Below are 143330 nucleotides of genomic sequence, written 5' to 3'. Positions count from 1 at the left end.
ATTTTCAGTCCTAACCAGGTATGTCATTGTTTATGTTGTAAACCACCCTGTAATCTTCGGATGAAGCGAGGTAGGCAACTTAAATACATGAAGAAATAAGCCTCCAAAAGCAAGAGAAAGAGACATGGAGATTGCAGTCCCACAAGCTGTTATGTATACTTACATGCCTCTAAAAAAAAACAGTGCAGTCAGACAAAATGGGCACGATTCTGCAAAAGCTGCTCCTGGTTGAAAATGCTTCAAAATGGCAGTTTACTGCCGGCTCAGTGCTGCAAAACTTTGTGCAGTGTCCACACAACATCGCCCTCATCTGAATGCCATCCCATTCCCCCCCCCCCATATAATCGAGGTTTACTGTTACCATGGAAAATCTGGAAGGAAAATAACCCTGAGAAAATGGCAGCTCCAGATTAAATGCAGTGTATCCTGTAGTATCCTGACTTTTTAATCTTTTGTAAATCGCTTTGAGGTATTTTTGTTTTGTTTTGTTTTTGCAATCATTCGGTGTATAAACTCTATGAATGGAACAAACTCCCATTGAAAAGAGCTGAGGGTTCCATGCCATATGTACCCTTTCCTGGGAATAAGCCTCTTTGAACATAATGGGATTTACTTCCAGGTAAACCTGCATAGGATTGTACTGCTGTCTCATTGATCTCAGTGGAATTTGTGCGTGTTTACTGGCAATTAAATCCCACTAATTGCAAACAGGTTTGCTCCCACAATGAGAGCACAAAGCTGTAACGAACTTTTGCCGGACAGTGCCCAGAACCTGTTTATTAGAGTGTGTTTTGTTGTTGCCAAAGAATCCAGAACTTCTAAAACCCATAAAACCCCTTCAGGCAAAGATAACAGAATAATAAGAACGAACGAACAGAAATAAGAATACATATTGCCTGAAACAAACATGAACAGTTTCTAAGCAGTATAGTATCAAAGGTCATGTAATGCTGGTTAATGATTGCAAAGCATTTCATATTTGATTATCACCATTTCTTTTCTTTTTGCCAGACACGGTGCTCCCGAAGGGAGTGGGGACATCAAAGGGGAAATATCAGGCGATGGTTTGTTTCTTTGAAACTCTGGCGCAGGTTGCCTGGGTACCATTTGATACTTCATGTCAGGTGAGAGCAAGAACAAAGGGTTCCTCCTAACAAGCTGTTTATTGAACATCGATCTTGATTTGCTTGCACAAAGCTTACCTGGAGACTGGACTGTATCCTGTTTTTACTGAGTGTTTGTTTTGATTTGTTTGTAGGGGAGGTTATACAACAATGAACACTCATCCTGATTTGCTTGCGGGGTTTACATACCTTCCCATTGGTCATTTGCTTATCCTGCAGTTCTCAGTACATTTCCTCAACAATTTCTTAACCCAAAATTTGTGTGTGCCAGGCCAACAAACTGCTTTAATCCACTTTAATTGCGCAACCTTAAATTTCTGTCCCTCAAAACGCTGATAGTCTAGAGGTGGCACAATATAATCTATTAAATAAGTGGGTCGCGGCACTTCTGTTCCCAATATCCTGCCAGGGATATCAGTGCTTGTACTTGATTCTAGCTGCCAGGGCTGGCTCAAGACATTTTGCTACACGCAAAAGCTGGTTTCAGGGCTGGCAAGGGAGCATGTGGCGCTGTGGTCTAAACCACTGAGCCTCTTGGGCTTGCTGATCGGAGGATTGATGGTTCGAATCCCTGTGACTGGGTGAGCTCCCATTGCTTTGTCCCAGCTCCTAGCAACCTAGCAGTTTGAAAGCACGCCAGTGCAAGTAGATAAATAGGTACCGCTGCAGCAGGAAGATAAACAGTGTTTCCATGTGCTCTGGTTTCTGTCACGGTGTTCCGTTGCACCAGAAGCGGTTTAGTCATGCAGGCCACATGACCTGGAAAACTGTCTGTGGACAAACGCTGGCTCCCTCGGCCTGAAAGCGAGATGAGCACTGCAATCCTATAGACACCTTTGACTGGACTTAAATGTCCAGACGTCCATTACCTTTTTTACCTCAGGGTTGTGTAGCTGGGGCTTTCAGTAAGAAGCTTCTGTCACATGACCCTAGTAAGCAAGGCTTTGGGCCCTGGGGGAGCGGCACCTTCCTGTTATGCCTCAGGCAATGAAGTGGGATGAGCTGTATCTGCTGGTGATGGAATCTTACTTCAAGACTGGTGATGGAAGAATGTCCTTCATGACATCTGAGGACAGTAAACCAGCTTAGGGGCAGGGGGCAGCCCATATGGTGCACATTGCTCTGTCCTCCAACATTTCTCCACTACTATCCCCTGCTAAGTGTCTGATGGCTGAGGTGGATTCTTCATTCGGTCTAATGTTAGGGCTGGCCCTGCTATATGCACAGTTTGCACCTGCAGATCACCTGGTGAGGGGCAAGCTGATCAGCATATGTCCAAACAGCATCAGCAAGATCTCCCTGGCTAACACAGTACAATGGCACCTCTAGTTACGAACTTAATTCGCTCCAGAGGTCCGTTTTTAACCTGAAACTGTTCTTAACTTAACCTCTTGCTGCCGCTGCACCGCTGGTGCACAATTTCCGTTCTCATCGTGGGGCAAAGTTCTCAACTTGAGGTAACTCTTCCAGGTTTGTGGATTTTGTAACCTGAAGCGTTTGTAACTTGAGGTACCACTGTAGTTGTCGCTCAAACCCAGAAACGGCAAAACCTGTTTTACATAGTCAGTTGCCCATAATGCAGCAGGTAGGGGTCACTTTTTGCCATAGCTCTGCTGGGTTTCAGCTTAGCAAAACATGGCTACACAGAGGAACTAGCTCAGAGCAAGCACTATTCAGTTCCAGGGCTGCAAGTTTTCTATTTTACTGTAGTTCTTTATTAGATGAAACCTTGTGTTTCTTCTTAACTGACCTTCCTCTTTAGAAGATAATGAAGCAACATCTTCTATTAGAATGTTCTTCTTCCTTGCAAATATAGACAAGAGTCTGATTAATACCCACCATATGCAGGGCAAGAGCACTAGAAGATAGGAATTGACGTAATTTGAACACCCACACCCAAACTAAAATTGGTAGGGATAGAGCTCGCTTTCATTACAGTGCTTTCAAATCATAACATCCCTTTACCCAAGATCACGTTGACCTTTGTTGCAACCTTAAGAATATTTCATATGAGTCTGAGAATCCAAACCAGCCTCAACACACCCACTCACCCATGCTTGCAATATTAACAGTTGACTATATTGCAGGGCTGTCAAAAGGGCTGCCTACTATCTCTCACCCTTGCACGGCTTTAAATTTGCAATAACAGTGGAAACCTCTGCAGGGTTGTTGTATGCTATTCTCTGAGGCACCACATAACCCCTCATCCCGCAATATATGGAACGAACTACATTGCGGAGCTGTCATAAGCCACTTTCATGACCGCAGCCTCAATATGTCAGACTGCCTTTGCACTGGGATTATATTCGTTCGTTCATTTATGAGCTAGCTCTCTCTGATATTTTGCTAGCCTCTGTGGGGAAAGCTGAGGTCTGGAAAAGCCCTTTGTTAAAACAACTGGTAAATTAGATTGAGATCTTGTATGAAAGGGTCATATTCACCCTTCCCAAGACAATACAGCAGTACTTTCAAGGTTGGGCTTTGCAGAGGGAAAAAACACAGTTCTTGGAGGCTCCGAGTGTTTTAATAGAGCTCTGTGCAAGTTACTGATTTACTGACAGAAGAAGAATAAATGGGAAACGGAGAGCATATCCGTCAGGTCCCTCAAGGCCACAATGGGTGTAATCATTGTGATAACACATTTCTCTGACGCTTTCTGTTGTTCCCCAGCCTTCAGCTTGGATTCCTGCAACAGAGGTTAGTGCACAGTCTGATCCACACCCACAGGTCCAGAGCCTGCCCCAAGATGGAGCAAGCAGCACCTTTGCACTGAGACACAAACTGAGCTTAGCAGGTAGAGACCTACTGCAACTCTTGGCTAATGGCTCATGATCAGCTGGCTGCAGGAGGCAGTAGATGCAAGAAATGGCACTGTCTTACATAGGTCCTACTTAGAATGAGCATGAGGGCAACCTAGGAGTGAAATGTGGAATCTTAAATTTCCAAATTAAGGTGTCTTCGGGTAGAGATGGGGAAGAAATTTGATTTTGTTCACATTTAAAGGCGAATCTATCAAATCCTCACTTTCCAAAACAATATGAGAACAAAAACACAGCCATCCTTTGAAATTTGTGCTCAATCTGAACTTTGTGATGCCGTTCTCTTGCCAAACACTGTTTACAAAAATATGTCTGTTAGGGGACAGTGTGCATGAAAATTGATATATTATTGAAAACAGTGCACTCAAATGCAGTATATCTGGGTAAATTGCCTGCAAAGCTGTGCACCTTAGTCAAAACTACATACTGCAATGTGCTTATTTAGAGAAATTCGCACTAAAATGCTGGTGAATTTTCATGAGGATATTTTTAAAAATTAACAAATTGCCACAGAATTTATTATTGGAATAAATGAGAAACAGAGAGAACTGAAATTGGCGGATCCTTTCATCCTTAGGTGTGGAGCATAGAGAGGCTAAGGGGGAAACACTGCCATGTCCCCGAACAACCTCTGGACAGCCGTAGCCCAAAGATGAAGAAGGGAGTCCGCCTCTTGTCCAGCTGCCTAGTCCAAGGAACTGGAATTAACCAGATCAGAAAAACAGGCCTGGAAATGGCTCTGCATACAGCTTGATTTTATGATAACTAAAAGTGACCTATTCAGGACAGTGGCAGGAAAGAACAGGAAGCTAGGCTCTCTCTGGAAACATCAGATAGGCGAGCTGGTGTGAGGTCATGTGCAGTGGCTTAGAGAGCGTTGGCGATTCCCCATCTCACCACAGCCACAAACTCACTTGGTGGGCTTAAACAAGCCACAGTCCCTCGCCCTTCACCCCACCACCCCCATCTGCAATGTTGAGATAATAATACTGGCCTACTTTCAAAGGGTCTTCTGTATTATTATCTCAGATATATGTCTCCTGGGATGGTGCCTCAACCATGAAACACCCTCCCCACTGAAGTACGATCCGTGCAGACTCTGCTATGCTTTTGGCCCCAGGTCAAAATTATTTTATTTGCCCAGGCAATTAACTTGTTTAGTCTCTTCTGTTTTGTTTTACTGTCTCTTAACCCGCTTTGACTGTCTTTTATGTTTCCATATGTTGTGGTTGTGTCTATAGCGGTGTGACCATATTTTTTATCTTAATTTGTACACCACTCTACATTTAATTGATGGGGTTCAGTCTAACAAATGAATAAGTAGCTGAGCATAATCTGACCCAGCTGCTATCAAGGGGCAGAAGGCCTGACGATAGGGACAACTTCTCTGTCGGGGGCTGGGCAGAGGAGGAATGGTGGAGACCACCTTCCCATCCTGACCCTTCCAGGGAAGAGGAAGAGAGTATAGATTTACAACAGGGGTTTGAGGGAGGTCACAGCTCAGAGGCAGATGAGGGGAAATGTTGGGAAATCATGGGAAATCCAGAGCAACACTTGACTGACACGCTGTCATTAGAAAGCATTCCAGACCCACCATCTCCCAGAACCCAGGAAGCCTTAAAAGTAGGAAACCAAAGAGCTCAAAGACAGAGGGCACTTAGAGGCACCCGTAGAGGAGATGATGAGAATGACGAATAAGGAAGTGGGAGACAGGTGTGTGTGGAGATTGACTCAGGATGCCATTATCCAAGAGGCCAGGTTCTATAGCCTCTCTCTGTAGAGATTGAAATAAAAAAGGACTGTAAGAAACTTTTCCTTGTCTTTATACTTTCCTGGGCAACCAGTTGGGAGCTGCTGACAGCATCCTGACACTCTCGCCAGAAATTCAGCAGCAAAGCCTCACATTGGTGAGCAAGGAAGAGCTGGAAACTCTGCTGGAGGTCAGGAAGTACCTATTAAACCACTTGGTGGTTGTTGAGGTTGTAAATTAATTTATATACCGCCCTTTATCAAAAGATCTCAGGGTGGTGTACAACATTAGAAACACATTACAAACATCAATGATAAAAATACATAAAAAAACATAGTGATAGACAGCCTAATTGTAAAATAATTATAATAGCAACAGTCCTCTTCCCCACACTTTCACAGGACATAATTATTTAATAGCCATAGACCTGAGTAATGTTAGAAGGTTGTTAGAAGGCTTCCCGGCATGTCTAGCTTACTCCCCTGTGTCTCGGGTCACACCTACATTCTTTTATCACTTTAGTAGTCAAAACTCCTCCAAAGAAACCCAGGAACTGTAATTTGCTAAGAATGTTGGAAAATGTAGTTCTGTGAAGAGTCTCCTGCCAACTTTCAGCACCCTTAACAACCAACTATTCCTAGAATTCTTTTGTAGGGAAGCCATGACTGTGGTGTGGATATGATCTCACTCGTGTCCAAATTTGAGTGGAGGTTCACTGGCTGAATCCTTGTGTGATAACCTTCAGGATTGCTGTGAGCTTGAGTCCCAATTTGGCCTTTATACACCACAAATCTCGATGTAAAAGATTTGTGAAGAGCAGGCACCTGTCCACCACTGGGTCACTTTATTTATTTGCTTAATTATTTTCAGCATCTCTGTGCCACCCCACAACACACAGTTCTCTGGGCAGCATACCATTAAAAAGTACGACATAAACTTAAAAACATAAAATCAAAGCGGAAAATGGATGGCTGGATGCCTCCAATTACCCTCTCCTGTCCTCAATTTACACATCCAGAGATCCTTCAAACAGGCAAGCACACAAATGGTTTAATGACACTTGGATGGGATAATCAGATTACACAAAATACCTCCTATCTATTACATGTTTTGGAAAACTGTATGTCTGCCAGCTAGGTTTCTACGCATTCAGGCACCTCTGAATACATCATCACCATATTGGGTTTGATGGTTCCTGAGATAGAGGAGCAGGTTTGGTCTATCCAGATGGGGGTCATGCTAACCTTTCCTTGCTGGTTTTTTTCCTTGGTGGTTCCTATGCCTTTGGCTGATGGGTGGGGCTTCTTTTCTCTAAAGTCCCAGGGCAATGGAACATTGGAGTGGAGTGTTCTTTCTGGCAGCAGAGGGAGAATCAAGCTCTGTACAGCTGCTTCTTGTCCGCCCAATGGATGGCATCATGTTGGTCTACTCCTTGCTATGAGGAAGAGGGAGGGAGTATGGATTGAAACAAATACCATGCTGGAAAACAAGTAACGAACACCTGGGCAATTAAGTTTTGATTTTTCTCAGCTAACCTTGGCTATCACCCAACCGCGTGGGAAGACTCTCTAGGTAAAAGACTAAATCATCCTGCTCCAGAAGCCAAATTCCTATGTGGCACTTCAGTGGAATTCCCCCAATGAACCTGAACTCAAGACAAAAGTTGAACCTAAGCCCCTCCCAGTTCTAGAAGACTAGAGGTGAAAGTGAGGCAACAGCAGGAATCTTCCCATTGCTAGTCGATCATTTCCCTCCATTGTTGCCTTTCTAGCAAAACAGAAGTTAAGAGGATGAGGAGAAGTAAGGAATATTCTGCCTGATCCCTTCTACCGAGGTTTGGCTATAGTAAAGAATTACAGGAGGAGTGCCTAACTTGCTGTTGGACTCCAGTTCTCATCAGCCCCAGCCAGCAGGGCAAATGGCAAGGGATGATGGAATCTGTATCTCTGCAACATCTGGATGGCATTGGATTACCCATCCCTGAATTACAGGTTAACTGCAAGATCAAAGAAGTCTCTTAAGCAGAAATATTAGGTCAGGCTGGTCTAATAGATTTCACCTTTTGTCTGAGCAACAAGGGGATCATTGTGTGCATTGCAGTAAAAAAACATAGGTGCAGGCCTATGTACCAGAGCAACATACCATAAAAATGTAATGTGGAAGCAGGAGCTGAAAAAATGTAAAAGGTGTGACCGTCATTTCTAACAGATGAGACAGCTGAATCTGTATGCTAAACTGACTTTGTATAACCAGCATGCTTGAGTCTAATCAATGCATGAAGGAGTTAATACCACAGAGTAAGTTGTCTTACCAGGCTTAGCCTACAGATGTCACTTCCCCTCACCTTGGGAGGAAATAGATAACCAAGCCTTTGTTCCATCAGTCTTCAGAGTTGCTTCCTCCAGCCACATGGCTTTAACGAATTTCTTTTATTTCAGACAACACTAGTGTTTTCCTATACCAATAGCAATGGCAGAACCTGGGGTCTCAAATTTAAGCACTGCCTTATGGGATGGATGGCAATATTTGGAGTTCCACAAATAGGGTGCTGCCACAGAGGAGACATTGTTATGGGTTACCCTGCCACACACCATACCTATTGGTGGTGATACCAACAACAGGATCTCCCCCTGGGCTGATAGATATTGGTGCAGGCATCCCAGTTAAAGGTGATTGCCTTTTTTGTAGGTAACTAAACAAATCACCTTCTTTTGCAAACGACTGAATGTGTGACCCCAGACGTATAGAAGGAGGCTATTGTCATATTTTTGCAGGGGAAGCCCCATTATTATCATCACCATTTCTCTTTTGCATATCACTTTGCATAGTTTATTATGCTCATTCTCTCAGCCACCCAGTATGGAAAGCCCATATAATTCCCATTTTAAAAGAGAGGGATCAAAGGTTGAGGAGGAGTAATCTGCAGCCCAAGCTGTACATCCCAGAGAATGAATGGAGGGGTTTAAACCCAGGTGCCACAAATGAAATTCCAATTAAGCATCTCTTAGATGTGTTGATGGAACTTGACTCCATATATAGATGCATAGCTGTATGGATCTATAGATCTATAGATATATATTCAAAGATGTAAATGCAAAATGAATAATTTCAAGCATAAAGGTACTGCTTATACAGAACCTTTCTGAGCAGAATATATTAAATTTCACCCCTTGCTCTTTTGCTACTTTCTGTGAAATTGGATCAGCCCTTTCACAGTACTGCCCATGGCCAGGAACCAGATGTTATTTATAGCAACTGCCAAAATGTAAACATTTCCTAGGGAAAAAAAGAGGGAAGGAATTGCTTGGGGGCTGTTTGCAGCCTTGACTTAATAATTAGCTATCAAGGATGGTATGCTGGTCTCTCATTCTGCTGCAATTTCAGAGCCCGACAGACTTCCTGACCACAGTAATTTGCTATTTATTTGGTTTGTTTAGTGTTCCATGAAGGGAGAAAACAGTATTTGATTATAATGGGTCATATCCAGAGTGTCCCAACTGCATGCAGAATGGGATGGAGATCCAGTGGAAATGGCTCCAGATGGAGGAAGGGAGGCAAATTTCAGCCAGTTGCCCAGAAGCTCTGCATCTCCTCCAGTGCAGTTTTGAAGGGTCGCCTAGCTCTCTAGACCAGGCCTTCAAGGCGATGAAGGTGGATGGTGGAATCAGCAAAATTTATCTTCCGGCTTCATCTATTGGGAGCATCCAGAGATCAGAGTCCCAATCCTGGGTACTCTGATTCCGAGCCACTGGAAAGTAAAAAGTGTTAACTGCGGACCTGAGCTCAAAGACTTGCAAGAAAAACAAAAAGATGACCCTGTTTAGCTGCGGGAAGTGGTTAGGTCTCTTGTGCTTCAGCGGCCTTGTTGCTAGCTGACCTTGGAAAATCAGAGTGCCAAAGCATGCAAGAAGCACACCATCACCTTCTATGAGTTGGAAAGAGATGAAAACAGAGAGGAGCAGAGCTAATATGCTCTTCATTTCCACCACGTCTTGTTACACACATTTGTACAGCTGCCATGTTCCATAGCAGTCTGATAAGCTTCAGATATGGAGCTACCTCAGGCACTTTTCAGACCATCTGTGAAGCTCTGGAAGATTCCTGTTAAAATGTCAGCTTCTCCCTGGAAAATGTTGCCGGAATTAGTGCCGATTGGGAAAAGAAATATGGGGAATCGGAGAATTGTGAAAAGCAAGCAGACTTTCCATGTAGGATCCATCTGGGAGCAGGGTGGCCACACGGCCTACTCTGCAGGAGACAGTCCTCTGTTTTGAAGGACTGGCCAGTTTGAGTCTGTTTTGAAGGTAAAGAAACCATCAGAAGAAAGAGCAGCGAGGCCTTGAAGGTGCCCATCAGCAGTTGACACCTAGACAGCAGAGTGAGCAGGTGAACGGACCACGTGATCACACTCTTCTTCCCCACTATGATGAGGTGTATTGTATTGCTATACAGGTTATAGTAATTACTTCTGAATCTGAATCTATCCATATAAATCAGCACACGAAATTTTCATGCAAATCTTTCCCTTTTTAGCTGGGTGGGTGTGATGCATTTCGGGGAAGCGTAAATGGCCACACTGCCCTGGAGGTCTTTGGGCTGATATCTCAAAAGAATATTGTGAAACTTTTACTCATGGACTGCAGTAGAAAAAGGAAACACTCTCTTCATCTATTAAAGGTCTTACTGTTGCGAGTGGAAGAGAAGGGAGCAGGGAAATTAGCTGCTGAAGCAGAGATAAGATAAGCAGAAATAAGCAATAAATGGATGGAGAGAGGCCTGCGGCAGTTCCTGTTTCTTTGTGTGTTCATTTGCCTTTTATCCTCCTCTGGCCTTCTCAGGCGGGGGGAGGTTAAAATTCACAGCCATCATTGGACCAGCTTGAGTCATACCCATCTCATGGTACCTCGGGTTACAAACGCTTCAGGTTAAATACGCTTCAGGTTACAGACTCCGCTAACCCAGAAATAGTGCTTCAGGTTAAGAACTTTGCTTCAGGATGAGAACAGAAATCGTGCTCTGGCGGCGCAGCGGCAGCAGCAGGAGGCTCCATTAGCTAAAGTGGTGCTTCAGGTTAAGAACAGTTTCAGGTTAAGAACGGACCTCCAGACCGAATTAAGTTCTTAACCTGAGGTACCACTGTACTTGGAGACTCCTGGCGTATGTACAATCCTGTGCGTATCGGCCAGTGGTTCTTCAAGGGAGGCAAGAGAGGATGGGAAGTGTGGCAGGAAGGACAATCAAAGAAACATTTAAACATATCAGTGTAATAGAGTATAATTTTTTAAAAAATTAATAAATTAGATTACCCATCAAAAGCGAGCTCACACCTCTCATGGAGTTTGTATGCATATTTAAGGTACACATACATGTAAGAGACTCATTTATAATTACATTTGGGGAAAGATTCATGTTCTTACGTAGCTGCGTAATTGATAAGAAATACATTGGAAAAAAACTCCTAGTAGTGCTTGATTTGTAACACAGAGCACAACTACTTTGTGATATGGTCACGGGACACCCAGAAAGTATGAAACAGTGCAGCTGCATATGAACGCGAAGCCTTCCCAAAATATAATTATGAACTAGCTCCTTACATATGTACCTTAAGTAAGAAAACAAACTCAATGAGTTGGATTGTCCTTGAACGTTCCTGCCACACTTGTCAGCCTCTCCTGCCACACCACACTGCCAAACCACTGGTCTATAATGGCTGGCAGTGGCTCTCCAGGGTTTCAGGCATGGTAGGCTCCTGGCCCCACCTGGAAATGCCAGGATTGAGCCCTTTTGCATGCAAAGCATACTCCCTATCACTGAGCTATGGCCCTTGTCTGAACCAGCCTTTGCCCAATCCAGCCCAGGGCCTGGTTTCCATATGTGGCTACAGTGGTACCCCAGGTTACAGACTATTCAGGTTACAGATGCTTCAGGTTACAGACTCCGCTAACCCAGAAATAGTACCTCGGGTTAACAACTTTGCTTCAGGATGAGAACAGAAATCGCACGGTGGTGGTGTGGTAGGCCCCATTAGCTAAAGTGGTATCTCAGGTTAAGAACAGTTTCAGGTTAAGAACGGACCTCCAGTACAAATTAAGTTCTTAACCCGAGGTACCACTGTACTCTGAATGTGAATGTGTAGCCAGCTTCTCAGAAGACAAAGGCCATCAACATCCAGCTCTTATGTTTTCTCCTGTTGTTCTATAGTTGATAAGTTATTTATTCTTCTTTATTAAGGCAATGCAGTTCCCCCAGCTCTCCCTCCCAACCCCATGTTTGGTACAAATCTTTGTACCAAAGATTTGGTATGATGTGAAATTATAATAAAAATATAATTATGCTTTCCCCCCCCTTCCCAGCTCCTCTCAGTAAGATGCCCAGCAATTTGCCTAGTTTTATCTCCCCACTATAAATAGAGGAAATTATTGTTAATGTTTTTTTAATGAAATAAAATATGAAATAAATTGATGGGATGCTGGGCAAGCTTTTCTGAAAGTGATATAAATAGGATAAAGAGCACCTATTCTTATAATATCCAAATTTTTCCAGAGTCCTAAATAGGACAGGGATAAAAAGAAAGGAAAAATCGGCGAGAAATGGAAATTGGTTCCAAAAGTGATGACGTCAGATTCCTCCCTTTCTGGCTTTGTTGTTTGTTTTGTTACTGTGGCCTCGGAAGCAGGGCTGTCTACTTCGGAGAGTCTGCGTCTAGGAGTCAGGGATCCTGTGTTCTATTCCTGGTTCTGGCAAAACTTCAGCAAGCTAAAACCTCCCTCAGAAAGACTTTTTTCCAATGCATCTGCCCATTTTTAAGCAATGGAAGTCTCAAGAGGGGTGATGATCCTTGGTTGTAAAGAAATGTGAGGCATTGGCCACAAATCCAACATGGAACTGGGTATGTTTATGCCCAGTGAAATCAATAGGCATTAAGCGTGCCCAGTTTTTTATTGGATTGCGGCCATTATACCCACGTTGAGTGAATCAGCAACACCATCTGACTTGTTGCCACCGGTACCTGTTGGATATGCGTGCCCACAGTTACCAGGGCCTAACAGTGCCTTCACCCTAGTTGTCTTCTTCTTCTTCTTCTTCTTCTTCTTCTTCTTCTTCTTCTTCCTCTTCCTCTTCCTCTTCCTCTTCTTCATTTTAAATTATTGTATTGGACATGCACACTATCCTGAGGTGCCATCAATAACTAACAGGGCAAGGAAAAGGAATGGCATGAAGGTTGTACCAATGGTCCCGGGGTATAGACTGAAGGGACATGAGGCCACCACCTTGCTGAAGTGAAGCAGGTCTAGCTCCAGTCAGTGGCTGAATGTGTGACTGCCTGAGAATCACAGGAAAGCTGCCTTGGGTTCCAGTATGGAAGAAAAGATGGAACACAAATGTATGTAAACAAACAAACAAACAAACAAACATATAATGTGCAGTCGTTGTAGAAGGAATGGCAAGAGGCAGATTGCTGGTGGAGAAACTCAAAAGGCCTGTTGAGCAACCTGTTGAAAGCCTACCAGGGAATTAGGAGGTTATCTTCAGAGTAGACCCTGCTGGCTAAGACAGAAGATAAATATATATTTCGGAAGGAACGGAAGACAAAATGAATGGCTCAGATTCATGGTTGTTTAGGGAAGCTTTTAATGTTTGATGGACTACAGTATTTTAATATTTTGTTGGAAGCCGCCCAGAGTGGCTGGGAAAACCCAATCAGATGCGTGGGGGGTATAAATAAATTGTTGTTTTTTCTTGAGACTTGTATTTTATTATTTTATTTATTAAAACATCAGTATTAAAGCATTCAGTAGAAATCCCAGGGTGGTTTACAACCATCTCTGTTAAAAGTCCATACTGTACTATAAAACCAGAAAATTAGCATGATAGATAGTATGATCATCTAGCTAAGGCAGTTGCAAATGTTTGGTTGGTGCTTGTCTAATATCAAGGAGGTGGTACCCAAGGTTAGTGGCAAGGGAAAGAGACACTGTGGTGTAGCAGAGAGTTCTTCAATCTTGGGTCCCCTGATGCTGTTGGACTACAACTTTCATCATCCCCAGCCTCTTTAGCCAATGGTCAGGGATAATGGAAGGCTGGAAAAGCCTGGTATAGTAGATGCACTGCTGGAGACTTGGGTCCAAATTGCTCCACTCTGGGTAGCTAGCCTACTGCATGGAATTGAAGATAAAATGAGGAAAAAACCAATCTAGCCAGCCTTGAGTTCTTTTGAAGGAAGGAAAGGATATAAATGTAACCAAATGTAACCAGTCAGTAAGTCAGAAATGGAAGATGACCAGGCCAACTGAGAAATGCTTGCTCGCACTTTATGCTGTGAGCCGAGGAAAAGAGTAGGATCAGGCTTTAAAACCTGCTTGGGAGAAACAAAATCCCAATGAAAAACAGGAACTTGCCCTCATTGGCTCTCTTTGCAAATCCAATGAATATGGTGTGGTATTCAGATTATGAAGCCCTTTAAAATGCCTTGCGCTGCTCAAAGCACTGTGCAAGAGATAGTGCAACTCGTTGCATAAATGGAAGCACAGTTCTGTACTTCAGTTCTCTTGTGCTAAGAGAGCAATCCAAGTCCCTGGGGCTTAATGGAACAACAGAGTCTTGGCCCTCAGGCTGACCAGGGTGGAGGGGGGGGGGCAGAAAACCCTGTATTTTCCTGTGCCACCTCCAGGCTGGCACAGCACAAAAACCCAGAACAGGTCGATTAACAGCACCCGCAAAGATTCAGAAGATTTTTGCCTGCCCCAGCTCTGCCCTTCCCTTTCCCCTCCCACCCCCACATCTGCTCATCTGTGGTTTAGCAGGGCACACCTGGGTGCTCTTTCATAGCAGTCCTCTCCCATTGGTGGAGCCTGGGACAGCCAGGCAGAGCTGGGTAGAGGGATACCACTAGCTCATACAAATCCCCTCCAGTGGAGCAGATGAGCATTTGAATTGCTCTGTAAGTCAGGAAAACCCCTTAGTTTTCTGTTCATGAAAGAGCACATCTGGACCCAACGCCCCATGCACAGATTAGTTGCATTTAGAGCCCATTGAGGCCAACGGGACAAGTTATCATGGTTAACATTTCCTATTTTCTATGGGACCCAACTTGCTCTGGATCTTACTTCATAATTTTATATATGGTGCAACCTCCGTATTTGGGATGTAATGTTAAAAATCCATTCAAAACCACTCTTCCAAATGAGAGAGTGGGAAGCAAGCAGAGAAAGTTTTCCTCCCGGGGCCCTTTCATCAACTGCACAACTGCATTATGGAACACCAATTGAATGCTAAGAATAAATGCCAGTGAAGAAGCTGAGGTGCTACAAGAATCTCTGCAGGGCACGCAAAGCCCATCTGCTCTCTCTACTCAACACTTCCAGTGAAAACCCTCTGGAATGACAAGTTACTTGAAAGAGCGATTGCCCATGTTGGACTTGTATGGCAGTTACCAAGTCCAGTTGGCCCAGCCAAAGATTTTATCTGACATATGGATCAGCAAAGCAAGCAGGACGAAAACAACTGACGGAATAGCTCCATAGACTCCCTTGTTGGCCTTCCGGCCAAGTGCTCCTCTGCTACCAGCCAAAGTCCCCCCTATCAGCCAAGCTTAACCAGGCTGGGTTGCCAAGACCCCGGTTACACAATTGTTGCCTCTCTCTCCCTCCCTCTCTCCCCCCACCTCCCCAGTTTGCCTCTTTCAACTCAGGCAGTTAGTTTTCTCTCTTTGGCAACCAATGTTGTTGACGAAAGGAAAGTTACCGCGCCTGAGAATATTTGGCAGGCTGCTAAATGGCACGATGTCAACATGCTCCCTTGACTGACTAGCGCACCCACTCACAGAGCGACTCCCAGGGAGAAAACTAACACCAGTGTGGGTAAGCTTGAGGGAACAAGTATTTCATCTTAGTTTATTTTTTAAAAGACCCTATCAGTAAAAGCTCAGGGAAAGCCAATGTTTGAGGCTTTTGGATGAGGTAAATGCAACCCATATCGCAACAGGAGTGGGGAGAGGCAGTGGAAAAATACCGTTTGCCATGGCAGATAGCATAACCGAAAGATAACGAAGCCGCTTGCTCAACGAGGCCAAATCCTTTGGTAACAGAGACCCGTGATCGGCAATTAAACTTATGGGAAAACTACTTTGAGCCAATGGGTGAAAGGTGGTAGGCCATGTAACCGAACTCACCATACTTCTCTTGCTGACAAATGGTGGAACACAAGATGAGGCCAATGGCCCAACTAGGCCAGCATCCTGTTCCCACAACCAGATGCCTGCGGGAAGCCTGCAAGTTCACTCTGCCTATCTGTGATTCCTAGCAACTGATACTCAGATATGACTGCCTCCAACCAAAGGCTCTCAGTTGGAGCCTGGATAGCTCAGTTAGTTAGAGCATGGTGTTGATAACACTCAGGTTGCAGGTCTGAGCCCTGTATGGGACAGCTGCATATTCCTGCATTGCAGGGGTGTCAACTAGCTGATCCTCAGGTTCCCTTCCAACTCTATGATTCTATGTTTCTCGGGGGGGGGCGCAGATTTGGACCAGGGCCCCCTGGTTGTTGATCCTTACTTTAGACCTTCTCTGCGTGATTGGGAACAAAACCTTTTGTCACGACACACACTGTTCTTCACTGATTTTCTCCTGGGCTAGGAATAAGACCCTTTCCCTTAAAAATGAATTTGAGAATTCTTTTTAGTGGAAAATTACCAGTAGCATGGATCCAAAACAGCATTTATATAAAATATTTACATACCAACCCTCATTATCAAATTCCAGGGCAGTTTACAAAAGGCAGCTCTGTATTGGGAAGCTTTTAATGTTTGATGTTCTGTTGTGTTTTTGTATATTCTGTTGGAAGCCTACCAGAGTGGCTGGGACAACCCAGTCAGATGGACAGGGTACAAAATACAAATTATTATTATTATATCAAAACAATAGTAATCTATCCTTTCTTCATGCAACAGTGAATGGGAGTGGCACTACTGCAGGAGGATAACTTTACTAGGAGTGAGGAATTTTAGACAATAAGCTGGTAGCTGTGCATAGATGCATGGAGAACGAATACACAGCCCAGAATAGAGCCAGTTTATGAAACGGCAAGGAAATGAGACAGGTTTTTGTGTAGGAGTGTGTTTTCAATGAAAACTGCATTGTTGCTTGCTCTGGATTGGTACAGTAAGGAGAGACCAGCCTTTCTAACAGAAAGCAAATATTTGTCAAATGTTCTCAGAATGCCATGAACCTGGGATGTAAGAGTGTGTTGCTCAACAGCATGTGTGTTACAGCAGAAGGTCCAAGGCTATTTATACACCAATATTCCTGATTGGTTACATTCATTAGCTATCTTTCTACAGAAATTAAGGCTTTCATTTTGCTACTGCTGCTGCTAAGTTACAAAATTCATTGAATAGGTTAAGATACTCTATCTCCCTCCTGCATGAGTGTGGGGGTTGGAGGGGGATTTAATTTTATCAACAACCAAGTGTTGTTGGTTATTGCTGGGGATTCGGCATGTTCTCAACTGCAGATGTGGTACCTGGGGAGCTCAGGAGGAGATGTCTGGATTCCATGCACCAATTGCACAATAAAATATCCAGAACTGCTTTATACAGAGCCATTAGCCTATCCAGCTCAGTATCAGACAGAGTCTGTCTTTTCATACCCTTACTTGGAGAGAAGGACATAAGACCAGCCTACTGGGATCAGGCCAATGGCCCTTCTGGTCCAGCATCCTTTTCTTTCAGTGGCCAACCAGATGCCTATGGGAAACCCGCAAGCAGGACCTGAGCACAAGAGCCCTCTCCCCTCCTGTGGCTTCCAGCAACATATTCAGAAGCTGACTCTGGCCGTGGAGGCATAGTACAGCCATCATGGCAAGCAGCCATTGGCAGCCTTCTCCTCTGTAGTTTGTCCAGTCCTCTTTTGCAGCCATCTGAGTTGGTGGCCATCACAACCTCTTGTGGGAAGCAAGTTCCCATAGGATAACTATATGCTGCCTGAAGAATTGCTTTCTTTTCCCTGTCCTGAATTTCACCCACTCTTCAGCTTCACTGGAAGCCATTTTGGCACCTGAGACGAACCACAAAATAGATCCTCCACTGCTGCTGCAAGGGAGCAAGGGGTGAGTGAAGACTTACACCAGGAACAAGGTAGGAATAAAGAGCTACATCAGGAACAATGGTGGGAGGAGATCAGCAGCTCCTCTCATCCCCAGAGAGGCCACCACAGAGGCAGCATGGAGTGCTGCTCAGGAGGCAGCACATCTGGCCTCCAAGCAGTGCGCCACAGCCCTTGCTCCACCAGAGCAGCAGCAGCAGTGGACAATGAATTTCTTAGAGGCCGGATCTGCTGCCCCATGCATCCTGCTGCCCAAGGCAGTCGTCTCACCTTGCCTCATGAGTGGGCCAACCCTGTTCATCAGATGTCCATAAGTTCTGGAATGATGAGAGATGCTATGGATTGAACTTTCTGCATGCCAAGCACATGTTTTGCCACAGAGGTATGGCCACTTGCCATGCCTGTTAAGAACTCTTCTCTTCTGAATGGGTCAAAGGCTCAAGCAATTCAGCTGCGAAAATGATGTTTATTAACAAAATTGCAACGTGTATTTAATTCTGGCAGCATTACCCCTCACTAGCGTGATCGTCTTACCTTTTATCTCATCAGCGCATGAGTCATCCTGCGATACCGCTGAGGCTGACAGGTTGCTTGAAATTTTCTGCCCACAGATTATATTCATGGGGTGCTTACAAAACATTTTCTAATTATTTTTCCTTCCACCACACTGAACACCATTAATCAAGTGTTATTATTCCCCAAACACATTGGATTGTAGCAATGGTACACTCTGCAGGAGACATGCTGAAATGACTGGACTCCTTCCAGGTTGCGTTCGCAGGTAATCAAAAGCAACATTTTTTTCCCCAAAAAAGAAAGAATAATCTCTTGTTCTTTATAATGTCAAAAGCACCCAGAAAGGAAGGAAAACATACTTACCTATCAGAATTATTAACAGGTTGGATAAGTGAAACATACAGGAGAAATAAGTCTCCCAATTTCATTTCCTGATCCCTGAATGTTATGCTCATACTTTAAAATCTAAGGAGCAGAGCCCGCCCAGACATTAGGCAGGGTGAGGTTGCTGCCTTAAAGCATCCTGGATTATTTAAACTAAAAGGCTAAAACTAGCCTAACTAAACTTCCCTTTTAATCTGCAAAGGGATGGCACTCTGCTAAACTTGCAAACGTGAGGAAGGATAGTTTCTAATAAATATATCCTCTCCAAGCATCTATTGACATCCCAACAGAAAACATGTATGTTCACTGAAGAGTCTACACAAACGGTTAACTCTTTCAGTTAGATTGCACACTTTAACCCATTCCTGCTTTCTCTGACAGGAATTAACTCTCACTCTTCTGTCAGTTCATACGCAATAGATTACAAGTAGAATGACAGAAAGACTAGCCCCCCAAAATAAAATGCATTTGCTGTACTATGGACTCATGAGATCATTTCACAGAACTATACATAATGCTTAGAAAGTAAATGCTCAAAAGATGCTTTTGCCAACACATCTGTTTGTTACCCACTTAACCCACAATCCAGTTAAGCTGAGGAACTCAGATTTAAGCCAGTTCAGCTCCACTGTAATCAAAGAGATTAAATTGACTTAAAACCATGTACTGTGGTTGAAATGAGTATTGGACTGAGCTGTCCCTATCCGATTCTCCCAATTATCCATTATAAATAAAGTGGGGATTTTCTGTTCTATTATCAAAGTACAAAGCAAGTTCTTCTACTTGGCTCTTCTGATGGACATGCTTTGTTCATGATTGCCCGTATAGTAGCCAAGATTTTGAAATATTCAACCATGCCATGGGACCTAGGGCCATTTTTTCAGCAGAATGTTCTGGCCTCTCAAAACATGTCAGAGTTCTAAGTAACCCAACACACTTCTTCTGTTAGGGCATGGAAGATTCTCCCCAACTCAAAGATTCATTTGCAGGGCCTCACACCGTACTAAAGACGAATGCTCAGTCATAAGTGATGAACTGTGGTCCACAGTGGCTCCACATGTACACTGCGGGGCAGCATCAAGCTAATGTGTCCTGTCACATGATATCTGCATGCGCATGATATCTGCATGCGCATGATATCTGCATGCACTACAAAATTTTCCTCTTCCTCCCATGTGCGCTCAGTGCTCTCTCCTGAAAGCCTGATCCATACAACTAGAGGAACCCCTAGAACATATTTAGGGGGTGTACAGAGGCAGAAGAGGGGGGGTAAAGTTTTGTTGCACAACAGCAGAAATCCTTGCACTAATGGAACAAGTCACTTAGTGCTATTTTGGAAACTACCCATTGTGAGCAGCCATGAAAAGGGTGTGTGTGGAAAATCACCCAACTAGGGTGCGGAGCTGAAACACGTTAATGGCACCCACCTAGCGGTGGGAGCTACCATCTGAAGGGATGGAAGGCAACCTTCATGCTCTACATGTGATTCAGCACCGGCCAAGACTTCTCTTCCCCAAACATTTCTATAACATTTAAAATTGTGTTTGAACAGCCTCTCCTCTTGAGCATGTTCAAACAAGAAGCAGCCAGTGGTGCCAATACTGAAACATGCCTCAGAGATGACTAAATGAACTATAGGAGAAGCTTAGTTTAATCACTTTTCCAGTTAGCTGTTTTCGAGTGGGATTTAATCACATACCAGCAAATTCAGTTGGTGGAGAGGTCTTGCACAACAAGCCCACTTCCTCATGACCAGACTTTTTGCAATAAGGAAAGTGACAGGAAAATGCACTAGAAAGTGAGGGACACGGGTGCCGACTCCTAGGGGCCGAGGTAGTTTCGGCCCTCCAATGTATTCTTTTGAGGGGGCTGGGCCCGCTCAATTTTCAGGGGGTGTTCAGCTCCGTCCCCTAGCTCCTTGGGATGTTTCACAATATTGTTTTGGGCCCCCTCAATCAGCTGAAGAGGTTGGCACCTCTGGAGTGGGACGACACTTGATTGACACAATATCATCCAACAGGCTGAATAACAGGTCATGTGGAAGAACCCTAAGTGGAATTCAAATATGAATTCCTCGTAGTGTTGTGTACTATCATCTTCATAATCACCACCACCCATTGCTTTCTTACCCTCTCTTCAGTATGAGATCCCAGAATGAGTTGCTGCCCTTTCAAAATGCTAGATTAAAATCAGTTTACAACACATACGATCCAGCAAATATCCTTCTCTGTTACCAAGATAATGTTTGCTCACAGGTAAGTTTTGCTAAACAAATGTATTTCCAGTGTTAAATAATAGTTTCCATGGTGCAGATCCTGCATGATTAATTCCTGCTGATCGCACCGGGTGATTAGTAATGAATGGCTTCTTAATGACCCTCAAATAGCATATCCTACAGTGCAATCCTATATATGTAAACTCAATTTTGTTCAAAGCCAGTTTTGTTCAAAGATTGCTAGTTTGCTACTGAAAAACGAGAATAAAAATTAAAAAGAGAGGTAACCAGCGTTTAAAGCCCCTTCCCCTGCAAGAACGGAAACTGGCGCTGGAACAACAAAGAGATACTGTTCAAGGACAAGGAAGAGGCTATCCATCACTCGTCTCTCACTTGTGATCAGCAGGCAGCAATTACATGGCAATAACATGGGAAGGACCTGCTGGCAGGAAACTCTTAACTAACAGCACAGGAGCCCTGAGAAGTCGCCTAAGCACTTTGCCAGGCCTGTGCTGTGATGGCATGTTATTGTCAAACAAGAAGGACAGGGAGATAGAGAGGGAGAAAAGCTGAATCTTAGCTCTGAAAAACCAGACAGTTGCAGCAGCGAAACTTGGATAGCTCCATCGGTAGAGCATAAGACTCTTAATCTCAGGGCTTTGAGTTCAAGTCCAACTCCATCATGGTGCAAAAAGATTCCTGCATGGCAGGGGATGGGACTGGATGACTCCCCCTTCCAACCCTACAATGCTATGCTTCTGTGAAACCTGCCTTATCTATAGTGCAGAATATAGGCCAGGAAGTAGCTGCTTATTTGTAGCAGGGCAGCCAGAGGGGGACTTGCTGGTACTTCCTGTCAGGTGAAGCTGGAAAGCTTGCCCATTCACTCCTTTTCACAGGACAGATCCTGTGAAACGTGAAGCTTTGCCAGGTCCCCTCCCACCTCAACGAAGCGCATCACCCTGTAATTACTTGGAACCAGAGTCCCTGTATATCAAGGGGTTAGCCAGCTGACAGCTTTGTTCTGCTTCGTTTCTCTCTCCGGCTTCGTGAACGCTACACTCCACTTTATAAGCACTTTGTTCTAAAGCGCTGGAAGGAAGCGGAATGTCAACATGGTATCTCCCCCTTTCATCTCCCGCCGCACAGATGAGGATGTTTACTCGGTGCTCATCACATTGATGGGCAAGCTGTGAATTAGAAGAATAAATAAAGGCCCACGGTTCGAAACAGCTTGCCTGCTCAGGCCATTCTCCTCGAATAATCAGGCCCATGAATCACGCTGCTGGCCTCTGCACAATCAGTGCTTATCCCAGAGTCACTCTTGAGTAGTGCTGGACCAAAACCCATCGACCTTTGTTGGAACCCAAAGCACACAGGGCTTATTTTGGAACAACAGCACATTGTTAAGTGTTTGTGATGAGGCAGGGGGAAGTGAAAAAAGGAAAAGGGAAGAAATTGGATGGGACTAACGAGAGAATCTCAAAATCTTCCATGGCTATGATCACATAACATGGTGCAGAATTTACTGCAAAACCCCACAACCTTTCCAGTCTTAGGGAAGTTTCAGCTATTTAAAACTGGCCATTTATTTTCTCCATAAGTAATGCAGGTTGTCTACAGTATAACCTGTATTTGGTTGACCAATAAAACCTGGTGATGAGGTTGCCTACACATCCGCCTCAATACATTTTTCTGCCTGAGGCAAGATGGATCTCACACACGTATACACACACTTTTTGCATACAGAAACTGAATGATTGACAGCAGGATCATATTTCAGCATTGGCGACATGACTTTGCAGCATCTGAGGGCAGCAGAGTAAATTGGGAGGGGGGGCACTGTGCATGCCATGTGACCAAGAATGGATGGGTCTGTCAAGTTTGATTTCTCTCGGTTTCTCGTTTTGCCAATCGTAAGTTCAGCTCTCCACATTTCCACGTCATTTCAGTTTACACACATACCCTCTTTCAAACATCTGAATATGCCCTACTGAAACATGTTTTAAAGGGAAATTGCCCTTTTGCGAATCTAATGCTTTAATGGAAACAGGGAAACAGCTCTATCTAGCCACGATTCCTAAGCAGTAAGCTAAACACCCAATTTTACTAATACGCCAGCCTCTGTAACAGAGACTCCTCATCTTAGAATTGCACAGTTAGAAGGGACCCTGAGGGTCACCCAGTCCAGCCCCCTGCAAGGCAGGAATCAGAACTAAAGCATCCATGAAAGATGACCACCCAACCTTTACTCAAAGAAACCCTGATGAAGGAGAGTCCACAGAGTTGGCCACTGTGAGAACAGGATGCTGGACTAGATGGGCCATTGGCCTGATCCAGCAAGCCATTTGTACAATCAGTTACATCTCAGGATCCAGGGAACATTTGAACTCTGATATGATCATATGGGATAATGTGTTTGTAACTGGGAGATCAAACCTCTACTTTAAATGGGGTTTAACATTGTGGAACTCTACAATTATCTCTGGATGCCAATTTGATGTACCAATTATAATCTAAATGACATGGACAGAGAGGGGAGGGAGGCAGGGAGAGGCTTCAATATATATTTTAGAAAATGAAGATGTCTCTTCATATTTTTATCAGTTTGGGGGGGGCTAGATCCCCTTAAATGTGTTTTGTTTTTGTAGAAGTTAGAATTACTCAAGTTTTGATTGTTGTTGTTGTTGTTTAGTCGTTTAGTCGTGTCCGACTCTTCGTGACCCCATGGACCAGAGAACGCCAGGCACCTCTGTCCTCCACTGCCTCCCGCAGTTTGGTCAAACTCATGCTGGTAACCTCGAAAACACTATCCAACCATCTCGTCCTCTGCCATCCCCTTCTCCTTTTGATTAAACTTTGCCAAACACAGAAGCCCCCTTGATTTAGTTATGCTATTGAGCAAAGCCAACTCAGCAGAGCTAGTTAGATGGGCCGTTAGCAGAGGACAAAAGCCAGTGATGGCCCATCAAGGAAACCATTGCTGCCAACTTGAATATAGTATTGGGTTGGCAGGTAAACCCCCCAACATAATCAATTACAAGACTCAGCACACAAACACACCATTTGAATGTCAATGCCCATCAACTTTGAGGGGACAACAGTTGGAGAGGGCTATTGCCCTCATGTCTTAGTTGTGGTCTTGTCATAGGTATCTAGCCGGCCAGTATGGGAAACAAGGTGCTGGGATCATGGTGGCTCCATAAGGCATTGCCTGACTACGTTGCTTGCCATCTACTGGCCAAAAATTATGACTCTTTTTTTCAAAAGCAAGAGCGAGGCCTCTCCTTGGAGTGAAGCTCTTTCTCTGAGATGGACGCCAGACCCTGGCCTCCATAAAGTTAGACCTCAAACCAAGTCTAATGTGGTATTTCATTAATTTTTTGTCCAGAGTAGACCCACAGAAACTAACAAACATGACTAAATTAGGTCCATTTCTTTCAATAATATCATTTGGCTGAATACCACCCCCAGTTGGCTGCCTTGGGCCTCTGGGATAGCCTCCATAATTTAGGTCAGGAATAACCAACATGGCACCTTTCAGATGCCACTGGACTACAACTCCCATGATCCCTAACCATTGCCCATATTCGCTAGGCCTGGTAGGAATCAGAGTCATTTGGAGGACACTACATTGGCTACCCTTGATTTAAATGATCTAATGAGCATATATATATATATATATATATATATATATATATATATATATATATGCAGGTTTTGGTGTCCTCGGGTGTCTTCCCGTGTAAAAGTTGGGGTGTCTAGGCGACGTTTCGACGAGGTCTCACTCGTCATCTTCAGGCTGGTGCTTTCGGCTTCTTGTTACTGGAACAGAGCAGGATCTCAGTGTTTGAGTTCCTATAAATACTGTTGAGGGGGTGTGGTGTATAGCCTCCAATGTTCTGGGCAGAGAGGAAGTTCCCAGGCTAGTGTGCCTTTTCTTCTTTTGTTCCTTAATTACTTGAGGGATATCTTGAGTGATTTCTTGAGTGATATCCTGAGTACCACTTAGGTGGGTCATTAGGTGTGGATTAGTTGCTAAAGTCTTTGTGTCTTGACCTCTTGAACTTTGTGAAGAGTTTTTCTGAGAAGATGGCTGTACTGCACTTAGTTGTGCTCTGGCTTGGCTTCGTGCAATCCCTACACAGATCTGGCTGACACAGGCCACAAAACCACAGCTCGCCCCTATACACGAAGCCAAGCCAGAGCACAACTAAGTGCAGTACAGCCATCTTCTCAGAAAAACTCTTCACAAAGTTCAAGAGGTCAAGACACAAAGACTTTAGCAACTAATCCACACCTAATGACCCACCTAAGTGGTACTCAGGATATCACTCAAGAAATCACTCAAGATATCCCTCAAGTAATTAAGGAACAAAAGAAGAAAAGGCACACTAGCCTGGGAACTTCCTCTCTGCCCAGAACATTGGAGGCTATACACCACACCCCCTCAACAGTATTTATAGGAACTCAAACACTGAGATCCTGCTCTGTTCCAGTAACAAGAAGCCGAAAGCACCAGCCTGAAGATGACGAGTGAGACCTCGTCGAAACGTCGCCTAGACACCCCAACTTTTACACGGGAAGACACCCGAGGACACCAAAACCTGCATTCCTGTACCCGTGAAAATCTACGAAAGCATATATATATATATATATATATATGAAACCATGCAAGCAGCTGCTTCCCTCTTCCCTTTTTCTTCTTTAACATGATGATTTCTCTCTCTCCTAAATTTACTTAATTGCCTCATTTGGGAGTCCAGAGCCACATTGCACTCCATCTGCTTTGGCATCATGTACCAAAAAACAGAAAGGAAGAAAAGAAGCCAGTGGAACAGACCTCCCTTTCTTCTTCTCTTCTCTCGCCTTTCCCCCTCCCCCCAAATCTAATCTCTCATTTCCCTTTGATGTTGTCTGTTCCCTCACAGCCTCCTTAACTCCAGTCCATTTTCTGTTTCATGGTCAAGTGTGTTTTGCAATTCCTCAATAAGCCAGGAGATAGCTTCAAGGAGATGATTTACGTACTGTATTTACTTCCAGGGAGCCCAATAAACAAACAAGTTCATGGCCTTCGTGGAAAGCACTCTCTTCTAGGAATGGAATGGACAGTTCGGAAAGCATGCAACCTTCAAGATCCTCTTCCCTGACTGAAACTTGCTTCGGGCACATGGACCAGAGCGGATTTATATGGGCTTCCGAAATAACGTTACCAATCAGAGCTTGAGGCAGCTCCGTGGGGTGTGTCTGTGTCTGGGGCTGCGATACGCCTGGCATAAAGTGGGCCAGTACTTCTTGGGGTCTCAGGTTTCCTCTTCCTCAGCAGCTCTGATAGTCCCTTAATGAGCTGTGCATCTGGAACCAAGAACTGTGTCAATCATCTCTGTGTTAGCAGAGGGCTGTTTGTCACTCTCATTTTACAAGTAGATTCCCAAGAAACAGGATCTGTTCTAAACATATCATATACAGCCAAGTCAGATTTGAGATCTGAGGCAACGAGAGCCACGGGAAAGCTGAGAAGTGGATCCTGAGCTCGTGGTTTGACCCCTCTTTAATGAAAAGCAGAGGAAGGTCCTTAGCATGTGTGGAAAGGGCACTGACCTCCCCCCTCAAGCCCCCTCAGAAGTCAAACAGAACCCCACTTATCTTCTCTTTCCATCTCTGACTGATGTGCATTACTGCTTCTGGCACCTCTGTCATTGAACGGCACTGGTTGTTGTTGTTGTTTCAATTGTCATTCATTTATATTGATTCAATTTCTTTGAGTGCGTAACTTGCCCCAACCTGAAGGGACAGTATCAGCAATAATAGCAGATTTAAAAGTACACACAGAAGATATGCAATACAATGAGAAGCTGTTTCCCCCCAGTTTAATAAGACCCAGACTTTATCAGCCCCAGACACAGCCAGCAAGCCCAAACAGAGCAGTCAGACAAAGAGCAAAGAATTTTGGGGGGAGGAGGGGGACAACCTTAAAGCACAAGGGAAGGAGTCGGGAGTAGAGTTACCTCATGTGATCTTACTGGTGATCCCACCACCACCCACACTGAACTGCATATGGTTCTCATGTTTTATCATGACTGCTGGTGTTAGGCTGTTTTATATGTGTGCATATTTGTATTCCGCTCCGGGGTGTTTTCTGAAGAATGTGCAAAATCTTCCTGTAAATGAATGAATAAATAAAGGCGGAATGTGCAAACTCGTGCTGAGACTAGGGATGGATGAATTGGTCTGGATTCAAGCCATGCTGATTTCACATGTGACCCATGGTTAAATTTGGTCTACTTGCTTGTTTGGTGGCCTGAAGTTGCCTTTTTCTTCCTTCCTTAAAGTTTGCAAGGTGGTCTGAGGGCAATTCTCTGGGAAGGGTCTGCACATAATGACATATGTCTGTTTCTAAAAACATTTTCAAATGCATTTTTAACCTGGGAGCCACCAAGGTGTGTGTGTGTGTGTTACATGAAACTGCAAGTAGCTGGACCTTGTGCAGAAAGATTTGTAAATATGCTGATGTAACTATACAGACGGCATATCTGCATTCTGACACAAGCACCAGTCCAAGAGGGGCAAATCAGGTAAGTTTGCTCCAAAATGCTGAACAAATAAAATCCTCAAGCATCTCTTCCTGAGGAATCCAGACAAAATTCATGTGAACTCTTCTCCCCCAGTGTGAGCAGTGCAATCCTAGGCACGAGGAGGAGAAAATTCTCATTTAAAGGTCAAATGATCTAATTTGCACTTTCCAAAACAAAGCTATCCTTTGTGCTTATCCAAATCTTGCAATTGGCAACATCCAAGTAGCATGTACCAATAGAGTAGGTGCATTTAAATGCATATATTGATGGAAATAACAATAAGAATGCATTATATTGGGGCTATTATGTTCTTAAATGCCTATGCTTGTGTAGCTGAATCTTAAATAAAGTCCCTGAAACAAAAGGAAGAGCCAATGAGTTGGATTCCAGAGTAAGTGAACGAGGTTCCATTGAGCTTAAGTCCCGGCTATATTTTATGCATTCCACCAATCGATGTAAAGATCACCTGTGTTTCCTTTGAGAAAACCCTCTGTAAGGTTCGGGAGAAAACTGCAGCTTGATGGTAGAACATTTGCTTTGTATGCAAAGGCCCCAGGACATCTCGAGTCGAAGGTTTGGGCAGCTGTGGTGGAAAAGGCCTCTGCTTAAGACCGTGGACAACCCCCACCAGTCAGAAGAGGCAAGATGGACCAAGGAACTGAGTCAGGAAAAGGCAGCTTTGCATCTTCATACAGCACGCTATTCAATTATATTGTAATTCTGCCTTTAAAAATGGAAGGCAGCCCCCCTCCCACACCCCAATAGTTGGCCTGATATCCCCTCTGCATTAGGGAGTTATTTTTGTTCTTGCTATAGTTGCTTGTTGCCTGGGAAGGCAAAGTCCAAGCATAATGACAGCCATGTTGACAGTTGCCTCTAATGTCCTCTGGTGAACCATTAGGGCAGCTGTCGAATTTTGCATGGAGCAAGCTTCCGCCTGAATCTCCTGCTCATTACTGCAGGGAAAACAGGAATGAGAGAAATGCTTGGTTTTTTTGAGATTCTTAATTAGATGGCTGCTGTGCTTGAGCACATGGTGTTCTCCGCCACTCATGGAGGCCAAGAACAATCTTTCTTCTGGAGGGTATCCTTGTAAGCAAAGGAAGATTAAAGCTGCAGGACTGAAGCTCCCACTATGGGCTTGATATGCAAAATTGTTGTTGTTGGCATCTGTCTGTCTTGAGAGACAATGGAGTGCACCTCCAGGGGTGAAGTCAAACTACTGCATTAGCAGCACTGAAGTGACCTCTCCGGGCATAAGCCTGGGCAGAGGTCCTGGGCTGCCCAGAAAACAAGACCCCCTTTGGATGTGGTCAAAAGGAAAGCAGAGCAATACGTTTGGCACCAGCTTGGCTGCAGGAGTTGCCAGAAGGAGGTGTATCCAACTATTTAAGGGACTCCACTTCAGATTTGTGTAGGGTTTACACCTTAGCTTTTTCTTCTCCCAAAGATATCCTGCAAGGCTGCAGAGGTTTAAGATAAGAGTTTTCCTCCCCCTAGATGGGCAACCTTCCCAGGTTGACGAGCCCCATTGCTCGAGCCCCATTCCCTATAGAGTATTTGCAGAAACTGCCTTCTTCACCATTGGATCCATTATTAATCTCATCCTCTCAATCTGCTGGAGTCCATCTTTGCATGCAATGGGTTCCCTAACTCACAGAGGGTTTGAGACCCATTGGCTACCCTCACATGGTTTAGGAGGCCAGTCAAAGCTGTTCCCAGGGTGTTCCACAAGTGCAAGTGAACTACTGAAAAAGCCAGCTAATTTCCCCCTCCCCCCAAATGATTGTGTGAATTGGCCACACTTCATAAGAATATTCATTCCCAGGAAAGAGCTAACAGAGAAAGATATCCCTTAAACCCTGGAAAGTGACACAATAGGTGGTGCTCTCTTCAAGGACCAACCTACGATTACAGCTGACCTGGGGCCAAAATGGATGTCGTGAAAAACAATGCATGAACTTGCTGTCACTTGGCTAATTCACCTTTGTTGCAAACTCCCAAAAGTTTGGCAGAAGGCAAAGGAAATCACATTGAGACTGTTCCAGAGAGGATGAACAAAAGAAAAACCACAACGTGGACAGGTGCTTCCTTGAGTCTCCATGACCTTTTGGGTGGAGGTACAAATGAACCTCTCCATTTCTTCTATCATGTTCAATGCCTGCAATGCTACTTATATCTCATTGAGAAGGGGAACGGAAGGTTTGTGATTATAAAGAGGTTTGGACTGTCATTCTTGAGATTAAATAATCTCATGTGCCAGTAGAGACAAAGCAGCCTTGGAAGTAGAGGTGTTCATCAGCTGCCCAACGCCTGAACTTTATTTATTCAGTTATTTATTACCTAAGTGTCTTTCAGGGCCGGCCTGCTCATGTGGCAGACAGAAGCAGCTGCCTTGGGCAGCACCCTCACTTCCTCGTAGGAGACCCGTGAAATCTTGTGAGATCTCAAGATTTCATGGGTTTTATCTTACCACTGCTGCCACTTCTCTGGTACCACCATAGGCGCCTTCTGGCCACTCTACCCCCTGACAAAGAAACGGCTGCAGCTTTGGCTTCTGGATTCTGGCATGATCTCGCTGGAAAACAGAACCTGCTGCCACTTCTCCTGTGGCGAAGGGGCCACTGCCAGAACCCCTAAGCCACTGCCACATGACCCCAGTAAGCAAGGCTTTGATGGAGAGAGGGCAGCACTTTGCCACTTCACCTCAGGCAACAAAACAGAATGGGCAGCCCCTGCTATCTTGTCAATCAAAGGTGTCAACCAAAAATGAATAAACAGAAATTCATATAAACTGCCTTGATGCACAATATGTTCTGTTTTCTGATGTTGTGGCTGCTCCTAATGTAAGTTATTGCTCTACTGTCATCCTCTTCCTCCTTTTAATGGCCCAACATAGCCATCCGTGCTTCTGTTCTCGGTGTAAAATAAGAATGTGAAAAGTGATGTGAGGCACCGAAGAGACATTGCGGGAACTCAGGTGAGCAAATGGGATTCAGAAAGTCTCCCACTCTCACAGCCGGCTTTTCTCCCCACATGCAGTGTATATTAGCACATGGACTGCTGCTATGCATTGCAGTTGTTTCCTTGAAAGCAACTGCTTCTTTAGCCCATCATCATTATGGGCACGACATTCAAGGGCGGATCACAATGTCCTCCAAAAATGCATAAGAGAGGACATATCTAGCCAAGATGAAAATGTACTTTGGGAGGAGGCCTAGACTCCCCTCTTTCACTGTATCAAAAATAATCCAGAGAACAGTTTAAATATAGCAGTCTGGAATAGCTCTTTCCAAGAATTGATGATCTGTTTGTTCATAACATGATGGTCCCAATTGGACAAGGTTAATTTACAGAAGCTGCTACTTCCTGAGGCAAAGACTACTGCAGAAAGCAGCTATTCCTAAGGGGTACATGAAGGCCCACCCCAGGGTTATGGGAACTTTACGGGTGGGCGTTTGTGTTGTGGACAATGGACCCTGGGGAATACACAGGTCAGTGAGCTTCCCTCACAGGCCAGGGCTCAGAGATCAAGTTAAACGCACTGCAATGCATGAGTGAACCAGCCTTAAAAGGGCCTTGGAGAGAGTGGGGGAAATGAAGTGGTCAGTTCTTGGTGGATGATGAGGCAGGAAAGGTAGGCCCTGCGGATCTCCTGGAACTTACTTCTGAGTAGACATTCATAGGACTGCCTGTGCTTTCAAGCAATTAAAGGTAGGGTGTGAGTTGTTTCATTTTGCTTTTGGTCTGAACAAAATCAAAACAAACACTAAATCGTATCAAATATATTGTTGCACGCCACCCCAGTCTCTGAGCGGTGCGAGATTCCAGGGGTTCCAGGCCCATACCCAGGGTTCATGTTTCCTTCTGGAATGTGGCACAGCGGAGACTGTGGCGTCTTTAGGATATATGGTTTATTTCCACATATATGTGACCTTTGCCTTGATGGAGGGATTGCAGGCCTCATTCAGTGACCCACTCACAGTCCGTGCCACCATCTCTCTCTCAGTTCTACTTTGGCTCATAAGGTAAGGTTATCAGACATCCCCATTTCCCAGGGACAGTCCCTGGATTTACAAATCAGTCCCCATACAAAATCCATTGAAGTTGAAAAGTGTCCCTGGATTCATTGAAAAAAATCTGGTCACCTTATCATAAGGGTATGGAAGAAATTTGTTTTGCTTTCAAATTCCAGTCATTTCTGTCATTAAAGACCTTGTAAGCAATAAGCAAGCAAACAAACAAACAATAATAAAGGATGCAGAGGGAGGTAATTTGAACTACTTTAGTGAAGCTAGCGCTGATCCTCTTAGCCAATCAAAATACATCGTGCATGTGATGGCGTGGACTGGAGCCTGCACCATAAGACGGAAGGAAGGGGAGCAAACCAGTCTCTCCCTTTCTTGTTCACTTCATTGCTAGGTCTCTCTCATTTCTGGCTGCCAAACTAAACAACACTTAAACCTTTGGCTTTTGTTTGGCCCAACCCACTCCCTATACTGGGTAGAATGGTAAAGCCATTAGATATGGGGTGAGTAAGAAATCCCCAGACAGGTCTAAAACCAAACTATCAGCACTTCCAGACTGTCACTGTTTTTGAGCAGGATTCAATCACATCCTGGCAAATTTTGGTTGTGCAGTTATAGTGAGCTGGGAGGTCTCCTGCAACAAACCCGCTTCCCCAAAAGATCAGACTTCTTGCAGAAAGGGAAGCAGCAGGGACGTGCACTGGAAAGTGTGGGGCAAACATTTGCTTTGATTCAGCCAGTGGCATCTAAAGTAAAGGTAAAGGTACCCCTGCCCGTACGGGCAAGTCGTGACCGACTCTGGGGTTGCGCGCCCATCTCGCTTAAGAGGCCGGGGGCCAGCGCTGTCTGGAGACACTTCCGGGTCACGTGGCCAGCGTGACAAAGCTGCTCTGGCACCGCACACGGAAACGCCGTTTACCTAGAAAGCGGTACCTATTTATCTACTTGCACTTAATTGTGCTTTCGAACTGCTAGGTGGGCAGGAGCTGGGACCAAATGACGGAAGCTCACCCCGCCGCGGGGATTCAAACCGCCGACCATACGATCGGCAAGTCCTAGGCGCTGAGGTTTTACCCACAGCGCCACCCGCGTCCCTAAACTCCTCATAAACAAATCGGAACAAATGCTCAATAAACAGGGCATTTGAAAGTGTTCCCTGTCTTAACTACTAAGTTTTGAAACTTCTAAAAAAATGTATTTTAAAAACAGATTGAACCGTTACCTATAAAAGCAAATAAAAATAACAGTGAAAAAGGCATCCAGACTAGACTATGTCCCCAACCAAGCCAATACTTCTCAATTTGCATCCCTTGGAGCAGCTTCTGGGTCTAGTTGTGTCCTTGGTCCTGGCTCCTTTCTGCTACAGTGCTCCAACTGGGCCCTCTTAACTTTCTCCTCTGTTAAAACTCCTTCATTTCTTCATTTTGTTTAGCTGACCTAGCCGAGTGCTTCTGTTTCACTTCCCCAAGCCTATTAAGCTTCTCCTTTCTCCTTAAATCTTTAGGTTTCATTTCCCCCCAACTACCAGGCTCCTGGGCTGAACTTTTAATCTTCCTGTAAACTTTTCAATCATCCAGTCAGAACAGCCTCTGAAAGAAAGCAACCGTTTTATAACACAGGAATTTAGCAACTGATCTTAGAAAAAAACACAACAGCATTCCTGAGCTTTAATACTGCGGAAGTGGGGGGTAGCCGCAACCAAGTAAGTGGAGTAGACATTTCTGAGTATTGCTGTGCCAAAACATTCTTCAGCATTTCCCCCCCTTTGCTGTTCTCCATCAACTAATGAGAAAATAAATTGTATTCCAAATTATCAATGGGGAAAGAAGAAATTGGTGAAATTTTCATGGTTGGGGTGTGGGATTTTTGTGCTTACCTTACTTTCAAGAGGACTAAGAGATGTTTGTAACTGTCTTTTCATTCTACAAATAATATCTTTGGTGGTCTGCATTCGGCAGCTTTCTCAAGTGCCTGAACTTCCTGAAAAGCCTATGTCATCCCTATGTCTTCTTCTTCTTCTTCTTCTTCTTCTTCTTCTTCTTCTTCTTCTTCTTCTTCTTCTTCTTCTTCTTCTACTGAGTCTGTTAAAAGTATCATTTGTGTTGTAAGTTAGAGAGAGCCTCATTTCATCTTCGTTTTTATTTTATTTTTTTCAAGATAATCTTGATTGGGTTTTTGTCCTCCTCCTCCTTCTTCTAAAATGTGACGTCTTTTTACTTTTAAAAGAATCAGTATTTTTTTATGGGTGGTTTTCCCCCAAAAAACAACAACAGGTAAAAGGAAATACTTCCCTTGAAAACAAAGTCAATGAGTGCACCAATTTCAAGTTTATGGTAACCAGTCTCCCTGTCTTTATTGTTGTTCTTTATAAATTTGTTGGCTTTTTTTTAAACTAAGGTCATTCAAAGCAACTTACACTGTGTAAACAAGCACAAGTCGTCTACAGGTAACTGAATGTCCAAGGCCTGGTGAGAAAGAAATGTATTTTTTTCGTGCCTGAAGATGTGAAACAATCTTAAAACCCAGGGGAAGACAACATGGGACTGATTCAGATTAGGAGACACAGGCAACCAGGAAGGCTGCAGAAGTGTGGAGTGGAAAGGGAGGGAAAATATTCTACCCTCAGCTACCAAGAAGGTAAACTAAGCCCTGGGCCTACCATCATTGTGACAGAATTCTAATTCACCCTGCCAATGAGGTGGAGAAACTGGAGGGTGGATTTTAGTACAGCATCATTTCTGAGACATGGTTAAATTTAATACATGGATGCTAATACCTTTAAATGAATTGAGCTCTCAAACTACTGAACATAATGAGTGACCTTACAGCGGGGAGAAGAAAACCTTATTCATCAGCAAAAATGATATATCTATTTTTGTGTTGGCATAAAAATCTAGAGTGGGACCAAAACATTCACACGCAAAAAAAAAGAATAGCTTTCCCGCCCCCGTAAATGATTTGTTTCCATTTATTTTGGTCTGAGCCAATCATGGATTTTGACACAGTTTTCAGAACCAGCCTGGAGCCGATAAGTAATAAAACTGGGTCATTAAATCCTCTTCTTAAATTGGATAGAGTATTAGCCGAGTCCTCTTGAATCCTTTTTTTAACATCAGGAAGGAAGCAGGCCAGTCACAAAAGTATTAAGAGCTGATATCTGTCTTAGATTCTCTAAGAGCTGTAGAGAAAGCAGTTCATTGAAGGAGACTAGCTGGGATTCAAAGGGTATGTTGTGGTTGGGTCAGAATAAAAATAGGATGCAGGGTGCATCTATGCAGAGCTCAGTTTGACTAGTGGAAAGAGAAGCATGCAAGGATTTGAATGGGAAGCCCGTCCGTACTGTACATGCAAAACAAGTTCTACTCTCTGATCTCCAAAGAAGCAGGTGCCATCTACTGGCAAAGTCTAATTAATTAAAAATAAAAAGGAGGTGGGTGTTGTCCATGCTCAAACCTAATCTGGGAATTATTCCATGATTTGGGGTAGATGAATGTGGTTAGGCAGCAGTGTGGGAAATGCTTTCTGCGTATGCTCAGAGTACCACTATGTTCCTTATTATTAGTTCACATATTCAAGAGCTGAACCCTGATCAATGTATTCACACATTACATTTGTTGGTGCAGATGATTGGCTTGTTAGGATGTGACTTTGGTCCACTTAAATTAATATCTGGGTTAGTACAGAATGCACTTAGAGATGGACAATACAGTATATTGGGTTGTATTCAAATAACTTTTACTCAGAGTGGATCCATTGAAATTAACAGGCCCAAGTTGTGACCATCTACTTTCAATAGGTCTACTCTGAGTAAAGGCAGGTTGAATAAAACTCATTGGATGAAGCAACCATATGAACCTGGTAAATATCATAAAGTCAGTGGTGTGAGATCCATACATCATAACTCTAAGAGACTATTATTAAATATATTGAAAACCATTATAATTATTTGAACTATGTGAACATTGAGAAAGAGAAATAACTGTTATGGGATGAAGAAGTGGATGTTGGTGGGCATTGTAACTAAGAAGTCACCTTTCACTGAAGCAAGGGTCTTTTAATTCTTCTTTTCACTTCTGGACCAATCTATACTTCTACCCCAACCCAATGTTCTCCAGATGTTGCTAACTTCCAACTCCCATCAACCCCAATGAGCATGGCCAATGGTCAGGGATGATGGGATTTGTAGTCCAACAAATCCCAGGTTGGACCAGGCATATGCATCTGACAAAATCAGAGAAGCATCTCACAATAAGAGGGTGGGGTTTGCTTGTCACTCTTCCAGACCCTTTGAAGCAGGTATGGTGGACCTGTGAACTTCCAGAGATTGCTAGACTACAACTCCCATCATTCCTGACCATTGACCATGCTGAGTGGGGCTAATGGTAGCTGGAGTCCAACAATATTTGGAGAGCGCCCCATTGGCTGCCCCCAATTTAAATGTAGTAATATTTGGAGCTTGGCGTGAAACAAGATAAAAACCTTAACCCAGCGGCAAACAGCATATCCCCTTCCTTGTAACTGTATGTCTTGTATGCACCTTGCCCGAGGACAAACACAGAGGGACAGTTGTGACTAATCACAATGGAGGAATGCCCAGTTAAATTGTGCTTAGCTCTCTGAAGGAGCCAAAACCAACTGCTAGCATCCTGAAAGTGAAGTGAAATCTGCAAGGAAAGGTGTTAGGAAGGCAGGGCCCCTTCTTCACTGCTTCCAGCAGTTTCTGTGACAACCAGTCTCCTACTCTTCAGTTATGCAAAGATAAACTTAACTCAACCTCCAAGATAGGACCATTTACTTCATAAGGAAAATGGAGTCTGGTTTGAAACATTTGGCAGCCCCCCTTTTCTGCATGCATTGCATTATGCAGGCATTACTTGGTTTATTTATTACATTAAATTTATATATTGCCCTTTCTCCAAAGGATACTACTTTGTAGAATATGCAATCACACAGTTGCAATGGTTTGTATTTTAACAGACTGTGTATGTTTGTGAATAAACCCGTGTCAAATCGTGGTCAAGGAATGAGATGGGAAATAGGCTACTCTGTGTGGATCGTTCCTAACACTGAGATTTTTATGGTGTCCCATCCCTAATAAAAACCAGGCCCCCCATCTACAAGCAGCTGTCAAATGTTTCCTTTTCCACTTGAAAATGGTCGGAGTCTTGACAGAGCAAGTAATTAGTTTTCCATGCTGGGATCTCCATCATCTCCATCTTGTGAAAATCACATACCTTAGGCCAGGCTGCTGAGAAGGCCCATTTAACTGGCAGTTGTTTAAGGGGGAAACCGTAGATTGCACCAGCACTGCAACAGAAACATCTGGGGTACTGGGCCAGGGACTTGATATATCTGGCCTCCCTCAAAATGGACTCCATCTTCATTTGCCAGACCAAGCTCTTGACTGTTCTGCCATCTTTCCACAGACCATCTGAATGGAACTTGCAGACTAGCGGTGACCTGTGAGGAGAGCTTGAGAACTTCTGTGTCATGTACTATTCCCTGCCCTTGGCTTAGTTATATCATCCTACGTGGAAGATTAAACAGAGGCAAGCATGATTCTCCTGAGCTGTCACTCTTAATAATTTAATCCCACTTTCTTGTGGCATCGTAAACACGTCGCAGCTCCAGTAAGTCTTCTTGTACTTTTTGTTGGACTCTGTGTACGGATCAACTTCACACACACGCCAAGGCCAATGTCACTGCGTTTGGGGTGGGGACGGCAGGTCAAACATTTAGCACCTAGGCACGCACAGAGTGGAGCTATGTGGGAAAACAGCTCCTTCCCAAAATGTGGTGATCAAAGGAGGCATCTGAGTGAAACAGCAATATCTCCCAATGACTTTGAAACAGGTGCGGTTTATTTTTAGCTTTCTAAAGTGCTCCAATCAGATTTAGCCTCGCAGACAAATCCCATCTCTCTGCCTTCTCAGGAACAGAAGGGTGAAAACAGTGGAACCACATCGCTAGCCTTTGGCCAGAGAATTTGTTTTCCAGCTTGCGCTGCACAGGTGGGGCAATTCTCTCATTACTTTTGCCGTCATAGATCGTACTGTCAGGCTCTACATTCTGATGTCAAGGTGCGTCCTGTTTTTCCTCTGCCGTCAAAGGGCTGCTTGTGAGGGTCGATTCAGAAGTGCTTATAATAACCATGCAGAAGGAGGTGGATTTCTAGCTTGTGTAGAGCACCCTGCCAAATAAGAGAGCCTGGCCAAGGGGTTGATTTCAGGCCATTCCAAATAAATCTTTTATAGGGGATTAGGCACATTCATGGAGGGCAAGGCTATCGGTGACTATTAGTCATGACGCCTTTGCATGCAACATACATCCAGGATCAGTCACCCTGTCTCTGAATCCCAATCACTGGGGAGGCAGCAGCAAGGCTGTTGCATTCCTGACCTCAGAAACACAGTTCTGACCATTTTAGATTCTCGCTTTTTAAGTGGGGGCACCCTTATTAGATGGCAATGTGTTAATGCTTTACTTATTTCAAAATGTGATGATCCAGCATTGCTTTTGAGGGAACCTCCTGGTCATTTTGTAGACTGGGAGCCTGGATGTCTACACCCCCCCCCAAAAAAACCCTTCTCTGATGGCACCAGAGCATGCCTTGCTTCTAGACTTTCCATAGGCATCTGGCTTGCTGCTTTCTGAAACAGGATGGAATGGCTCAGTTGGCACAGCATATGACTCTTAATCTAAGGGTCATGGGTTCAAGCCCCACCTTGGGCAAAATATGCCCATGCAGTCCCTTCCAACTCTATGATCTTATGATGCAGGGTTAGGTGAGAGATGGACCATAAAGAAGGCTGATTGCCGAAGAATCGATGCTTTTGAATTATGGTGCTGGAGGAGACTCTTGAGAGTCCCATGGACTGCAAGAAGATCAAACCTTTCCATTCTTAAGGAAATCAGCCCTGAATGCTCACTGGAAGGACAGATCCTGAAGCTGATGCTCCAATACTTTGGCCACCACATGAGAAGAGAAAACTCCCTGAAAAAGACCCTGATGTTGGGAAAGATGGAGGGCACAAGGAGAAGGGGATGACAGAGGACGAGATGGTTGGACAGTGTTGTCGAAGCTACCAGCATGAGTTTGACCAAACTGTGGGAGGCAGTGAAGGACAGGAGTGCCTGGCGTGCTCTGGTCCATGGTGTCACAAAGAGTCGGACACGACTAAACGACTAAACAACAACAAGGGTGGGAAAACTTTGCCTGAGGGCCACATGAGCCCTGGTATGGGTCCCACTGTCGCCTGTGAGGCTGTTTCCCACCAAACCACACCCACCTGTCCCATACTTTGATAGGCTAGATGAGGGAATATAATTAACTATATTTTATCTCCCTACGGACTCACGTGTGTGGGTTAATAGACAAAAGGATCAGCTTACTGCTTGTGTTTAAAAGCGTGAGGCTGAGCCAAGTTTAAATCCCATCTTAGGCAGTTTAATTGAAAGCATAGGAATTAGCTGTTGAGTTGATCTCTCCCTTTGTTACCCCATTTATCAGAGAAACAGGCTACAGACTGAAAAGTAAGTCTAAAATATGTGGCTTATTCATAGTCAAACATACTTGTGTTTACAGCAAAAAATAAAAAAATAAAAAATGCTTCAGGCACATGCCTGGTGCTGGAGCAATTGGAGGCATGTCCTGGCTGAAGAGAGAGAAAGAAATAAGGAACAGGAAATACTTCTTTTGCTCCTTCCCTCCCAGGAGAGAAGGGGAAATGACATCACACACAGCCTTTTCTACACATTACATTTCTATGGACTGAGTCTGCCTATCTGCAATACAGCTCTATGGTTCTAACCTCTTCACATGCTAATGAGCAAGAATATGCATTATTAGATTTGACTGCATATCTCCCACAAACCTGACATCAAGTGTGGAGCAGGGAGAATTGGCTGATTGGCTGAACTGGATGTGAAGCAATTTCCCCATGGGGAAAATTGATTGTGCTTTCCCTCCAGAAAGCAGGCTTGAAGTCACTGCAGATCCACTGACAGGTGGATAGGTGCAAGCCTGCTGAACGGTGGTCCTGGATTGCGCATGGATTGTGGTCCTGGTGGTCATCAATTGGTGTCAATGTGACGTCAAGTGATTGACATGGGGGCACTCCTACCCATTCCTACCCATATTGAGCCAACGAGGGCCAGGAGAGATAATGACTTGGCCCCGTGACCAGATCAGGCTCCCCACCTGCTGAGGCAGCCCTGTTTAGGGAAGTTTTTAATATTTAATGCTGTATTGTTTTTAACACTTGATTGGAAACCGCCCAGAGTGGCTGGGGAAACTCAGCCACATGGGCGGGGTATAAATAGTAAATTATTATTATTATTATTATTATTATTATTATTATTATTATTATTATTATTATTATTAGAATCATAGAGTTGAAAGAGACCACAAGGGCCATCGAGTCCAACCCCCTGCCAAGCAGGAAACACCATCAGAGCACTCCTGACATATGGTTGTCAAGCCTCTGCTTAAAGACCTCCAAAGAAGGAGACTCCACCACACTCCTTGGCAGCAAATTCCACAGTCGAACAGCTCTTACTGTCAGGAAGTTCTTCCTAATGTTTAGGTGGAATCTTCTTTCTTGTAGTTTGCATCCATTGTTCCATGTCCGCTTCTCTGGAGCAGCAGAAAACAACCTTTCTCCTTCCTCTATGTGACATCCTTTTATATATTTGAACATGGCTATCATATCACCCTTTAACCTCCTCTTCTCCAGGCTAAACATGCCCAGCTCCCTTAGCCGTTCCTCATAAGGCATCGTTTCCAGGCCTTTGACCATTTTGGTTGCCCTCCTCTGGACACGTTCCAGTTTGTCAGTGTCCTTCTTGAACACTGACATTATGATTAACATTAGTTAATCATTGGTCTGATGCAGCAGGGCTTTTCTTAGAGGCATCATTCCCCTCTGTCGGACATGCTGGCTGGGCTGATGGGAGCTGTAGTCCAACAAGGTCTGGCGGGGCACAGGCTCTCCATCACTACACAAAGAACAGTGCCTGGTGAGGCTGTAGGGCAGAATTGTGAGGGCTGTTGGGTGGCAACTGAGAAGGAAGGGAAGCTTCCAAGCTTGACTTTTGACATGGCTAGGCAGTGGTGGAGATGGGGGAGGTTCTGCTAATGGTGGCTGCTGAGTAGATCGTTGCTCCAGCACAGAGCAAGCTGCTGACCTCGGTCTGCTTCCAGTGCAGATCCTCCAAAACCTCATCCGTGTGCGACTGTTATTAACTATTACATTGAAGCTGTAATAGGGGCCGGGTTATGTCACTGTGAAGCAACCCCAGGCTAACATTCCGACATCCTGACAAACCCTTCTGTATTTGTCATGACAAACGGGAAAATGTGCCGTCATATTTATAGCATAGCATCTCTCTGATCCCACCACAGAGGCAGATTTTCCTTTTGACATAGATTTCTATGCCCAGCTGGCGGTGGCAGATAGTAAATTAAAAGGGGGGGGGGAAGGAATGACATTTTATACAGTTCCTGCCATCCACGAGGCCTAAACTGATTTACAACGCGCCTCTCTCTAGGCACTGGCCTATAAATAGCCAGATTGCGTTCCGTTGCTTGTTTGCTCGCTGGTATTTTATTTTCCCTTTAAGCCCCAATCTTTCAAGATTCTTATCTAAACTCATCCCAATGAGGACCTAGTGTTATGAAACATACATGATTTTGGCTGCAATCCTGTGCATGCTTTCCTGGGAGTAAGCCCCAGGGAACCAGCCAAGCCAGAGAGCCAGTGTACTGTAGTGGTTAGAGTTTCAGGTTAGGACCTGGGAGACTGGGGTTCGAATCCCCACATGGCCATGAAACTCACTGGGTGACCTTGAGCCAGTCACTACCTCTCAGCCTAGCCTACCTCACAGGGTTGTTGCTGAGGTGATTAAATGAGGGGAAGAACCATGTATGCCACCTTGAGCTCCGTGGAGAAAAAGGTTGGATAGAAATGAAATAAAGAAATAAGCTGAATGCGTAGATATGTACCTCGGGTTAAGAACTTAATTCATTCTGGAGGTCTGTTCTTAACCTGAAACTGTTCTTAACCTGAAGCACCACTTTAGCTAATGGGGCCTCCCGCTGCTGTCACACCACTGCTGTGCGATTTCTGTTCTCATCCTGAAGCAAAGTTCTTAACCCGAGGTAATATTTCTGGGTTAGTGGAGTCTGTAACCTGAAGCGTATGTAACCCGAGATACCACTGTATAGGACTGCACTGTTTGTAAACCTGCTGTGTTTTTGGCTTTTGGCTGTAGCTGCTCTCTGGCTCTTTATGTTTTTCAGTCCTCTGCAGATTTATTCATTGTGACTAATTTCCATCATTCCTCTTTAGGGCAGCCCTTTGGAATGGAGCAGGCTGGTGTGGGAGACATTTGAGAAGGCCATTCTCAGTGTAGATTTCATTCTGTCCAAAACATGAGGATGCAGCCCCTCGTTTTGTCCTCATGACTGGGCAGATGCGGGGCCTGGAGTGCCAGCTCTGTGGTGTACTGGGAAGGGTGAGAAGCTGTCTTGGGTGGTGCAGTGCAAATGCACTAATGGAGCCGATCCAGTGTGCATTTTTACCACACCAGCCTCACCACAGTGACGGCAGTGATGGGATGCAGAGCCACCTCACCAACCACTACTTCTCCTCTCATTTGTGAAGCTAAAGATGTATCCCAGGCAAGTTCTGGGTGAAACAGGGATGTAGCTCACCTAGCTTCTGTAGCTGGGCAAGCTAAGGGTCTTGAATAAAGCATAAACATGTCACATTGAGGTTCTTGAACTTCACCAACTTCACCAGTCCTGCTAAAGAGCTTCTGGAAATCCAAGGTCTGACACAACACCAGGGTAAAGTCTTGCCCTCAATCCACACTGCTTGCTGCATCCGTAAAGACAGTGGTCGTTCTATGAACCAATGAGAAGTCTGGCAATGACATTCATCTGTTGGTGCGCAGGGGATTCAATGAACTTCCAGGAATCCTGCAGCAAAGGCTGGTTTCTGAGCAACTGAAAGCTTTTGGCTGCCCTTGTACAGGCACTGTTTGAATTCTTTGGGCAAAAGTTTGTGTTTCTAGGTTCCAGAGTTGTCCTGTGTTTTGGATTCCTTTGGATTAATGCAAACATCTTGTATCGGCCTTGGAGTGAGATCACAGGGTTGCTGATTGCCCATCATCCTACTTCAGTAAACATCAGCTTTGGTTAAGAAAAGCAGAAGTCGCAAGAGACCAATTTCACATGGAGGTGTTTTTTCTTCTCCCACTGTCTCTGGCGCCGAAATGAATGCCAAGGCCTTGATATGGGCTGTGAAATAAATCAAAATAAATAAAGCTGAGTCTCGCCAAGATTAGCCAGAATGGGTTATCTCAGTACCGTGTCTTCCACATGTGAACATTGCTCCTTCTTCTTTAGAAATTAAACTGTAGCTGAGTGGTGGAGCATCTGCCTTGCATGCAGAAAGACCCAGGTTCAATCCCAGGTGTGTCCAGACAGGGCTTGGGCATATTCTTGCCTAAAACCCTGGTAAACCACTGCCAATCAGACTAGACAATACTGAGCTAGACGGGCCAATGGTCTGACTCGATAGAAGGCAGCTTCCTATGTTCTAGCTTTACAATCCCCAGGATTATGTTGGCACAAGGCAGCAATAAAAAAAAAGGAATAGGTATCGGAAGGCAGCAGACAGGGAGAGTGAAGGGCACCTTGGAGCAAGTCTCTATCATTAATTTATTCAGCAAAATGACAGGTAACATTATGGTTGGGGCCTTAAATACAAGGGCTATCCTTCATCTATGGCCATAGCTAAACCGGGGGCAGCAAAGAGAGTTTAGGAAGCACTGAGCCCAACAACAGCAGAGATTCGGGAGGGTGATGGACATATGAGGCCAGAAAAATAAGACCTTTGTGGAAGACTGTGCCTGACAGTTTCTATGCTGCTATGGACGTTTGGCACCATTTTGGCTCAGCACACCAAATATTTGGCAAGTCTAGAAGTACCAGATGAGAGAAGAAAAGCTCCAAGAGATAAATCAGGCCTTCCCATGCCCATAGTTCAGTGGCGTGTTTTGCATGCACAGGGTCAGAGGTTCAAACCCCACCAACATTATGGGTTAAAAGGACCTCTGAGACCCCATAGATACAGGTCAGGCAAGGAAAACCAGATGTGGGAACTGGTGGCTTTCCAGGTGTTGTGGGATTACAACTCATCCAACCATCGTGTTGGCTGGGGTTGATGGAGTTGGAGTTCAAAACATCTGACATGTATCACTTTGAGGAAGGCTGTCTTGGCTTTCTGGCCATTTTAGAACATCATTTGTTTTTTGAAGTGGCTGTCGCTGGAATTTAAAACCCTCTATGCCAGGCTTCCTCAACCTCAGCCCTCCAGATGTTTTTGGCCTACAACTCCCATGATCCCTAGCTAACTGGACCAGTGGTCAGGGATGGTGGGAATTGTAGTCTCAAATCATCTGGAGGGCTGAGGTTGAGGAAGTCTGCTCTATGCCATCCAACTCAAGTCCAGCCTTAGGAACAATTCCAGGAAAAAACAGTTTTATCTTTGTCTTGTTGACATTTATTTAACACCAGCACAACTACAAGGCACCTTCAAGAAATGTTCAACATAATTTGTTTTTCAGAGGGAGCTCTTGATCCTTGCTGAGTCCAGAAGACAGAGAATACTTTAATTCCATGCAGTGGTGTTGTTTTCCAGCAGATTTTGTCAATGGAAAAAAATTAACCAAAAGAACTCACTGTGAGAAATATTGAGTCCTGCAAAGGGGATTTGAAGAGATTTGGGAGCTTTAGAGTCCTTTCCCCACCTTCTCTTGATTTAGAGGAGAGAAGGGTTTGCTTTGTTTTGTTTACTTTGCAAATAAATATATCCCCATGTTAAGCTCACGAAGAACATGGAATTCTGCTAAAGATAGAGGTAAAAGCTGAAATTACGTGCTGAAGCTTGAAATGAAGATGTTGCAATATAGACACCAACTTAGATGGCTTTAACGGGGATTAGGCAAATACAGTGAGGTGTAGGCTATAGTACCTCCAGGACCAGAAGCAGCATGCTTCTCAATTCCAATCACTGAAGAACAACAGCAAGGTAGCTATGTGCCTGACTTTAGAGCAGGGCTTCCCAAATGGGTCTCCAGCTACTGTTGGACTACAACTCTCATCATCCCTAGCTAGTAGGACCAGTTGTCATGGATGATAGGAATTGTAGTCCAAAAACAGCTGGAGACCCAAGTTTGGGAAACCCTTCTTTAGAGGATGGCCCTCTATTTGAAGGAGTCTTCTGCTTGAAGGATTCTCCAGTCCAAAGGTAAAGAAAAGGGAGACCAGAGAGCCAGTGTGGTGTAGTGGTTAAGAGCGGTAGTCTCATAATCTGGGGAACCGGGTTCGTGTCTCCGCTCCTCCACATGCAGCTGCTGGGTGACCTTGGGCTAGTCACACTTCTTTGAAGTCTCTCAGCCCCACTCACCTCACAGAGTGTTTGTTGTGGGGGAGGAAGGGGAAGGAGGATGTTAGCCGCTTTGAGACTCCTTAAAGGGAGTAAAAGGAGGGATATCAAATCCAAACTCTTCTTCTTCTTTAAAGCTGCCCATCAACAGCACATGGAGAGTAGGCTGAGCAGGCACACACAGGTCAGCTGTCACAGTCCTTTTCACTATGGTGGGTACCATCTTGCCATTTTGTTTCTGGTGGCCCAGCTGCTGGGAGTGTGCTCATTTCCAGTAATTAATTGCATGCTGAAGTCATTATGAATTGAAATTCACTCCATTTAGGAGGACCTATTCTCTCAATCATCATATGGGGGATTCCCTTGGAGAGTGTAATCACAGTCATACATCGGGCTTGGGGGTTTCTTAAAAACAAATTAATATGTATGAAGAGCCCTGCTGGATCAGGCCCATCCAGTCCAGTATCCTTCTATCACAGTGGCCAGGCAGATACCTACAGGGAGCACAGAAGCAGGACCTGAGCACAAGAGCACTTTCCTGTCTTCCAGTTTCCAGCAATTGAATATTCATCAGGGTTTGGAGCCACACAGTTGCACAAGACCTCTTTATCACACTTTGGTAAGTCTTTGTTAGGGAAATATCACTCTTGTACAAGACCTCTGTGTTAAAAATGGAAAACAAATATGAAATATACTCGGAGTCGAGAGTGGATTTAATGCTCTTTATTCAGCTCATAGTGGTGAGGAGGAATGGAAGTTCCCCCAGAATGTCTGCTTTATATACATTATTTACACAATGGGCCCCACGTGATTGGCTAATTCCGGGATTCACCTGTAGGCCAATCAGGTTGCGGATTCACTTCCACCTGGAGCTGGATTGGGTGAATCCTGTGGACCAATCAGACTGCTGCATTCTGGATCCTATTGTTCTACGACCAATTAGACTGCTGCATTCTGAATCCTATTCTAGGGCCAATCAGACTGCAGCATTCTGAATCCTAATGTTCTAAGGACCAATCAGACTGCTGCATTTTGGATCCTATTTGGATCCTGCAGCACATAACAAAATAGAAATGGGTATTGCCCCCCCCCCACACCTTTTGCACATCCTGAAACACAATAACTGGAAGACTGGTAACATTTGCTCTGAGTTGTTGGTTTTTTTAGGTGTGTGCATACAGGAACAGAAATAGCCATGTGCATGCCCAGAATAAAACAAAACAAAAATGTCAGTGGAGGGTAGGGGAGGAGCGATTGAGGGGTAGAACAGCAAAAGACCCACCACCTTCCAGATACATTCTGACAAGCTTCACCCATTGGTGTGGACAGCAAGTGTCAGAATAGCAAGGAATGACTTAAACGGCTAGGAAGGTGTGGAAGTGAATGTGCCAAAAATGCACACAGAGAAAAAATATGGATGTGATTTAAGGTCACTTTCAGGAAACGCCCATTTAAATAATTCTGAAGGTAACCCCAAATCTAAGGACACCTGCCTGAGGAAATCCTACTGGCATTAGTCTAATGGCTCATTCAGCCTTGTTGGGGAAGCAATTTAAAATGTGCGACAGCTCTCTATGCTAACATAGCTCAGGGGCATGCTATCTAACCTGTGTAGGCATTGTAATCTGCAGAGAGAGTTCCACTGCATGCGCAAATGTGTTCAGTGTTTCAAAGCAACTGAGTACAGTTTCATTTCTTAATAGGGGTGAGCAGATAGTCTTCGGACTACGTTAACTCCTCTAAGGAGTTGTCACTGATGGGGCAAATTTCATTTAAGAGAAGATTCCTTGATCCTGCAGGGTAGCTAAGGGAAAGTCTGCATGCTAGTGAGAAGAAGTGAGATTTGGCACCACCTGCTGTTCTTTACAAAGCCTTAAGAGGCTGTTTGGAATTTTGTTCTGCAGAAAGTTTGCACTGCAAGGAACTGCAGATCATACAGACTGTGGTTCGCATGATCTACAATGCATTTGGATCTGACCATCTGCTTGTTTATCAGCTGCGGAAGCAGGAGGAGGTCTGGCCTGTGAGCGCTCCAATTGGAGAACTGCCTTTACCAAATGTGTCATGGGCTTTGAAGGCACTCAAACTCAGGATGAAAGGGAGAAACGTGCTAAGAGGAAGGCACGCTTGGCAAATCCACACCGTGATCAACTCCCACCTGGAAACCTATGTCCCCACTGTGGAAGGACGTGTGGATCCAGAATTGGCCTCCACAGATACTTACAGACTCACTGTTAAAACCGTATTTATGGAAAACAATCTTCCTCAGCTATGAGTGATCACCAAAGATGAAGAAGAATCTCAGGGGCTTGCCTCTACTGCTGCACATTTCAATTAACGTGAAAACCACTTGCACATCTCCTCCCCCCCCCAAAGGTCACACCATTTGCACAGGCTTGTTGTTATTGTTGTCGTTTAGTCGTGTCCGACTCTTTGTGACCCCATGGACCAGAGCACGCCAGGCACTCCTGTCTTCCACTGCCTCCCGCAGTTTGGTCAGACTCATGTGTGTGGCTTCGAGAACACTGTCCAACTATCTCATCCTCTGTCGTCCCCTTCTCCTTGTGCCCTCCATCTTTCCCAACATCAGGGTCTTTTCCAGGGAGTCTTCTCTTCTCATGAGGTGGCCAAAGTATTGGAGCCTCAGCTTCAAGATCTGTCCTTCCAGTGAGCACTCAGGGCTGATTTCCTTCAGAATGGATAGGTTTGATCTTCTTGCAGTCCATGGGACTTTCAAGAGTCTCCTCCAGCACCATAATTCAAAAGCATCAATTCTTCGGCGATCAGCCTTCTTTATGGTCCAGCTCTCGCTTCCATACATCACTACTGGGAAAATCATGGCTTTAACTATATGGACCTTTGTTGGCAAGGTAATGTCTCTGCTTTTTAAGATGCTGTGGGTTTAAGGTTTGCCATCGCCTTTCTCCCAAGGAGCAGGCGTCTTTTAATTTCGTGACTGCTGTCACCATCTGCAGCGATCATGGAGCTTAAGAAAGTAAAATCTCTCACTGCCTCCATTTCTTCCCCTTCTATTTGCCAGGAGGTGATGGGCCCAGTGGCCATGATCTTCATTTTTTTGATGTTGAGCTTCAGACCATATTTTGTGCTCTCCTCTTTCACCCTCATTAAAAGGTTCTTTAATTCCTCTTCACTTTCTGCCATCAAGGTTGTGTCATCTGCATATCTGAGGTTGTTGATATTTCTTCTGGTGATCTTAATTCCGGCTTGGGATTCATCCAGCCCAGCCTTTCGCATGATGAATTCTGCATATAAGTTAAATAAGCAAGGAGACAATATACAGCCTTGCCGTACTCCTTTCCCAATTTTGAACCAATCAGTTGTTCCATATCCAGTTCTAACTGTAGCTTCTTGTCCCACATAGAGATTTCTCAGGAGACAGATGAGGTGATCAGGCACTCCCATTTCTTTAAGAACTTGCCATAGTTTGCTGTTGTCGACACAGTCAAAGGCTTTTGCATAGTCAATGAAGCAGAAGTAGATGTCTTTCTGGAACTCTCTAGCTTTCTCCATAATCCAGCGCATGTTTGCAATTTGGTCTCTGGTTCCTCTGCCCCTTCAAAATCCAGCTTGCACTTCTGGGAGTTCTCGGTCCACATACTGCTTAAGCCTGCCTTGTAGAATTTTAAGCATAACCTTGCTAGCGTGTGAAATGAGTGCAATTGTGCGGTAGTTGGAGCATTCTTTGGCACTGCCCTTCTTGGGGATTGGGATGTAGACTGATCTTCTCCAATCCTCTGGCCACTGCTGAATTTTCCAAATTTGCTGGCATATTGAGTGTAGCACCTTAACAGCATCATCTTTTAAAATTTTAAATACTTCAGCTGGAATATCATTGCTTCCACTGGCCTTGTTATTTACAGTGCTTTCTAAGGCCCATTTGACTTCACTCTCCAGGATGTCTGGCTCAAGGTCAGCAACCACACTACCTGGGGTTTGCGAGACATCCATATCTTTCTCGTATAATTCCTCTGTGTATTCTTGCCATCTCTTCTTGATGTCTTCTGCTTCTGTTAGGTCCTTTCCACTTTTGTCCTTTATTATGGTAATCTTTGTACGAAACGTTCCTTTCATATCTCCAATTTTCTTGAACAGATCTCTGGTTTTCCCCATTCTATTGTTTTCCTCTATTTCTTTGTATTGCTCGTTTAAGAAGGCCTTCTTGTCTCTCCTTGCTGCATTCAATTTCCTGTATCTTTCACTATCTCCCTCGCATTTTGCTTGCCTTCTCTCCCCCACTATTTGTAAGGCCTCGTTGGACAGCCACTTTGCTTTCTTGCATTTCCTTTTCATTGGGATGGTTTTAGTTGCTGCCTCCTGTATAATGTTACGAGCCTCCATCCATAGTTCTTCAGGCACTCTGTCCACCAAATCTAAATCCTTAAACCTGTTTCTCACTTCCACTGTGTATTCATAAGGGATTTGACTTAGATTGTATCTTACCGGCCCAGTGGTTTTTCCTACTTTCTTCAGTTTAAGCTTGAATTTTGCTATAAGAAGCTGATGATCTGAGCCACAGTCAGCTCCAGGTCTTGTTTTTGCTGACTGTATAGAGCTTCTCCATCTTTGGCTGCAGAGAATATAATCAATCTGATTTCGATGCTGCCCATCTGGTGATGTCCATGTGTACAGTCATCTCTTGTGTTGTTGGAAAAGAGTGTTTGTGATGACCAGCTTGTTCTCTTGGCAGAACTCTATTAGCCTTTGCCCTGCTTCGTTTTGATCTCCAAGGCCAAACTTGCCAGTTGTTCCTTTTATCTCTTGACTCCCTACTTTAGCATTCCAATCCCCTATAATGAGAAGAACATCCTTCATTGGTGTCATTTCTATAAGGTGTTGTAAGTCTTCATAGAATTGGTCAATTTCAGTTTCTTCAGCACCAGTGGTTGGTGCATAAACTTGGATTACTGTGATGTTAAAAGGCCTGCCTTGGATTTGTATCGAGATCATTCTATAACAGGCTATTAGATGCAAATTTAGAAATAATTACTATTATTTAAATAGAAATATACCAAGTAAGCTGGGCCTCCCCAGTCCTAGTTGTTGTCTGCTTTGGGCGACAATGGAGGAGTGCACCATTTGGGGGGTGAAGTCAAACTTTTGGAAGGTTGCAGCTCCTACTGTGGCTACAGATACCAATACAGGAGGGAACATGTTCTGTTGCAGCTGGGGTAGATGATGTCGTGGGCAAACTTGCAGTTGTGTGGCTGCAGATGCATCATTTCTTCTCTCCGCACTCCTCCCAGCACTCATTTCTCCTCAGGTGACTACTATGGATGTTCAACCTGACAGATTGCCTCCAGGCACTGTGGTCATCTGCAAGGGATTCCCTCACGGCAGGGTTAATGTTGCCAGCCTTCATGTCACATTTGCCAGACATCTTTGGTCTGCCATTCCCATAAGCGATTCATGGGTATGGTCATTCATACAAGTACTGATGTTCATCACTATCTGAGTTACAAGAGATCAGGGATTCTAACAGCCTAATCAAGGACACGGGTGGTGCTGTGGTGTAAACCACTGAACCTAGGGCTTGCTGATTGGAAGGTCGGCGGTTTGAATCCCCGAAACGGGGTGAGCTCCTGTTGTTTGGTTCCAGCTCCTGCCAACCTAGCAATTCAAAAGCACACCAGTGCAAGTAGATAAATAGGCACCGCACCGGCGGGAAGGCAAACGGTGTTTCCGTTCACTGCTCTGGTTTCGCCAGAAGTGGCTTAGTCATGCTGGCCACATGACCTGGAAAAACTGTCTGCGGACAAACGTTGGCGCCCTTGGCCAGTAAAGCGAGATGAGCACTGCAACCCCAGAGTTGTTCACAACTGGACTTAACTGACAGGGGTCCTTTACCTTTTTAAAAAAATCAAGGATGTAGGATATGGTGAGCCCAATCGTGGTTGCTTTTGTAATTGGGAGCCAGAAATCCTTGCCAATATATTTCCAGCCGCCAGTGATCACTCAGCAGATCCCAACCTGTCTTATTTCAAACTCTGCACTCCATCCTAGAACACACCCCAGAATCTTCTCAATATGCAGGAGTTTTTAGAAGACCCACTGCAATTCTTCCAGATGGAAAAGGCCCCCTGTTCATAGGTTTGAAAAGCACTGCTCTAAGGGCCAAACTAGGGAGAGCTGCCATTCACACAATTGCACAAATGCAATTTCCTAAAAGTAAATTGCAGCTATAGCTCCCCCCCGCCACTGCCCCAATCTAGATAGGGCCCACTGTAGAGCATAAAGTGTTAAACCACCTATGCAGGGTTCCTGGTCCAAATTGTGCCCCAACCTGCGGTTGACATTTAAAAAACTATCCCTGCAATTGCTCATTGTGTGCATGGTATCTTGTCTAGTTTGCCCCTAAATCAGCATCAAAACTACATGTTTTATTGTTTTTAAAACGGTCAGAAAAAATAAGAGAGCATAAAAATCAGCATAAGCCACTAAATCCTTTCCTGGTCATTAACAGTACAATCATATACATGTCTACTCTGAAATAAACCCCATTGCATTCAGTGGAACTTACTCCCAGGTAAGTGCGTATAGTCTTGTAGCTTAAGTCATCTACCCTCCACCTAAATCACTAACCAGCTGGCCCAATCTAGGCTGTGAAGAACTACATGTGCAATTTCTAGCTGCCTTTCTGAGGACACCCATCAGTTCTGCCTTGTGCTATTTCCATTGCCTTTGGCATCACATTTGCTTCCTCGCATTCCAGTTGCACCATGTTTCCTTGATAGCTTCCATGTCAGAGATAAATGAGACATGGAGGGGGGGCGGTGTTGGGATGATGGGGGGGGGGAGAGAAAGGAACACCAGGCCACCGGAGAAGAATTTATACAGTTGGGTTTGTATAAATTAAGCAGGCCCGTGAAAGTCAAAAGTTCACCGAGGCTTGTTGTGAGATGAGTTCCTCCTTCCATCAGCTTACTCAAACTGCCTAGGATAGAGAGAAGCAAAAGCAATTAACAGATGTAAATTCGCAAATTGCAAGAGCATCCAGTCTGGAAATGTAAGGAAAGAAGCTTTGCATTTACCCAAGAAGAAGAAGAAGATAGGATTTGATTGCAATGACTTGCATACCTTTATATAGATATAGCTATATTGCTTAATTATTTCTAAGCAACGTTCATAAAAACAATCCTCAGGAAACGAGACAATAAAGTAATAAAAAACTTTCCGAAAAGCTGAACACGGCTTTCAAATGTTTGCTGCAACTTTACTGAGGGAACAGGTTGGTTCCACCACATTTCCTATGCCTTTTGACTTTTGGAAGTAAGCATAGCATGCCTAATTTATGATCTCCCCCTGTGACAAAGACAAAAAGGTGGCATTTGGTCATTTTGGCACCATCGATTGCTGAAGACGCATGCTGTGATGTTGTTCAATTGACCTTTTGCTTTGAGGAAAATCTCTGTTCATGGGAAGCCACAGTCGAGTTTCATAGGGTGCCTGCAGATGCAGTTGTTACCCTGGGGCCAAAAACCAACAGCTTATCTCAGAGATCACCATTTCTTTGTAGGAGATGCCCATTTGATGTAGTTTTAAAACTGCGTTTTAAAAGTTGGAAAATACGTGCAAAGGAAAATATATTCCATAAAGCACCAGAGGCGAAAGCTAATATGGACAATGATTTTCTGACATGGGTATTGTGAGAACATGGCATTTAATGGTAGGGCAGTGATATATGGCAGTTTTTTTGTTTACTTGCTTGCCTGAGGTATAGGACAAAGACAGGGAACATTTTTCATTTCCTTATGGGCTATACCTTATGGAGGAGGGGGGGTCACATGTCAGTGGTGGGCGGGACCAGAGGCAAAAGTGGGTGGGGCAATGTAGTCGTGGGTAACTTACAGGGGTGACACCTCAATGCCTTCCATATGCTCTGCATCAAGAAGATTTGGGGCATCACAAACAAAGATGTGCTCTCCCAAGTCCACATTCCTGGCATGTTCACACTCCTGTCTCAGCGATGTCTATGCTGGCTAGGTCATGTCCACAGAACGGAAGATGGCAGGATCCCCAAGAGATCCTATGGGGAGCTAACTTCAGACACCAGGCCTGTTGGTGCCTGGAAGAAACTGACCGTGGAAGAAATATATCCTTTGGACAATTTGTCACCTGCTTCCCAAAAGGCCTGTCCACCTCCCCATTCCCCTTGCCCACAGCCACCACAGCCTTTTGACAAACAAATCCTGTTATGCAACCAAAGCAAATTTATGCACATACGCCTGATTTGGCATGGTGGTAGACACACAGGGAGACAGGCAGGTAATTGGGTGCTGAGTGAAAGCAGCCTTCCTTGCCCTGTGGATTTCCACAGAAACCAGTGATTCAAAGGGCGAGTCCACTGGTTTCCTAGAAAAATGGAACCTTGGGCAGATTGCCACAACAAGGTTACCGTGACATCCCACCGCTGAATCTTTGTGGGCAACCTGCCACCAGGGTACATGCAAGAGAGAAATGGGAAGCATTGTTGTTTGCTTATATTGTTATTGCATTTTCTCCATTAGCAGCCCACTCTAGTCTAGACTTTGGCAGGGAGAGAAAGAGCTACCCTTTGCCCTCCCCGCCCCCAGGCTGCTCAGCTTTCCCCGTTGTGATAGGAATTTTATGGTCTCAGATATATGGTAATGTTCATAAGTGTACCAACCAAGCACATACACAGATCAGCACAGGAAGGCCAACCTGGAACCATTTTGATTCCTAAACTGAGCAAATGTTTCCTCTGCGAGGTCAAAATGGGAAACCCCTCCATTGTCTCTTTCCTCACAAATCCTTTCTTAAGGGCACATTTAAGATATGAATAGGGTGTGAGCCTGTGACCTGGCCCAGGAACTAAGTATTTAGCATTACAAAAGATTGGTCAGGCTCCCCAGGAAATCCAATCAAGTAACCTGCCAGACAGGAGATAAAAAGGAGAAAAACAACATTCAAAGTTCTGTTTTAGTCGGCTTTTTTGTGATGTAGGTATGATGTATCTGAGGGGTGGTCTTAGGTTACACGCCTTCTGTGATGTATGTATGATGTTTCTGGGGGTGGTCTTGATCTATAGGGTGGCAATTTCAAAAGTCTTTATAAGGCCTTGTGCGCCATTTTTCTGGGTTCCTCCTCTCTCCTGCAGGTGGGGGGAGCACCCTGTTGCAACAAATCAATAAAGATCAAGCTTACTAGCTGCTTTGCTTCTCAATATTCTCTGGTTGGCCTCTGTTATTCTCTCCTACAAATAGGGAACCTATGTAAGGACTCTATATGGGCTCTTGGATACCCCATAAGGGAAAAGGGCAATTTTTGTTTACAACACCTTGTTTTGCCTGCTATGAAAATGTGCTTGTTAACTGCAGCCACACTCAGGGCCAGCTCAAACTCCTGCGTTCCTTAGCTGGCAACAGTAAGACCATGTGATGCCTGGATGCATTTGGGAAGGAGCCGCCTCTATATGTGGAGCTTTTGCGTCACTGCGGCAGTTCACACATTCTCCAGGTGATGAGGAATCAATCCACAGCCAACACATATCTCTGCACGGCTGCCACCAGCCACTCCCGCGGAATATCTCCAAATCTTCAAATTACACTCCAGCTTTATAAGCAGCCGTCAGCCTGGAGTCAAGGTCCTCCCCTCCCCTGCTGGCCCGATAACGTTACAGCAAATGGCAGCATATTCACCATGTGGCTGGCAATCTGCGGCATTAGCCACATGGCTAAAGCAAGGCGGATCGCATTGCTAAGGTGCTTGAAATGTCTGGCAGATTGGAAGAACAGCAGCCAGGAGGAGAGATCACGGGAGCTGAGAGTGTCTACGGGGAGTGAAGTCAATGGATCAAATTGATCTACTGACAGTTTATGGTTGGTAACACAAGTGCCCTTCCTTGTTTTCGTCAGTGGGCTCTGAGCCCAGGAGGAGTTTTAGGAACATGAGATGAGACCCCTTTTCAAGAGGCCAGCCTCGTACCATAAATTACCTAAAATCTCCTCCCCTGCCTATGTGTGCTCTTGGGTTTCGGCAACATCAGTTGACCTTTGGAGGTGTCAAATCTGAAGCAGAGGAGCCTGAAAGGGGGGCACAGAGTGGCAGAACTTTAAGCACTTCTTGAATGTGTTAGGACCGTTGTAATGGAGCATTTCAAGTGAAAAGTATTTCTTTAAAATGACAAGAAATCAGCTGGGTGGATGGGTGGGTGGGTGGGAGAGAGAGAGAATGAGGACTGCATGTATGTGAGAGAGAGCAAGGGCAAGTGTAAGGAAGGAGTGGGCAGAAATTCAATTAAGTTTTCATTGAGCTTACCTAAATGACACTTCCCCAAAACAGTACATGAACTGGAATTCAATGATCTTTTGAAATCTGCATTCCTTAGAATTTTGTGATGCAGTTTTCCAGCCAAGTGCACAAAATAAATAAAAATGCATCTACCGAGGTAGCGTGAGCATTAAATCACGTATATTCAAGAAATTAGATCAGATGCATTATATTACAGGAAACTGCTTTGCAAAAAGGTGTTAGGCAAAGCTTCATATAAATATGTGTAGAGTAGGAAGAATTCATACTAAAATGCTGGCAAATTTTCACTTGGATTATGTTTATTTGTCGCAAACTGATATAATAATAATAATAATAATAATAATAATAATAATAATAATAATAATAATATATTTATACCCCACCCATCTGGCTGGGCTTCCCCAGCCACACTGGGTGGCTTCCAACAAAATATTAAAATACTGTAATACATCAAACACTAAAAGCTTCCCTAAACAGGGCTGCCTTCAGATGTCTTCTAAAAGTCTGGTAGTTGTTGTTCTCTTTGACATCTGGTGGGAGGGCGTTCCACAGGGAAGGCGCCACTACCGAGAAGGCCCTCTGCCTGGTTCCCTGTAACTTGGCTTCTCGCAGTGAGGGAACCGCCAAAATGCCCTTGGCACTGGACCTCAGTGTCCGGGTAAAATGATGGGGGTGGAGACACTCTTTCAGGTATACTGGACCGATATGGAAATGTGGAAAACTAAAAATTGGAAAAATGAGAAACTGAAATGGGCAGATTCACTCATCCCTAAGAGAGAGCAAGAGGGGATCAGAATGGAGTGATGGGATGTGTATATGTGTGAATGGGGTGCACATGTACGCATGTGTGAAAACCCTTTCTTTGGAATTTGACCCTGTTCACCACCAGTACACAGCTCCAGATCATAGGGTTCTGCACTTATGCTTTATCCCCTGCCTGGTATTGCAACAATCTACCTTCCGTGTTTATTTCTACATAGCTGGTTGCTGCAATGTGTATCTCTCAGTTAGATATATCAGTGAGGGGGGAACTGTTCTAGTCCAAAACCTCAGGAGAGCACCAGGTTTGCAAAGACTGATTTAAGCTGTCTATCTGTTTGATGAAGGTGAACCATGTTGCCACATCTTCTAGATCAGGCAAAAATGCTCATCTTTTATTCAACAAGAGGGGAAAGGATGCTAGTTTATGCAGTCAGGGATCTGTCTTGTCTCTCAGCTTGGCAGGCTTGGGGGCACGTGAGCAGCCACTTGCCACCTGGAGGCAGGTCCGTGCTGGCTACTAAATGTCCACTGGGAGAAACTGGGGGTTTTTTTGCTGGATGGAGCAATCAATCTGTAAAGCAGGGGAGGAAATTGGCCTCCAATCAGTGGCCATTCGGCTCTTTCTCTTTGCAGCTTCAGGCACAGATGGATTCTGCACAGCGGTGAAGTGAGGTCATTTTAAGCTGTGTTCACGTTCCCATTTACTGTCCAAAATGCATATGCATCCTGTTTAAGATGCTAAGGTTTCTCAAACCAGCTTCACACCGATTGGAATGCCTTTGCATAGAATGAAGATATCTCCACCACATCAGCACCCCCTGCTAAAAGCAAACAGAAATGAATTGAAATTGTGCTGATGTCTAGCCCGCCCTTCCTCCCGAAGGATGGGAGATGGGAAAAACTGAACCTGAACATGGCTGAAATATCTGCAGTTGGCACTCAGCAGGCGTTGTGGCGAATGTGCATGTATTTCCATTTCTGAACTCCTTCAGCCTCTCTTGGTCACACATGTTTATGTCCTCTAATAGCTGCTAGATGCACTGCTACACCTGGAAACGTACCATAGAATCACAGAATTGTAGAGTTGGAAGGGCCATCTCGTCCAACCCCCTGCAACACAGAGATCTCAACTAGATCACACATGGCAGGTGGCCACCCAACCTCTGCTTTAGCACCTTCAAGGAAGGAGAGTCCACCATTTTCCAAGGGAGTCTGTTCCACTGTCAAACAGCTCTCACTGGCAGAGAAGTTCTTCCTCATGTTTAGTCAGAATCTCCTTGTTCGCTGTGAAGGCCAGAAGCACTTTTCATCCCGCACATCAAGGGAGATGGAAGCAACCCTCATTATCTTTATAACCCTGAAGCTACATTGCCATGATACGCTTAGTGGAAGTTTGCCCATGACGGCCATTTAGGAAGCTCAGTTGGAGCACAACGTGATTGTCCACATTCCTGATAGGGAACCAGATTTCAGGAGTGCTTTAGAATGCCCTCCTGCATCTGCACTGCATCTCTCCCCCACAGGCATGGAAAAGCCAAACACTGGGCTCCATTGGCAGATGCCAATAGGAAGCTTGAAAGCAGGACCTTGAGCACCACAGTACTCTCTCCCTGCTTATGAGGCCCAGAAACAGGCATTTGTAGGAGTACTGCCTCCAACAGTGAAAGCAGAACAGAGTCACAGCCTGACAAGTTTAGCTCAGGGAAGACATTCTTTCTTCTGTCTTTCCTGAATCTTTCAACATTTCAGCTTTATTGCGTGTTCCTGAATTCTAGCATTACAGGAGGAAAGCATTTCTCCAGCTACTCTCCCCACACCAGGCATAATTTTACGTGCTTCTATCGTGTTACATCTTCCTAAATGTTCTCAGCTTTCCTCATTTAGCATATAGATGTAGTGTTGGCAAGTTTCAGGGAAGCTTTTAATATTTGATGAATTATTGTATTTTAGTATTTTGTTGGAAACCACCCAGAGTGGCTGGGGAAACCCAGCCAGATGGGCGGGGCATAAATAATAAATTATTATTATATTATTATTATTGGCAGGGCTCCCCCCCCCACAGCCTTCCTCACTGGAACTCAGTTCCATTTTCCTCTCAGGTGGGTGCCATTGCCATTCTAAGAGAATGAGGGAGGCGTCCATGGTGAGTACTGGCACCTCTTTTTCTAGAAAAATAACACTGAGCATTGGTAATTGTAATGTATTTTACAAGTCTGCAGAAGGGTATCCAAGAATAACTAGGAAGCCAGGCCTACCCATTCATCAGAGTCCAGGCCATGGTATGGTAGCTCCATGAGCCCCTCTCCCGACACAGACTCTGAGCCTGTTTTTGCTCTCGCTGTCTTTTCTGGTAGCTCCCTGGCATGTGCTGACAGCAATACACGCATGGTTCTTCTGCAGATTTCTGTTGCCAAGGCAACCACCCTCCCATAATGTTTGGCTCTATCGGAGCTGATGCATGTGAGCGTTTATCTCGCAAACAGCAACAGATTGGTGTCGTACACAGTCTCCCTCCCATTCCTGGCTCACAGAAGCAGTGGAAGAGCTCCAAACAGCCTACGCGGTTACATAAAGTTTCACCCCACTTCCCTTAAAGGCACAGCCTACGTGCCTCTCAAGCAGTCGCTCTGCCCTCCCAGGGGGGCCATCTGTTGTGTGGGCAGCCGCACATTCAGCAGCTGGCACAAAAGAGATTGATGGGTTCTGTGTGTTTTTTCCCCTCTCTCTGATTTATAATCCCAACTTTAACCTGCAAATCCTTCTGCAGCTCCCTTGAGCAGAGTTTGGATGCCAAGCCGTCGCTTTCTTCAACTCGGGAGAGCCTCCCACTGTTCCAGGGAACTGCAGGGGGGGAAATCATCGCCTGTGCTGGCTCTCAGCTCCCCCAGTCCATTCCAAGTCAGCTGTCCTCGTGTGGCAAAAGGTGCGTCTGGCACAAAGCAGTGTGCTCTCAAAAGCACCTACGCATTTTGGATGGGCTTGGCAGCTCAGCATTGTTTCTAGGAACAAATCATGCACAGCTTTCATGCTTCCCCTTCCACAGAAGGGATAAAGGGGGGAACAGGATCGTGCCCACTGGCCATACTGATGATGTCAGTGCATATGACAGTCTTTCACATGCCTCCAAACAGACACACAATGGCCACATACAGTATAGGATGCTAGTGAGAAAGGTCTGCACCCTCACGACAGGAATCTGACAAGTCATAGAATTGTAGAGTTGAAAGGAATCCCAAGGATCATCTAGTTCAGCGGTTCTCAACCTGTGGGTCCCCAGATGTTGTTGAACTACAACTCCCATGACCCCTAGCTAGCAAGGCCAGAGCTCGGGGATGATGGGAGTTGTAGTCCAACAACCCACAGGTTGAGAACCACTGATCTAGTTCAATGCTCTGCAATATAGAAATGTCAACTAAATCATGGCCATCTAACCGGTGCTTAGTCAGAATCTCTTTTCTTGTAACTTGAAGCCATTGGTTTGGGTCAAAGTCTCCATAGCAGTAGAAAAGAAGCTTGCTTCATCTTCTACATGACAGCCCTTTAGATATTTGAAGATGGCTATCATATCTCCTCTCAGTCTTCTCTTTTCCACGGTAAACATACATATCTCCCTCAACCATTCCTCATAAGGCTTGATTTCCAGACCCTTTGATCATCTCAGTTGCCCTTCTTTGCACACCTTCCAGCTTGTCAACATGCTTCCTAAATTGTGGTGCTCAGAACTGGACACAGTACTCCTGGTATAGTAGTACTATTACTTCCCTTGATCAGGATACTATACTTCTGTTGATGAAACCTTCTTTTTTTCTGCTGCTGCCTCACATTGTGGAGCTTGTGGTCCCCTAAGACCCTTGATCCTTTTCACATGTACTACTGGTAAGCCAGGTGTTCCCCATCTTATATTTGCACAGCTGGTTCTTTCTGTCTAAGAGCAGAACCTGACATTTGTCCCTATTGGAATTCATTTTGTTAGTTTGGGCCCAGTTCTCCAATCTGTTGAGGTCATCTCGAATCCTGATTCTGTCTTCTGTGGCACTGGCTACCTGTTCCAGCTTGGTGTCATCTGCAAATTTGATGAGTCCATTGTTCGTGCTCACCTGTGTGCGCACAGGTGTGCATTTAGGGAAGTTTTTAATGTTTGAGCTTTTATTGTGTTTTTAATGTTCTGTTGGGAGCCACCCAGAGTGACTGGGGAAACCCAGCCAGATGGGCATGGTATAAACAATATATGATTATGATTATGATTAATAGGGCCCTTTCTCACTAACTCCAAATGTGTGACTGTGGGGGTGTGGGGGTGTGCAAGCACAACAGCATCATGGTTGTGTGATGAGCAGACACAGGTCCACCTCATCTCGTGACATCACTAAACACATGGAACAGAATGTGTAAATATCCCTAAAGTGTATCCCTTTTGTGCTTACTGTCCAGTGGGGGGTTTTACGCTAGAGGAGCAGTTGCTGTGTGTGTTCATGTGTGTAGGGTGTGTGTGTGCGTGTGCATAGCAAGCCTTCCACTCCAACCCACAACACTGCCAGCTTGGCATGAGTTTCAAAGATGCGCTGCTTGCCTCTCTGCAATTGCTGATGGCTATTCAAGTAGAAGTATTCTATCTATCATCTATCTATCTATCTATCTATCTATCTATCTATCATCTATCATCTATCTATCTATCATCTATCTATCTATCTCTATCTATCTATCATCATCTATCTATCTCTACCTATCTATCTATCTATCATCTATCTATCATCTATCTATCTATCTATCTATCTATCATCTATCATCTATCTAATTTCATTTATCTACATTAAAACAATTATTTAACCATCATTTTAACATTTTCGGTTTCAACTCCCTTCTCTTTCTGTGGTTCCTTGCATTTATTTTCATCCTTTCCTACATACTTCAAATTGCCTTAACTTATTATTTTAATTGTCTGTTCTCATATATATCTCATATATATTTTTAAAACTGCAGGTTTTTACCATAATCCTGCCAATGTCTTGATCTGTTTACAATTTGTTTGTAAATACTCAATAAAACACTTCCATTCCTTTCTAAAAAGTTTGTTGTCTTGATTTCTTATTCTTCCAGTAAGTTTCACCATTTCTGCATACTCCATTAGTTTCTGCATCCAATCTTCTTTCACCGGGACCTCTTCATCCTTCCACTTTTGGGCAAATAACGTTCCTGCAGCTGTAGTCGAATACATGAATAAATTTCTCTACTCTTTATGTAGTTCTCATCCTATAATTCCCAAGAGAAAAGCTTCTGGGGTTTTTTTTTTTACGAATGTTATCTTAAATATCTTTTTTAATTCATTATACATCATTTCCTAGTAAGCTTTAACCTTATTACAAGACCACCACATGGTGGTCTCTTTAAATTCCCAACACTTATTCAACTTTGACTTATACATTTTTGCCAATCTACTAGATCTTAGGTACCATCTATATAGCATTTTCATATAATTTTCTCTTAAACCATAAAATGCTGTAAATTTTACTTCCGTATTCCATAACCGTTCCCATGCTTCCATGTCTATATTATAACCAATATCTATTGCCCAGTGTATCATTGAAGATTTCACTTGTTCATCCTTTGTCTCCCATTCCAAAAACATCTTGTATATTTTACACATCACTTTAACATTATAATTAAACAGGTCTCTCTCTAATTGTGACAGTTGTTCCCCAAACCCCCATTTCATATCCTTTTTAAATATTTCATTAAAATGATGATATTGTAACCATGTAGTTAACATTCCTGGTAAATCCTTAAACTCTTTTAGTTTAAATTCTCCACCCTCCTCTCTTAGCAAATTTCTATAAGCCTTTGCTCGGCTGGTCATCAGCTGGCAACCTAGTGACTGAATTCATGGGTGCCTGACAGGGCCAGCTTGGCACTGTCGAAGCAATTAAAACTCAGCCCAGTGTAGGGTTTCCCCACAACTAGGGACGGGGAAGAAATATGGTTCGGTTCACATTGTAATGCAAACTTAACCTAATTTGCACTTACTAAAATAATAGTGGTCCTCTGAATTTCACACTTCTGTGAATTTTGTAATGCAGTTCTTCATGTGTATGCCAAGGGAAAGCGTGCATGCATAAAAACACATCTACAAGTGAAAACAACATACATTAGGAGACATAATTGAAAAAGATGTGTCTATTAGAGGAATGTATTATGTATACATGCATTACATGTAATGAACAGCTGATGGTTTTTGCACACATACAAAATTGCACAGAAATGGGGTGAAATGAACTTAAGACTGGGGGGAAATGAGAAAGTGGGGGAACACAAAATTAATAGATCTGTTCAACTGCCCTAGATTGAAACAGGCCCAGAGAATTGGCTGCTTACCACAGGATAGGTCAGCAAAGTCCACGAATCTTCCCCCCTCCCTACCCCATTTTTTATATAAGTCTGTATTTCTGCATTGAAAATTGAATAAAGACTATTAAAAAGAACAACACCCAAGGGGGCATTTTCTCATTGCCTTTTGTGGCAGCACCCATTGCTACTGCTCTTAGAAGGATTGTGGAGGGGGCACTGATTTGGCTAAAATGGGGAGTTGAGAATGGGACCTGTAGATTTCATTAAAGGCTCCTGCCTTTCCCCACCATAATTTGAACAAACCCCAAACCCTGGGTCAATCTGAATGTACAGTCCTATCCCTGTAACACGGTCTGGTGCTGTAGACCAGAAGGGAGAGAAGTGCTAGAAACTAGCCTACTGCTATACAAAGAGAAAAATCACACTTTTGCCCCTGGCCCTGCTTGTGACTGGCCTGTGGCCCCTGGAAAGTTATCCAGAAGGGGATGCGGCCCTTGGTCTGAATGAAAGGTTCCCTGCCCTTCTTTAGCCACACAGAACAACAGTCCCCAGTTGGATCCCTGCCCTGCTATGAGCGCCAGATATTCAGAATGTTTGTCTTGGGCCCAGCCAAATGTTGCCAGGGCAGCCATCCCACTGCATGCCTCCCGACACTTCTCCTCATTCATTACACCATCTCAGCTCCGGGAAGGAATGGCCAGAATGTTTGACCAGGAAGGGTTTGAGGAGGAATGAGGAGACAGAATGTGCAGGTGTCCGGTTCCTTCTGAACTTCTTGTACCAAGCCAGTCACCTTCAGTTCCCTGGCTTTGTCCAAAAGGAAGGAGGCCTTGTCTTTCCGTCACTCTGCTCTGCCCACCCAGCTGCTCCCAGAGGGAGCCTGTTCAAGAGAAAAGAGAAAAAAACAAGGTTCCCTTGGGCAGATCAAACCGTGTGCTTTGCGCAGATCAAACCGTCTGCTTTGCGGGAGAGCAACAATAACAAGAAAGGAGGGAGGAAATGACTGTGCGGAGACAGAGATCGAGACGTTCTGCTAAGCCGTGTGCATGACGTTGGCACTGAGAACTGGGGCAGGTGGGTAGGGGCACAGAGAGAAACCCTTCTCTGGGACTGCTGTCTATTGCCCTCTCATCGCTGCAGATTTTGTGCCATCCAAGGGGTTGGTTACCTTTTTGCCACATTCCCTTCTGGGCAACCTCTCTCTTTTTTTCTTTTTTTTTGATACAATTTATTAATTTTATGATAACAAAACAAAAACAAAGAACATCGCAATCAAAATCATACATCTTAATTGACTTCCCTCCAACTCCCACTCCTGGTTCCATTTTTTTTACTTATTTATACACATCCACAGAATCTAATACAGTGGTACCTCGGGTTAAGTACTTAATTCGTTCCGGAGGTCCGTTCTTAACATGAAACTGTTCTTAACCTGAAGCACCACATTAGCTAATGGGGCCTCCTTATGCCACCGTGCCACCGGAGCACAATTTCTGTTCTCATCCTGAAGCAAAGTTCTTAACCCGAGGTACTATTTCTGGGTTAGCGGAGTCTGTAACCTGAAGCGTATGTAACCCGAGGTATCACTGTACTCTTAACTATCCAATTTTAAAACCTTATACATTTTATTACAAGTGACCTTTAAAAGTTCAACTAAGCGCTGTGGGTTAAACCACAGAGCCTAGGACTTGCCGCTCAGAAGGTCGGCGGTTCAAATCCCCACGATGGGGTGAGCTCCCATTGCTCAGTCCCTGCTCCTGCCAACCTAGCAGTTCGAAAGCACGTCAAAGTGTAAATAGATAAATAGGTACCACTCTGGCAGGAGGGTAAACAGCGTTTCCGTGCGCTGCTCTGGTTTGCCAGAAGCAGCTTAGTCACGCTGGCCACATGACCCAGAAGCTGTACTCCGGCTCCCTCGGCCAATAAAGTGAGATGAGCGCCGCAACCCCAGAGTCGGCCATGACTGGACTTAATGGTCAGGGGTCCCTTTACCTTTAATGTAGAAATCAATACATAATGTTTACTGAATGTGCCTGAACATTTCTCCCTTTTTTAAAAGAAGGGGGGGAGGAAATTGTCTGGTGTGTCCAGTATAGTTCCTTAGTTTGTTTTGCCAGTCTCCTTCATCTTCTTTGGCGGTTTCTCCTTCCTTCTATAGGGGTGGGCTGGTCTTGGCCTGGCCTTCTGGGCAACCTCTCAAAGGCCATGAGCTTACCATGGGCAGGGCCAGAGGGGAAAGTGGACAGAGCAACCAATGTAAATATGCCTTTGTACCGTTGTCTAGTACACACACTTACACACACACACACACACACACACACACACACACACACCTCTTATCTTCCACCCAGACTAGCAAGAGGCATATGAAGCAGGGCCAGCAGGGGAGTAGCCTGGGGAGAATGCTAAGGGTCTGACAGAGAGGTCTGGAGGGCCACATTCAGCATCTGGGCCTGAGGTTACTTGCCTCTCAATTACTATGTGAATTAAAAATGGAGCACAGCTGCATCATGGGACTTCAGTGCACAGACTTCTTGCATGGGCCTGCACTTTACTTGTTGCCAACTATGCCAGGTAAATCCATGGAGGAAGGCCATAGCTCAGTGGTAGAGTGTCTGCTTTGCATACAGAATCCTCAGTATCTCCAGGTGGGCTGAAAAAAGAGTCCGTCTCTGAAACCCTAGAAAGCCGTTACAGAACTGGATGGGCCCATAGTCTGACTTTGTGTGAAGCAGCGAGCTTCCTATGTTCCTGTCTTCATGTTACCAAAAAGTAATTTTTAATGTGTTTTTTAAAAAATAAAATAAAAATGAAGATGATCACTACAGAGAAAGGGTTCCTGTTTTACTGTTTTGTAGCAGGCATTCTGTCCACATATGTTATTCCTGTAAACAGGGTGACTGTAATAAAGGGTGACTATTAGATCAAGCAAAGTGTTGCTGGTGCAAACAAATATGTCTATGCTTCCCTCTACTGGGGGCTTTTGCTCTCGTAGGAGAACAGACTCAGCAAAGACATTACAAAGACTCTTAACACGCAGAAAATCTAGATAGGAATGGTTTGGCTGCCAAAACGCCGCATTATAGATTTCTGCCTAAATACAGGACACCGTATGGAATGACAAACACTTCCGAATATTTTCTACAGTCGTTTCAATGTATAGCTCACCATCTTTATCTCATAGTCAGTTTATTTAGAGATGGTGTTAAAGAAATAGGGGGAGGATCCCCTAAACCCTAGCAATTAATAAATGCTAGGATTTGGGGGTTTTGTGATATGAAGGGAGAATATAAGCTGCAAGGGGATTCGTGGACTGCCTTACGCAAACCAGTCTGGCAGGCTGAGGGAAGAGCAGAGCTGTTAGCATTACAACAGAGAGCCATCAAGGGTCCTAAGAAAACCTCCTTGTCCCAGGTGTGATCGGAGACTGGATTTGGAAGTCTGCCAGGGTAAACTGCTCTGGGAGAGGGCAAAGGGCTTCTGGGAAGAAGAAATGTGAGATCCATCTTGGCGAGGGTGAAGGAAGGACTGACTGCATTGCTGTGGACCATGCTGTAAGAGCTGGACCCCCTCCATGCAGATGGAAGGTGTAAATAGGCGAATGAACCCTGTTTCTTAAAGCACAACATCGTCCACCATGTCTGCTATTCTCAAAAGGGACAGAGACCCTTTGTGGGCACCTGAGATACCATGCACTCTTGCCAGGGCTTGGCAGAAAGAGGGACAGGTGCTGGGCTTTTGTAACAATACTTTAAACAGAATAATAGTACAATAACTATTGTACTGAATATTGGGAATTTCAGGACAGATAAAATGAGGTCTTTCTGGATGCAACAGCACACAGCTGAACTATAGAATTTGCTCCCACAAGATGTAGTGCATAAAAAGGAGGATAAGACAATTTCATGGAGAAGATAGCTACCAATGGCTACAAACCAGGATGGTATGTACAGCCTTCACTGTCAGAGGCAGTATTCCTCTCAATACCAGTTGCTAGGAAACAGAGGTGGGCAGAGTGCTGTTGTTCTCAGATCCTGCAGGTGGACTTCCCATGGGTTGGCCACTGTGAGAACAGGATGCTAGACTAGATGGGCCTCTGGTCTGAGCCAGCAGGGCTCTTATGTTCTTAACCTTAATATAATTGAACTTCAAACCAATTTTATAAGTTGGACATTCTTAATCCCACTTTGCAGATGCAAAGTGCCAACAAAAAATGAGGCCGAGAATAAGATAGTGCACCTAATTCTTCCTTCGCCACCCTCTTCATTGCTCTCATTCATTCACAAGCTTTCATATGAATGGGTCCTAAACCTACACTTCCAGGCTTGACATCTTGCTTTTCTGCTTATGGGCTTCCCAATATCCTGCTTGTGGCCACCATGGGAATCTGGAGATAAGCCTTTGGTCTGTTTCACAGAGAGTATTTCTATCTTCCTCCATTCCCTGGCCTCATTCTGTCACATGTTTGTCCATTGACAGCAGCCAGTGATGTGGAGTGGGTAAATACACTGCGTAAATGACTTCAGGATGAGGTATGTTGTACGAAACTTTATGGGGAGCAAGGATGGACACTTGACGTGTGACTTTCATAGCCAATGCCAGACACGTGCTTTTTCTAACGATTCCCTCTCCTCTCTGCCTCACTGATATCTCCTCCTAGATCCCATTGTCATCAAAAGCTGAAGCCTGCAAACGCTGAACACTCAAATCCTGACATTTTTCCTGACAGGTGAGAGAGAGCTGCAAATTAGCTCACATGCAGAACGCCTGTGCAACACCTAAGCAAATTAAAACTGGCAACTTGGCTATTTTTTTTAAAATGAATGGCATTTCAAACAGTCCACCTGTTTGTCAGATCCTCGCTTTGAGTCGACACGGAAACATTTACGCCGCACGCGGTTAATTTCATTCTTAAAGGAAGGGCTTGACATGACGGCCGGTTCGGATGCTCGCCCCGCCGCTCGGATCTGCTGGGAGAAGTGCGACGCTAAAGCACGAACAAAGGCGGCCGACGAGGCTGGCATGAACAAGATTGTGTGGTGGATGCCGACTGAATAGAGAAAAGGGCTGAACCAAGCATAAGTGCTGAGCCAAGCAAGACCCCGCTGTGCTGAGGGTGGGCTTTCAATGAATGGGAGGCAATAGGTAAATCAATAACACTTTAATTCCATGCCACTGATAATTGCCGTTTCCTCCTTCCAGTCAGAATCCGTATAAAGTATTCCTGTGGATTCAATAACTCCTTCAAGGTCGCACTGAGGGAAATTGCCTGGCTTGCGAGCCTGAGGCCTGTGGAGTAGAGCAGGGCTCTTGATCTCACTGGCCTATGAAAAATACGGAGGAAGCTCTAGGCCAGCATGAAGAGATTGTGGTGATATCATGGTGTCAGGAGCTGTGGGGCCTGTTTTACGCAGCTTTAGGATACGCGGCAAGACAGATGCTAAAATGTAATATAATGAAGCCCTGGCAGGTTTTTGGTTTATTTTAAAGCACCCTTGGAAGGCTGCAATTTTAAAAGAAAGAGCGGAGGAATGGTGATTATCTCTCTCCCAGCCACTTCCTCACTAGGCCCCACTCTGGCAGGTGCTCCCACGTCCCTATGCAGGGTGCTGGGTGCAAATTTATGTACGCAGTTTTGCATCACGGATGAAAATGCATGATTAAAAATACAGCCTTTTGAAAGCAAACATTTGTGAAAAATAATACTAATGATGTAAATATAAATATAAAAATCATCAGTAGCTGAACTTTTAAGTTACCCTGCTTCCTTGTTTCTGAACACGTCATTGTTCTGGATTTGATCCATCAAGCCAGGCTTTGGGTAGCTCTTAAGAACTGCCAAATCACCATCAATATCTTTTAGATCAGGGATGGGAAACCTGTTACTCTCCCATCATATGTGGCTAGACTACAACTCCCATCATCCATGACCATTGGGCCAGGGTAACTGAGGCTGCCAGGAGTTGTAGTCCAACAACTTCTGAGAGTCACAAGTTCCTTGTCCCTGATCTAGATGTGCGTGTGACTACTTGATCATCTTTATTCGCATCAGGGATATGATAATGGTGACCACTAAGGAATTGGCACTGATCACATACTTAGAAAGAGGAAACCTTCAAGATGAAATTATGCAGATGCACATATTAGCTAATGAAATCTTCATCTGTTCCCCAAACATCCTCTGGGAATGAAAGTTAATGGGAGAAGCAGCAGAGCATTAGAAAGGGAGTCTCTCAAGTCACTTTGTGCTGAGCATTCAGAAACTGGAGACTTGAGCTGAATGTTTATTTTATTTGGGCCATGTATGCCCCATCCTTTACCCAATATATGTGGGGCATAGTCAATGTTCACGTTATAAAACTCTGTGTTCAGAAGCAGCCTGCACAGCTAGGAAGCCAAGCGTTCACTCTGGAATAGCCATTCTTGTTCACTTCTGTTAAGTTGTGGGTGAACATATCAGATGACACAGAAATTCTTCAAACAGCTCTTGTTTATTCACAGGCCAGAACAGAATTGAACTGAAGGGTTCAGCCAGCATGCTTATATACAGCTCCACTAGAACGCAACAGTAACCATTTTATGTAACTATCCAATCACTGAATGTCACTTTCAATCCCTTATTTGCATATGTGGACCTCAGTGAAAACTATCTACAGTATCCCCCTGCTGGCCCAGGGTGAGAACTTCAGTACATAACAACTTCCTTTTTACCAGGCCAACCACATGACATTATTCTCTTGAATTTTGCCCATTGTTCTTTTGCCTCTTTTCAGACCCCATAAAATCTGACTGGGGGATGGAACGGGGAAATGCACAAAGTTCCCAGATATAAATTGCCAGCATGACTTTTCCATCTTTTTAAGGAGGTGTGGTTTGGAAGTGTGTAGAGATGTACGGGTGGGTGAACTTATTGCAATGCATCAACACTGGGACGCGTTCCCTTTTACCTTTCCCATCAGTGCCATTTTATCAGTGTGTTTGCTTTGTACAAAAACAGACAAAATGATCTTTTATTTTGCACTAGAATACCTTTTCACCCTTTTTTAAAAAAAAAAATTGAATATTTGCTTAAATGAAAGAGTTTTAAAATGGATTAAAAATCACATGCTGCCTTTCTGATTGGTGCCAATCTGTTTATTCATCCGAATCATTTTTACAGTCGTCTGAGAGCCTCCCAGAGTGGCTCACACAAATCAGTTAAAAAAAAAAACAAAAAACCAGCCCTTTCCCTCAGGCTTACGATCTAGAAGATATGGCACAAAAGGAACTGGGGGAAGAAAGCCAACTTGGGACATTAGTTCTTACCATTCAAAGTTCTGATTTTCTTTTTCTTATTATTCCTGCTGGAATGGCAACAGTTCGAGGACAGGAAGAGCTAAAATTGCTAGCCTCTTGGAGAACTTTTGCTTCCCAATGCCTCTTTCTTTGCTCTAGCCAGATAGATAAAAGGGTAAAAGACCCCTGGTCCAGTCAAAGGCAACTATGGAGTTGTGGTGCTCATCTTGCTTTCAGGCCAAGGGAGGCAGCTTTTGTCCACAGACAGCTTGCCAGGTCATGTGGCCAGCATGACTAAACCACTTCTGGCACAACAGGACACTGTGATGAGTGCCAGAGCACACGGAAAGGCCACTTACCTTCCTGCCGCAGTGGTACCTATTTATCTACTTGCACTGGTGTGCTTTTGAACTGCTAGGTTGGCAGGAGCTGGGACAGAGCAATGGGAGCTCACCCCACCATGCAGATTCGAACTGCTGACATTCTGATCAGCAAGCCGAAGAGGCTCAGTGGTTTAGGCCACAGCGCCACAATGCCTACTGGAAGAAAAACCTGATGGAACTGTTTTTCAGCAGAGCCAATGGAATAGTCCTGTTTCTCACCTCTCCCTCTGCTGCTACATGATACAATGGCGTTTTAACACACACTCTCTCTCTGTGTGTGGCTGATCTTTTAAATACTTTTTCTCTACCTTAAAAAACAAAGTTAAAAGAAAGAACTGCTTTATAAATAAATAAGTTATTTATTAAGAAAAGATCATTAACAAAATGGCATGCCTGGAATTGTCCCTTCACCACGTACACATGCTATGTGTGGACACACACAAAAAGCAGCCGGATGCTTGATATAATGTTTGCATGGGGCCACATAAATGTTATAATGAAAGAAGGGTTAGAATTGTTCTAAACAAATAAACACATTCTGACTCTAAGGCTCCCAGCCAACAACTAGAAATGATTAAGTGAAGGAAAAGGTTTGAAGGAGTAACCGTAGGATACCTCTAGCGTAACATGTGGACAGATGGCAATTCCCCTTGGGTAAAGCTTAAATTTAATCCTGGAGTAAATACCACACAACTGAACAGCTGCATAAACTCTCAACTTAGAGGCAGTATTTTGCATTTTGGCTATCTTTCTGCCTTAAATACATGTTGTTGTTTTTAAAGAAATATAGAATGTTTCCAAATCAGAACAGACCTAAAAAATTTTCATTCTTAATTTCCTTTTTTAAAAGAATCATACAATGTTTTAAAACCCCTCTTTTCATGTCTTGTTCGGATGCTTGAGCACCAGTCCCTAAACCGTGTTGGTAACATTCCCCTGCAATTTCTCATCAACTCATTGACTCTGGCTACACCACTTGAGATCCAGAACCTGGCTGGCTTTGGGGGGGGGGTATCACTGGGCGACAGCCAAGGCCCACACGCCAGCAATGGCCCAGTGCCAGCTCTCCTAAACCTCTTGGCTCCTCCTCCTTGTCTCTGTCTGCTCACCTGCCCTCTTCCGGCACACAAGCAGGGACAGATCGAAGATGGAGCAGCGTTCTCCACTAGCCATGTCCTCTCCCTTCCTGGGCAGTGATGTGGATTGGGCTTAAAGGCAGTGGTGGACCTACATTTTGAGAGCCCTGAAACCTGAACTGTTATGGCTGAGAAGAAAGTACAGTCCCTACCAGGGAAGAATGGCAGACTAAACTGATTGACTCTGAAGAAATGGCAAAACTGACCAGAAGAATTAGAAACCAGGAAGACCAAAATATTAATAAGGAATGGGGAAAATATGTAATTTATTCAAAAATTATTGTAAACAAGTAAAATTATTAGGAGGATTGACACTTGTAGCTAAACGTTGGACTCTGTTTTAATTAAAGAGTGGCTGGGAAAACCAAGCCAGATGAGCGGGGGATAAGAAATTATTATTATTATTATTATTATTATTATTATTATTATTATTATTTGATGGAACTGGAGTTACAGATGAGATGCAGGAGAAAATGATGACATAAGGCCCCATAAAAGGGGAGGAGGGAAGTCAAAGGAGATTTATTGATTATATCTTGCTTGTTTCCTTTGTGATTGGAAACCAAAAAACCCCAAAAATAAACTATATAAAAAAGAAGAAGCTTGAACTGTTTTGGGCCCCGTTTTGCAACCAGCAACAAGGTCTGGGTAACCACTGTTATCTTCTTCAGTGGAGTTGTTTACAACAACCTTTACAACATCTGTGCTGCTGACCCTCAAGCTTTGGGATTGTTGAAATATACACAGCAAAAAATTGATTTAAAAAAAAGCAGTATGGATAAAGTTCCTTCTGGGGTCCCCCTGGGATTTGTTTCATAGCAGATCTGCCCCTGCTTACAGAAACAGGGTGAGAAAATGGGCAGCTATGACAGTAGTGAGGAGAAGAGCCCAGTCAGGTGGTAAGAGGAAGGGGAGGTGAGTCCACTGAGGGCGTTTCAGGTGAAGTCCCCCCCTAAACCTGAAGGTGTCACAGATCCAGCAGAACCTGACAGCAGAACAATGTTGGTGGAGTCACTCCAGTGTCTAAAAGCGGCAATGTGGGATGGGATTGAGAAATGTCGGTGTGATGGTGAGCAACGATGACTCACGCTTCTGAAAGAAGTTGGTTGTAACCATGGTTTTACAGGACTCATACAGAGGCTGAATTCTTTTAGGATTGGAAAAGGTGTGGGAGAGAGATGCTAAAAAAAAAATCCCACAGGTTTTAATCATATGTAAACTGACAAAGAGAGAGAGAGCAGGAACAAGCCTGAAGTGTCTAAATTGGGAGCTTCTGAGCTTGTGGCAGGAGAGAAATGTACTGCTGAAAAGAAACATCTGGGATACATGTGGTGTGGGAATTGAGCCTCTTAGCCAGAAAATCTGAGCAATTTGATCTAACAGCTACTAATTCCAGTCTGTGGGACTGTTAAGAGGTTGAAGATGCTTTCTTCTCCTTGCCCGTTTTAGGATTTAAGGATGGGAAGAATGTTGCTGTTAATGCATCATTTAAGTAGCTATTTCCAATAAAGGTTTGGCTATTTGTTTTATCCCTGAAGGATGAGCTGACACCATCCTAGGTCAGAAACTATACAGATGCAGACTCAGTGAATATGTCCCTGCTTTGAATTACTGCATAATGATTTGGTCAGTATAATGCTGCATACAATGGGATGCTAGAAGGAAAAAAAACTCAGAGATAGAGCACATGCTTGACATGCAGAAGTCCCAGGTTCAATCCCCAGTATCTCCAGTTAAATGAACTTAAGCTCAGTTCCAACCATTTTCCCTTATGCATGCATAGAAAAGTCACATTATCAGTTTTTAGCGCTTGTCTCTATAATAGACAGGCAGTGCCTGGAGGACTGAAGTGGGGCCAAGTAGGAGCCGGGGACAAGTTTCATTTCTTCTGGCACCTTCCCATAATCTGGAGAACAAATTGTGACATATATGCTAATAGTACATAGATAATGCATCTAACCCTTGGGCTTGATTCCTATGGAGCGTAGCTCAGTGAGGGAGCACTTGTGTTGCACTGTAGAAGCTCCTGGGTCAAATCCTGGCATCGCCAGTTAAACAGAGAATCGGGCAGTGGGAGATGGGGAAGGCCTATGTGAGAGCAGCAGTGATCCACCATGAGTCAGAGGAGGCAACACTGCGACAGACGGACAAATAATCTGAGCTAAAGAAAGAGACAGCTTCCTATCTTCTTATCCAAGGATATCGTGCAGTTTTTCCATGCTTGATGAACGTACACTTGATGATTAACAGGTGAATGGCATGAATTGACTTCCTTGAAAAGCAGCGTGTTTATTTCTTTAGAGCATGCCATGTTTTCAAGCAGCGAGGTTCTCAAATAGGTTCACGAGAATAACAAAATTGAAATAATTAAAACAGTATTTTTAAAATAGCAACTTGAAAAGTACAACCACCAACAGAAAAAAAGACAGACAGAAAAACAGAAACAAAACAGTGGATAAAATCATGGCACTGCACCAGCACAGCAAAATGGTCAGGTAAAAACCAAACAGAAAAAAGCACACTATGGGCTGTATCCAAGTGCAAGATTCTTCCACTTGGTTTTGGGCAATCTTCACCCTTAGCAGCTTGATAAGATGCAACCGATAACGTTCAGAAAGCAGGGCTGGCCCAAGCCTTTTTGGCACCTGAAGTGAACCACAAAATGGCGCCATCCCTCAAGTCAGGGAAGATGATCAACATCATAAATGGGGGCGGGGGCAAATCATCCTTCCCTGCAGGCTGAAGTGGGGATCAAAGGTCGTGGGGGGCACTCTGAATGACGCTGGGTGGGCGCAGAGCTCAGGAGACCCAGAAGGCAGCCCCCACCATTTGCCCCAGAAGTCCCTTCTATTTGACAAGGGATCTCTGTGGAAATGACATGGTGGGGGGCTGCCTAGGAGGAGGCAGGTCTGGCCTCTGAGGAGCACTGCTACTGTGACAGTGGCGGCAGCAATGGGTGATATATTTCTCAGAGGCCAGAGCTGCTGCTCCTGTGGAACCTGCCACCTGAGGCAGTTGCCTCACCTTGCCTCCTGGGTGGGCCAGCCCCATCAGATAGTCTCCCACCCTGAGGAGAGGCTTTGGGGGAAGGAATTATATGGGGCTACAAGGGGGAAGTAGAGAAGGGAAAGACCAGTTGCGTGAGCTGTCCTTTCCTTGTGCAACTTGACAAAATAACAGTGCCACACTGCATAACATTGCCGTGCCATGTGGCAATTTCAGAACTGATTTTGGTAAAGGCATCTATATATGATGCAGCTGTGTGTCGAACGCAGGCTCCTTTAAGTTCTTGTTGTTTAGGTGCATTTTGAATGACCAACGTCACCATAATATTTGGATATCCATCAATATTTTTTATCGCTGACAGATTCCAAAGAAGGCAAATCTCTGTATTTTGGAGCAATGTCAAAGAGAAGTCTAATCTACAGTGAGATAAAATGAGTGGCGTTGGACTTTGTTTATTGACGAACTGAACTTCAGCCAACAGGGCTAAATGACTACAACACTCTTTTGGCATTCACAAGACTTGGGTCTGTAGTTCACTCAGCTATTAACTAATCCTGCTTGGCATGGGTCATTCATTTACTCTGAACTGAAGTTACCAGCTTATTATGAAAAAAAAACACCCACGTTATTCTCCCTAGTGTAAATATTGGACAAACTCTGGAAGGATAGCTGTGCTGGCCTGTGTGGCAGCAAAAAGATACAAAGGGGCAGCGCAGATATAAACCTCCCTCTCAACTGCTGCCAAAATACCTAGAACTTGCTTCTGGAATGTGACCTCTTTCACCTCTCACATAAGGCACTGACCTTAAGAGCAGTTAATGCAGTCCAGCATTCCTGTCTAATTTGGATGTGAACTCAGTGTTAAAATGCCGTTTCAAATCCTGGTTGAATGAGGAACCCTGGTTAGTATTAAGTGTGCTTCAGACTTGTGCTGACCTTTTTCCTTCACCACAGTTAAGAGAGGAGTGGAGAATTTATGCAAGAACAAGAAGGTAAGCAGGTATATAGAAGTTTATATTGCACCCCACACCAGCCTTGTTGAAAAAGCAGCTAGAAAGATGAACAAGCACATGCCCTCAAGCTGGGCAACAGTCTTTGAGCTATCACTCAAATGGAGCCAATATCACATTTGCCTCAGCCCAAGTTTCTCAGATTTACAGTGCAATTCTAACCATGCCCACTGAGCACTAAGTCCTATGGAATTAAATCGGGCTTCCTCGCAGGTAAGTGAGGCTAGGATTGCAGTCTAACTCACAGGATGCTTTAAGTGGACTGTGGTAGGTAAGCTGTGAGTGCACATGAAATGAGATGGAAGGTGCAGGGGGAGAAGAAGAGATAAGACAGGTTGGAAAGGCGATAATTAAAGATAACAGGAATGAAGTATGGGGAGTGACGTATATGCTTTGAAAGGGTGGAGAGAAGAGAGCTAAGCTGTAACCGAAGGAAAACAGAGTTCTTTCTTGGAAATGTAAAACTTTTATTACCTTCATTTAGGCCTTGGTGCCTTCCAGGCTTTGCCAGCAGTTACAACCGGGCATGTGAAAAGGTTGTGGTGGATCAGCACGGTGCTTTTGAGATAACAGTGTAATCGTCACTCAGGACTCAGAACTTTGCAGACCAACAAGGCCACAGAAAACCCCAACCCTAGAGACCAAAGATGTCAATAACTTTAATCTCAGCAAGTTGAAACCGGCAGGTAAATGCTCTAAAACTGTAACCTATTAAATAGTAACAAGCTACAGTATTCATCTTCTTCCAAGTTACACAGAAAAAGAATCAGAGGGGGAAATGCAGTCGTGATCTGTTTCATGCTACAGTGGTACCTTGGGTTAAGAACTTAATTTGTTCTGGAGGTCCGTTCTTAACATGAAACCGTTCTTAACCTGAGGTACCACTTTAGCTAATGGGGCCTCCCGCTGCCGCTGTGCCGCCGCCATGCAATTTCTGTTCTCATCCTGAAGCGAAGTTCTTAACCCAAGGAACTATTTCTGGGTTAGCCGAGTCAGTAACCTGAAGTATCTGTAACCCGAGGTACCACTGTACGTGGTTTGGAAGGTAGCTCCTCAAAGGAAGGTGGAATTCATATTCAAGCCCACCCCCCATGATGTTCACTTGTTTTTGAAACCTATATAGGCTGTGATTTGACAAACTGTTTTTATTTTTACTGCATTCACCATGCTGTGTTCACCTCCTGGGTTCCGCCCAAAGTGACTCACAACTCCATAACAATATATGAAATAAATGGGCTTAAACAATGATCAAGGAACTAGTCCACAGCAACATTCTCTCTATGATATGATTATAACCAGAGTGGAGTTACAACTCCCATATTCTAGAAAGCTATATATGGGCAATGGAAGCAGAAACATCAATGGTGCTGCCTGGTCATATTTATGGGGCTTGAGTCTCTTCCATGATTATCTTTCCAACAGCAGTGATCAAAAGCTTCCTTCATCGCCATCTCTCTCCACAAAAGATTCCAAATTCTTTGGGAAGTCAATGAAAAGCTGCAACTCAAAGGGCAGGATCCATGAGAGCAAAGCACAGGCCCTTTCTCTAATAGGTTCCACTTGCAGACTCTGGAATCCCTGCTCATAGAATTCAAGCCTTATTTTGGAAGTTAAACTCGCAGGAAACAAGGCACCAGCAATAGCCCCACAAGTGCCTCTTTTCATGCTGAGACAAAGGCACTGGCTAACTCTCCTTCTCTCTCTGAAATGAAGCCTTTTAATTTCCCACTCTGGTTTTTGCCGCCCCCCTTGACTCCATCTGTACAGTTTCCAGCAGCAACACAGGCGAGTGGCGCCTTCACAGGTGCACTCAAAGTTCAGGCTCGCTCCGAAGAGCAACTTTTAGAGGGGAATTAAGTAGAACATTCTTTTCTGACTAGCTAGAGATTGGCAATCAAGGCTGAACTTTGGAACAAAGATATTGTGCCTTCAGGATTTGGCAGAAGGAAGGAGTTGTGCTTTTTTTGAGACAAAGATCATTTTACCATAACATTCAACAATTGTGCTTATCTAGCCATGTAGATCAAGAGTGGCAATAATTAGAGATGGGGCCGGAATTTCTCAACTGGAGCAGTACTCTTTCTCCTGCCTCTCAAAGTTCAAGGGGTCAGGGATTTTGCTCCATTGACTGCAGAGGGGATGCAACAATTATGAAATCACATATTTGGGGGGGGGGGGAGCAAAGCTCTGTACAGCAGGCTGGCTAAGAAACGTGTTTCCCTTTGGGATGATCAACAGTCTATGACATAACAATCTTTCCAGTTTCCAAGCATTTCTGAGGACCGCTCTCTCCTCTGCATTGCCCCCCACTAATACACAAGCTTTTAGTACTCAGGCTTGCTTTCAAAACTTGACTCGGTAATAAATAAATTTACCCATACGGAAGTGTAACGTCACATGAGGGGTGTTGTGTTAGGTTGTGTCATGTTAGGTTGTATTAGGGGGGAAAGCACATGTACAGTGGGGCCTTTGGGCTTGCCAATCAGAAGGTCGGCGGTTTGAATCCCCGTGACGGGGTGAGCTCCCGTTGCTCGGTCCCTGCTCCTGCCAACCTAGCAGTTCGAAAGCACGTCAAAGTGCAAGTAGATCAATAAGTACCACTCTGGCGGGAAGCTAAATGGTGTTTCTGTGCGCTGCTCTGGTTCATCAGAAGTGGCTTGGTCTTGCTGGCCACATGACCCGGAAGCTGTACGCCGGCTCCCTCGGCCAGTAAAGCAAGATGAGCACTGCAACCCCAGAGTCGTCCATGACTGGACCTAACAGTCAGGGGTCCCTTTACCTTTACAGTGGGGCCATCCTAGGACAGCAGCACTGCAGAATTCCTGTGGGAAACCAGAAAGCAGGACCCTGTGGTTTCCAGCAATGGGTATTCAAAAACATTACTGCTGCCAGTCTTCTCTGTGATGGAATGCAAGGTGGAAGACCCCCCTCTGGAGAAATGCGGGGAGAAATCACAGAACTGTAGAGTTGGAAAGGACCATGAGGGTAATGTGGCCCAAGCTGCTGCAGTGCAGGAATCTGAGGGGGGGGTGGAGTCCTTGAACCCACAACCCTGAGAGTCTAATTCTCTACTGTCCCTCATGTCCCTAATGTGCTGCAAGGAGGGTTTCCGTCCAACACATCTGGAAGGAGACAGATGTTGTGGTGCGGAGACTGCATCAGGTGGCCACCGCAGTGCTTGAAAAGATCACAGCGGTTCTTTCCATTTGCGCTTTGGTTTTTAGCAGAGTGCTGCTCAGAAAACATATCCTGATACGCTGATGCATATGACGAGCGGAAAAGGCAAACCCCAAAGGAAGTAACAGCGTGGTTATTTTAAAAAGCAAGAAAGGAACTGTGTTTTTTTCAGTTTAAGAGGCTGTACTCCTTGCTCTACTTAGATGCAACTTAAAACTGGCGTGTGTTTAAATCGATTAACAAATGTACGGGACGTTTAGTCACGACGTGAGCTTGTGTGACCGTGACTCTCCCCTGGGGTTTGTGCGCAATGCGAGGTTCTAAAGCGAGAAAGTAAAGAGGGCTAAAACGGATAGAAATCTTGAAAAGAAAGGCATCAATACGCGCACACACACACAATTGCCCATAAAAGTCTACCCACGTATATGGGGCCTGGCAGAATGAATGCACCAAGAACTTCTTGTCCTTAATCCAGTCTTCCAAATCCCATTAATTAGCAAAGCCTCTTATTTGTAAAGAAATCTACATTCTTAAAAAAAAAAGAAAACAACACAGAACCCATTGAGGTGATGATGTCACTGCCAGAGTGATTTGTCAGTTGTTCTAGAGAAGAACCACCCAGAGCCAAGAAAGGCACAAAGGGGGGAAACTGTGGGAGAAAGACAGCTTGAGCCAGATGAAACCTGACCCAGGGAAGCCTTGGAAAATAACTGCCCTGAAAAAGCAGGAGGATTTGGATGTTTCTGCAGGCTCAGATTGAGGGGGAGAGAGCAAAAGAGGACATAGATCCTGGGTGGCAGGTTAGGGTGGCGGCAATGTGGACACTGCTGCAGTAAGTGCTTTTTGTTCCTGAGGGTACTCAAGGGTACACAGTACCAGCACCTCCCTCCTCCCCAAAAAATGTTAAAAGTGTAGCACTCGGCTGGTGCACTCAGTTGGTTAGAGCATGGTGCTGATATTGCCAAGGTTGCAGGTCCAATCCCTGTAAGGGACAGGTGCATATTCCTGCATTGCAGCGGGTTGAACTAAATGATCCCCAGGGTCCCTTCCAACTGTATGATTCTGTGAAATCTATGCTTTGTGACTCTTCCCTTTCTCTGGATTTCCCCCCCCCCCCCCCAACGTTTGTGAGTCTGTGTAATTCATGGAACCCAGGCGGATGGGAGAGGAAGAAAGACAAATGAGTTACTGTGGCAGGGAAAGAGCTTCCACTCAATAATAACAACATTCAAAATACACTACCTTACCTTGCTATATGACATGGCTATCTCTGCCCAGTGGCGTAGCATGGGTTGTCAGAACCCGGGGCAAGGCAAGTAATTTGCACCCCCTAACCCGTGGATTTTAGCACTCAAGTCTCTTCCACTAGATTAGCGCACCCCCCCAGATGTTGCGCCCGGTGCGGCCGGCCCCCCCTGCACCCCCACGCTACGCCACTGTCTCTGCCCAATCCACCTGTAAGAAGGCCCCTCCTTCCATCCAGACTCTATTTGCAACTTTACAGGTGTCTCTGGCCCGCCTGCAGGAGAGTGGGGGCTTGGTGGTATGGTAGACTGGTTGCCCTTGTGGCTAATTTTGTAGATTTGGCACTGCATTTCCTGGACTTCTAGGTGCACAGCTCTGGCTTTCTATGGTCCTCAGTTATGGGTAAGCAGGCAGGCTCTCCCACAGCCAACCAGATGCAATATTATTCTTGTGTTTAAGAAAGGTCCCTGAGCCTGGTTGTATTTAATGTTAAAGAAAAAGTGCTTGAGAAGCTTGGAAACCCACCCACTGCCACAGGTTTGCTGCTGAGAATTGCCCCTGCCTGGCTGCTATTTGCCCTTGAAAATGCTGCTCACAGTAAACAGCATTTTGGGCAGGGAGCAGCAAGGAAGGACCTATTCTTTATAGAAAGCAGAATCAGGAGCATGCACCAGATATCTCTCTCTCTCTCTCTCTCTCTCTCTCTCTCTCTCTCACACACACACACACACTCTCTCTCTCTCTCTCTCTCTCTCTCTCTCTCACACACACACACACACACTGGAAAAGCTTTTCCTCCAAACTAAAACCAACCTGGTTAAAAAGCATGCTTGTATAAACACAAAATTAATCCCAGGTGTAGTAGGGCCCCTGTGCTCCTTGATAGTGTTCCTCCTAACAAATTCTATTGCTGGTCTTCGGTCTTCCTCCACTTTCTGAAGTATATCTGCTTCTCAGTTTTCATTCTTTCTGCCTTCTCCACTTAATGCCTACTCTGCCTTATCTTCCTTCCCCAGCCATTTCCCAGCTTCCACACTCAAACTTATCCTCTCCGCAGTCTGTTGTAGGAATAGGCGTTACACTGCCCCTTTTGTTTTCTAGGCATTCAAAAGGAGCCCATTCCCCCTTGCCCATATGATTCCAATTCCATGTCCATGTCATGGGGCAAACGTACGGGATCCACACCATGTGCATGGCTTTCTGCAAAGAATCCTGGAAACTGTAGTTTACCCCTCACTGAGCCACAAGCCTTGCGCCTTTCACAAACTACAGTTCCCAGGATTCTTTGGGGATTTTAATGTGGATTAAATATCTCTAATACACATTCAATGTATGGCATGCGTTGTAACCACTATTGATCAAGGTTCTGGCACACTGACAGCCATGCTAAGGAGCAGCCTGCCTGTCTCACTCTTTTGCCATTGCTCAACACTTGTCACAACAGCTCCCCACCCCACTCTTCAGACAGTTGAATTAAGCTTAATTGGGGCTCTCTGCTATTGAAGCTAAGCGTGGGTTCACATATATGTTTACATCTTTCTCTCCTACCAGCTGTTTTCCCTTCAGACCAGGTTGGATGGGCTGATCACAGATTTCTGTCCTCAAGGCTCCTAGCAGCAGCTTTCTGCAGTGTTTATGTGTGGGCATTACTCTGTGCTGCTCCACTAAAGTGCGCCACAAGTTGCCACAGAGTATTTCACAATGCGGTTGAGAACACGAGCCCCTTTGCGTTCCGCGCATCAGAGCTTTCACTCACATCCCACATGATCCAAAGCCAATTCCAAAGCTATGCTTGAAGATTAGACAGCAGTTGCAGCCCACAAGACCTCACCTGAGCCTCGTCATGCATTTCAACTCCTCCAGCTTCGCTGAAGTATAGAACAGGCAGGCTGCGCTTCACGCTAGAAGAGTGGCCTGCTGTTTGCAAGCTTTGTGCAACATTGCCATCTGGTGAACACAGTGCTGCACCACATTGAAGCATTACCAGCAGGAAGCACTGCAGGACACGGGTGTGCGCCAACCACAAAATTCAGTTCAAAGCAAATAGGAAAACAGCCCACCTCAGTCTGAAGTGCTTTATGGGCTGCCCAGCCCTGTTCAGTTCAGGGGCTGCCCACGTCTTCTCCACAATCCATGGGAAATTTACAACCTACTGGGAAAGTTAAATACAGCTATCACCTTGTTTCCTTTTCAGCTGGATGAAATTTGCAGGCATATTATCCCTTCTGGAGTGGTTAAGGCCTGCCCAATGGCAGACAAATAGGTTCAGAAACCTTTGGGCTATGCATGGTCAATCTTTTTTTTTTTTAAGGAGACAGCTAAATCTTTAATTTTGATAGAATTGGCTGAAATTTGCAGGCAATGGCACCCTTCCTTTGGGTCTGAATCCTGCCAGGTTTCAGGAGGAAAGCTGCAGTGGTGGGGAGGTATTCTTGTGAGGTGACACTCTGGTTGAAAATAGCACCCAATACAAAACTATTAGCTGTACAAACCATCAGTGATTCGCTGATAATTTGGGAGCCTCTGCTTAACAACAAAAACAGGCATAACCAGGATCCTCATCTTTTTAGGTCTCTAACCTTTATATTATCAGAAACAAAAGATGACCCACAGAGAACTGAATAATCTAAAGCAGCAGTTTTTTTCTGTCTGCGTTTTCTTTGATGATTTTTGGGGTCCACGATACCTCCCCCCTTCCCCATCCTCACTACCTACTTGAAATTAGGCCAATGGCCACATGTACCCCTTAGGTCAGAGACAGATTTAAGGGAGCATGACTGGTTTGGTTGCACTGGGTGCCAAGCTGAGATGGCGCTGAAGGGGCCTCTACAACTATGATGTAGGATGGAAGGCAAGAGGCAGGGGACACTGAATTTGAGCGCTGCTAAAATTTGAGACCTCAAGGTCCGCCACTGCGTAGGCTGTCGGTTTCGCATCCCCGCCTTCAAGTACATGTCGGCTCTTAGTGTTGGTGCCACAGAATATTGGCTAAGAATGTCATCTGGGAAGGACCCAGTGCAAGTCCCACTCTGCCCTAGACAAACTAGGCATCTCTGCCAATGCTTCAGCCCATCTATTGTAAGTACAGGGATAAAAAAAAAATACCTTACAAACTTGTTGGAAGGATTACTGAGATACTCTATGTGGAGGAGTTATATAATTATATAATTCATTCCAAAATGTTCTAAATGATCATTATGCTGGTTGTCCACACAGTAGTCAAAACCAGGCACTGCTGGAAGCAATTTACCCACAAAAATGAAAGCATCCCTTATAGAAGAGTGCAGGTCAAGGCTGAGACAAACAGAAAATCAGAACAAGATTAGATTTACCCATGAGCAAACTGCTGCAGTATTCTTTTGGCTTTCACCTGCATATCTAATTCATCTAATGCCAGAGTACATAGGCATAACTATGGGATTAATAGCATCTGCTTCGTTATCTAAATGAGGTTTCTGAGGGTTAATTGATTTTTGAAAACATGCCCTCCCGAGGGTCTAACCAACACTTTGGAATATCCAAAGACAGACTCCATCTAATCTATGCTCAGAGTAGCACTTGCTACATCAGGGCTTTGGAGGAAATTAGGATGCGCCTGCAGATATTAGTGTGTTAATACAATAATGATTTATTATGCAAATTGAAGCATGGGTGTACAGCTGCATTTGTGGTTGTTGTTTTTTTAATATCAAGCTCTTGAATTTTACTCTCAAAAAAGCTTGCAAAAATTAGTTTGCTGTTTATTAGTTTCCAGGTTTTGGTTCTCTTGGGAAAACTAAGATACCTTCATGAGAAGCCTAAATAGTAAAGAAGCAGAGTGGATAGTATTCACCTTCTTTTTGAGAAGCCATTGCTCCAAAGGGCTCAGCAACAGCCTTTCCCAGCTTGCTCTTGGGGGCTTATAGAGATGTCAGAGACCATCTACAATTGAACAATGGCCTCTGCCCCCAACATTCATGGCCTGGATCACCAGCCATTTCTGTGTTAATGCCAACTTATTACTCATTATTATTTGACAGCATCACAGTCTCCCAATGGGGCGGGTTAGTCACTCTGTTGGTCTAATCCAAGATGACTGAATGAGCCAAACGGGAATCAAAACTCAAGTTCTCTCTCTCTCCCCCCCCCCTCCCCCGAATACAAATCCAACATACTAACCATTCCACCACACTGACTCTGGTGCGACTACTCTGAATCAAAGCGGCAACTAACTGGGTTTTTCCACACATGAAATTTGGCCATATAATCTTCACTAAGAATAGCTGACATAGTAGATGAGGTGTACATCTTTTATTATATGAAGCAGCTGTTTGGAAGTTTTCCAGAGTTTTGAGCTAAGCTGGCTCTTCGGTAGCACAGCTGTTGAGAAAATTTGCTGTTGCAGTATATTCACTTAATAGAGGGCCCAAACCACCGTTAAGAGCTTCCATGCCTTGTTGATTCCTGTGTGCAAGTGAAGCAGCTCCAGTGAGGTAATTTAGACTCTAGTACCTCCTCTTTTCCATATGCATGAAAATTGTGTCCAGCTGCATCTTATATGTTCAACACACATCCTTCAGAAGCTGTTTAATCCAAATCTGTCATGTTACTTAATCAGATTAGTTACTTCAAGCATCTCTGCAGATTGGATGCAATTGCACCTTTGTGGTTACACAATATATACAGACAAATCTTATGTTTGAACTCTTGGCGGACCACAGGTGTTTCATCACTGCCCTAGAAGTATGCAGCCCTGGACAAAAATCAGGTTAGTAACCCCTGATGAAAAGGAAGAGCTATATTATGAAACTGAGTTCAATTTGAGAATGTCAGAGTGAAGTCATGATCTTTTGGATAGACATTTCAAGTAATTTGGGTTCAGCAGGTCTTTTTGGGGGGGGGTAGGGGGGTTACTCTAAGTAGCCCTTATTTCCAAGGCTGATAACTAAGACAATGTTACCCTTTTCATTTCAGCAGCCACAGAACAAAGGATGTACCCTGAAGATCCATTTCAACCCTACCCAAAGTACTGGACTGCTGGTGCTGCCTTACTGTACAAGCACTGTGATGAATCAGAAGGCCAATCCTTGTAGTTAGGCAGCATTAACAAAAACCTCCAAATATTTGAGAGCTATGAAATTCATTGGGAAATGGATCCCCCACATGCCTTTTAGTTTCTTCTTCCTCCTACCCCCACTTCCCCCAAGGAATCAGTATGCAACTGGGGACATGAAGAGTAATACTATCCCAGGCAACGTAACATTTAATAAAGCTGATAAAGTATAATGGTACTTAACCAGGATTCTTTTCTTAACAAAGCCACTGGTATTGAGAAACATTTGGTTCTTTAAGCATTACTATTCAGCATACTACCCACTTAGGACTGCACATTATGAACCTTTCATTAGAAACAAAATGACTTAATTTGATGAAAATACTTGGGTCTCATAGTACATTGTGTTACATTACCGATAACTATCAAGCAAGTCACATTACTGATTAAGTGAGATCTTAATGCAGGCAGCACCATCTAGTGTTCAGTGAAGATTTGCTGAGCTGCAAAGACAGAAGCCAAACAATGTCATAGGCAAAGAATGAAAGTGACTTTTCGTGGTGCTAGAATTTGTGGGAAATGAAAGCACATATTGCCAGATGCCAAAAAGGATACACTTAACAAGCCAATATTAAAAAGTTAAGTGATCATAGCGCCAATTAGCAACTGATGTATCAAGTCAAGCCATTTCATTATATGAAAGCTTCTAACATACTTGCTTTGTTTCAACTGCTTGCAACCCATATTTTCACCAAGCTAGGGCTCTTCCGCACTGGAGTGGGTGGAATGCAGGTGGTGCTGTGGTCCAAACCATGAAGCCTCTTGGGCTTGCCAATCAGAAAGTCGGCGGTTTGAATCCACAGGGTGAGCTCCCGTTGCTCGGTCCCAGCTCCTGCCAACCTAGCAGTTCCAAAGCACGCCAAAAAGTGCAAGTAGATAAAAAGGTACCACTCCGGCAGGAAGGTAAACAGTGTTTCCGTGTACTGCTCTGGTTTTGGTGTTCCGCTGTGCCAGAAGTGGCTTAGTCATGCTGGCCACATGACCCGGAAAAACTGTCTGCAGACAAATGCCGGCTCCCTCAGCTTGTAAAGCAAGATGAGCGCCACAACCCCAGAGTCGTCTGCGACTGGACTTAACTGTCAGGGGTCCTTTACCTTTACCTTTTTTAGCCACATAACACCCTCTTGGCAGCCTGCACGCACGCACACACACACACACTAAATTTGTTTTAATAATTCAAAATAAAATTACATGTTTTCTGACTGTGGATGCACTGAGTGTGGGTTTTACATGTTTGGTGACATTTCTCTAGTGTCATCTTTTCCCACACCACCCACTCCCTGTTTCCTTCACCCCAAGGGAAAGGATGGCGCCTGCCCTTTTCCACCAGCTGTTGCTGAAGGCACATTCACAGCATTGGAATTTTATAAATAGCTCTTTTGCGCAGAACTGCTCTTGCATGAGACCAGCTGTATGAAAAATTAAAACTCCTTTGCAACTATAGAAGATAGGAAATGAAAAGGGGAAGAAAGGAAGTGGCAGCATTTCATGCTAGCAACACCAAATATTTGCCTGGAGTGAGGCCATCATCTTTTTGTGCAAATATAGTATTAGAAAACTTTTTAAAAGGTGCATTCAGAGAAATCAACTGATACCTACACACATACCCACACCGGACTTTAGGCCCCCTGGTTTTGAGCAACACACTCCCACCCACCCCCCTTTTGGGAAAGTCTGGTATATTAGAAAACTTCTATTTAAAAAAGAAATAAAACAAAGGTACACACACAGCTAAACAAATACCTGGGTGCAAGCTCATAACAGACTTCAGGATTCCAGCACTTATGGTGAAGGAGGAAGTCTTAGCACAAATATCCCATCAAGCACACCCCAGTAGTGTGGATGGGATACATTGAGAAAGATTCTGGAAGTATAAAATTGAAAGTGTTAATGTGTGGATGAAGGTGCCCAAAGCACATGTGGAAACAGGGACTTGTATACAGATGAATGACCAAATGTGGACACAGTGCAAATGTAACTGTGGGTGATGAGACAATGACAGTTTCTTGGACTCTGGGGTCCACTTCCCCACTAAGATTTGCATAGGTTTATAATCAGCAACTTAGAACTCTTCCTCAAAAGGTTACCATTATTGAAGCATACACACTTCATGCACGTAGGCCACTCAAGTCATTGGAATAGCAAGGTGTAAACAGAAAATACTCAGTGCAATCTTGTCTCATTTGTACCAGATACTGTCAATGGTAACCAAGCAAATAATGCAGCAATAACGAGACACATGTTAAATGGGAAAAGTGCTTATAAACACATACATACAAAAAAACCCAAACAGATTTATTTCTTTAAAAAGATCAGCGGCCACAAGCGCAACTAAAATTGTTATATCCACTGATTTGAAACATAACGACACCTGCACTTAAGTTATTTCAGAAAAAAACCCCTTATATCAACTTATATGCCAAATGATCTTACGCCTTCACAAGAATCAGGTTTGGATGGTCTTTCAGAATTAAGGGCAGAATCTTAATGTTTAAGGGTATCAGAAGACAGTGTCCAGAGGTCCAACATTTTCTAAACGATGACCATTTTTTCCCCATGGTTTCAGCCAACCCTCAGTGGAGGAGCTACAAGTACAACTCCATCTCCTCGGACAAACAGCATCGGAATATTCCTTTTGGTAGACTGTGAATGAAAAAAAGCAGTACAGGCTACATCCAGTGAGAATGTAAAAAAAGTTGCAAAGATTAGTATAATTATTATAAATTCATATGGTACAAGAATCACATTTTGGGGGAATGAATCTATATTTAAGTGTCCTACTTTTACAATGAAGTAATCGCTATGGTTAAAACAATGCTTTAGATTTTACTCTGGTTAAAATTTACTTAATGTAATAAGTCAAGTAGGTATACTGATCTCGTAAGCAAAAAATATTTAATTTATATTCATCTAGACATCATTGCATATCTGAAAGAGCATTTGGAGCTTTAAGTATTAACAAGTTCTTACTTTATAAATCTCTTCATAGGTTTCTTCATCAATTTCTATTGTTGTCACAGTCTCCTCAACATCACCCAAAATCATATTTAAGTGCTGGTCATAAGCCTGTGGAAGTGAGAGTAGTTTAGATAAGTTTAATTTTTGTGCTTGTGGCAGTATATTTCTTAAACATTGTAGCTCAAATACACAGATCTGAAAACTTCTGCTACTAGTATTTTGGATTATATATAATGTTAAACCTACTCAGAAATTAATAAACATTACTAATTTTAATCCATTAATTTCAGTGCATCTACTCTGAGTGTAACTTTGCTGGATATAAGCATTTGTTTCTATATTGCTTCAATTTGAACAAATATGGAATTGCTTAATCCAACATCTATAAAACTATAACAATTTATTCATACAACTGTAAGAGCACTGCTCCATTCTTATATTTACTTATACATTGTTTCATAAATATACCATTATAACTTAACATCTCCCAAAACACATTTTCATGGATCTATTAACAAGCACCCCCATTTCTATATAGCTTTACTTACATGTAATCTGCCTCGAAGTTCTCGGTCATTTCTCATTTTTACATAAATTCGTTCATCAAGACTGAGTCTGATGAGATCCAAGGGCTCTTCTACAGTATTTGTGGTTTGTTGCTATAAGAGAAAAGTGTTTGTGTTTTTTTTAATAGTTGATAAAACGTTGGATACAATTTATTCCAAGGGAAAACTCCACTGAGATTAGTATTAGATGATATTTGATCCGTATTGTTTATTGTTCAATTATTCAACCTTACTGAAATGTCTAAACTCAAGTACAAGAGCAGAGAGAATTAAAAATTACCTGTTGGCACTCTTCAAAATGACTGACAAATAGTGAATTGCAAATCCCTCCTAGGCTATTCAGGCTATACAGTAGTTGCTACAGAGTTAGAAGAATTTAAGGCTATCTGTGAGATATCAAGAAACAGTCAACTAGTTATGATACCCTTTCTAATATCCCGGGCTCACCAGTTTAAACTGTTCCAATAACAATGAATCAATGACAGATTGTTCATAGTCACTTTTCTCGGACTAGGTAGCAAGAATAATGCGCATGATGTCCTCACTTGGTGACATCTGATAATAAAGTTTTGTTTTGTGGGTGTGTTTTTTATTTAAAAAAATAATCCAAAGATAGCAGCAAAGTTTAACTATGCACGGCAGTGCCAGTGAAAACAGCATGAATAAGGGGAAACGAAGGAAGAATAAAGCAGAGGTCCCTCAGACCACAACTTTGTAGCTACCAGGAGAGAACTACGAAAACATGTAATATTTTAGGGACTTATTGTTGTTTATTTATACCCCGCCCCCTCCTGGGTTTCCCAGGAGGGACAGGCGGGCAAAGGTCAACTTTACCGTTATTACGCTCTCAGAAATAAGCGAAATAACAAAAAAAGAGAAGATGAAACGCGCAGTCCGGACGTCGCCCTCGCTACTGGGAGCAGAAACCTGCGTCCAACTAGCGACCCACCTCGGCAGGCTAAGCCAGGCCAGAGACCCACCACCTCAGAGCGCAACGGCGACACCTCACGGGGTCCCGCCGACCCCTCAAGGGCGACCCTCCCCCGGCTGCAGCATCACCCACCTGGTCCACCTCGTCCGCCATTTTTTCAAAGCCAACTCCAGCCTCTTCTCGCGAGATTTTATGCCCCGCCCGCAGCAATTGACGCAGGCGCGCGCTCACGCACAAGCGAAAGTATAGACTTACTGTAGACATACATGCAGCACTTCAGATTCCGGGTCAACTCAGCACCATTTTTTTTGCTCCCCCCCCCCCCCAATGCCTGCCTCAGAAACAAGCGCGAACAATGAGGTGTGAGGATTTCTGCTTAGCTGTGATCGGACGGCGAGCGAGCCCCCACCCTCTATTCAAAAGATGGCAGGCAAATACAGGTGTGTGGGGTGTGTGTGTACACACACACACACACACACACACACACACACACCTGTATTTGCCTGCCATCTTTTATATATATAAAAGCTACTACAAGACGTTAATAATCTCATGCATTCTGTTTTTTCCTATCTCTACCAGAGCCTTATGTTCCCCACCCGCTCAGACGACGATAGCTGCGCGTGCACACTTCTGCTGAAAAGCTCGGAGAAACCCTGCGATTGGCCGCATCTGGAGCGCGTGCTTCCTGATTGCGACGCGGTGGTTATTTGCTTCGCCTTCACATGGCGCTGATTTAGTCATGTGCGCTCAGGTGCGAGGGAGCCATCGCTGATCAGCAGCAGCAAGCAGAATGGGTGTATCATCTCTCTCAAACACTCAAGGCGAAAGGAAAAGCTGCAGCTCAGTGCACAGCTTTGCATGCAAAAGGTGCCAGGGAGAGCATGTTAGACCAATTCCGCAGTTGGAGGCAGCAATGCTTTCAAATATCAGTTTCTGGGAACCATGGGAGGGGAGAGTGCGCTTCATGTTGTTGTTGTTGTTATTATTATTTATTAAATTTGTATACTACCCATTTGTAGTATTTATTAAATTTCTAGTATTATTATTTATTAAATTTGTATACTATCCAAAGATCTCAGGGTGGTTCACAGCACACAAAAAACAAAATAACACAAAATGCCTAACGAGAACAGAAACAAACCAAACAAAAAACCTCCTCTATCCACAAACATATATAAAAGGTAGTAACAGAATATTGTGCTCAGGTCCAGCTTGGGAGTTTTCCACCGTGGTTGGCCACTGGCCTGATCCAGGATGGCTGCTGTTAGGTTCTCATCTCCAGATATAGCTGAGAAACTCTGGAGAGCTCTGGCTGCCAGTCAGAGCTAGCTGGACTGGCATCTGACTCAGTAATACAGGCAGCGTCCTGTGTGTATAGCTGTCTTGGTGCTTTGCTTCTTTGGTTTTCCTTGACTAAGCTGAATGTGTGATCTGGCTTCAGTGAACAGCTCTGAGTTTGAAGCGAGGTGATGTGGTGTTATCAGTGCTTTTCCCCCTAGAAAAATAGGTGCTGGTATTCGCTGTGAAGTTGTTACATACATTTTAACAACAAAAAAGAGGGGCCAGTACAGCATACCCTTGAGCACCACCTGAAAAGAAGCACTGGGTGTTATAAATATGACAGCCCATTCACATAAACAAGTCATCCTTGCAGTCTAGTGATGAATATGTAAGTGTGTTGTAGGCCCTGGACAGATTTATGACAGATGCCATCTTCCAGGAAGAACACAAGCCTGTCACAGGAATGTAGGAAACTGCCTTATATTGCACCAACTAAGACTATTATCTAGCTTGGCATTGTCAACATGCACCAGCAATGGCCGTCCAGCAGTTTTTTCCAGTCCTACCTGGGATCTTCTACATCTAAAGCAGTTGCTTTGCCGCTCATCACATGTCTGCATGTTGCCTACCACCCTGTGTGGCTTGAAAACTTGTAAGCACTGGAGGAAACAAAACTAGTGATGTTGGCCTCACAGAATTAGCTTCATCTTTGTAAGCTCGCCTTACAATTCAATCTCCAGCTTCTTTAGTCAGAAATAAGTCCAATGGAACTCAGTGCAGCTTCCTCCCTAGAAAGTGAATTTAGGATTGGGTGGCTACAATCCTACACACACATTCTTTCTGAGTAGACATGTAAGGGATTGTGTTGTATTTCACAAACTAAAAAAAAGGGAGTAAACTGGTGCCAAATTTCTTCTCCCAAGCCTGAAATCCATAACCCTGCAATCCTAAAACCACTCACTTGGCAGTAAACCCCGTCAAACTCAGTGGGACTTAACGGTACTTCTGTATAAAATGTATAGACTTGCCAGAGGAGTAGCTGTGTTGCAGAAAAAAACAAGAGCCTTGTGCCAGGCATAATACATATGCAGTCCTAATCCCTCTTAAGGAGAGTAAGTCCTATTGAATTCAGTAGGGCTTACTTCTGAGTAGACATGGTTAGGATTGTGCTGCTGGGCTCCTTGGTGACACAAGACTCCCTGATGTATAGCACTGCGCTGCAAGTTGGAGGAAAGTTCCCATAAAATACAAAATAGGACACACATAAAAGAAGGTTGATTTTGGCCATGTACCTTACTATGGATTTGGAGCGGGAGCACTTTGGGCCTGATTTGGGAAAAGGCCACTAAAATTGTATCAGGTTTTATTCTGGGTGCGTGTGTGCAGGGGACGGACTTCTCCATAAAGCGCCACAAGTTTCAAACCATGTTCCTTATTTCTGAGAGGTGGCGGGCTGCCCTGGGATCTCAAAGCGCCCGAGAGTCCCATTGCCAAAATCCGTATATTGCAATGCTTATCAGTTGCCCTGTCGCTTGTGAGGAGGGCCAAGCTGTCGAATCCTGAACGGCATCTTCATTTCCCCCCCAAAGGCTGCAAGCTGCACGGCGCTCAGACCCGGCACGGAAGGGACGTCAGGAAGGAGGAGCAACGCAAGCTGCCAGCCCAGCATCGCGCGGGGCCACTTGCGAGAGAAAGGGAGAACAACAGATGCAACAACCCTGCTCCCCGTGTTGTTTGTAAGCCGCCTTCTTCCGCAGATCGTCTTTCCCTCCCTCCCTCCTGCCCTCCCGGCTGTTTTGGTTTTTCTCCTTTGTGTCTCCATCCGCGCCTGCCGGTGGCTTCTCGCGTGCGCCTCTCCCGCTGCTCCTCCAGGCCGATTTGCCGTGGATCAGGATGGCCAAGAAGCGCAAGGGGGTCGTGCAGCTGCCGGGGCCTCCTCCTCCGCCTCCTCCTCCGGTCCTAAAACGCAGCAGCAAGAGGGTGAGTGGGGGGCGGAGGGATGCAGAATAACCTTAACCGACAGCCTGTTCCTTGACAGCCTTTGCAGCTCAAGCCTAACCGTGGCTACTCAGAAGTAAGTCCCATTGAAGTCGACGGGGCTTACTCCCAGGAGTTTGGATTGCAGCTTTAGAATCATAGTTGGAAGGGACCACGTGAGTCTAGTTCTAGTGCAACCCCCTGCCAGGCAGGAATCCTTTGCCCAAGGTGGGTTTCGAACCCACGACCATGAGATTAAGAGCACTGACTGAGCTTTCGTGAAGCTACCAACGGTTCACTGCGCTTGCTCTCCCTTTGCGCCTCGCCCACTCCTGGGTTATGTAAAAATTAACAGTTTTGCACATGCTCTGGCTGGAATTCCATTGTGAGTGGCTAAAGTTCGGCAGCTTGCTTATGAATCAAACGTCTCATGTTCCTGATACTACCTTATACAACTATGTCATGTGGTTACCATCTTAGTTGTCTCGTTTAAACACACACACACACACACACACACACACACACACACACACACATATGAAGAGGTTACCCCTGTTACCTAAACATGAACATTCTCCTTAGGAACAGCAAAAGTTCCTGATGTATGATCAAGGTGGGGGGGGGAATGTATTTTGCATGTTGCATTGCATTATTTGGCATAATGTTGCGGTTTTTTATTTGCTAAGCCTGCTTGCCGATCAGAAGGTCGGCGGTTTGAATCCCTGCGACGGGGTGAGCTCCCGTTTCTCGGTCCCTGCTCCTGCCAACCTAGCAGTTCGAAAGCACGTCAAAGTGCAAGTAGATAAATAGGTACCGCTCCGGCGGGAAGGTAAACAGTGTTTCCATGCGCTGCTCTGGTTTCGGTGTTCTGTTGCGTCAGAAGTGGCTTAGTCATGCTGGCCACATGACCCGGAAGCTGTACACCAGCTCCCTCGGCCAATAAAGCGAGATGAGTGGATCTAACGGTTAGGGGTCCCTTTACCTAACCAAGTAGTGCATGAGCATTAGAAAGGTGGGATAGAAACTTTTATATAAAGTAAAATTATTCAGAGAAGTGTTTTGCCACAGTCTTAAGATTCTGCTTCTGTAAATAAGCTTGGTGATATCCAGCACTGCCTAGCCATTTGCAGAACGGCTTTTAACCCAAGGAGGTATCTGTTAACATAAGGGAAGGGGAGGCAATTCCTCATTTATACTGTAGCCCCCTGTGACACCCCCATCTGTTCCAGAAGGTTGGAGGAACCCCACCCCCCACAGTGTGGGAAGCGACACAGAGACCTCCAGCTGAAAATCACCACTCCCCTTGGTTTAGTGGACTCCTCTGCTAGATTAAAAGTCATTCTGCAAATGGATAGGCAGCTCTGGATATCTCCTCTCCCGTCTTTTCCATAGAATTGTAGAGTTAGAAGGGACCCCAAGGATCATTTAGTCCAACCCCCCTGCAACGCAGGAATGCGCAGTTGTCCCATGTTGTTGTATAACAAAGTAGAAATAGCAGCAGCAAAATAATAACAACAGGTTTAAACTTTGGGTTCATGGTGCATCACAGTAGTGTTGATTCAAGATCTAATGGGAGGAAGAAATTATAAAGGTTTATGGGAAAGACTATTGGAACCAGTTTGGGTGTTTAATTCGGATTAAGCTTGCATTCCCATCCCCCACCCTAACAGTTTTTGACCATCGTCACATTTTCTTACCATACAGATGATTTTGAAGAGGAAAAACCCAGTCAGAAGAAAACGTTGCCCAAAACAGCTTCTGGAAAAAAGAAGGAAAAGGAACAGGAGAGGGATATCGTTCAGCCACCTTGCAGAAATTCGAATCAGAAAGGACCAAAGCCCAAAGTGAAGGAGGAAAAGAATAAAGTGGTAGAAAGTAAAGGGTCCTGTAAAAAAAGGGTAAAATGCAGGTAACTCAATGCTTAGCGTTTTCATTGAAAGCTGATTTATTTATTTATTTCCTGAATCCGAACATCCACTCATGTCATCCTTAGGGTAATTATACGATTGGTTTCTTTTTGGGGACTTCCTCTTAGCCTTGTCCTCTGAACCCATAGAAAACCTGATGCTGATGTGTGGGTAAAATGTTTGGTCTTTGTTTGGGTGTGCACGTATTTATTTATATGTAAAATTAAACAACTGTAAATCACTACTGTGAATTAATCCTCTCTCAGACTTGGTATTTCACCAACAGACTTGTGGATGAGATGCTAAAGAGTAGATGCATCTGTTCTCTTTCCTACCTTGGAAGTCGAACCGAATCCGTTCCGGAAATCCTTTCGAATTCCAAAATGTTCAGAAACCCAAGCATGGCTTCTGATTGGCTGCAGGAAGCTCCTGCAGCCAATCGGAAGCTGCGGAAGCCCCGTCGGGCATTTGGGTTCCAAAGAACGTTCGCAAACCGGAACAGTCACTTCTGGGTTTGTGGCATTCAGGAGTTAAAACGTCAGATTACCAAGGCTTTCAACAACCAAGGTACAACTGTATTGTTCATATTGACGAAGACACACAGAGCTTTGGAATGCCACATTACTGTGGATGGTTTTGTATCGTTGAATCCGCTGTGTACATTTCAGTGGGAAGGTGAACAGGTTCAGGGATCTTCCTACAAGGCGAGGTTGGCTCACCTGTGCAGCTTCCTTTGGACTCCAGCTCCCAACAAAGTAAGGCTGGTGCCAAGAGATGATGGGAGTTGTGTGGTCCTCCTGATACTGCTCACCAAGAGTTAACCACTTCTGCTGTGAAAGAGGCCTTGTAAAGAGTCACGGCTTAATCTTCTGTCTTGTACTGGGGTGGGGGTGAGGAATCTTGCCTTGTTTCCCCATTAAATTTGAGCAAATCTACACGAACCTGGAGCATGTGTGTGAGAGAGGAAGAGAAATACAGTTTTCTGGGGCCATCAGATACTCATTCTCTAGAAAGTCGGTTTCAGGTGCTCGCTTAACTATGCGGGTTGTTTTTCCTTAAACTAGCTAATGTTCGGAAGAAATTCCTGGAGGTACAAGCTGTCTGACAGTGGATTTTCTTCATTGGAAGGGCTTGGGCTAATAACCTTTGAGGTCCCCTTCAACTCTGTGGTTGTTTCTTTCCCCACATCCTAGTGGTCTGCAGAGCACTCCTCTAAAGAAGGAAACAAACGCAAAAAAAGAATCTCCCGTCACAAAGAGAAAGAGAGATGAAGAAGAAGATGGTGACGATGATGATGAAGATGATGAAAGTGAGGATGAGTGGGAAGATGTAGAAGGTAATACATTTTTTTAAAATTGCTGTGTAAATCTTGGTTCCCTTGGTTATTTTGGTTTATCATTATTTGGACACGTTATTGTCATGCCAAAGTCACCCAAGTTTTATCATAGCTGAATTTCACACACACACACCCCGTCAAAATATCCTCCCAGGGGTGGGGAGACCTCAGGTTCTCCCACCCTGCATGTTGCATTAGGCTTAAGCTCCAGTGCTGAGAAGTTTCAGAAGCAGCCCTGAGTTAGAATTTAACTGCTCATCATCTTACTGGATATTATTGGAGACACACTAATTAGACTGGGATGTTCACTTCCAGAACTTCATCAGCCTGAGATAGAGATACTCAAAGAACTTCCTGTACCGGCATTACCCAACAAAACAGTTGAGATAGAAATTGAGACACCCGAACAGGCAAAGAAAAGAGAGAGAAGGTAAGTTGAGGCCTGTGAGTTTGGTATTAGCAGGGCTTTGTGGCTGATTTGCCCTTTGGAGTTCCTGCACCACTGGAATGAAAAAAGGCTGCCTGGTTGAAGACCTCCTTCTACTGAGGGCCTTGCTTAAGATATTTCCATCTCCGGAACTTGGGTGGGTGGCAGGGCCTTTTCCACTGTGGCACCGGGACTTTAGGAGTGAATTCAGCATTGTGCGAGCCAAATGACTTCAGCACATGCAACACATCTTCCACTCCCTCTTCTCCTCTTGCTGCCCCTGACTTCATCCTCAGATCTAGTCTGATGGGTTGAGGGAAGGTCCAGAGCAGATTTTGGGGGGCAGGGGGAATTCAGGGGTTGCAGAAGCAGAAATTGCTCTGACCCTTAAGCTATCTTCATCAGGTGCCTTTTAGATGTGAAGTAAAAATGTTTCTGCTTGATAAGTTTTTGGTAGCTCTTGGTTGGCATTTTGTTTGTGGTTTGTGTGTGTGTGTTGGGCAGCAGGATCCACTTCTTTTTACAGTGCTTACAAGAAAACAAGAATTAAAATGTAATAGGCTGTTCTGATATATTGTTTTGGCAGCCTAAATTGGTTAGGAAGGAAGAATATAAATACAGGAAATAAATTCACACAACCAGCAGCACACACAAACCCAGTTATGCCTGAGCAGGAAATAGCATAGCATGTGGGAGACATGAAGCTTCACCTGACAGCCCCTGCCCACTCTGTTCCCGGGCCTTCCCTTTACCAGGGTCCCCAATTGCATGGAGAGTTCTACTCGCACTCAGGCAAACGCAAGTAAAATCCCCCTTTGAACCTTGCCCACTCAACAGAAGGTCAGGAACAGAGAAGATAGGAGCGACAGGGCTAGCAGGCAGGGCCCCGTTTCTCCTCCACGAGGGGAAATTTCCTGTTCAGGTATAATCCCTCAACAGAGCTATAGTGTATGTAGCCTCATGCACACAGTAGCATATGAATGCGCTGCTTTGTTTTCTGGCTCCAGGTTCCTGCTCAGAAGCTGGAAAGTTAGGCCACTGCATGGCACTCACTCTTTGGTTTGTTTTGGTCCTCTTGCAGAGAGAAAAGGCAGGTCGAGTTTGAGACGTATCTGCGGAGAATGATGAAGCGCTTCAACAAGGGAGTTCATGAAGACACACACAAGGTAATACGCCTGAATAGTGATGTGTTGGAAGAAGGCAGACACTGCAGGGCTCAAGAGTTCTGCTTCCATTCTGTTACCTTGTTCTGGCACTTGGCAGAAGAGTTTATTGGAAATCCTGGCACGTTTGTATTTCCAAATAGTAATTCTGCGTGTTGTTACAAGGACAAGAGCAATATTGACACCCCAAGCCATTCTAGGGAAGCAGGGATGTAGTTGGTTTAGAACACAGCAAATAGGCTTGTTTATCACGATAAACCATAGCTCATGGTTTACCATGAACATACAGATGGCTTCTGCTTTGCCGCTTCCTTGCTTCCCAAGCAGGAGCAACAAATGGCAGCCCCTGGTTTAATGTTACATCTGAACCAGGAATCGTGGATTACTCCAAACAACCCACAATGCGAAGTCGAACCACGACCCCGGTTCGGATATAACACTAAACCGGGATCAGGGTTTGTTACTGTAGAGAAGCAAAGTCAGAGTGATCTCCGCAATCACCGTCCACTATTAACTATGGTTTACTACGACATATGAATACAGCTAATGTTGCTCAAAGAACCAGTTTCCCCTTTATATACAATGGTTGAAATCTTGGTACAGCTGTCGTCTGACTGGGCTTAAACTTGCCTATTTATGTCTGTTTAAAAACGGTTCTGTGCAGATTTTCCTTCACCCAAAGTAGCATGCAAACAACAGATACATATTTAAAAGCCACAACCAAAATGCAAATGAGCACATTTGAACCATAAGCTGAACAGTTAAAAAAAACCCTATACCAGGTGCAGTCACATAAAAAAGAAAAGAAACCACAGGCTGCTGCTGATAAATTTAGCAAGCAGACACCAGATGAGGCAGATGGGGTTTGTAAATCTTATAAAAGGCAGAGACGGAAGAACCTATTCCGGCCTCAACCATGAGGTTGTTCCATGTCTGGGGCATTAGTCCAACTAGTGCATCAGGACTCACTACCAGGTTGCAGCCTGATTGAAAGTGGGTTGAAACAGCAGCACTACCACCACCAGACAAGCAGGCGGAAAAGATGAAGAAATGGGTCCCTGGATGCATGTTTGGATTAAAGGTGTGTTCTGGATCTGAAAAGGACAACTGGTCACAGAAAAGTCCCACAGCTCGTTTTCTTCCCTTGAAAAGTGAAGTTAACCCTGGCAATGCTCAAATGGGAGCTTAACAAACAAAAACAACTTATTTTAAATATGAAAGCCCCACTAGTAACTGAAGTTCTCTAGGCCAGCTGACATTATATTCAAAATACAGTAAAAGTGATGAGCAGGATGTTGCCCTCACTGGGCAAGGTTCCTCACCCAGGCAGCTGATGCTTCTGGAAGCTTCCGTCTCCTGGCAGAAGGTGCCAGAGACATATGGGTTGGGATGGAGGGTGTGTGTTCTTTAGAAGTCTCTCTCCCTACTTCCACTCTTCAAATGTTCCAAACTCGCAGGCCGCTCCTGAATTTCTTGGCCGCAGCAGATCTCGGAGGAAACAGCCCCCCCTCCCCCTGTGTACAGAGATGCTCACAGAGAGGCGCTTCCTCACGCAGGCTGCTGCCGATAACCTTTCCTGGCTCTCTAGTGGCAGACGTGTGTATTGGGTCAGTGCTGGGCCTGTCTTTTGAGGCATGGAAACAAAACGAGGGAGCCTTATCTAGCATGACTATCCGTTGCCACTTCTCTCTCCTGGGAGCTGCTTCCTTCTCCCAACAGGTCCACCTACTGTGCCTGCTAGCCAATGGCTTCCATAGAAACAGGATCTGCTCTCAGCCAGACCTCCAGGCAATCGGCCTCTCTATCATCCCCACTCATTTTACTAAAGTGCCTGCGGGCCGCGTAGACCGCCTGTTCCTGTCAAATCTTGTCAAGTGGTAAGGGGCTTCTCTCTCTTAATCCAGGTTTGTTTTGTTTTGTTTTGATGGCGTTGCGCTTTTACATGTGATATAGAGTGGGAAGGGTCCCTGAAGGACATCCAGCCCAACCCCTTGCATTCATGTCGGCTGCAGTTACGCATGGTTGTCCGCCTCTATGTAAATCACCCAAGTCACCACCACCCAAGCCTCTTACCATTAGTAATAATAATAATGATAATAATTTATTTATACCCCACCCATCTGGCTGGGTTTCCCCAGGCACTCTGGGCGCTTCCCAACAGAATATTAGAAAAACACAATAAAACATCAAACATTAAAAATTTCCCTAAACAGGGCTGCCTTCAGATGTCTTCTAAAAGTCAGAAAGTAGTTTATTTCCTTGACATCTGATGGGAGGGTGTTCCACAGGATGGGCACCACTACCGAGAAGGCCCTCTGCCTGGTTCCCTGTAACCTCACTTCTTGCAGTGAGGAACCGCCAGAAGGCCCTCAGCGCTGGACATCAGTATCCAGGCTGAATGATGGGGGTGGAGACGCTCCTTCAGGTATACAGGACCGAGGCCGTTTAGGGCTTTAAAGGTCAGCACCAACACTTTGAATTGTGCTCGGAAACATACTGGGAGCCAATGCAGATCTCTCAGGACTGGTGTTATGTGGTCCCAGCAGCCACTCCCAGTCAGCAGTCTAGCTGCTGCATTCTGAATTAATTGCAGTTTCCGGGTCACCTTCAAAGGTAGCCCCATTTAGAGCATATTGCAGTAGTCTAAGCAGGAGATAACCAGAGCATGCACCACTCTGCTGAGACAGTCCGCGGGCAGACAGTGTCTCAGCCGGCGTACCAGGTGGAGCTGGTAGACAGCTGTCCTGGACACAGAATTGACCTGCACCTCCATGCACAGCTTTGAGTCCAAAATGACTCCCAGGCTGTGCACCTGGTCCTTCAGGGGCACAGTTACCCCGTTCAGGACCAGAGAGTCCCTGCGATGTCCGTCCATTGGTCTTGATCCTGCCTTCTGCTTCACTTTCCGGGCGTGACAGCCCTTCAGAGACTTGAAGGTTATTTGTGGGGGTGAGCTATTAAGGTGTTATTAGCCAAGCAAGTAGGGGGAAAAAATAGAATATTGTTTCCTTCTTCAAGGTTTGTTGCGACATTCACTGTCAATGGGGAGCTCTCTGATAACGAAGAAAGTTGGCAGTCCACCCTAGAGAGGCGTTTTGCTGTGTATGCTGCACGAGATGAGGAGGAATTGGTTCATGTAAGTGACAAGGCGTTTTGGGGCACGTCAGACTGCTCTCTTAGTAACTGTGGTGGGGGAAGCGTGAAGCCAATCAGTGGCCCCATGGAAAAGGGATGCAGCTTTGTAGTAGCTTTCTTCATGCAGATGCTCCAAAGTTCAGTCTCCAGGTAGGGTTGGGAGAGGAATTTGTGAATGCATATATCCCCACCCCCACAAAGTAGAGGGGAGTCCCTCCCCTTAGTGGAATTGATATCTCCATGTTTGACAAGCTTCTATCACCCTCGAGATACACTCTTATCTATTAACCCAGGCTTGTGATAGATCTGGTTAGCTGTGCAGATCTGTGGATTTTTACATTTTAATGCTAACCAATTACCGTATTTTTTGCACCATAACACTCACTTTTTTCCTCCTAGAAAGTAAGGGGAAATGTCTGTGTGTGTTATGGAGCGAATGCCTATGGATGGCAGGGGGATCTGCTGCAGTCGTGAGCAGAGGATCCATGGTTCCTCTTCCCTCCTCCCAGCAAAGCGGGAGAAGAGCCGCTGAGTGGGGAGGAGAGAGGGACAGGGAGCCTGCTTGCTTTAAAGGAGCAAAGCGGGAGAGGAGAGGAGCCTTCTCCCCTTATACCCCTCTTCTGCATTATTAGCAGCATCCTTCTCCACACACCCCATGCGTGCTCCTTGTCCCCTGAGCGCTTTTCCTTCCCTCCCCACCTAAAACGTGGTTACAAAGCATGGATCCACATGGATCCTCAGGATTTTTGCATTGGGCTACCCCAAACTCACCGTCAGATCACATGTCTGTGGCCACAGCATGAACCACAAAAATCATACACCCACTGTTTCGTTATAATATTTTTTTCTTGTTTTCCTCCTCTAAAAACTATGTGCGTGTTATGGTCGGGTGTGTGTTATAGAGTGAAAAATACGGTATGTAAATTTCACAATGCTTTGATATTACAGGATGATTTGCTGCATTTCCCCCCAATGTTGTAATTTATATGGGCACTGTTAAATTTTGCTGTTGGGGTTTTGGAAACCGCTTTGCGATCGATACACAAATACTCGAGTAAAAACAAGAAATGCGCAATCTGTTACTTCCTCTGTCATTCATTGGCATACATGGAGAGCCCTCTATTTTCCTAGTTAGCTTACATTGGTAGGGAAGCTACATCGACCTCCAACGGGCATAGGGGGCTTCGTCAACCCTCACAGAACATGGAGAGCAGGTCAAAGTCTCCAGTATGCCAATCTGCTGTGGGCAAAAGCTGTTCTGGATCACTTTTAGACTAGAAATTTGTTACAAAGTCCTGTGGGTTAAAATCCTTTGGTTAAAAACAAAGTGGGGTGGAGGGTGGGTGGGAGGGAAAACCTCCATTCACATAACTCCAAATCCAAACTAACAAACAATAATATTTTTTCATTTTTTCAAATAGATATTTTTACTCATTCTACGAGCATTGCAGCTACTTTGCCGCCTTGTGTTGTCTCTACAGCCCATTCCTCTGAAAGTGTCGGCGGAAAAGGTTGGTGTGTCTCCTGGAGGGCTCTCAGTGAGACAAACATGCATAGGATGACTCTGTAAAGCAGCAGTTCTCAAATAAATGGGTTAACCCAGGCTTCCTCAACCTCGGCCCTCCAGATGTTTTGAGACTACAATTCCCATCATCCATGACCACTGGTCCTGCTAGCTAGGGATCATGGGAGTTGTAGGCCAAAAACATCTGGAGGGCCAAGGTTGAGAAAGCCTGGGTTAACCCAAGCATTCCAGGGAGCTGAAATACTTGCACGATACGACTTTTTCCTATGTTAATGGACAAGTGGTGCAAACATCAGAGTGTTCACTATTAAGATCACTTGTTTATCTCCCTCACAGCACATTGGAAGTACAGTGGTACCTTGGTTCTCAAACGCCTTGGCACTCAAACAACTTGGAGCCCAAACACTGCAAACCCAGAAGTAAGTGTTCCGGTTTGCGAACTCTTTTCGGAACCCAAACATGCTCCATTTTGAGTGCCACATTTCCGTTTTGAGTGTTACGCTGAGGTCTGTCTGTTTTTGCTATTTATTTTGCGTTTTTGTTTTTGCGACTCTTTTTGTTTTGTTTTTGTACCTATGTGGAACCCAGTTCAGCTACTGTTTGATTGATTCTGTGACTGCAGTACATTGTTTATTGCTTTCATTTTATGAATCAATGGTCTCGTTAGATAGTAAAATTCATGTTAAATTGCTGTTTTAGGGTTTTTTTTAAAAGTCTGGAACGGATTAATCCATTTTGCATTACTTTCAATGTTAAAGCGCGCCTTGGTTTTGGAACGCTTTGGTTCTGGAAAGGACTTCCGGAACGGATTAAGTCTGAGAAGCAAGGTACCACTGTAGTACAAAAACACATTCTGGAAATGCAGGTCTCGTTTATGTGTTTGCTCTGTGTATGTACCTCAAACAGAATAGAGATCATGATGTTACGAGCTTGCCCACAAGAGAGCCAGTGTGGTGTAGTGGTTAGAGTGTCTGACTAGGACTTAGGGAGACTTGGGTTCAAATCCCCACTCAGCCATGAAGCTCAACCAGTCCTCAGTTTAACCTACCTCAGACGGTTGTTCTGTGGATAAAAGGTGGGAGAAGGCCCAGGCATGCTACCTTGAGTTCATTGCAGGAAAGGTAGGAAATGAGCATAGTGAGTAAGTAAGAGGCCTGTTGAACAGAGGAGGTGCCTTTGTACACACATATATTTGCTCAGAACTGTCTCCAGTAGGGTACATGGCAAAATCTACAGCTTAGTATCTCCATAGTAGATTATGTAGGGCTGTGGGCTCAGGTTCTACAGGTCTGCTAATTCAGAGCAAAGCAGCTCTCTTTTACCAACTAACATACTGAGACCAAAACTATTGGATCACTGCAGGGTGTTTGTCTCATCTGCCTTGTCTTTTGATGGCCCATAGTCTTCTTCTTTCATTTCCCCCCCTAGGGAAAGACCAGCTCCTCCAAGAAGCGCTCTCTCAGTGCAGTTTCCGAGGAATCAGGTGGCTCTGCCAAAAAGCCTAAACGTTCCTCGAAAAAATGTGCAGGGCCTAGTAAGGTCAAGTCAGAGGCAGGCCAAGAGAAGGTCCTGTCAAGGAGCCAGGAAGCTGACAGGAAATCATCCCCAACAGGAGCCAAAAGGACAGTAAATAAATCTACTCCACCTAGGAGTGCTCAGGAAGAAAAGGAACCTGGTGTGAGCAACCTGAGGGAAAAGGGAGGGATGGGGAGGACCAAAAACGACCGCCTGCGAAAAGTGGCCTCAAAAGTATCATATAAAGAGGAGAGTGGAAGCGACGACGGCAGGGATTCTGAATTCCATGCTTCAGAGGAAGACGAGGATGAAAGTAGCATCTCTGATGAGGACTTCGAAACTCCCAAGAGGAAACCGAGGTCGTCACTAGGGACTCCGAAAGCAAAAGCAGCTCTTAACAACAGGCGGAAGTCTGGGCCTGCGGTTCTGAATATACCCAAGAACTCTCGGACGGTTGAGAGTTCGATGGGGGAAGCGGCTACCCCAAGCTCTTCAAACCCCTCAAAGAAAAGGAACAAAATAATTTCTAGCGATGAGGATGAAGGAGGCGATGTGGGACCAGGTAAGCAGAGAGGCACTGACCAGTGGCTGGAGGTTTTTCTCGAACGGGAGGACAAGTGGGTCAGTGTGGACTGCGTCCATGGCACCGTTGGGCAGCCTCTGCTGTGCTTCAGACACGCCACCAAGCCCGTGTGCTACATCATCGGCATTGATAACGACGGGTGCGTCAAGGACGTGACACAAAGATACGACCCGGCGTGGATGACGTCAACAAGGAAGTGCCGCGTGGATGCCGAGTGGTGGGAGGACACCTTGGAACCGTACAGAAGCCCTTTTGTGGAGCGAGAGAAAAAGGAAGAAAGGGAGGTAACAGAAGGGAACTGGTGGGTTTCCTCCTCCATGAACAAAGCTATGTCCTGGTTGACTAAGAGGTCCTCCCCCCTCTCTTGCTACTTTTGATACCTGGTCTGTGTAAACATGGTGGGTGTAGAAATACATGGGAAGATGAGTCTATGAGTCAAGTGCCTTTGGGTTTCATTAAACAGCACAAGCTTGGCTTTGGGGAGGAGGGAGAAGGAAACGGAGGATACAGGTGTGGCAGGGTTATCAAGCTAGTACCAGCTTAATTCAGCAATGTGAGGGTGCGGACAGGATTTTAGGCCTAGGATGGTCATAGCAATCCAGAGCCCTGGCAGGGTATGTGATGATTTCAGCTGTCTTAATGAGCAGACAGTCATTTAGGGTGAGATTCCTCTAACAATGCCCCTTCTCCTTGTGCTTGCAGCAGGGCTTCTGGAATTCTCTGCTTGCTTGAAGAGCACCTGAGAGCTGGCTCTCGCAAACAAAGGATATCAGAAGAGCACTGCTGGGTCAGACCAAAAGCCTCTTTGAGTCCAGCCTTATTTATAATTCCATCAATTTCTTTCCATTTATGAACAGCTTTCTATAAGACATCACAAAGCAATTTAACAACAAAAGCACTTTAAATCGTTTTGTGTATACAGTCATACCTCATATTGTGTCCACTTCAGGTTACGTGTTTTCGTGTTGTGTTCCACGGCAACCTGGAAGTACCGGAACAGGTTACTTCCGCGTTTCCCCGCTCGCGTGTGCACAGAAACACTAAATTGCGCCACGCGTGTGCACAGACCCAGCACTTCATCTTGCATCAGTTCCGTGTTACGGATGGGCCTCCAGAATGGATCCCGTCTGTAACATGAGGTTTCCCAAACTTGGGTCTCCAGCAGTTTTGGGTTTTTTGGACTACAATTCCCATCGTCCCTGATCACTGGTCCTGCTAGCTAGGGATGATGGGAGTTATAGTCTTAAAAAAGCACCTGGACACCCACGTTTGGGTAATCCTGGTGTATAAGAACAGTTTCATGTCCAATATGGATAACAGCATTCTGTTCACCCAGTGATGAACCAGATGGCGCCTTTGGAAAGCCTATAGGTGCCACAGCCCTTTCCGGCTCATGTTCCCCAGTAACTGATACTGCCTCTGATAGGGGAGGTGTACGCAGCTGTCATGCCTAGTAGTCATTGAGTCAGCTTGTCCTCCATGAATTTGTTTTTTAAAACCTGTACAAGTTGGTGGCCTCTGTGACAACTATCTCATGGATCTTCTGCTTATCCCTAGTGGGTCTGTTGCATATTCATTCATCAGTCGATGACTCCCAGCTGAGTGTATGAACGCACTCTATTAATAAAAGTATTCCATCTGGAGGATGTGGTTCGGTTGATACAGAAGTTCCGTCGGTTTTGTTAGAGCAGGGATGACTCCCTTATGACCCCTGGATCAAGTAATCCTGTGAAAGCTGGCCCTGATACTGTCTTTATGTTTGTCCTCCAAATAATTGAAGAATCTGCTTGTGCAGCGTAAACTCTAAAGTCAACCACTTACGTCATGTCTCCCAGTTTCTAGTTAAACTTCAAGACCAGCCCCTGCCGACAGCCATTGGTGAATACAAGAACCACCCACTTTATGCCTTGAAGAGGCATCTCCTTAAATACGAAGCCATCTACCCGGAGACAGCTGCTATACTAGGGTATTGCCGTGGGGAGGCTGTCTATTTCAGGTGAGAGTCATCTGCCAGGTGTGTATGGCGTGAAATGTGATTTCATGTGGCTACATTGCTCTGTTGTCAGATACCAGATTTCTCATTGCCAGTACTTTTGTTCACCTTTCTTTTTTAAAAACAAAACAAACCAGGGTCCACAGACAGACAAGGGGGTTAAGGTTAGGGTTAGACCTAGCAGAAGTTGACTGGCTTGGCAGCTGCTGGCCAAGATTTGTTTCTGAGTGCTGAATTCAGGTTCCTGAGTGTCCCGTTTATTTTCTTTCTTTTTAAAGGAAAAGGCACGTTATTTCACCCTTGTGACTTGATAGAGTTGCACGTATATAGGCAATTCCTGGTGAACTCCAGGGGTGGGGAAATCTGTTGGTTGGAAGTTGGGGCTTTTCATAACCCACATAGCTTGTTTTCCCTCCCATGACTCACAGAAATCAAATTATGCAAAACTGTTTGATCTGTGCAAATGTACTCGGTTTTAGTGGTTGCAGAATTTGGGTTGTATTGGCAGAGAAGCACCCAATATACTTAAAAAGAAAAATGTATGTGTGTGCTCACATTGAGAATATTTGAGGGTACAGTTCATTTGGACTTTTTCAGAGACTGTATCCATACGCTGCACTCCAAAGACACCTGGCTGAAGCAAGCTCGAGTGGTCAGGATTGGCGAGGTGCCTTATAAGGTAAGATGACAGCAGGTCCACTCTGAGGCTGTGGTTGGGCACCTATAGCTCAGTAGCAGAATGAGAGATGCATGCACAAGCCCTTATGAGCTGAAGAACAGAACAGGCCTGCTGGATCAAACCAAAGGATGGAGAACCTGCCACCCTCCAAAGATGGTTCCCATTAGCCCCAATTAGCATGGTCTGTGGCCAGGAATGATGGAACCTGTAGTCTAAACCTATCTGGAGAACCAAAGATTCCCCATCCCTGGCCTATTACCCAGTCACAGTGGCCAGCCCATGGGAAGCCCACATGCAAGACCTGGGAACCAATGGCTCTCTCTTACTTTGGTTCCCCAGGAACTTGTTTTCAGAGGTGTGCTGTCTCCAATCTTGGAGTTACCATATAACCATCGTAATTATTAGCCCCATCTCATTTGTATCCAATTAAAGCTAAGGATAGGGGATTATTTTTTTTTACTCAGAGTAGACACAATGAAATGAATGGACCTGCATTGGTTATGGTCATTAATTTTAATGGGTCTAACTCTGAGTAAAAGCCAATTGCAAACAACCCAAAGTAACCAGGTTGAGAAAGACTTGTATTCGGGAGACCCTGGAGAGATGAATTCCGGATTGGCATTTCTACGAATCAATAGAGTGCAGCCGTTCTGCAGCCTTGCAGTTTGGTGGTGGCCTGGGATGTTGCTTCAAGGAAACTGCGAGAGAGCATTCATGAGCGGCTTGTGTATCTTCTTTCCATGCTTCTGTGTAACCTGAGAAGTGACAGCAGGTGCTTCTCCCTTCTAGTGAGATGAGTGAGCTTCAGGGGCTCTCACAAACCTCACTTTGAGGGGGGACGGTTGGGTCGACACTGTGAACTTTACAGGCAAGAAGTGGGAACGGATGAGAATACTGGACTCGTGTTGTGTTTGCACAGATGGTTATAGGCTACTCCAACCAAGCAAGGAAAGCACGGATGGCAGAACCGGCAAACAGAGACAAAAAGGACTTGCCGCTATTTGGCCTCTGGCAGACGGAGGAATACCAGCCCCCTGTTGCCGTGGATGGAAGGGTAAGCTGGAGGAGAGATCACGCAATCACCCTGGGAGTGGCTCGGGTGGTGATTGCACAAGATGAGGTCTTTTCAGAGGTGGCCCGAGACCCTGGAGCTTCCTCCCTGGGAAAATTTGATTCCCCCCTCATTGCTGATCTTATTTAGTCATCCAGATCTTTGGGAATTAAGCTCCTGGGGACCTAACCATTGTAGATATTAGATTGAAGTTTTTCTGTTTTTAGATTTTTAATGGTGCTGTGAAATAGTTTGTGATGATGGTTTTCTCTGTATTCTGCACTGTTCTGGGCTTCTGGTTTGGGGCCGGGGGGGAAAGTTGCACAAAATGAAATGAATTTCCCATTAATGAAAATGAAGAATAAAGGTAAATTGAGTGGGTACTTTGGTAAAGCTAAATCTCTCTCTCCTGGGTTGTATAATTTAACTGAAAATTTTGCGTTACGGCTCACGTTCTTGTAAAATGTACTCGCCCATGTAATGTATCTACTGTTTCTCATTTTAATTGGTACCAGTCCTGTGCTTGGCACTTTAGCAAGAACCAATTTCTGCATAAAAGTATTAGCATAATTGTGATTTTTCTTCCTCCCGCCCCCCTTTTCTTTGTCCCTGTTTTGTTTTCAGGTTCCCCGGAATGAATTTGGGAACGTGTATCTCTTCCAACCCAGCATGTTGCCCATAGGCTGTGTGCAGCTAAAGCTTCCCAACCTCCATAGAGTGGCGCGTAAATTGGATATTGACTGTGTCCCAGCTGTTACTGGATTTGATTTTCATGGTGGCTACTCGCACCCAGTGTACGTCCCACTACTATTCACTTTAATCAGGCTTGGGGTGGCCTTCATCACTTGTTCTTGACAATTGGTTTGCCAGCGGAGAATATGCCCTGGATCTCTTCATCCTACACGGCTTACCTGCAGTAATCGTAGTGTTGGCTCAAATGTAGCCATCACCTTGCTATGCCCTTAGCAGAAGGGGAGCTGAGCACCTGTTTCTCTTTCTGCTGCCTTCCTTTGTGTTTGCATCTTTTGTCTTTGAAACCATGCCATGCAGACAATGGGAACTGGCTTAAGTTTAATCAGTGGTTCCTAAACTTTTTTGGGCCACTGTCCCCTTGGCTCCATAAACTCATCCCCTGGCTCCCCTGCCCTATGAAAAGCTTTATTCAGAATAGCAGTTTCCACAACCCGCTAAGGAAGGCAATAGCACATTTATTCAAAATCCTGTTTAATCTGTTTTGTTCAACAAAACTGACGAACTTGATCCAGTGATGACCAGCTTTTCAAAGTCTGGTAGGACACCTCCAGTGCTTCCCTGCTTGGGAGTCATTGAGCTAAATGATTAAATATTTTTCCATAGAGGAAACTAGTGAAGTTTATTTATTTGAAGTTCCATAGCTCGGTGGTGGTCCTGCCAACCTAGCAGCTTGAAAGCATGTCAAAGTGCAAGTAGATAAATAGGTAGCACTCTGGCAGGAAGGTAAACGGCATTTCCGTGCGCTGCTCTGGTTTCACCAGAAGCGGCTTATTCATGCTGGCCACATGACCTGGAGAAACTGTCTGTGGACAAATGCCGGCTCCCTCGGCCAGTAAAGCATGTTTAGCCTGGAGAAGAGGATGTTAAGGGGTGATATGATAGCCATGTTCAAATATATAAAAGGATGTCACATAGAGGAGGGAGAAAGGTTGTTTTCTGCTGCTCCAGAGAAGCGGACACGGAGCAATGGATGCAAACTACAAGAAAGAAGATTCCACCTAAACATTAGGAAGAACTTCCTGACAGTAACAGCTGTTCGACAGTGGAATTTGCTGCCAAGGAGTGTGGCGGAGTCTCCTTCTTTGGAGTTCTTTAAGCAGAGGCTTGACAACCATATGTCAGGAGTGCTCTGATGGTATTTCCTGCTTGGCAGGGGGTTGGACTCGATGGCCCTTGTGGTCTCTTCCAGCTCTATGATTCTATGAGATGAGCGCTACAAGCCCAGAGTCCTTCACAACTGGACTTAACTGTCAGGGGTCCTTTACTTTTACCTTTAGCTTGGTGGTTGAGTTTTTGATTTGCATGCAGGAGGTCCCAGGATCAGTTTCTGGCATGTCCCAGTAGAGCTGGGAGAAAAACCCTTGTATGAGACCCTGGAGAGCTGCTGCCAGTTTCTGAGCTAATGGTCTGACTCAGCACACGGCACCTTCCTCTGTTCCTATTTCTTATCATTCTTGCGTCTCACTTTTCAGCCCCTCACAGGATCCCAGGTATTTTCTAACCATTTTCCCCTGTCACTTTGAAAGTGCTGACATAATGGAGCTCATCAACACTCGACAGCATCCAATTGGCTATTTGTCTTCCTAGGATCATTTAAAACTTCCCCAGCTCAGTGCACAAATGACAAGTTCTCGTCATCTTTTTCTTCGCCAGCACCGAAGGTTATGTGATCTGCGAAGAGTACAAAGAAGTGCTTGTTGCAGCGTGGGAGAATGAAGAAGCCGAGAGAGAGAAGAAGGAAAAGGAGGTGAGAATCACTCAGAGTTGGAGCAGCAGGAACTGACCCTGCCAGAAATTGGCAGCGTTACAGATCTAATTAAATAGAGAGCTGTTGATAGTTTCCACAATGTCTTATAGCTCCTCCTATCCCAATAGGTGATAGCTGTAAACTACAAATGTTTAAGGATCTATTGCACAAATGGAGTTCCTATTGAACTTCTCCATTAATGTCATTGTTAGGGAGTGCTCGGCATATCCAGTCATTCCTTCAATTTCTGATAATCAGGTGTGGCTGCCAGGGCTTATTTATGTTGCCAAAACGAATTCTTCCATGGACAAGAGGTGGGTCATCAGTGGGCTTGCAGGAATCCCAAAATTTGCTGCATTTCTTTAAAAAAAACCCTAAAGGGTAGGAACCCCCAAAACAACTAAAGGAGGACTGAGCATGGCCAGTGACTATGAAATGCTCACTTGCATTTTAGCGCCTGCTTAATCTGATACTTAGTCTTAGTTTACATTTGATGTTCTCCTTTTCATATGATTGTATTGGTATCGATGCTTATTTCTCTCTCTCTTGCTGATCAGCTGAATTATTTTGAGTTGATTGTATGTTGCTTGTATTTTAATAGTTGTTTTTTTACATTGCATTGTACGTTGCCTAAAGGCGACTGATAAATATAACCAGCAAATGTCACAGATTGTATAAATGCCTTTGATATTCTCCTTCTTCCCTGTGAGCAGATGGAGTTCTGTCAATTACATGCCATTCTTTTGTAGAATGTAAGGCCAGCTATAATTGGATTGGTGTGTGTGTCCATCCTTTGATTTCTGATTGAGTGAATTTTAAAAAACAGAAGCGGGAGAAGAGAGTCCTGGGGAACTGGAAATTGCTGACAAAAGGGCTTCTGATCAAAGAGAGACTGAAGAGACGCTACTCTACCAAGGTAATAAAAGGCCTTTAGTCTCTATTTTTACCTCTATAAGGGTGTTCCTGCTGACATTATTCAGGCTAACAGTAACTTTGGGGAGTTTACATTCAAGGTATACATACATAGACTGAGGTGTGTGCGCAGTTCTGTAGGCAAAAAAAGGTAAAGGACCCCTGGACGGTTAAGACCAGTCAAAGTCGGCTATGGGGTGCGGCACTCATCTCGCTTTTCAGGCCGAGGGAACTGGCATTTTTCCACAGATAGCTTTCTGGGTCTTATGACCAGCATGACTAAACCACTTCTGGTGCAATGGGACACCGCGACAGAAGCCAGAGCACACGGAAACACGATATCGCCACAGCGATATCTATTTATCTGCTTGCACTGGTGTGCTTTCGAACTGCTAGGTTGGCGGAGCTGGGACAGAGCAATGGGTACTCACTCCATTGTGGGGATTTGAACCGCTGACTTCAAATCAGCAGACCCAAGAGGTTCAGTGGTTTAGACCACAGCGCCACCCGCAGTCCTGTACACATTTATTTAGGAGCAAGTCCTACATAAGTGTGGCTGGCTTATTTCTGAGAAGTGAGTAGGATTGCAGTTTGTTTCAGGCCATTTGGATGACGGGGCTCAGCAGTGGCTTAGATCAAGATGCTGAAGGCCACTTGACCAAAATAGCCACGAACTGTGTAAAGTTTTAAGAAGGAAGCAGGTGACAGTAAGTTAGTTCTGCAACAGCTGGCGGGAAGGGAAATCAATCCTCCTTAACTTCAGAAATGGGGAGATATGAACTGAGCTCCCCCCGCCCCTTTCTTCACACATGCACCCACCTTCTGGGATGTTACAGGTAAGAATAAATTGCCATGAAGAGTGGTGGGAATTGTGAAACCAATGCAATTGAGGCGTTGGGATTTTTAAATCAGCCATGCTTAGCTGGCAACCAATACACATTTTACTGTTTTAATAGTGGGTTAGGGGTGTGTTTAATTGCTCTGACGATGCTGAAATGCACAGTGGCTCCTTTGACTTAGTTGTTGTGGAAAAGGGCATAGCCTTCCACAGAAGGGAGCAGGTTCATATGGGACAAGTGATAACAAGAGCACATTATTTTCACCTCCAGGGTTTTTTGCTTGAAGTCATGCCAGTGGCAAAATCCTGAAAAGTATTGCCTTGTACTTCAGTGATTCCACTTTCTTGTCAATGCAATTGTCCAAGATCATCATCTAAACATTGGAATTTGGTCTAGATGTTTTTGCACAGCCAGCTGAAACTCCTTTGCAAATGAGGTTCTCTTCACAGCAGAAATTAACATCCCACCATTTGTTGGCTTTTACTTGTTTGTGAACCATCTTGGTGTTCCTTCTCAAAATGAATGGCAGTACGTATATTCTTGCTTCTCTTTCAGAATGAGGCAGCAGGAGCAATGGTGACTCCAGGAGGCGGGTTCTCCTCTGATGAGGATGGAGGCGGAGAAGCAAGCTCAGAGACACCAGCTGGGGATGTGGACGTTTCTTGGCCCCAAAACCGGCAACTGGAACAAGAGAGGGAGGGAGGGAAAAGGACCAGAAAGAGCAAGAGGGAAAAGAAAGGAGAAGCAAAATACTTGTTCCCATTTGAGAAGCTGTAACTGGAAGCAGCCACGGTGGCAAAGAAGAGTCGAGTCTTTTTTTTTTATGAGACCAGCTTCAGGTTTAGGAAATAATATATTTTTTTATTTGCTGCAAGATGGAGATTTGGGTTTTGACTCAATATGTGCAGAGAGCAATTGTTTGTGTGTGAAAATACTTCTGGTGAAAATAAATCAGGGAGTTCATAGGAACCTTTATAAGTCTTGGCCACAGAATACACATTTTACTCCATTTGCAGTTGCAAATGTGGATTGTGCCAAGTTGGCTAAAAGAGCTTAGCATTAGATATGTTTTTATTACCCTCTCTTCAGAGGAGTTATGAGGAACAGGCTGGTTTAGACCAGTTGTGGGGGATTCTGTCACCCTCCAGAAGTAGCTGGGACTACAATCCCATCATCCTTGGCCCCTGGCCTTGCTGGCTGGAGTTGCAGTCTAACAGGTTCACCACCTCTATCTTAGGTGCTATCAATCAGACGCTTTGCCATTTCCCCTTGAATATTTTTGCAATTCCTTGGTTTCCCCATGGTTAGCAGTGTCCCTTTCACGGTCCTCATCCCTTCTGTTTGTCCTCATCCCTTCTGTTTGTCTGAAAGACAATTTACATGGTAGCTATAAAGGTCCCAAGTATGTCATCAATGGCTTGAAGGTGGTGGTGATGTCCTTTGCTTGTGAAGAGTTTAAAACTTTTTGGCTTCAGGAAAAGGTGCAGGCCATCCACATTTTGGGCACAGTCCCCCGTGAAATTTGCCAGGACAAGCAACACAGAAGCAAGTGGAGAGTGTGCCAGAAAAAACATTGCTTGTGCTCTTGCTAGTTAAAAAAGTACTGTAGGAGCTTTGGGTAGAGGGACTTCTCAAGAATCATTTAGTTTTTTATTTGTCTCTTTTCCTTCTGCATCCTCATAAATAAGCCTCATTATAAGCCATGTCTGTTTTGAGCACTGAACTAAAGTTACGATGGCTCCAGTCTGAAATGGTCTGAGGGAGCACATTCTAAACAGAACTGACATATAAGAATGTATGCTTGCATTCTGCTGTTACTTAATGGATCACTGTACAAATGACTTGTTTGCCTCTTCTATAGAGTGCTTTCACTTATACACACTTTTTGCTACAAAAGAAATGTTAATGATACCACTTGACACAGCTTTAAAAATTACACATTTTTACTGACCTGAAAATTTTTGCAGTTTTTTAAAAAAAAACTCCCTTGGGCTAGTATTTAGCACTTTAAAAATATTCAGGAAAAAATATTTTTGTACTGAATCCTTAGTTTAAAATAAAAGCTTTAATATTATTTTATGCAAGAGTCTTCTTTCTTTCCAGAGATGGCCATTGGTGGGTGCCGCATGCTACAAACACCTGCTTCATATTTCTCTGCAGTGCACTGTAGGCTGGATTTCTGTACCCCAGAAGCTGCTAAGTGATGGTTCTCTAGATGTTATTGGGAATAAAACACCAACATCCTGGAGAGTTGACTGTGCTGGCAGGGCCTGATGGAACCTTAAGTCCAGCAATAGCTGGAGGAAAGCATTTTGACTACTTGAACCATACTGGCAACATGATCTAAATATTGAGTTCAAGGCAGAAGGGAAGGATAAATATTGACAAGATTGGGTACATTATGTAAGTTCCAGTTGTTGCCAAGGGAAGAGTAGGAACCATTTGAAAAGATGCTTCGTTTGTGTGAACTTCCAATGGAAAAATGCACTACATACATTAGCAGGTTCATTTAAGGATAAATAAATTCCATTTGCCTAGATTATGAAAGAGTTGCACTGTGACTATTAATTCACGGGAGACTCAATTTTTCAGAAAAGTGACACATCAACTGAGCCAGTTTTGTGGCTGTCCATGGTAGCCAGACATGCTGAACAAATCAGTTTCCTGCTTGTCCCACAAGGTGCTTGAAGATGTTTTAATTGCAGGCATGCAATACTCCTCTCTCGTTGAATGGGCGTCCTTAAAACCAAATTCTGGTTTAAAAAAAAACCACACACCAACACTCATTGATCTTTTATTCATGGAATATAAAAGTCTGGCACTGACACCCAAATTAAAAAACAAACAAACATAAAAAGCCAGCATTGCCACGAATCTTTTTTTAAAAAAATAACCACCCAAGCATTTCAAGTGTTGCTGTCTGGAATTTACTCCTTGGCTTACAAAAAACCCCGGCTTAATATTTTCCTCTGTGCAATTATCTAGCACACAGTTGACATAGTAACAACACGTTAAGCAATACCACCTCAAGCCTCTTAAATAGCAGATATAGTCAGTTCCATTTTGCCGGGACTGGGTTGAGATCATCTGCCTATTCAAGCAATGACCAGAGACTCCTTGCACAGCAGTACCCAAGCTCCAAGAACAGGAAAAGACCAGGCAATATTAAAATAATTATCACCTGTTTCCCCAGAATGTGGGTCTCCCCCCAGGAGTCACTATGAGGAATCTAACAACAATGGGATTAACTCTTCAGACATTTTGGATAAAATGTATGGAGTTTACCCCTTTTTTCCAACTACAAAGGATAGCTGCAGGAGTATAAGAGGTATGGGACACAAAACACTAACTACTTGCAGAGGTTTACATGTAGAAATATTATGTTGCAATGATTACTACCTTTCGGTGAAAATAATACATTTCTATGCTTAAATGCAAGAAAGGTGGTATCCTGAGGCTGTTGATACAGCTTTGGTTTTAAGTCATAATTTCCTAATTAAACCATTAAAATCTCTCTCTTTTTCTTTTTCTTTTTTGCAAGTAAAGCGAGTTCTTTATATGGAGAATCACCACAGGTACCAATCCCTACTCACCCTACTCAGTTCACTTAGCATCTACCAGACTACAGAAAAAGTGAGTGGGAGCAAGATAAAGCTCTAGGCACACTTAAAATTGGGATGCAACGGGGAGGGGGGGGAGAGAACAGTCCAAAAGCACTTTAACATGGCCATTTCACCCCTTACATCATATGCAAGCTCATATATAACTTTAACAGAGATAAGCAAGGAAAAGGCACAAAAACCCCCAATGATTTACACAGTTTCAAAAACCTGATGTGGTCTTCATCAATACAACAAACCACTTATCCTTTCCTTATGAGGTCGCCAGACTTTTTTTAATCAAGCTGCAAAATCAGCTTCGCTTGATCGTGCTTAATATCCAGCACACAAAAATTCTATTCCATTTCTACCATTTTGTTTCCATCAACTTAAAAAAGACAAGTTGCACTTTTTCACTTGGTTACGTTATAAAAACTGTACACATGTTCAGCATCTAGGTCCATCATGGAACTCTTTGGTGTCGTACTGTCTGGATTGCAAAGTCAAGGAGTTTTCGTTTTGGAAAACCCACACATACACAGTGGCAATTGCTTGAGAAGTTCCGGGCGTCTCCAAAGAGATTTGGGTGTGCACCTTGAGGCCCCTTCACGGCATCACTGCTGCTTCTTGGGTGGAACCCGGGACCTCGCAATCACAATGGGAACCGCCGCCAACAGAGCAATCAGTCCGGCCCAGAGAGGCCGGTAGAAGAGCCAGCCCACTGAAATGGTCAGCAGGGACAGAGAGGTGGCCAAGCAAAAGGCAAATGCTTTCAGGCCAAGGTTGACCAGGTCCCGGACTACTGGAAACCAGTCCACTATAGTGGGAAAGAAGAAGTAAACAAGACATGAAGCAGTGACACACTGGTGAAAGATCAGCATGATGACATATTGCTGCTAAATCGTGCTTTAAACCTAATCCAGCATTCTCATAAATCTTCTTCCTCCCCAAATTACCCACCACTAAGTCAGTAAAAAACAAACTTTGCCCTAATCCTCTGAGCACTGAAAAGCCACAGAGGACAGAAAGTTAACAGTGCAGAAGGACGGGGGAGATCAAAGCTCAGGTCTCCACTTGGGCCACGGAATAAGCTTGGGCTTGTCACTTGTAAACTCAAAGCATACCATATATGCCACCCTGAGCTCCTTAGAGGAAACAGAGGTGGGATACAAATGAACAAAATAGTTTCCAGTAAGTTTGGAAATCTGATTTGACAGGTGGTAGCATCCTCTGTATAGTCCCTGGGTATCATCTTAAGGCACATGAGGCCACCTCCTTGCCAGAGCTGAAAAGGTCTGGACCTGGTGAGCTCCCTGGTGGGGGACCACAAATAAGCGGCTCCATGATGGAAGGCAGGTAGGATATTAATGTAAGAAAAATAATAATAAGGCTGCCATCCCTAACTGTCCACTCAGAAGTCAGCCCTGTTGAATTGAACGGGTCTTACTCCCAGGCAAGTGGGGTTACGATTGCGGCCTAAGTCATCCGCCCACTTCACAAAGGGGGAAAGCAAAGCCTTGGAGAACCCAGAGTCTCATAAGAGATTATGCAAAAGAGGTAGGACTCGACATATTTTCTGTTGTGTGGAACATGGTTCTCATTCACTTCTGTTGAGTTTCATACCCTTACTGTAGCTCTGCTCGAAAACAAGAAAGTACCTTCCTTCCCCCTCTTACCACACCGTATTCTAAACTAGAGTGTCCTGTGAAAGCGCCTCCCTAATCCTGGGTCCTGGATCATCAGCATGAGAGAGAACACAAAGCACAGGAAGGGGAGAACTGAGTTACAATTCTTCTGTTAATGTTCAAGCCCAGGAGCAGGATCATGACACTTAGGGCTTTTTTTCCAGCCAGAACTCGCCAGAATTCAGTTCTGGCACCTCTCAGGTGAGCGCCATTGCCATTATAAGAAACAAGGGAGATATTCATGGTGAGTTCCAGCACCTCTTTTTCTAGAAAAAATAGCACTGGCTACACTATTATAATGACAGAGTTCCCTAGTACAGAAGTTGCTTGGATCCAATATATTGATAGCTAAATAAATAATAACTTGATAAATGCTTTAGTTATCAATCAAGTCAGGTTGCTACCAGCAAAACTTACCCAGGGTGTAAAAAATCCTGGTCATGAGGCTGATGCCTACAAACATAGACATCCATCCAGCTGCACGGAGGCCCCAAGTCTTCATGTTGTTACTTTCATGCTCTTTCTGGAACACCTCCTAAAATGTGTTCAGTGTTCAGTGAGTACACCAAGCTTTCCTATAAGACCCAACCTGCTACTTCTACACATCACCGTTCTGAAATTTTTATGCGTAAGACAATGGCTATGTTTGGATGCAACACGAAACCATGCATGAACATGATGTCCAAATGCAGCCGATATAAATCTATACACGCACTATTTACAATATTCAACAAAGATGGAAGCAAACAGCTGACTTTTTTTCCTTAAAAAAGAAGCAGTAGCAGCAATACTGACCTTCCTGCCCTTTGTAACACATAATGAAATAACATTCCGTTAAGTTGATCTACATTGCTAGATTATATCATTACTCTTTTGGGTCAGAGTGTGAGATAATCCTTGATTGGAATCATGCTGATCAAGTATGTAGCGGACACACCCACCCAGCTCCATCTAGCCTGGCCTTCCCCACCGCAGTGCCCTCCAGATGTTTTGGACTTCAAATACCACCAGTCCAGCTGAAAGAGATCAAAGTCCCAAACATCTGGAAGGTTGGCACACTGTGGAAGGCAGATCCAGCCAGACACACACACACACACACACACACACACACCTTCTGTGTTTTTAACAGATGGGGGTGGGCTGTGATTGGAGGAAAATGTGTGAAACAACCTGGGGGTGTGGGAAAGAGGAGTGGAGTGAGGAAGCTAAAACATATTGCTGGAACAGAAAATAAAGATACAACACCATGTAGCACCATTTAGTACAAAAAACCTAGACTTTTTTAATGCTGTATGCATTTTTTTTTAATCCTTTCTGGATAGTGTACCACCTCATCATTGTAAACAACTTCTCTTTCTGAGATAAAACTCTGCAAATTTAACAAGTCTGGAAAATTTTCCCTGCATTTGAATCAACTATTCTACTGGTCTTCCAACACCTCCAATGATTTCATTTACTGAAATGCAATGTTCCTCCCATATATCCTCCCTATGATAGAAAGAATTCCTGGCTGGCCAAGAGACCAAGGAGCAGCCATAGACCAATGATATGCAGAAACGCTCCTGCTACATAACTACTCCTATGACACCCTACCCTCCCTGCCAACCAAATTTCTCTGATTTCTTACTCCATCTACTACAAAGATTGACTCATCTTCACCTGGAAACAATGCCTAGACCTTGAACGGGTCCAAAACTGCGAGTGAGGACACAGTCACTGGCCCTTCTGTCCTGCTGCTCCAATGGTTCCCTTTGCTTGACATTTAAGTGGGGCAAGTACAGATGCCGCTCCCAGCCCGTGCCTTTGCCTGCATAGTTTGAAATCAAACAAAAAGGCAAAGGAAAGCACACACAGCTGAAGTCATCATGATGTCAGCTTATTGGCAGGTGGGCGGGGTGCAAATGAACCGCAGTGGTTGTGGGAGGTCAGGATCTGGCTGACCCCCAGTTCTCTGCAGCAGATGTAGCTCAGCATTTGTCTGCCTGGTAGTGGCTCTTCAGGGTTTTAGACAAGTCTTTCTCAGGGCTCAGCAAACTTTTTCAGCAGGGTTCAGCAGACCTTGTGGGGAGTCAAACTATATTTTGGGGGGGAAATGAACGAATTCCTATACCCCACAAATAATCCAGAGATGCATTTTAAATAAAAGGACACATTCTACTCATGTAAAAACACGCTGATTCCTTGACCGTCCATGGGCCGGATTGAGAAGGCTGCACCCAGCCCCTGGGCCTTAGTTTGCCTACCGGTGGTCTTTCTCATCCCTACGTGATACAGTGGTGCCCCGCAAGACGAACGCCTCGCAAGACGAAAAACCTGCTAGACGAAAGGGTATTCCGTTTTGGAGGCGCTTCGCAAAACGAATTTCCCTATGGGGTTGCTTCACAAGATGAAAAAATCTTGCGTCCCCCGGCGGGTTTTTTTTGCTTTTTTCGCCCTTTTCCTAAGCCGCTAAGCCGCTTATCAGCTGTTCCACTGATAAGCCGCTTAACAGCTGATCGCTGGAAGCCGCTTGACAGCTCTAGCACTAATCCGCTAAGCTGTCAATGGGCTTGCTTCGCAAGATGAAAAAACCGCTAGACGAAGAGAATCGCGGAACGGATTAATTTCGTCTTGCGAGGCACCACTGTATTGGTAAGGATTGGACTATGGACCCTTCACATGCAAATCACATACTCTATCACTGAGCTACAGCCCTTCCTCAAAGACACAAAGTCCCAAGAGAAAAGAAGCAGAAAGTAAATTGGATTCTGCTTCATATCTCACTTATACATACAAGGAGAAGACCATTCTTTCTCGTGTTCTCCTGTATCTATAACTCTTACCTCAGCAGAGAGCTCATCGGGATAGAGGATCTGCAAGATATCCCCAGCCTTGGTTCGGTATGAAGCCAACTGGTCCCCTTGTTGACGAGCAATTACTGTCACCTGAAAAATTCCAGAGTTGAAAATGAGAGTCTTAAAAAGAGCCTTGCATGTTAACAGTTTCATTACACAGACGTGTTATCTCCTCACACAGGGAGGAGTAGGAGAGATCTGGAACACTTACCGTATCTGCTGGACCCAGGTGGGATGAGTCTCCACTCAAACCTGCATAGAAGAAAGAAACACGAAGATCTCCTACCTGAAAGTGGGAGAAACAAACAAGGTAAAGGTGTTGGTAATAGAAGCTTCCCAGTGGAGATTTTGGAAATCTACAGAGTTCATGCTAAGTAAGTTTCCCAAGCGACATTCTTGCTTTTGCAATAGTGCAGAACTTCCCTGCAAGAAGCTCTCTCATGTACCTGAACCCAGCACTAAGCAGGATCCCTACCTCCGCCTATGTAAAGGCTGGGTGATCATACTAGATCTGAGTATTGTTCTCTCTTCACTTCAGCTGCTGTTTCACTGCAAATGGGTTTGTAGTTACCTGCTAGTGCTTTGAAGCCCCAATTTTGGAACGTCAAAGCACTAAATTCCTGATATCATTTGTGACATCAGGTGATTGACAGGTGGGCAGTCAAATTTGGCCCATTAGGCAGATTCTGATAAACATCTGGCCCATGCAGCCAAAAAGGCTCCCCACCCCTGCTGTATAGGATTGTAACCTTATAGGAACGAGAGTATATGACAAGACAAACAGTATATACAATATAACTGCAGTTATTAGTGGTGGTGGGAAGGCAACAGAGTTTTGAGTCAGTTTTTGAACTGTTAATTGTAAATTGGTTTCTTACTTCTGGACGTCGAGGATTCTCACTGTGAAAAAAGTAATCCCCTGAGCGGATCACATCAGCGTGGGGATCTTCCAGTTTTGCCAAGCTCATCTGTTTGAAGTTATCAATCTTCTCAACAAGGCCTAGGAAACAGAGGAGATGCTCTGTTCTGTGATATTTAACTACAATAACCCAAACAGACATTCTGGATATTTCTTGAGTGATTTCCGCTCTGCAGAGGTTCAACAAAACCCAGTTGGAACTGGAAACAGACTGCTAAAGTCAAAATGTCCTTTCATCAGTTTTTCCATAATTTACTCAATGTGGAATGATCTTAAAGCATAGTCTAACTACACCAAAACTAAAAGTTCTTACCTTTGGAAAGAAAGAATCTGCCCACTTGGACATCAGGAGCAACTGCAGTGAAAGTTTCAACAGCCATGGCACTGCATGGAAAAAAGTAATTGCAAAGTTTATTCCAACTCAATAGACACAATGGCACAGAAAGGATTAGCAAAGATTTCTATATAGCAAAACAAGCACGCCGTGTCAGGAAACCTACTCAAATGTATTTGCTAAGTGATTTACAATGCCATCCTTTTCTGATTGCAGAATACCTAACAGTATCTAGTTCAGGATTTAAGCTACAATCTTAACCCCATTTACCTGGGAGGAAGCACCACTGAATTCATTAGGACTTCTTTCTGAGTAGAGGTGGTTAGGATTGCACGGTAAGTGAATGAGCCATCATTCATTTCAACCCGTTTCATAATGGGCAAGGTTATTTGAGATGGTGAAATATGGGGCTTACCTAGGATTTTTATGACCAATTTCCCGATCAAAATTTCTGCTGTTCACAACTTCCGATTTCCATTCAGTATCTAAAAGGGAAACAAGAAAGTATATAGAAAAAGACACCAAGGAGATGTTAGTTTAGAATGCCCCCCTGCCAACTTCGATTTGCATACGGAGTACAACCAGAAAGGGGTACTTGCATACTAAAAAAGTGCGTAACAAATGGGATTGGACTATAAGCCAGGAAGTGAACAACGTAATTGAGAAGTGTACAGGGTGGGTGAGGGATCTGAACAGAACAAGGTTGTGTCTGCTGAAGAAGCTAAAGCAAGCCAACAGAATATGCAATGTGGAAGAATATGGAGGAGGGGGCCCAAATCTCATCCATTTTCGAGAAGGCAATGGAATTACTGGGAATCTTCAAGCCACAACTTTTAAGATTTCCTGAAAAGCAGACTCATTCATAGCATTTTTGAGCACTGAAGCCCAGGTAGTCTTAGCATAACATGCAAATCACTCATGCAGGTATTCCCCCCTCCCACAAAAATAAGGCATATTAGGCTTCAGCCACCTTTTGCCTGCCACATCTTTGTAGGCAACCCAACTGGATAATTATTCCATTCTGAGCTCCTTGAAGGACACACGAAATATAGCTGCAGCACATAAATAATGCCACAAAAGTGAAGGGTAAGGTTGCTGCCATTCTCCTGCCATTGTTTGACAGCTGCTGCATGGCAGAAATAAATTCAAGAGCGGCAGGTCTCGCCATCACTTTATGCAACAACACAGCACACCTTCCCCCACCTTAGAGCTGAGGAAAGTGATGGTGAGAGCTGTCCCTGTTGAACGTATGCCTGTCAAGTAGCTGTCTGAAGGCACAGTTACCAGTCCTAATGGAAGAAATTTGTGTGCTAGTCAACTTACTATATGAATATCTGGTTTCTTTTTTCACTTCACCATTCTCTTCATATTCTCTACGGGGGGTGGGGGGAGACAGAGAAGTTAAGCACACACCAAAGTGCAGTCCGCAAGAAGTCTATATTTCAGTGTTTCCCAACCGGTGTTCCGCGGCACACGAGTGTGCCGTGAGACGTTGCCTCGTGTGCCGCGAGATGCCTGGAGGGAGGCGGGCGAGTCGGGCGGCGAGAGGCGGGGCGGCGGCGGCGAGGAGAGGCCGCGCCTCCTGCTGCTGCCTGGCGCTCCTCCTCGCAGCCGGCAGCGCTGCCTGGGCGCCTCCGCGCGACTCTGCCTCGCTGGGTTTGGTCTCCCAGCAGAGACGGGTCACACGCGCCCCTCCCTCCCTCCCTCAGCCTGCGCGGAGGGAGAGCCAGAGAGAGGCATCGCTCCTGCGCGGCGGGAGAGGGAGCAGCCGGAGCGATGCCCCAAACGAACGCATGGGACCGGAGGGGAAATCCTCTCCGAGGCGGATTGAGCGCAGCTGAGAGAAGCCTTTCGAGGAGCTGCCGTGTCCCCTGGAAACCCCCTTCCCAGCTCTGCCTCAGCCGCCGCCGCCTCAGTTGCCGCCGTCCCTCAGTCCCTCGCTCTGCTGCCTCCTCCCACCCCCAAAGCTTGGAGGTTCCCCAGCAAGGGGGAGGGAAAAAACTTTCACTTTTGTGCGTCCCTCCCGGCGTGACGCTGCGCGCTGACGTCATGGGGCGGGGCTTTAATGGTGGTGTGCCGCGAGATTTTTTTTCAGTAAACAGGTGTGCCGTTGCCCAAAAACGTTTGGGAAACACTGCTATATTTGACACAGCTTTATTGTATATGAATCACAGAAAAAATGTTAGCAAATGCCAGTGTAGCATTTTAACTAATCAGGTCCAAGAGACCTTTGGTCCAACAGTGCTGCTTCTGTGGGATAATGGAAAGCTCTGTTTAGATCAGGGGTAGCCAAGATGTTAACTCCCGTCAACTGCGCACCGCTGAGCTAAGCTGGCACAGAGATGTGCCCTGCTAGCAACAGGAATGAGAGGGAAGCAATAGTTACAGATAGGTAGCCGTGTTGGTCTGCCATAGTCAAAACAAAACAAAATTCCTTCCAGTAGCACCTTAAAGACCAACTAATTTAGTTCTTGGTATGAGCTTTCGTGTGCATGCACACTTCTTCAGATACACGGAAGCAATAGCGAGGCTACTGCAAGGAAGGGAAGAGTAGAATATTCAGTAAAATGGGTCCAGGTTTGATGTAACAAAGGAATCTGGAGCAGTAGGCAAGATGCCAGCATCCACACCAACTGACTATTGTCTATTTTGGCACAAAACCCAGCCAAGGTAAGGTAGGGAGAAGGGTTGGAGGCATGAGAACCAGTGGTAATATTTTTCCTATAGCTAAGTGTCTCATACTTTCCGCAACAGAAGCCAGCTATAAACAAGTGACTCATAGTTCTGTGTTCATTTGCTCTTTATAGATTTGAATAATCAGTCACCATGGGTGGAAAGTATATACTGCATTCCAAAAGAAAAGACTTGACCAAATAATTGTTGTAGACCTCAAGGGTAGAGTACAGAAAATAATTACAATAGAAAGTTATGGGGGAAAGCTACAGGTGAACATAAAGCTGTGTTCTGGATTATAGAGTACAAGTCCCTATGCCCAAACACACGCCCCACTCCCACACATATGTGCCATGGCGGAGAAAACATTAATAAGTTCATCTTACTTGGAATCTTCATATTCTACCCATTGATACATCTCCACATTACGCTTCAGCTTGACAGCCCGGATAGAAAGTCCATAGCTGGGATCATATAAAGGCTATCAAATGCAAAACAAAGTTCCAATCAGGAGATCTGTAGTTTACAAAGGTTTCCCAAGACTTTGGGCGGGTGAAGAGACAGAGAAGCAAAAGGTACTACTTAAATCTGGGGCACAATGGCATGTCTACAAACTTGTTAGGTGTTGGGCGTTTGCAAATTAGAGCTAAGGTCCCTCAGAGTCAGAAATCTTCCTTAGTAGCCTGCTGAAAAGGTCTGACAAACGATGACTCTGCCCAAAGTTTTCTGCTGGCTACAGGTATTCCCAAGCCCCAGCTGGCTTTTCTGATTGGCCAGGGGTCCTACGTAAGCCCTATCAGGGCAAGTCAGACTCAGTTCTAGATAGGGTTGTCAGATAAAGTGAATGCCTTTTCAGAGAAGAACTGCTAACAAGCATGGGAAATACAGGAAGTACGCCAGGAAAAAAGCAACTTTTGCCTGGATTTTGAAGGACAACTTGATCGTTCTTAGACAAGTGCAAGCCAACTCCTAAGCCCATTTACTAACCTGTGAAATGCAGAATCCTAGCTAAGTGGCCTGACTGCCTGGCAAATGTCACAACTCATGATGCTACCACAGAGTTTTATTTTAACATACATTAGACAGCGGAGTTTGGGGTACCAAAGGGGCCCACACTTAAGCCTTACTTAAATGATACTATGGCATCATTACATTGTAATGCACGGTCTTACAAAGTCCTTAGCAGAGGACTTTTCTTACTATGGCTTAATAAAAGGATCTCGCTTTTGAGGTTGCTGGTAGCTGATCCCTGAAACACATCAGTGTAGGAGTGCTTTCAAACATAATCAGAGGAGCTTTCCCTCACTATATAGGCAGTTACCCAGTAAGAAAGGTTCTGAGCCAGAGGGCAAGATTTCCAGGCATCTAGACTTGTGTGTCATAGCACTGAGAAATTAACCTCTGTACTTTGCCCCCTACATAAAGTGGCTTGAGCCATAACTTTTGCAGCATTGTGCATTCCAGATGCTCACTCTTACATCTTTGATCACATTTGAAGTTGCAGATTCTCATGCGTACATAAAAAACCCCCATTCAATGGGGTGAAATAAACAAGCACAAGCTTTTTCAGGCAAGGCATGCAAATGTACGGGATAACTGAAGCAGCACTTTTTAAAAAAAAAACCACTGCAATGTGGAGGTGGGGGACGATCTACAAATTTTTCTGGTAAGGCCACTTTACTTACCTTTGAAGTTCTAAGGGGACCTGACAGGTGCACGAGTTTCCTGTCATTCTCTTGTAATACATTATGGATGTCGTCGAGAGGGACCACCAGAGAAAGCCCTTCTTCTAAAGAGGAGGCCGTCTTCAACGCTCGCCCCTACAGACGACAAAATGCGAGATGGGTGGGAGTGGGAAGAGCACACTTTGAGGCGACAACACAGTGGAACGTTGTGCTAAAATTGAGCTATAGAAAATCCTTGCAAGCAGAGGTGGGGGAGCTTCCAGGGGTTGCATCCCAACAGTGGGAAGAGCAATGGGTGAGTCTTATACCTTTGTGCCCTGGGCTATATGACAGCCAGGCAAAAGCCACATCCCAGTGTTCCCCAATCTCTCCACCCACCACTGAGGCAAGCACTCTGGTTTAAGGACACATTTCAGGCAAGCAAGAGCACTTGAATGGTAACAGTGAGGTGTGTCAGAGCTGTGTTCTGGGGAGAATCTGGATGAATTATGGGGTGACTTCAGGCTTGAGATACAGAGGAAGTACCACAGTTGCAGAGCAATGCAGAACCACCTAGGTAAAGGTAAAGGGACCCCTGGCCATTAGGTCCAGTCGTGACCGACTCTGGGGTTGCGGCGCTCATCTTGCTTTATTGGCCGAGGGAGCCGGCGTACAGCTTCTGGGTCATGTGGCCAGCATGACCAAGCCGCTTCTGGCGAACCAGAGCAGCGCACGGAAACGCTGTTTACCTTCCCGCCAGAGTGGTATCTATTTATCTACTTGCACTTTGACGTGCTTTCGAACTGCTGGGTGGGCAGGAGCTGGGACCAAACAACGGGAGCTCAACTTGTTGCGGGGATTCGAACTGCCGATCTTCTGATCGGCAAGTCCTAGGCTCTGTGGTTTAACCCACAGCGCCACCTGTGTCCCTGCAGAACCACCTACTCCCTTGTAATTCTGCCAGTAAAAGCAGTTAAGACATTTTGAAAAGGTCTGCGGGTGATATTCCAGATAATGGTATGTAAAGATTTTTGTTGTCGTTATTTCTGAGATGCAAAATTAATGCCAAAATTATGTTGTGAGGTTCTGGAGGCAAATACATTAGCACTTATCACAGCTTCACAAATGCAAAATAATTAAGTTAGGGCTGTAAATTCTTCAGAGGAAGCTTGAGCTCGATCTTTAACAGCTATTTCCAAAGGTAACTTTACTGAGCGAAAGAATACACTCAATAAAGTGGGCTTAGAAAGGAGCCCAGGAAGAGAGCCATAGTTCGGTGGCCCAGCACCTGTTTTTCCACCTAAAGGTCCCAGGTTCAGTCCTCAGCATCTCAAGGCAGGGCTGGGAGAGATTCCTGCCTGAAGCCCTAGAGAACCATTGCCAGCCAGTCTGAGTCCTACCGGGGATCCCCAAAGGGCCTTAATATTTTATACCCCTGAGCTACTTGAAAAAATAATTCCATCCTCCCTGCCTTGACTTACCTCATTGGTAAAAAGAACGTAAAAAGAGAGGGCAAATGCGGCAAGTCCTATGAGCATCCCTCCAGAAGTTTCACTGAGGCGCTCCAGAAATCCAGGCTTGCGCTCACTTGTAATTTTAACATGTTCTTTCTTGCTACCGGTGTCAGAAAACTGTTATAAAAGAAAAAACAAAATCAAAAGGAATTATTTCTGGGCAGAGTTCCTACCATGGCACACTCAACACCCAAAAGAGAAATCAGCAGGTTGGCGTCAGCCTCTTGACAATGTGTTCTCTACACAGACAGTTTACAAGCAATAGAGATCATATTTTCATATAGTCCATTAGTGCCACGAAAATAGGTACTAAAAATAGCAAGGATGAGATTTTCCCGGGGGGGGGGGGGAAATAGTCTGCTACAGCAATGGTGGTAGATACCAGTTTTTATTTGGCAAAAAAGTGATAAGCATAAGCTAAGAACCTACCTTGCAAGACAGCAATTCAGTTTCCACCCCACCCTAATGAATACATTATTAATGCTCACTTACAACTACCTATGCACATTTCGAAAAGGAAATAGCCAAGGCTGCAGTTCTAAGACTACTGACATTGCAGTGCTATTCCAGTCCATAAACAGAGTGGTCACTTTCAGCTCTTTTTCAACTGGAAAAAGGATCAGAATTCTGCAACAGTGAATATGCAACCAGCACCACTGAATGCAGGTAGCATTCAACACTTTGGCTGGTATGCATGAAGGAACACTTCAAGCAATCCTTCCCTTCATGGTTCTGGTGGTGGGGAAATACTTTGGTTTGGATTTTTTAAAGGTTAAGGGGGAATAAAGAAGCATGGAATGCTCAGTCTAAACATTCAACATCATTCACAGACTCTACTTCTCAACATGTGCTAGGGCACAGGACTAAATAACGCAGTTTAAAAATAACACTGTGAAGAGACACAGAAGGATTGTCAATTGCCCACACTGAAACACATTTTAGGGTGTGTCTACTCAAAATATTTTCTACAGGTGCCCATAGCAACTGGCTTTCTGAGCCAAGCAGACACACACTTGCTTCCCAGGATGACATGCAAAGAAGTTGTATGTGCACATGCTACTCAGCTAACTTCTGCTTGTTTTAACCACAGGGCAGAAGTTAAAACAAGACCATGCTCAATCATTGGTTCTGAAGAACTGATATCAAAGCACAGCTGGTAGAAACAAAACACAAATTCTTTAAAGAAGTTCAAAAGTGTTCAGTGGGGCTAACTCCCAAGTAAGCATGTAAAAGACTGCAGCCTTCGTCTACCAGCTCATTTGTTCAGCTTTATAGTTTTGCCCAGGGGATGAAACTTACCTACTTACTCAAAGTGTACTGACATATCTCTTCCTCCTTTTGTCACTGTGCTGCCCCATCTGGTGCTTCTGGCAACCAGGCTAGCATAGTTCCCTCCAGCCAATACTTTCAGAAGAGACCCCACTAAGGTGGCAAACCTATTCACAACTACCTGGGAGCAAGTCTCACTGAACACAGTGGGACTTACTTTTGCATAAACATTCATAGAACTGCACGGTGCATTTCACATGAGGTTCAGCCTACAGGTTTAATCTGTGGGTGGCAGCTAGCTTGGCTATGTATCCTTTTAGTAAAATTCAACAATTTTGCCAGTCTTCCTTGATTAATTCCTGATCGAGATCTTGGTGGTTGTTGAGGTTGTTGTTGTTTAATTAAATACTTGTTGACTGCAGCCTAGCGCCCTTTAATCCAGGCATAGGGAAACTCGGCCCTCCATATGTTTTGAGATTACAATTCCCATCATCCCTGACCAGTGACCACTGGCCCTTGTTAGCTAGGGATGATGGGAGTTGTAGTCCCAAAACATCTGGAGGGCCTAGTTTGCCTATGCCTGCTTTAATCACATTAAACCCAATGGTGTCGTTTTAACTGCACAGGCATATGCAAACAGAAGTAAGCCATGTCAAATTTGCCCTGGTAAATGATAGAATGTTTTTAGCATGGCTTCTCTCTTGCCTTTTGTCCATTTACTTAAAAACGTTGTTACTGTGGGGTGGAAAGTAGAAGCGAGTCCCCTTTAATCTGAGCATGTGCTGCAGCCAAGGTAAGATGTATGTTTGTACTTGTACGCACTGGAACCCAAAAAAGGTCCGTTTTCAAACTTGGTGAGTGACAACACCCTGAAACAATTCTTAAGCAGACGCCCTTTTCCAAGGGAATAGCTGCGCTAGTTGTTGGCAGCAAAGAGCATGCAGAGTAAGTCACACAGCATCTTGAGGCACATGCTGGTTAACAACGCCTAATGTCTCAGACTCAGAGGAATCGGTATTTCCGTAGCAGTAGTAATAGAAACCACGGAGGAGAAAACGGTTCCTCTCCATTTTAAGTCCTGCAAGCAGCATCTATTTAACTTCTCCCCATCAGGAAAAAAAAATATAAAAGAACAGCTGTTCGTTCCCGCGCTGACAAGCCAGCTGATCTCACGCTATCCGATTCTGTGCACATTTACTCGGAAGTAAGTCTCGCTGCGTTCAATGAAGCTTGCTGCCTCCCAAGCCAGAGTGCGTAGGATCGCAGCCCCGGGATGCCCGCAAGTTTTTGGTGTGTCTCAGCCCGTCTCTAAACCCGCGAGCGTAGAGATCTAGTTGAGATCCCTGCCTTGCAAAGAGAGGTTGGGCTACAGGAGCCTCGGGGTCCCTTCCAACAGAACAATTCCATGATTCCTAGGGCCACCTTTAAGGAAAAGGAGACACACACTTACATTTCGAGACATCTTGAGCTTGCGAGTCTCTAAGCTCCGCCGTAAGATCCTTAACACTGGAAGGAAAGAACGGAATGCAAATCCTCAGGAATCCCCACCCAGGCAGGGGTTAAGCCGTCACTCCCACGGGCTGCCCCGCCCCTCCGCTGCCGAGCAGGACGCTCGAGGCTGTTGCGCGTGCGCACTCCCTCCAACGAGCTTTCGCGGGCATGTCAGGGAGCAGAGAGCAGCCGTGGAGCATGCTGGGAAATGTAGTTGTTCGGCGGGACAGGGGCGGCCACGCGTATTTATTTATTCTCTCCCCCTCCCCCGCTGGGACTATCATTGAACTTCCAGGCGTTAAGTAATAATAAAAAGGGGGCGGTGGTGATTTATCACACAGGCCGACGAAGCATGTTTTGTGGAGAAAAGGATTTACGCGCACAGCACGCCGGGAAATGTAGTACTTCAGGGATAAGCCGACCACGCCGGGCTCTTCTCCTCCCGTTAGTTACGCCTTTGAGGCCCCGCTATAGAACGCGGGAGGGAAGGCCCCGCCCCTGCCCGGCTCCCCTTGCGCGCCTCAAAAAGAACCCAGCGCTCAGGCGGGCTCCTGGTCTCCTCCTCCTCGGGGTCCTTCCGGCGCGGGTGAGAGGTCGCCGCGAGGGGGAAAGCGCGCGGTCCGCTGTGCCGCCGGCTCACGGTGGCGGTGCTGGCGGGGCCGACGGACGGGTCGCTCGTTGGGCCATCCGGCGCCGCGGAAGGAGCAACGCGCTGCTCGCGAGCTCTCCCCAGCCATGTCCTACTGCAGGCAAGAAGGTACTGGGGGCGAGAAAGAGAGAGAGCGTTTCCTTATGGGGGTCTCGTCCCCGGCTCCTTCTCCCGAGGCGCTTGGGAAGGAGCACGCTTGGGCCGGCCTCTTCTTCCCCTTCTCGGTTTTCTTTAGCCTCGCAACAGCCCTGCGAGCTGGACTGAGAGAGAGTGACCGTCCCCAAGGTCACGGGGTGGGAAGCCATGTGGCTGAGGAGGGATTTGAACCTTGCTCTTCCACATTTTAGCCACGGAGGGTGCGGTTGGTCAGGTTTTTTAAGAGGGCTCATCTCGTCTGGTGGTGGTGGTAATAATAATAATAATAATAAATTATTTTAATGGATAATAATTATATTTTATTTATACGCCGCCCAACTGGCTGGGTTTCCCCAGCCACTCTGCATGGCTTGCAGCACGTATAAAAACATAGTAAAACATCAGACATTTAAAAACTTCCCTAAACAGGGCTGCCTCCAGGTGTCTTCTAAAAGTCAAATAGTTCTTTTATTTCCTTGACATCTGATGGGAGGGTGTTCCACAGGGCGGGTGCCACTACAGAGAAGGCCCTCTGCCTGGTTCTCTGAAACTTGGCTTCCCACAGTGAGGGAACTGCCAGAGGGCCCTCAGAGCTAGACCTCAGGGTCCCAGCTGAGCGATGCGGGTGGAGACAGATGTAGCCGCAACTGAGTCAGGTGTTGGAAACGTGGTTTTTCAGGACACCTTGTTTTCCAAAGGCTTTTGGGTCGGTTGCAAAGTTTGCTGGTCACGAAACATCCCAGGGACTGAACTCAGTTGTTTTGAACATAACATTGCTGCCTTTATTGTTAGTTCACCAAAGCCCAGCACTGTCAGCTCTGACTTAGCAGTATCTCTGTCCTGCAGGGATGGGGAACCTGTGACCTTTATTATTATTATTATTAAGTAGATTATTAGTAGACAAACACAACATATGAACACAAGCTTATATTTATTTGTGAGCAAGGAATTTTGGTGTTAGGCCACAGCTATTTTATATACTATAGTAGTATATAGTTTTTGATGCTCATAGTAGGATGCTGTTCCTTTTACTGACAGTTAACAAAATGAGGCTTGCTCAGTCTTTCCCCCCCCCCCACTCTCTTTCTCAGTTTTCCCTTCCTTCCCCCACAGAATAGAGTGAATGAAGTTATGACACTGTCTAGCAGTTGCTTTCCAGTTATGCAATGATAAATATGTTGTCATATTTATCATTACATAACTTTCAGAACTGTAAACGGCAGCATCTGCAATTTAATAGTTGAATCTAATAAGGAGTTAGGTAAATAGTTAGGTAACTATGGTAGTAATAAAGTGGTACTAATTTTTAAGCGAAAGCAATGAGCTGTGATTTACGATTAAGCTAAAGTCACTTAAAGTCTTAAATCAATACTTCTAATTATGTTTGTGGGGGTCTGCTTTGTCTAATGCTGTGAGACTGCTGCTGTGAGTTTGTGGCTAAAGGAAAGTTAGAAACTGAGATATGAAAGCTAGGAGCTAAATGGCACCTTAAACCTAGGTTGTGGGCACAACAAGGGAATGTCTAGGTGCTCTTTTTTATAACAAGAATGCAAAGCTGAAAATGAACTGCAGCTAAAATATTATGTTCAGTTTTCACATGGTCTAGTCCTTCCCCTGCCTGCCTACCCCCTAATATTCTTATGAGGGTCTCCTCTCCAGTTTTCAGAGAGTAGCTGGAAGTGGGGAGGCAGAAAAAGGCCCTCGTTCCACTCTGCAGTTTTAATCAAAAAGTGCTATCACTAAAGAAATTCCCTGTCACAAAATGCACCTAGAACAATGGGAGTTTTGAACAAAGGCTGTGTACTTGAGAGACATAGTAGTACAGTGGTGCCTCGCTAGACGAAAAGAATTCGTTCCGCGATTCTCTTCGTCTAGCGGTTTTTTCGTCTTGCGAAGCAAGCCCATTGACAGCTTAGCGGATTAGCGCTACAGCTGTCAAGCGGCTTCCAGCGATCAGCTGTTAAGCAGCTTATCAGCGGAACAGCTGATAAGCGGCTTAGCGGCTTAAGAAAAGGGCGAAAAAAGCGAGGGGGATGCAAGATTTTTTTCGTCTTGCGAAGCAACCCCATAGGGAAATTCGTTTTGCGAAGCACCTCCAAAACGGAAAACCCTTTCGTCTAGCGGGTTTTTCGTCTTGCAAGGCGTTCGTCTTGCGGGGCACCACTGTACATAGAATTACAGAATTGTAGGTTTGGAAAGGACCCCAGGAGTTATCTAGTATTCTAACCCTCTGAGAGGCAGGAATCTCAACTAAAGCATCCATGACAGATGGCCATCCAGCCTCTGCTTAAAAACCTCCAATGAAGGAAAGTCCACAGCTTCCTGAGGGAGTCCGTTCCACATCATTGTCAGATGCTGTCACGGCACTTGAAGTGTAACTTTATTGGTAGTTCAGGCAACTCCCCATTTGCATGGGGGCTGCGTTCCGGGTCATTGTGTGCTTGTGTGAAAAGGCATATAATTGGAACACTCATTGAAAAAGCGTGCAAAGACCCTGTCCTGCCCTCACCCTGTTACTTTTTGTTACGTTTTTGGGTCACTTCCAGATTCAGCCTGATGCATGTGTGTGTTCATGCATATATTGGACACACCTAAAACAGCCACTCCTGTATTTCATTTCTATTATCTATAGATTGTGTACTTTGGTTATATGAGAACTCACATTTGGAGAATGAGTTCACACTACAGTTGTACCTTGGTTTTCAAGCAGCCTAGTTCTCAAATGTTTTGGCTCCCGAACGATCAAAACATGGAAGTGAGTGTTCTGGTTTTCAAATGTTCTTTTGGAAGTTGAATGTCCAACAGGGCTTCTGCAACTTACGATTGGCTGCAGCCAATCAGAAGCCATGTTTGGGTTTTCGAACATTTTGGAAGTTGAACAGACTTCCGGAATAGATTCCGTTCGACTTCCAAGGTACGACTGTATTATTATTTTGGATTAAGAACAAAAGCAAAATATCAGGTAGATAAATTTTTGAAATCCACGTTAAGTCTGTAATTGACAAGGAGACAACATTTGCAGTAATCTCTCTGAAGAATTGTCTTTCTTTTTAAAAAAATAGATCTGAATGAAGCTAATCAATTCTATGAAATGACTGGGGTGAATGTTGTTACAAGATGATGTAATGCTTCACTTGCCTCTGGCCTGTGTGAGTTACTTTGGGTTAGGCAGCACTTCAGGGAAGCCTTTCATTGGAAGTGCTGATGCATGATTTCAGTGTTCTGGGGGCTGACAGTGGGGATGTGTCCGGGGAAAATCTCCATTGCAGGGTTATCCCAGGATAGCTGTTTCATGTGACCATATTTGGCTTGCTCCAACGCCACACTATAAAATCAAAGCAAATTGATTCACAATGGAAGTTAAATTACCCTGCTGCCATCATAAGCTCATTACTATTTGCCCCGTCTTTGTTGACTAATGAGATTAATTGATCTCTGACCCCTTCGTACCATTTTTTAAAAAGTGTTTGTGGACAGTAATCGGTCTTTTAGAATTAACAAAGCCTTCTCTCAAATTTTATGTGCGAGTCTTCATCAAAAGTTAGGGAAATACAACGGGATGAAGCAGAAGAGCCAAAGGCCTCTCTGGATCTAGCCCAATGTTTATCCTTAATTTCTGAACATCCTCCAGTTCGCTTTAACCAAATGTAATGGCCAGAGTCATTTGATTGAAGCCTCTCCAGTGCCAACTGGAAGAGAATCATGAGCTTCTACTAGGAATGCATCTTTATATGGAATTGTTCAAAGGCTTCTGTTGGACAACTGCTCTGGACAGACTGTTCTGTCTGGGCCTAATGCTCTTTGTGTCTCTCTTTTTTTAATTTTCAGGAAAGGACAAAATTATATTTGTGACCAAAGAGGACCATGAGACTCCAAGCAATGCTGAATTGGTAGCAGATGACCCCAATGATCCTTATGAAGACCATGGTCAGTAGTGCAGAAAGCATAATGTTCAATAGGGCTGTATACTGGTATTGAAATAACATCATGATAAGTGTTTCAACACAAATTGCTGGTTCCTGTTAGCAGAGAGATTTGCTCAGTAGCTTGTAATAATTCAGGGTACTTAATGTGTGCCCTTCCATGTGTTTAAAATTGGGTTTTCTTTATTATAAAAAATGTAGTCAGGAATCTCTAGGGGGCAGCAGTCACACACAGAGACAGCTATGCTTGCAATGTACTGTGTTGGCTGTCACCTGTATATGATCCTATCTGAACCCTATGTCTCAATATAAACTTTCGTGGTGTGGATTTGTTTTAAGATGTCCGTTCACTGTGTGGCTGGCAGTGAAAAGCCTGACATTTTTCTCACTTCTCCATAGTAAAAACAGCTGTGCTAAACTAAAAAATGTGTACAATGTATTTTCTAAGCTTATGCCCCGTTTTAGCTATCTTGGGGCTTCAGCAAAACAAACAATGTAAAACAAGTAATAAAAATACTTTAACCCGCCCCCTCCCCAACAACTAAAACCAGTGTATAAAGTAAAGGTGTCAAAGTTATATTACTGAATAACTTCAGCAAAACCACACATATCTGGGATTATTTTTCATGGGGCTGGTCAGCATTTTCAGGTATTTCCTATACTAATTTTATATTAGTAAAAGTGTTTGTGGACAGTAATCTCTGTCCCTTCACGGCCTAGGACCCTCGTACCTACGGGACCGCCTCTCCTGGTATGCCCCACGGAGAGCCTCAAGGTCCATAAATAATAACACCCTAGTGGTCCCAGGCCCTAAAGAAGTTAGATTGGCTTCAACCAGAGCCAGGGCCTTTTCAACTCAGGCTCCGGCCTGGTGGAACGCTCTGCCTCATGAGACCAGGGCCCTGCAGGATCTGATTTCTTTCCGCAGGGCCTGTAAGACAGAGTTGTTCCGCCTGGCCTTTGGCTTGGAGCCAATTTGATTCCCTCCCTCTCTCTCTTTTCTTTTCCTCTTTCTTTCTTTTCCTTCTCCTCCTGCGATGAGGCTACATTTTAATATTTTAACGTTCCATTATTTTAATGTTGTATTTTATTTTTGTTTTTAAGTTGTAATCATTCATCTTGTTTTTATTATTGCTTGTAAGCCGCTCTGAGCCCGGCCTTGGCTGGGGAGGGCGGGGTATAAATAAAAAATTATTATTATTATTATTATTATTATTATATAATAAGCTGCTAATTTAGAGAGAGTTTGGGGTGAAGGCAAGAAAATCTGGTGCGGAGTAGCCACTGATAGAATAGCCTTATCGCTTTACTAATAGCAGTACTTCCACCATAGAAAAGTTTCTGTTCCTTGTATTTAGGACACCTTTGGGAGCCTCAAGGGGTCTAAGCCCATGGGGTCTCATATGGACCCTCAACTTTATTTAGCACATTTGGCCTACATCAATAAAAGCAATGCTAAATCAATGTGGAAAGTTCTCTTTGTGCCACAGTAATGGCAGAGCCCCCAGTCTGACTCCTCTTCATGGTACTGTACTCTTGGTCTAAGACAAAGGTTTTGGTCAGCCTGGAGTGGGTCTTTTTTACCTTTTCCCCACAGTAGTCTGGACATAAGCTTATTCATTCCATAGAAGGGAGTACTAAAAACTGTTGGTGAAAGTGATACATTCTTCAGTGTTGCCTGCTAAATAAGCAGTCAACTGAACATAAAACAAGCAGTGTACACCAGGAATATATAAAACAAGGATAAGTATGTACATGAAAACAGGACCTGTGGGAATTGTGAATGAAATGCAATAAAAGGTTAATGAAACATAACTTCAGTTATTGAATTAGAAGCAGCTGTTCATAGACCTTACTCTAATGCATTTCATAAGAGAATACTAAAATAAAAAAGTAATTTGAAAGCTTGCTGTGATTAAGGTTAACCTTGTAATCTTCAGATAAAAAGAAATAGATGTCCCTTTCTGTGTTCCTAAACTCCTAGGCTTCAGCCACCATCTGCATCTTATTGCAGAAAGCCGTGCAGCAGCAGAATTTGAGTGTCTCTCACCCTCTCCTTCAGCCTTCATCATTTCAGGCAGGATGTATTGCTGGCCAAGAACCAGCATAGTGTCTACAGACTGGGGGGAAATGGCTTTGCAGGCTGTTGGCACCTCCCATTCTGAGACTCCTGCGGCAGCTTCTAAAGGTTTAGAGTTGAATTTCCTACTGGCCAGGAATACAAAAAGATGAATGATGAAGATTTTCCTCTCTGCCCTTCTTTTTTGTCTTGGTGAAAAGCAGTTTTCTTGAGGGGGAAATCAATGCGATCTTGTTTAAAAGCAAACCCACTTCCAAATGTGAAGCCAAGTGGATTTATAGCAGCGCTAAACAAATGAGTTAAAGTTTGTTAAGAGCCAGCTAACTGGGGTCTCCCATTTGTTTCAGTGGGATTTGCACAGAATAAACTCCTAGTAGATTGTACTTGTTTCTACCAGGTTTTTGTTGTTGTTATATAGATGAAAAAAATACCATAATGTACCACAAGGCCTTAGTGCAACAGTGTTTATTTTTAATTTGACATTTGAATGACATTTAAAACTGTTTTCAAACTTTAGCATTTTGGTTTCATTTTAATTTAGTGAGAAATATTGTGGTGTTGTGTTTTCCAGTTTAAAAGATCCCACCCACACCCAAAGTAGCATAGGGAATTATTTTCTGAGAATAATCTCTGGCTCTTTGTATTGTCATGCTGGGATTTGACAGTACAGTATAGCTCTCCAGCTTTCCATTGCAATAGCTTCTAAAATATAATTGGGGTGGTTATAGCAGAAATTGTCTGGTTTTACTAACTAATCTGATTATGGCTGCTATCCGAACAGCACTTACCTGGGAGTAAACTCAATTGAATTCAATAGGACTTACTTCTGAGTACAGTATATATTTAGGGTTGCAGCTTATGCTGTCTCAATAATTTTACAAGCAGCTCCCAACTTCTTCTGTTTCTTCAAGAAACAATTGTCAATGCTTAGAGTTCTCTTTTGAGAATGTTTCAGCATGAGTGCCAAGCAAAGGAAACCATGCTTCATGTACACTTTAGGTGTTTTGTATTTGACTGTCCTCCCTGTGCTGGAAGAAGGGAAGCTGTCCTTAATCATAGACGGCAGAAAGTCTTATCAAGAACCTTCAGCCAGTGGTCATATAATGCATCAGTTTTGAGTTCTAGTTCAAGAGGCATAAAAGAGGTATTGACACAGCCATCATAGAAGAAAAGTGGCCCTAGGTCATTGAAAACTTTCCTTGGCATTTGTGAAGGGTTGTTTTCTTGGCAGATTATTTCCTATTTCCATGAACATAGAAAGTGTTCCACAGAATCTTCTTCCTAGCCAAGAGGCTACAGTACAACAGTTGCAAGCTCCAGTTCTTCTGTGCTACCTGATGCCAACATGGGGTCTTCCAGTCATCTTCTCTCATCTGCATTCAGTGTGGCTTGTATAATTTGCAGAACTTGGGTTCCTGCATGCTGTTTAGAAAACCCCCACCTAATAAACCCTTCCTGCACAAACTTCATTCCGTAGCAAAAGTTACTAGCCTACAATTCATTATTAGCCCGCCGACATCTGCCTGTTTTCATTTGGGGTATATCTACAGCTTGAAAGAAGGAAAAGAATCGACCTGTAGCACTTAAGATTTTGTGAGACTCTGAACTCCCATCAGCTGTAGTCAGCGTAGCCAGGAGCTAAGGATTATGAGAGCTAAGGAATATGGGAGCTAGGGAGTATGGAAGCATCTCGAGGGCCACATGTGCCACAAAGCAATCAGTGACTATTTGCAAGGCTTTTTGTATTCTGAAAATACAGAGAGATACTGGGTGCATTCAGCTGTTTTCAGAGAGTATTCCTAAATTCAGGGCCATGAGCTTCCTCTCTTCCCTCCTCCAGTGGATCTACAAGGAAATCAGAAGTTTTCACTTCTTCTTTTTCAATGGACTGTGGTTACTCATTATGTCTGAACCCAGAATAAATTGTATTTTGGCCTGTTTCCCTAAACCATAGTTAAGGTTAACCACAGCTCTGGGTTTAGAAAGAATAATAAATCATGTTTAATTGAAAATGGAAGCAAAGGTTTTTTATTTTCTTCTTGCAGCCACACTGCAAGTGGGGATTTGGCATTATGTCTGAACTCTGTATCCATGACTGCTCAGGAAGCAGATTTGCACAACCAAGTGAACTACTTAATGTGGGAATGGTTTACAATAGCTTGAACGTACTTCCGGGTCGGCGCCATCGCCGAATGGCGGGCTCCCTCCGAGCTCCGGAGGGAGCCTGCTCGGCAGGGGCTGGGTCCTACCGCACCGGCGATGCGGGGACCCTCAAAAACCACGGCCAGAGTGAGGCCGTGGACATGGAGACTCGGCTGGCACCGTTAGCGCCCTCCCGGCTCGTGAAGGAGCCTTTTTAAAGGCTACGGATCGGGCGCCGGGGAGAAGCGTGGTGCTTTGAGTTCTCTGCTATCCCTGCCGAGCGCAGCCGCATGCCATCCGGCGGAGAGCGCTGACTTCTTCTATTGAAAATTTGGACCTAAAAGAAGAACCCGTGAGTAATTGGACTATGGATTAAAAAAGAGGGATAAATTTTTAAAATCTGGAGCGAACGGGGGAGGTGGAAAAAAGGAAGTCAGCCTACCCCTTAATTGTAGAAGAGCCAAAACAAAGGACTTAACGACTAAGATCGAGCGTATCTCTATCTTCATGAATTAGCAACTTCGCGAGGGAAAATTATAAGACTGTGCTGGAGGAGAAAAGTGGAATTTGTATTAAAAAAACAACCCCCCCCCCCCGGAATCCCTGGAGTGATCCGCGAAACTACCTGGGGAAGAGCATTGGGAGTTTTGACAGCTGGCAAAGGCTGTCAAAACGGAAGAATAAAGCAGGGACTTTGCTTTGAGGACTTTGCCGGTTACATTTGTTTTAAATTGTATACAAATTGTTTCAAATAAGGATTTACAAACTATTTGGACTAATGGATTCGATCTGGAAGGGAACATAGTTACTGCGATCCACCTAGAGGAGCTGAGCGACATTGCATGTGTTTTTCTCAGGAAACCTGAACAGTTGTAATTTTTAATCTCTTGGGAACTGCAGAAATGGAACATTGTTTTGTCTACAGAGGGCTACAAACTACAGGAAACAATGGATTCTTTAGTTGGAAAACGAAAGGGACATGACATAATGTTTTGCTTCTGAATAACAAGCCTCTGCAGAAAATAAGAAGGTCATGGAAAAAGAACATTTTTGCGGGAAAACAGGGAAACAGAAGGAGGAGAGAGAATGACAAGAATATGGAAACATCATGAACTGGACAGAATTGGGAACATTTGGGACATCCAGATTTGACAAGCTTATGGAAATTAAATGGGAGTTTTTTACTCCTGGATATAAAAATCTGGATAGAAAAAATGGGCCCCTTTTTGAGACAGACTCCTTCCAAGATTGGACATTTGTAATTAAATATGACTGGCAAACTACTAGAGGGACATGGATTAAGTGGGTAGGAACTTCAGGAAGACATTAGGATGAAGGGATAGAAGGAACACAACAGAGAAAGGGGGGAGGGAATTTTGGAATCCAAAGGTTGTAAAATTATTTTTTTATCTTTATATCTTTTTTTCTTTTTTTATAAAATTTTGAAAGGGGGAACTCGTGGAAGGGAAAAAATCGATCTTAGGGGATGGGAATTTGGAAAAATTGGGTTATTGATGTTAAGTGAGTCATGGGATAAAAACTTGTTGAATTTAATTGTTTATTCGGAATATTTGGAACGCAATTGGGGGCGGGAAGGGGAAGTCCTAGCTTTGGTTTTGGAAGAAAGTGTATGAATTGGATCTAATTTGTTTTTAATTTGGAAAATCTTAATAAAAATTATATTAAAAAAAAAAATACAATAGCTTGAACGTGATTTAGGTTGCACTCTTGTCCTTTGGACTCGGTGAATCCTGCCCAACATGTAGAGTGGAATTGGAAGATTTTAAATTTTATGAGTGGTTTTTAGCATTAATAAATGTTTTAACACAGTTTCAAAGTTACTTGGATTATCTGCTTTCATAGTTCTTATGCATCTCTACTTAGATGTAAGACCTAGGTAAGTGGAAGTAGGACTGCAGGGGCTGAAAAATCACTCTCGTTCCAAGGGTTCAGACTAATAAGTCCTATAATTTTGCATCAGTGTTCAGCCTCATTAGTGCTCCTATTGGATGCATAGCAGCAGGGCTTGGTGAGTTGCATCTGGAGAATTTCGTGACCACCGTGTGATCACTTGCTTATGGAGGCTGCTCAGATTTGCAGATTTGGAATCTTGTGTTTTCTCATTCATAAAGCAAAAACACAATTCTGCTGTTCCGCACAAAAGTCGCCCCTCACCTGCTTCATGTTTTCAGTCCCAGACGTGGCTACTCATTTAGGAGCAAAAACATGAAAGCAATGAAGGGGTTTTTTGTGTGATTATCATCGGCATCTTTTATGTTTGCTTCTAGTGTCACTAGCAGTAGTAGAAGCGGCATCTTGTCAACGATAGGGTTGATTGTAAGCAGACAATTGATTGTATTGGTTTTAGGGGAATTGAAACTGACTGTGTGGGCTCAGTGTGAAATAGTTATCCTTGTTCGTCATATTGAATCTACAGCACACAAGTTCAGTCACATATCCATTATCTGCCATTAGCTTATTGATTTCTTTTTTTCCTTCCTAGGTTTGATATTGCCTAATGGAGATATCAACTGGAATTGCCCTTGCCTTGGCGGAATGGCGAGTGGTCCTTGCGGGGAACAATTCAAGTCCGCCTTTTCCTGTTTCCATTATAGCAAGGAAGAAATAAAGGGATCCGATTGTGTGGACCAGTTTCGTGCAATGCAGGAGTGCATGCAGAAGTACCCAGAGCTGTACCCCCAAGAAGATGACGATGATGAAGAAGATGAAGAAAAGCAGGGCAAAGTTCTAGAAGCTGCTGCTGCTTCTGTAACCAAAGAGGAAGAGAAGGGATCCAGCTAATGAAGCTCCACGGAGGCTTTGGTCTCCTTTCCAACTCAAAGACACACTATAACTTATGCAAAGCATCGTCCTTCCCTTCCCTTCCCTCCCCTCCCCTCCCCTCCCTCTCTGCCCCTTCTCCCGATCCTTCAAGGAACACCCTTCACCTCTCTTCAGTGCACTGTGTCCTGTGAAATTACTTGCTGCAAGGAAGTAAGACACCTTGGCCTCATGGTCTCAATAATGCTGCAAAGAGGTCAGTGCATAGCAGGGGGACAACCCATTCTCAGGCACTGCAGCTGCTTTAATAGTTATTTCCTTCTGCAGTCATGTTAAGTTTGCAGGTTGACTTGAACAAGACTAGTAGAGAGGTGGAGCCAACACACAATCTGGAGGAAATCGGTCAGCAAGGATGTCCGGTCAGGGTTGATTTTCAGTGATTGTCTCAGATATTCCCAATGCTTTTTGGGGGTGGGGTGGGAGGCATAAAACTCTTAAAATTGATTCAGAAACTGTTGAGAATGATTGACGTTTTCATTTGCACAGTTTATATGCTTTAATAGCATGTGAAATTTGCATACGCTACTGATTTCTGGTAATGGAAAATTATTGTAAAGGGAGGGGGGTTGATTTTTGCATTATTATTTTTTCCGAAAGTGTTGATCAGGTCTTGATTTCACTGAGTTGATAGGGGACAATGCTAACTACTGTTTCTTAATGTTCCTGATCAACCCTGCTTTTGTGGGATTCTCTCTGTTCAAGCCTGTCACTTCTCCAGACAGGTTGCTAAAATAGATGCCCTAGACAAGGAAATTGCAATGTTACCTGGTGTAACAGCCTCTGACTAGATAATTGTGACTAGAGTGTACATTAAAGGCAAAACCTTTCTACCTTGCATTGAAGCCTTCATGTCTTTTATTAATGCTGGCGATTGATTACTCAATTCTTTTCCTGTTGTTGTTGTAGCCAAGCTACTGTATCCTGGAAGATGCACGCTAGCAGAACTACACTGTGTTACTTAGATTTATGGATTTTTGTGTCTAGTAGGCGAGGTTACGCTCCAAGCATATCTTTAGCAAGCAAGTACAGTGTGTCCTGAAATCAAGCCGAATTAAAATCTCCAAAAGATTTTAACACAATTGCTGTACCTTGGTGCTTGCTGGTACATTAAGAACATAATATGCAAACACTTGATGAACCTTCTGGATCGGGCCAAGGGTCCATCTAGTCCAGCATCCTGTCGTTGCAGAGGCCAACCAGATGCCTATGGGAGACCTGAAAGCTGGACAGGAGCGCAACAGCACTCTCTGCATTGACAATTTCCAGCAACTGGCATACAGAGACATAATGCCTCTTGCCAGTGGAGGTAGAACATGACTAAGCTGCCTAGTAGCCGACGATAACCTTGTCTTCCATGGATTTGTCTAAGCCTCTTTCAAAGCCGTCCAAGTTGGTGTATGTTTACAGTGGTGTTAATGAGCTTCCAAGTGTTATCAATTGTCACTTTAGCAGCATATTATCCTCTGCGCAGACACCAGACTGTTAAATGTGTTGCAAGTGGCTCTCGTTGCTGCCTCTTTTCTTAAGTGCCGCCTGATTTCTATCATTCACTTTTCATTTAACGAAGTGGAGTGGAAGTACCAGCTCTCTGTCAGCAGTTCACTCCTGAGATG

The 143330-nt window shown here is 44.5% G+C and overlaps 4 protein-coding genes and 2 long non-coding RNA genes across 7 annotated transcripts; 3 read left to right on the top strand and 3 right to left on the bottom strand.

The window, feature by feature from the left end:
- The first annotated feature begins 75109 nt into the window (after nt 1–75109).
- Nucleotides 75110–84673, top strand: LOC309365407. The gene is made up of 3 exons (XR_014166115.1): nt 75110–75152; nt 75655–75856; nt 84546–84673. It is a non-coding gene; the product is annotated as an uncharacterized lncRNA (long non-coding RNA).
- A 143-nt stretch (nt 84674–84816) lies between these two features.
- Nucleotides 84817–110113, bottom strand: LOC309365496. The gene is made up of 2 exons (XR_014166203.1): nt 109739–110113; nt 84817–85778 (listed from the first exon to the last, which is right to left on the bottom strand). It is a non-coding gene; the product is annotated as an uncharacterized lncRNA (long non-coding RNA).
- On the bottom strand, nt 86959–89320 carry LSM3 (LSM3 homolog, U6 small nuclear RNA and mRNA degradation associated). Its single transcript, XM_081903453.1, has 4 exons — nt 89272–89320; nt 88191–88301; nt 87655–87750; nt 86959–87327 (listed from the first exon to the last, which is right to left on the bottom strand). The coding sequence occupies exons 1-4, from the start codon at nt 89290–89292 to the stop codon at nt 87247–87249; spliced, it is 309 nt and encodes a 102-aa protein (XP_081759579.1). The 5' UTR covers nt 89293–89320; the 3' UTR covers nt 86959–87246.
- XPC (XPC complex subunit, DNA damage recognition and repair factor) lies at nt 92986–113054 on the top strand. Of its 2 annotated transcripts, XM_081901560.1 has the most exons (15): nt 94105–94309; nt 95501–95643; nt 95959–96073; nt 97152–97236; nt 98953–99110; nt 100252–100369; nt 101790–101879; nt 103322–104275; nt 105827–105987; nt 106582–106663; nt 107583–107717; nt 108339–108508; nt 110121–110214; nt 111041–111130; nt 112521–113054. In XM_081901560.1, the coding sequence occupies exons 4-15, from the start codon at nt 97192–97194 to the stop codon at nt 112740–112742; spliced, it is 2319 nt and encodes a 772-aa protein (XP_081757686.1). In that variant the 5' UTR covers nt 94105–94309; nt 95501–95643; nt 95959–96073; nt 97152–97191; the 3' UTR covers nt 112743–113054. The 2 variants fall into 2 exon arrangements, with proteins under 2 accessions (XP_081757687.1, XP_081757686.1); XM_081901561.1 differs by lacking the exons at nt 108339–108508; nt 110121–110214; nt 111041–111130; nt 112521–113054 and adding an exon at nt 92986–93013 and having other exon boundaries at nt 107532–107704.
- A 1692-nt stretch (nt 113055–114746) lies between these two features.
- On the bottom strand, nt 114747–130058 carry TMEM43 (transmembrane protein 43). The gene is made up of 12 exons (XM_081902996.1): nt 129907–130058; nt 127155–127304; nt 125695–125829; nt 124396–124490; nt 122660–122709; nt 121752–121821; nt 121316–121386; nt 120962–121083; nt 120295–120369; nt 120072–120173; nt 117667–117784; nt 114747–116381 (listed from the first exon to the last, which is right to left on the bottom strand). Exons 1-12 carry the CDS (start codon nt 129916–129918, stop codon nt 116179–116181), a joined length of 1203 nt encoding a protein of 400 aa, XP_081759122.1. The 5' UTR covers nt 129919–130058; the 3' UTR covers nt 114747–116178.
- Nucleotides 130059–130193: 135 nt separating this feature from the next.
- Nucleotides 130194–142554, top strand: CHCHD4 (coiled-coil-helix-coiled-coil-helix domain containing 4). Its single transcript, XM_081903455.1, has 3 exons — nt 130194–130704; nt 134560–134658; nt 141380–142554. The coding sequence occupies exons 1-3, from the start codon at nt 130683–130685 to the stop codon at nt 141676–141678; spliced, it is 420 nt and encodes a 139-aa protein (XP_081759581.1). The 5' UTR covers nt 130194–130682; the 3' UTR covers nt 141679–142554.
- Nucleotides 142555–143330: the final 776 nt, after the last annotated feature.

Source organism: Podarcis melisellensis, assembly GCF_964234715.1.
Source record: "Podarcis melisellensis genome assembly, chromosome: 2".
NCBI classification, from domain to species: Eukaryota; Metazoa; Chordata; class Lepidosauria; order Squamata; family Lacertidae; genus Podarcis; species Podarcis melisellensis.
The sequence above is the reverse complement of the archived record's forward strand: the minus strand, read 5'-3'. Positions and strand labels throughout refer to the sequence as shown.

What these genes read in the sequence shown, in the direction of transcription:
- XPC (XM_081901560.1), top strand. Translation starts at nt 97,192, where the DNA reads ATGATGAAGCGCTTCAACAAGGGAGTTCATGAAGACACACACAAG. An exon ending in AGAAAAAGGAAGAAAGGGAG is followed by an intron (nt 104,276 to 105,826) that starts GTAACAGAAGGG and finishes CATGTCTCCCAG; the next exon opens with TTTCTAGTTAAACTTCAAGA. An exon ending in CTGTTGCCGTGGATGGAAGG is followed by an intron (nt 107,718 to 108,338) that starts GTAAGCTGGAGG and finishes TTTTGTTTTCAG; the next exon opens with GTTCCCCGGAATGAATTTGG.
- LSM3 (XM_081903453.1), bottom strand. Translation starts at nt 89,292, where the DNA reads ATGGCGGACGAGGTGGACCAG. An exon ending in TGGCGGACGAGGTGGACCAG is followed by an intron (nt 88,302 to 89,271) that starts GTGGGTGATGCT and finishes TTTCTCTTATAG; the next exon opens with CAACAAACCACAAATACTGT. An exon ending in AACTTCGAGGCAGATTACAT is followed by an intron (nt 87,751 to 88,190) that starts GTAAGTAAAGCT and finishes TCACTTCCACAG; the next exon opens with GCTTATGACCAGCACTTAAA.
- CHCHD4 (XM_081903455.1), top strand. Translation starts at nt 130,683, where the DNA reads ATGTCCTACTGCAGGCAAGAAG. An exon ending in GTCCTACTGCAGGCAAGAAG is followed by an intron (nt 130,705 to 134,559) that starts GTACTGGGGGCG and finishes TTTAATTTTCAG; the next exon opens with GAAAGGACAAAATTATATTT. An exon ending in TGATCCTTATGAAGACCATG is followed by an intron (nt 134,659 to 141,379) that starts GTCAGTAGTGCA and finishes TTTCCTTCCTAG; the next exon opens with GTTTGATATTGCCTAATGGA.
- TMEM43 (XM_081902996.1), bottom strand. An exon ending in GTCCCCTTAGAACTTCAAAG is followed by an intron (nt 124,491 to 125,694) that starts GTAAGTAAAGTG and finishes TGCATTTGATAG; the next exon opens with CCTTTATATGATCCCAGCTA. An exon ending in ACCTGGGTCCAGCAGATACG is followed by an intron (nt 120,174 to 120,294) that starts GTAAGTGTTCCA and finishes GGAATTTTTCAG; the next exon opens with GTGACAGTAATTGCTCGTCA.